We start from the raw sequence: 140,479 nt of genomic DNA, 5'->3' as shown, positions 1-140,479 counted from the left end.
TTTCTATTTTGTGTAAAAGGTTCAAATAATTGCCTTATTTTCTTAGAATTCAGTTGACAAGCAAACTGAATACTCTCTCTTCAGCTATGGCCAAGTCACACCTTTTCCAATGAGTGAATTAGGGTTGCTAAATCCCCCAAAATGTGCAAAGGAAGTAGAAAAGGTTGTGGGGCTTGTGGTCTTTTGTTGGTTGGTTGGATCTTTCTGAAGCAGTGGCTCATTTTCGGTGGTGTAGACTGTAAGCTCTGCTTCATAGATCTGTGTAAGGTGCTGAAGACCAAGGTCTGAAGACTTTGAATGCAGCTTAGTTTCTTGTTTTTCTCTCCCTTTGTAGAATCATGGCAAGTCCAAGAACAAGGAAAGTTCTCAAGGAGGTCAGAGCACAAGATGAGAACAATGTGAGCAACATCTAATTTTCTTTAGATAGTTTTGTGGGATTGAGTTTCCTTTTTCCTTGCTCTGGATGTATGTTATGCTCTGCTACAATATTGTCTTTATAACACTAGTGTGGCCAGCTAGTGGTACCATACACATTTAGATAGCTCATATTTGTGTCGTTTTCAGTAAGTTTTATTGATACATGCATTGTATACACGGCTGCACGCTTGGCATGAGTCTGTCATAAGTCTAGTCATGCTGTAACCCCTGGAGTTTGCTGAACAAGTGATGATCTATTTCAATTAGCTTCATTATACACTACCTTAAGTATAAGCCCATGGACGAGTTCAGTTTAATTTGTATCACTGCATTAAACTTTGACTGGTGAATCCAACCATAAGAACTAATGTTGCACCGTATGAACAACAAAACTATTTAAAAGAAAACTTTCTATTTTCATCTGCCAGAAACTGAATAAACATTCCAGGCTTTAAATGTTGCATTTTGAATTTTGCCAAGGAAACCTCAAGAATTCAGTTTGGTTCCTTTCTCTTCCTTCAAGACAATATAGAAATGAAATCAAGTTGAATTCTTTGCTGATTAATTTCAACTTGCTTATTTGTGTTTCCTCACTGGGTCTGGGGAGCCGGTGCAGTAATTTTTTATAATCCAAGTTAATGAGCATTTCTTCCTATGCAGCATACATAAATATTTGAAGGATGCTTCTGCTGTCAGGGAGGTGTTTCCAGACACTGAGAACTTTCCCTTCTGGAATAAATTTCTGCATGTAATGTTTTAATGATTTAACTTTTTGAGCTGTGAAAATTTCTCAGGGCCAAGAGATGTCTGAGTGTCAGAGTTACTTTTTTTTTCTCCTGCAGGTCTGCTTTGAATGTGGTGCATTTAACCCCCAGTGGGTGAGTGTGACCTATGGAATTTGGATCTGTCTTGAGTGCTCAGGAAAACACCGAGGCTTGGGAGTTCACCTCAGGTCAGCCTTTCACACTGGTGGACTGAGTTGGGTTACCTCAGGGTGCATTATAGCTGTGAACAGAATGTAATATTTTGGAAGGGAATAGAATATCTCAATTCCCACATTTCACTAGCAGTTTTGCTTCATGCTCCTCTCCAAAGTGACCTTTACACTCTCTGCCTTTTCTGTAAGTAGGTGAGGTGTGTGCTATACCAGTGCACTTCTGTGTTCATGCTCCTCAGGGTTCACTGCTGGGGCCAGCTCTGATTAATATATTAATCAGTGATCAAGGGCACCCTCTGCAAGTTGCAGATGACACTCAGCTGGGAGTGTTGATCTCTTTGAGGGTAGAAAGGCTCTACAGGGGAATTTTGGATTGATGGGTTGAGGCCACTAGAATGAGGTTCAACAAGGCCAAGTGCCAGGTCTTGCACTTGGGTCACAATGACCCCATGAAAGCTCAGGCATGGGGGCAAGGTGTCTGGAAACTGTCTAGTGGAAAAGTGCGTGGAGGTGCTGGCTGAATATAATCCAGTGCGTGTCGAGGTGGCCAAGAAGGTGACCAGCATCCTGGCTTGAGCAGTAGTGTGGCCAGCAGGTGTAGGGAGGTGATTGTCCCCCTGTATGCAGCACTGGTGAGATCAAACCTTGAGTACTAGGTTCAGTTTAGGGGTCCTCACCACAGGAAAGATACTGAGGTGCTGGAGTGTGTCCAGAGAAGGACAACAAAGCAGGTGAAGGGTCTAGAGCCACAGGTCTTGTAGGGTACAGCTGAGGGAGTTATTCAGCCTGGTGAGAAGGAGGCTCAGGGTCTTCTGGGTCTCTACAACCCCCTGAAAGGAGGTTTGAGCCAGGTGGGGGTTAGTCTTTTCTCCCAAGGAACGAGTTGGGTGGATGGGGCCTTGACCAACCTGGTCTGTTAGGTGGTGGTCTGCCCATGGTAGGAGGGTTGGAAGTAATGATCTTTAAGGTTTATTCCAACCCAAACCATCCTGTGATTCTGTGGTTCTACACTCGCCATCTCTGAGCTAGGCTGCAGTGAGGTTTGGTTTGGTGAGGTTTTCTTTGCCCCTGCTGATGTAGCAGAAGTTGTAACAAGCTGGGATTTTAATTCCCTTTTAAAACTGCTTTTCAGTTTCGTACGTTCTGTAACCATGGACAAATGGAAGGATCTTGAGCTGGAGAAAATGAAGGCTGGAGGTAATAGCAAATTTAGAGAGTTCTTGGAGTCTCAAGATGACTATGATCCCTGCTGGTCAATGCAAGAGAAGTACAACAGCAAGGCTGCAGCTCTGTTTAGAGATCAGGTAATATCAGCTCTGTGTGTCTTCATCCTCTACAATCTGAAAACACCAAATAATTTTGTTAGCACTTGTTTTTAAAGTTGAGGGGAGGAAAAGTAGCAACCTGCAGTGGTTCTTGAAAGGGTTAAGTCTTAGAGTGCTTCTTGTAAAGAGAGAATTTTCCTGAGAAACTTTGTTTTCAGCATTTAGCTCAGTTGGTTCAGAATTTCACTGCTGCAGTTTGTTGCAGTTTCTTAGTGGAGATATCCCAGTCCAGAGTAGAGAGTTCACTACTTCAGCAGCGCACTTTTATCCCAAGTGAATGCTGATAAACATTTTGTCTCTCGTAACAAAATGGTAAATTGATTTGCCAAAAACTTGCAGGTCTATAAACAAGTCAGTAATTGTTACGGTAAAGGTCTGGAATTTCCAGAAATGAAGTGATAAACAAGTCAAGGCTTAGAATATTTGCAAGGATACTCTTGTTTTTATGCTGACCCTGCCATGGAAGTGCTAAGAAAACATTCACTGGGAAATCCATGCAGCTTTGGAGTGTGGAGTGTGTGTTGTCTCTTTGCATGGGAGACAGTTGGTTCAAGTGGAGTATCTTGATGAAGGCAAAGGATTCCTAAGTTCTGTGCAGTAGGCCTTTTAGTATGCCAAATGAGGAGCTTCTGTGGCAAGGCCTTTGGAATTCTGTATTGACTTGCTGAAGTTAAGACCTGGATTGGAGGAGCAGTGTGGAGTGAAGAGATGAAGTTGAGGTCCATTGTTAGAAGAAGACAGAGCACTTCAAATTCTGTGTATGTGTTTTAGCCACCCTGTGTGAGAGTGTAAGTCCACCTCTTTCTGTTCTTCATTATTCTGTGATTAGTGCTTACATCTCTTTTAGTAGTCTAGTCTTTCCTCTGCAGATTTGCCTTTTTGAAGAAGTTGCCTAAAATGAGACACTGAAAATCAGTTCAGTTCAACATTGCTAGCCTGAGATTCAGAAAAAAATTACTCTTGTGAAAACAAATTAATCTTGCTGCTTCTGGCAGCAAACTGGAAATAGGACTTGTCTTCACTTTCCAGGACCAGTGTTTAACTTGGATGAAAACTCTGATGTCACATTCTGATCATTTTCCTACCCCTTCTAGGTAGCTACAGTAGCTGAAGGAAAAGAGTGGTCCATTGAAACATCTCCTGCCAGGAACTGGACCCCACCTCAGCCCAAAACATATTTCCCCTCAGCTCATCGGTATGTGTTCTTGTTGTCTAACATTGATAAAGCTACAGCAGGATCAAAACATGGTGTGTAAGTGTCTGCTGGTGTTACTCTGTTGGTGTTGTCTGAACAAGCATTTCTTTCACTGAAGTTAAGGAGCATGAGGCAGCAGGGCTTGAATGTCTCTAATAATTCCCACCACCTGCAGCTGAACGTTTAAACCGTGGCAGAGACAAGTGAGCAAGAGCAGAGGACAGGCCATGATGGTTTTATCTTGACTTGTCATGCGTCTGAGATTGCTCATCATGTCAGTCACACACAGTATGTCCCAGCCTTGCTCTGCAGTGCTGGCCCAGGCACAATTCAGTGGCAGGGAAGAAGGAACAGACTTTCCTTATGGCGCCAGTTGCTAGTGGAAGCCTCAGAACTGAAGCACAGCAGTTCTGGTTTTCTGCTCTTGTGTGTAGCGTTTGTTACTCTTTGCAGTGAAGACTTGAGTTGAATCGAAGAGCAATCGTAAATTGAACAAACAAGCACTTCATGCCTGGTCACCATCCAAAAAATTCAGGTTCTGAGCACCATTGTCTGTTTCTGGGCCTACTTTTCCTTTATTCACTCAATGCTCCAGGGGCTTGTGGAGGTTGCATTAGAGTTCCCTACTTGATAGGTGAACTAAATACTCAATTCTGCTGCTGTATCACGATGATGTATGTCAGGCTGCCCTACTGAGCTGGTGGGTTGGCTTGATGTGGTTTGATTTCTGAATCTTTTGGTAGTTCTACTGGACAACCTCAGACTGCAACTGCCTCTTCTGACAAGGCTTTTGAAGACTGGTTAAATGATGATGTCAGCTCTTACCAAGGGTAAGGCAATATTGATTACCTTTGCAAGAGTGCCTGGCACTCCAGCACAACAAAGACTGAGGCATTTATGCTACAGCTGGACTGTGATGCGGAGTCACTGCTTAATGGTCACATCCCATTGACTAGTAAAATCTTGATAATGTTGATAAAGAATAAAATGAAGGAAAGTGCCTTAATGCGTTTGTATAATGAAAATGTTTGAATAGCATTGAGGATAGAGCTTGTAGCTCAAAATGTTACTGTGGTGTGTTTCAAAGCAGGGCGTTTTTAGTGTATTTAGTATCTTGCAGTGATTTGATTTAATCAGGGATATTTATAAAGTTGACACTCCTCTTTCTTTTCCCACTTTCACCTAGCAATTTATTAGGACTTACTCAGACTTCTGCTATCAGTGACCTGTTAAACCTGGAGAATCATTAACAGACCCCATTACCTTGCAGAGGGGACACTAGTTTGCTGGGATTCCCCAGTGGATCCTTGTGGGTGTTGTGTCTTTATGAAGTGAGTGCTTTTATGGTTTAGGTGCTTTAGGACTTCTTTTTTTCCCCTAGGTGTATTTTAGTCAGTTACACAACTCTTATTTTTTCATTCTTTTTTGAGTTCTTGGTTAATGGGTTTAATGAATGCATGCTAATACAGATACTATCTATTCATTGTCTTATGGTAGTGGCCAAGAGAATCGTTATGTGGGGTTTGGAAACACAGTAAACCCTCCAAAAAAAGAGGATGACTTCCTGAATAATGCCATGTCTTCATTGTACTCGGTAAGGAAATGCTTGAAGCTTTCTCTGAATTACTGTTTTTTTCTCTTTCATCCTCTGTTATAATCAAAGAGAAACTGAAGACTGCAAAGATACAAAGAGATGCAGAGTGTTGGTTGTCTTTTCAAAGGGTGAAGAAGGGGAGGTTGAGGGGAGGCGTCCCTGCTTTTTACAACTCCCTGAAAGGAGGCTGGAGTGACGTGGGGGCTGGTATCTTCTCTGTACTATCAAGTGATAGAATGAGAGGAAGTGGCCTGAAATTGTGCCACAGGACATTTAAGTTGAATATTAGGAAAAATTTCTGTCCTGTGAGAGTGGCCAGGCACTGGAACAGGCTGCCCATGGAGGTGGTGGGGCCACCATCCCTGGAGGTGTTCAAGAAACCTGTGGACATGGTTTAATGGCCATGATGGTATTGGGCTGATGATTGGACTTGATCATCTTGGAGGTCTTAACCAACCAAAACAGTTCTATGTTTCTGAGATCTGGTGGATTTTAAAAGGCAAAACCAAGGGAGGAACTTGAGCAAGCCCTAGGAATTATGTCTGGTATCAGCTCACAGAAATAAGGAAAAAGAGGAATCTAATGTTCAACGGATCTTGGAGGAAAATACAACAGCAAGAAAGTAATGGCATTCCTGGTGGGAATGGCACGTAGGCTGGTTTTGCTTGAAGCAGATGGACCATCTTAGGTTCTTCAGTGGAAGACAACTGAAATGTGTATGCGCTTGGGTGCCAGGAGCCCTGAGCAGTGGTGAAAACATTTGAACTTCTTGTGGTGGGGTGTGAAGAGATACCGGCATATGGCTGAACAGTTGTCGGGATCAGAGCAGAGGTAGTGGAAGATGCCTTGTTGAAGGAAAATGAGTTTGAAGTCAGAGGCAGTCGGGGAGATACTGGTGCTTTGACAGACTACAGGGTGACAGCGCCGAATAAGATTTGGGTTTTGGAGGCACTTTGAAAAATAGCAAGGTTTTCTACCAGGGCTAGTGGCCAGTAGTCTTCTGTAGAGCCTAATCAGTCTAAATATCCACACTAGGTTTCATCACCCAGTGATTTCATTAAAACATAATAGAAAAGGTGATGCTTCATCCTTTGGACAGGCCTCCAGATGATCCCACAGGACACTTAGTATTGGTCTGCTGTTTTCTAGGTATGTTGTAGATTGTAGGCCAGATGAGAAACCACATCTGGAATGTACTGCAAATGAGAGATGACCCTGTGCTGGCCAAGTTGATATCAACCATTATCTGAATACATGATCTTATTTAAAGATAAGAATGGCAGGTTAAGTTTAGGGACCCTCAGCACACTGAGGTGCTGGAGTAGACCCAGAGAAGGGCAACAGAGCTGATGAAGGGTCTGAAGCACAAGTTTTATGAGGAGCAGCTGAGGGAACTATAGTTGTTCAGCCTGGAGAAAAGAAAGCTGAGGGGAGACCTCTACAACTCCCTGAAAGGAGGCTGGAGCCAGGTGGGAGTCGATCTCTTCTCCCAAGGAAGGAGCAACGGGATGAAAGGAAACGGCCTCAGGTTGCACCAAGGGAGGTTTAGGTTGGACATCAGGAAAAATTTCTTCTACCAAAGTGTTGTCAAGGAGTCCCCATGGGGTTTCAAAGCCATGAAGATGTGATGCTGAGGGACATGGTTCATCCGCAGACTTGGTAGTGTCGGGTTAGCGGTAGGACTTGCTCTGGAAGTGATCTTCGGACCTCAACGATTCTGTGATTAAAACGCCCTCTTGTGACCGCACGTGCAAACTACAGCTGGATTTGAAGCAAGTTATTCCAGTGAGACTGAATGGTTGCCTGTATATTCATCCTGGTCAGGAAACCCACTTCCCTTCCACTGCTTATTATTATTTTTCTCTACATTTCTGTATATACAACATTATTTTCTGTTGTGAGATACCAGAAGGAGCATTTTCTGTTGAATTCAAGCCAACTACACTCTCCAAATTGTCCTCTGAAAAGCAGATGTAATTGCAGTTCACCGTCTTGAGTGCCTTGAGGCTCTGCTTAACAGAAAAACCTTGAGACATCACTTTGCCCTTTTTGCATTTGGTGACAAAATTATCTTTCAGTGTTTCATCACAGGTGAGAAGGGCAGTTAATGAAGAGGCTTCAAAAGGAAAGGCAAAAAATATAAATATGTGGTGTAGTCACATTAAGTGGAAGGGGCAATGAGAAAAGGATTCTAGTATTTACAAGAGGAAATGGCCTAAAGTTGTGCCAGGGGAGGAACAATTTCTTCCTCAAAAGGGTTGTCAAGGCCTGGAACCGGCTGCCCAAGATGGGGATCCCTGGAAGGATTTTAAGGCTTTGGAGATGTGGTGCTGAGGGAGATGGTTTAGCAGTGGACTTGGTAGTGCTGGGTTAACAGATGGACTCAATGATTTTAAAGATCTTTTCCAGCCTAAACAGTTCCATGAGTCTATACTACAATTGAAGACTAATTTTTGCTCTTACTAGCACCTAGTTCTTGGGACTGCAAGAGCAGCTGTATTGGAGAGCATTCTGATGTAATACCTACGACTGAGCACTTGTTTATTCACCGTTGTTACTCACACATTGCTTACAACTTTCTTTAAAGGGATGGAGCAGTTTTACAACTGGAGCAAGCAAAATTGCCTCAGCTGCTAAAGAGGGTGTAAGTAGACAATGTGTATTTCAGTGTAAGTCTTGTGAATGCAGGGATTCTCTTTGTGTTCTAACAATGAGGTATCTTTGAAAGTATTACCGAGGTCAACTAAATTCTGCTTGTGTGTCTTTGTCTATAGCATATAACATAGATGCATACTGAGTACCTTAGAAATTTCCATCTATGCCAGGCAAGGCCAAAGTGCATTCTTCAGCAGGAATTTAATGCCAAGTTACAAACTGCTGATGGGTTTATATTTGGTCCTTCTTTTGGCATCTAACCACAGCATCTTTGTCAGTGTAAATACTTGTTGAGCAGAGGGTGTGCCTAGAAGGATGCTTTGGAAGAAAACTGAAGCACAGTCTTCCTGCTTTGTGTGTTCACTGAGGTGACAGTCCTTCAACTCCCCCCTGTAGACTAAAATCAGAGCAAATAAAAATCCACCCCCTTCTGTGTAAAATGGGATAAAAAGAGATTAATATTTTTGTGAGAATAATGTATTACAATGTTGTTCAGTTCTGCCTAGTATCCTTCCAAACTTGTATGAGCCTAAAAGTTATCTGTTAAGTTTAAACAGTTTATGAGTCTAGGTTACCTTTTATTGAGTGACATTGTGAGAAGAAAACATTGATCCTCACTGGCCTGCCGTGGTCTGGTCTGCACTTAGGACCCTTTCTTCCCTCTGCTATAAGTGGAGAAAGACCAGTGCTTCCCCAGAGCAGTTTGGAATGCCAGAGGTGGTGATGTGTATGTTTTCTGTTCACTGTGGGCCTCTGTCAAAGGTCCATTCATCTTGGAGAGCATCCTGCAACATTTCTAGATGTCTGTATTTACATTTCTAGATGTCTGTATTTAAACATCAAAGCTTTTATTCCCAGTAAACTTGAATGTATTTGCCTCTTTTCACAGGCTAGCAGATTTGGATCTCAGGCAAGTCAAAAGGTGAGTCTGACTTACTGAGTGTAACTGACTTTATATGCCATGTATTTGTCTGCACCAATTGATTTAAGCTCAATCCTCAACAGACCTCTGTTTCTCCTCTGTAGTGCACAGTCATTTTTATTGTCTAGCTTTTACTTCACTGCAGTGATCAAATGGAGCAAGAAATAAACAGTGATGCTCCACTGTGGTGTGAGCTGTATCAGAGAGGCAGTAGAGTGAAATGCTTTCATTCAGCTTGCAACTTATAATACCTCTGTTTTATTTTTATGGACCTTAAATACAGTCTGTATTGAAGTAGATTTCTTGGAGATACAATGCAAGCCACCTCCATTGCTCGAGTCTAATATGGGATCACAAATGTTAACTGCTCAGTACTGTTCTTAAATTAGTTTGTGTGTATTTAACAAAGGAGCAATTACAAAAGCATTTCCTCTTTCAAACAGAGACAGATCTGAATGACCCAGACCTTTGACACAGCAAGATCTGTTTGCATGGAAAAGTTTTAAATTCAAATAAAAAGTGTCAAAGAATATGATTCTTAATATGCCAAAGTTCTGAGTGACCAAGGGCTTACCTAGAGGAATATAGGTGTAGGGAGTTCTACTTGGAGCTGTAAGTCCTTTTGTCTGTACAGCACTATCCTGAGGTGCTTTCTAATGCACATGGGATGCTGTTGCTCCACACAAATGTGTAACTGCAGGTGTTGGTGTTCAGACAGATGTGTGCAGCAGGATGTGTTCACATTCCAGACACTAAGGCAAACTTGTACATGTTTTGCCACAACAATATCTTGTTAAAGCACACAAACATGATACTTAGAAGCTTTAAAGCATTTGCTGCTTGGCTTATGTAAGAAAAAATGAAGTGTTCTGCAGATCTTCCTTTTTCACTCCTTCTGGCAGTTTCCCTTTTAGAAAACTGTTCTGTCTTTACTGTTGCTAGCAAGAGTAAATATACTATGAAGTGTAAAAGCTCATCACATCTACTGACAAGGACCACAGCAGCTCAGTGCTCTGGAATCTAATCTGTGTTACTAAAGCTTGAGTTTCATTCCTGTAACACCTGCTCTTCTGCTCTGTAGAACAGATTTAACATCTTTTTGATGTAATAGGTTGTTTTAAAGTGTATTTGGTGTCCAGTGACCAAACATATTCATTCTTCTTTCTTGTCAGTAGATGTTATAATTGGAAGAGGTTTGTGCTACTTAACTTGCCTGAAAAATTGCTGCCATTTTTTTTTGTTAAAAGCTGCTTCTACCTTACTTGCTCTTTCTTTTTTGCTATCTGGGTAAAGTTTTGGGGCTACAAGCACCAGCCAGAGCCGGTAACACCCTTAGATATACTCTTGTGCATGGACTCCTCCTTGTCACTGTTTGTGCTGAGTTCTGTACATTTGCTCCTGAGCTGTCTTTTTTTTTTTTTTGTTTTGCCTTAAGTGAAATCTGTTTGGAATAACATTGTCTGCTTTGTATGGTAATGTTCCTTCAAACCTATTTAAAATGGTTTCTGTTGGATATAGAGATAGCTAAGCTCTGAGCTCTCAGAAAACATGCTGCACCTTTGTCCATGCTCTTCAGAAACACAGATGGCTTCAGGATTTCAGTTTGCATGTCTGATCCAGGAATACATCCTACCAAGTACTGCCCTGGGGTAGACTCTTTAATAAATGCCTCTGTAGGAAGTGTTTGTAGTGGTAGTTAGGATGCTATTCAAAATTCAGTGACAGGAAAGATGAAGAACTGATCCATGTGGAAGCACGGTTGGACCTAAACCTTTCTGTTCCATATTTGGAAATAATGGTGGTTAGGTAGAGGGGAGAACCTAGCAGTGCTGTGGCAAAGGGAAAGACCCTTCAGACACCTGGGAATCTGTGGAGGAGTGATGCTGAAGGTGCTTCATCCTCAGGAAGACCATGAATGAAGGCTCATGCCCTCACCAGTGTTAGCAGTGATAAAAAGCCTTAGGAAATAAAACTTCGTTAAACAGGTAATGTTTAGGAATAATGTTTATCTCACAAGCAAATTGGTCCTTTTGGATTAATTGGCCTGATTCAGGAGGTAATCAGTACAACACAGCAATTCTGCAGAAAAGTTTAAGCCAAACGAAGGCTTACTAGGTTAGTAGGGGAAGGGCTGATTTCAAAGGAAACTTTTCCAATCCCTGCTGTCCCTGGCAGTATCAGTTTGTGAAAGTAATTCCGTGACTTACACTATGGGCTTCCAATTTTGTAAGAGGTCTCAGAAGCACAGCATCTTTATGCATCTTGTTCTGGTTTGCAGTAGATTTCTGAAGGTCATTGTTTCATCTCCTTGCAACCTTTGAGCTTTAGGAAAGATGACAAAAATCTTCTCTGACACTTCTGTTTCTACATTGCCTAGAAACAATTAGGCTGTTTAATAGATGACAATTGCTGCCCTACAGGACAGAAAAAATGGTGAAAAATTGGGCAATTCTACAAGTAATTCCATTAGGAAGGAAAAGCAATGATGGATGAGGTCAGGCCTTCCAAATATTCAGCTGCAGGCACTAGCAAGGAGCCCATCTTCTAGGCTGTTGCTGGTTGAACCATTGCTTCTGCTTCCAGTGCAAGGTCAGACTTTGTTTGGACTCTGGGTGTCTGTAGCAGCCTACTGCCATGTGCATCTGGTTTGATTTTCTTGTAATGTTCTCTGCAGCACTGTGCTCTGTGTGCTTTTCAGCTCATTCTGCTTGTACAAGTCAAAGCTTAAAGCTTCACGTGGTTTTGGAGATACTGCTGAAAAGTTTACCTGCAGAAGATGTTGGCTGTGCTTTTTGTTTTCAAAAGTTAAAAAACCAACAAACTGACTTTGTTCTTTGTTTTGCTTTTAAATAGGCATCACAGTTAGGTCAGACATTAAATGAAAATGTTCTCAAACCTGCACAGGAAAAGGTAACCTTGGAACTAGTAAACCACTTGCAGAAGATGGGTATGCTGATTTAGGTAGTGATTGTTTCCTTCTGCCACAACTGTGCAGTTTGCCAGTGTGTGCTCCTGGTTTTTCATGTGCTAGCCCAGTAGCAAAGAGGAAACATTAAATAATTCTAGTCTGTTATCCAAGAAAGGTTAATGAGGGTAATTCCCTCCACCAGCCTTTCCCATGTCCACAAGAGTCTGTTACATTCTTCCCTGTTAGGTGCTGTTTTATAAGGGTTATGCTTTCAAAAATGGAAAATTGGACCCTAAATGGATAGAAAAATGGATTATTAAACAAAATAATCATTAGTGGTATCTTTGAGTGTTACATTGGTGGCATTTTACCTATCTGCCTGCCAGCATTGTTTTAATTCAGCTAACATCTTATAGCCACTCTTTCCCAAAAAGGGTTTTCAGGGAGGTTGGAGTCAGGGATTGGTCTCTCCTCCCAAGGAACAAGCAATCAGGCAAGAAGAAATGGCTTCAAGTAGTAGCAGGAGAGGTTTGGTTTGGACATGAGGAATGGTTTTTTCCTGAAAAGGATTGTCAAGCCCTGGAATAGGTTGCTCAGGGCAGTGATGGAGCCCTCACCCCTGAAGTGGTTTTCAGTCATGCTGATGTGGTGTTGAGGGACATGGTTTAGTGGTAACCTGGCAGTGCTGGGTTAAAGGTTGGACTTGTTGATCTTAAAAGTTTTTTCCAACCTAAATGATTTTATGATCTGCTGCCTCATTAAGGACAGTAGAATTTGGGGCCAAGTATGTTGAGATGAATGGGGACTATTTACCAATAGAAGTCTGGAAACTTCCATTTGATATTTGTGCAGAATATTCTGGCAGTCAGTTAAAAACATGTTTAATGCATGTGCAGCATGGTTTAATTACTTCACAAAATAATTATGTTACCTTTATTAATTCAACATTCTTCATGTAGTATTGGTTCCCTAGTCCCAGCTTATGTTGGAAGAGACCTTGGAGATCATCTACTCCAACCTCCCCACCATGCACAGAGATGCCTCTCAGCTAGACTTAGCTTCAATTTGGCTTGTTTGGTGTTTTTAACCTTGTTGTTTCTAGCTGTTAAGCACAAGGAAGCTTGTCATAAGTTTTCACTAATCCTTTATTTTATGACTAATTACCAATACTTTGATCCATGTAGGTGAAAGAGGGGAAAATATTTGAGGAGGTCACCGTGGGGGTATCCCAGTTGGCCAGCAAGGTATGACGTGGCCAAACAGTAAGCCAGTCTCCATATTCTTGAAAGGGTTTTTGTAGTGAAACAGAACCACAACACAGCTTCAGCCTGTGCTTGTGCTTTTGGGGTGTTAAAAACTATGCAAGTATGATGTAGTCCTTGTGATGGCATGATGCAGGGTTATGAGGCTACCAGTGTACCAAAGGCAAAAGAATATGGAGACAGCTTGCATTGCATTTGAGCAGTTAAACTTATTAATACTCTCTACCTTTTTGTCTTCCTGTGCTGCCATTGCTTGGCAATGTGGTAAGTGCTGCCTTTACCTGATAAGTACAGAAGTCCTGCATGATCTAATGCTGATTTTGGAGGGTCTGTCTTTCTAACATTGTGAAAGTCGGCACCGGAGGATTGATCATGCACCTGCTTAATGCCTTAAAAGTTGAAGGTATTTGAATAAAAGTTTCTGTTGAATAGTAACTTCCTGGGTATGACTTGAGAATTGGTATTTCTCCTCCAACCCCAGTCTGTTATAACCACCCCAAGAGGATTCTCTTGGCAGTCTTGTTTCTTCTAGAACTTGACTGCTGGCCTGTTTTACACAGGAGGTGAAATAATGCTACTGAAATGGGGTGAAACTGATTTTGTAAAAATATTAGTCCCATGAATTGTGACATCCAACCAGCGGTGCTGTCACCAAGTTTAATTGTATGCAAGGAGCAGTTCCAGCATTTTTGTGAAGGAAATGTAGAAGAGAATTCAAAAGCTGTTAGTGATGGGTGAAAAAGCTCTCACCTGACTTCTCATACCTTCCAGCAGCAGCATGCTGCCACACCTGCCTTCCTGACATCAACCATGTCACTGCCCTTCAGAGCAGCTTTCTGGTGAAATGTCTTCTCTTTATCCGAGCAAGTGGAGCGATGTCTCGTGGCTTTAGCTATTGAACTGGGAGGAATTGTTGATTCAGTGTGTAAATGAAAGATCTTTTTTCTTCTCTAGGTTCAGGGAGTTGGAAGTAAGGGATGGCGAGATGTCACCACTTTTTTTTCTTGCAAACCAGATGATAATTCTGAAAGGTATTTTTTAATTTTATTGTTCTCTTCTGTGTCTCTTTAAACATAATTGTAACTCCTGTGTTTTCTGTGGTATACCAGTAGGAGGTAAATTTTAAATATGAGGAAATTATTCTGTCTTTGCTAGTAGTACTCCTGTATGTAAAATGGGAAGAGTTTAATTTACCTAATTATGACAGTTCTTTAACTGAGCACAAAATAGTGTACGTCACCTTGGGCTTAAAATATTCCTGAAGTATTTTTCCTCACTCTGGGAAACTTCCCCTCAAATTTTGTTAACTTGAGGCTGTTAACAAAAAACACTGAATCTTGTGCCACTCAGAGCAATGTATTCAGCTTTTCTTCATTCATCCTTAGATTTGTTTAAACAAAGGGCAGTAGTGTAACAGGTTTCTTTTTATTTGTGGTCATTTATTGTTACATTTGCCATAACTAACTTATTTCTACCTTCCTATACCAGAAGACCAGCTGAGGGAGACAGCTACCAGAACAGTGGAGGGGAGGGCTACCAGAACAATACTGTAGATCAAAGCTTCTGGGAGACCTTTGGCAACTCTGATGCACCAAAAGCTCATAAATCTCCAAGCAGTGAGAGCTGGACCTATGTGGACAATTCCACAGAGAAGAAGAGTTCCGACAGCTGGGACGTGTGGGGCTCAGGGACAGTCTCCAACAACAAGAACAGTAACAGTGACCGCTGGGAGGATTGGTAGATCAACTGGGAAAACACAGGAGGGGAGAGCAAGACTGAAAAACCTCCTAAGGCAAGAAAAAAGGTGTCTTCAGCTGATGATGGGTGGGATAACCAGAACTGGTAGAACTCTGCTAACACTGTTTTGCACAGCTAGTAAAGAGAAGCTATGCTGGATGATGGAAGAAAGTTTTACGTGCAACTGGAGTATCGTGGTTGACCTTATTGACCTGTTACCTTTGTGCTTCCCATTCATTCTCCTTTCTTCTGTCCTGGTTTAGGAAAAAAGTAGCATCTGAATCTTTCCTTACATAAAGGTGGCTCTCCCTTTTTTAAAAGCTAGAGATAAGTACATTCTCCTTGCACTATTGAAACTGGGTGCAGTGACTTTTCTTAACACAGGCTTTCAAAGGAAAAATACCAGTGCAAACACACTTTGATGGCACAACCTTGCATGTGTAGGCTCCTAGGTATTCATGCAGCCCTCACAGAATTTGAGATGACCTGAGGTGTTTAATGCAAAGGACACGGGTGTCCTTTGTGCAGCCATACAATAAGCAAACTGCAGCTGAATAGATTTAGTTCCAATGCCTTATGGATTGCTCTGGCCATATTAAGTTTGGCAATTCAGGATGGTCTTTAAGATACTTTTTTATTGGAGCTTTGGTTTTAAACTTTTAATATTTTGGTTTTAGTCTCTTAAGAGTTATTTTCTCTCCTTAGAATTAATAATCATCTAGATCTAGATTCCTTATTTGTGTAGACTCCTAGTTTGGACCTGAGAGATCCATCGTGGCTCTGCCTTGCCCCTCTTGCACACTGGGTTAAGCTTAGAGTGCAGTTCTACACAAGCTGTAGTGCTCTCCTTCCTTCCTTATGCCCTTCCCCCAGTTTTTGAGTGTTTGATACAGTCTGGGTTTTTTCTGCCTTTTTTGTCTTCTGCCCATCTATTCTATCCTGATAAAAATGAAATCTTTCTGCCACTTCTGGTTTTTTGGACATTCTTTTTGCAACTTGGCAGTGAAACAAAATTTATGGAAGAGATTGCAGTAAGAGAACCTGCATGGAAAACATGAGAACACTGAGGAGAGAGGCTGGCAGCAAGCTCCTTTCAAGATGAATAAATGTCTGGGTTTAATAGTCATGTTTAAATTAAGCAAATGTTTACCAAGTTAATCTTTAAATATGTCAGACTGTATCTGTTTCAATCATGGTTTTCTGCATTTTTGTTCTGGATCTTGTTAGAGAAACACTGTTTCAGAAGTTTGGGATTGTCATCGTTGAGGAATGGAGTGGAAGATTCGCTTCCATCTCAATGGTGACCCAGCAGACTGCTTTGCATAGCACAGACCATATGTTCTGCAGAAGAACTGTGACTTCAACCACGAAGGTGTCCTATAGATCCTGTTTTATTTTAGGGGGTGTGTTGTAAATGTACAATCAGCTCACCTGCAAACTTCAAGATGTTGTTATATCGTCTGCTTTACTACCAGCATGGAATTCTGTACTGTGGACTCTGTGAATCTTAATACGTACCTGAAAGGCCTTTTCTAACTTGTTCAAGCAATCAACCTAAGTTGTCAAAGTTACCTTAAATAATACTTCATTTTCTCTTCATAGAGGTAGAGTATTATCAAGAGGTTAAAAAGGAAGGAAAATCATGAATCCCTTCAAAAGTAGCAGAGTTTACAGGCTTAAGTAGGAGCAGCTCTGTTCGTAGCCTGACTCTGCATTTCCATCAAGAGGATCTTTATGATGGTGAACAAAATCCCTTTTTCTAGTCTTTTCTAGCTGTGTCCTGAAGAGTTGAGATTTCTTTTATCCCCTTGCTTCTCCTGGCAGCATGGACCTGGTGCTGTCAGGACCCAAGCACTACTTCAGACTGAGCCATGCCAAGGCTTTCCTGCTGGCACACTGCCCCTTGGCACCAGAGATTTAATTTTACTGTGCTGCTTGTAGTACCACTGGCAGATGTTTACAGCCTAGCTGTGAAAGAAGGGGGTTCTGCTTTTTGTCCAGTTGCAGACAGACCTTGGTCATAGCTCAACTGCATGTCAAGCCTCCCTTTGCATTTTTCTGCCTACACCTCTGTTGCCTACATGTAATTTGTCTGCTGCCCAGTAGGAAGCTGTAGTGCATGTACAGTGCTGTGCCAGGTGTCAGTGGCACTGCCCAGCCCTTGACTGACAGTCCTTGTGTCACTTTGTGGTGACGGCAAAATGCATCTGACAGGTTGCACTGCTTGCTGGTGTCTGTCTGGAGCAACGTGAAGCTGATTCAGCTTCCTCTGTACACATTTATTACAGTTTCTCTTCACAAGCCTCCTGGAGTAGCTGCAAAGCTTCATTTCAATCCATTCAATCAACACTACTGTGGTGTGTACCTGAATATTCTCCTCAGCTCTGTGTTTTGCCTAGGAGAAAATTGATTTAGTTCTGTATCACTTGCAGCTACAATTGGTATGAGCCATTTGTTTGTTCTTCTGGCTTTATTTTTGTTACCTCTGGAAACTGTTATGATTTAAATTAAAGAGAGAGAGAGCCCTACTAAGGCAGAAGCTTTAGCTAATGATTTTTTTCTTCCACTTGAGGCAGAAAAGTTTCCAGTCTCTCTTTTTGCAGTGCTGTAGAGAGGCAACAAAATCTTGCATCTCCCAGAAAGTTGTTAAAGGAAGATACTAAAACCCAGCAGAATGGCAGAAAGGTAACGGCAGCTCCCAAACCACTACCAACCACTCTGTTTGCCAGACAAATTGGTATTTTTATCAGTTGTCTGAATCTGAACTTTTACTATCTCTTCACAAGGGGAGCATGAAATGAGGGTATTTTCTTTTACTAAGCCTCTGCTAGACTAGATTTTGCTTTTTGTATCTTTTTAAAGTGTAGCTGACTGGAAAGCATCTGCAGTTTGGAATGCATGCAGTCAAGGTGCATGTGTGGAGTGAGGGTTTATGGCTTAGACTTTTCGTCCCCCATCCTCTCTCCAAATCCTCTAATTTTTGGGCCTGATTATGAGCACTGTAAACAGATGTGGAGTGCAGCCTACTGGAACTGAGGCCCCTTGTCTAAATGACAGCATAGCCACGAATCTGAGTGAGCATGTGGATTGACAAGTCTTTAGTGTCCCTGTGTGCTTCCCCTGTGTGGTAGACAAGGGAGCCACTTCCCTTGCGGTCCCACTCCCTGCATTGACAGTTTTAACTCTCACAAGTGTGTTGCCAAGGAGAGGTGCAGGTGAATGGATTGCTGCAACCATTGGACACTGCAGTGTCTGGTTTAAATTTCCCAGGGTTTCAGACTGGTTTCTTTCTTTGTGTGGCTTCAACACTGGAAAATACAGAGCAGCTGGACTCATGCAGCTAGTCTGAGATAAGAAAAACTTCAGGAAAGTGACACTTGGAAAAGAGTAAAAGTATGAGAGAATCTTCTTGACCCAGGAACCTAACCCTAGGAGTCAGGGATTGTTTAAAAATGTTTCATTTGTGTCTTGAAACCTGTCAATACATTTCAAGAAGTGCATGGCCAGCTCTCCTTCCTGGCTGAGGCCTCAAGGATAATGTTGCTGCTTTTCTTTTCCAGGCCAGCCTGTGTAACCTTCCATGGGTTCGTGATGTATTTATCGGTGTAATGATCTGTGCAATAATTTGATGAGTGTAGGTAAAAACCTTTGTTTAATCCAGGATACATTTAAAGATACAGTGGTCCTCTGGAGAACAGCAGCCCACCAGGGAATTTTAGTTGCACCTTCCTTTGGCAAAATTGAATTTCAGGTACCCTGTTTGAGCAGGTTTGAGCAATCGGTGATTAAAGAAGAGATCAAGAAACATTTTGATGTCCATCATTAGAGTTTGATTGGAATGGCTTCATGGCCTGGAGCTATAGAGCCCTCTTCCACTGTCCTGCCAGCACAGGTTTGGTCAGCATGGAGGACTGTATCTTTTAATTTTCCTGATGTGTTCTTTTGTGATGTTCACAGGAATGAGCATTTCAGTGGACACTATTCATTGTTCTGTAGAGTGGTACCAGACTCCAACTGCAGTGTCATCTTCTAAAGAGCATTACAATAAAGCAAAGAGATACAGAGCAGAGTGGTGTTTAGCCCTTCTTCAGGAGACTTTGTTAACTACAAAGGATGTTGCATCAGCGTAGCTTCTGTGGCCTGGTCTTGGTATGGTTAATATCATGGAGTAAACTGAGAGTGGATGCTTCACCATAGAATGTGAGGGGTTGGAAGGCAGCTTTGAAAGATTATTCCATCCAAGTGCCCTGCCAGAGCAGGGTTACCCAGGGCAGGTCATACAGGAACACATCCAGGAGGGTTTTGAATGTCTCAAGAGGAGACTCCACAGCCTCTCTGGGCAGCCTGCTCCAGGGATCGTCACCCTTACAGTGAAAAAGTTTTTCCTTATGTTCCCATGGAACTGCCCCTTGTCCTGTCATGGAACATCCCTGAGCAGAGCCTGGCTCCATCCTCCTGGCACTGCCCTTCCCATCTTTATACACATGAATGAGGTCACCCCTCAGGCTTCTCTAAGCTAAAGAGCCCCAGCTCCCTTGGCCTGTCCTCACAGGGAAATGTTCCACTGCCTTCATCATCTTTGTGGCTCTGCATTGGACTCCTTCAAGCAGTTCCCTGAGCTCCTTAAACTATCCACCAGGTGATGTTCTCACCAAAGGCCATCAGGTTGGTTAAGTGCGACTTCCCCTTGGTAAAACCATGCTGACTGCTCCCAGTGACCTTATCCTTAATGTGCCTAGGGACAGCACCTAGCATAAGTTGCTCCATCACCTTTCCAGGGATGGAGGTGAGGCTGATGGGTCTATGGTTACCCAGGTCCTCCTTCTTGCCCTTTTGAAGATTGGAGTGACATTTGCTTTCCTCAGGCACCTTCCCTGTTGCCACGACCTACCAAAGATGATGGAGTCCAAAATGGTGGTATTGGAGGAAGGTAACTGTCATTAGCAGCATGAATGCACATCCTGACATGCTGGTGTGGTGTTTGTTCTTCACTGCCAGTTAGTGAGGAGGGGAGGAAGCTGCCAGTGTTCAAACAGAGCCAAACAGAGCCAAACCCAAATGTGTCATCTTTGTATCTTACTGGTGTTTTGAATGGCTTTGAGCTGGAAGAGGGCAAATTGAGACTGGGGATTAGGAAGAAATTATTTCTGGTGAAGGTGGGGAGACACTGGCACAGGTTGCCCAGGGAGTTTGTGGCTGCCCCCTCCCTGGAGATGTTCAAGGCCAGCTTGGATGAGGCCTTGAGCAACCTGGGCTGGTGGGAGGTGTCCCTGCCCAGGACAGGGGGTTGGAACTGGATGATCTTTAAGGTCCCTTCTACCCTAAACCATTCAATAATAATAATAAACAACCAGGTTGGAAGAGACCTTCAAGATCATCGTGTCCAACCCATCAACCAATCCAACCCACCTAAACAACTAACCCATGGCACCAAGCACCCTATCAAGTCTCCTCCTGAACACCTCCAATGATGGTGACTCCACCACCTCCCCGGGCAGCCCATTCCAGTGGGCAATCACTCTCTCTGTGTAGAACTTCTTCCTAACCTCCAGCCTAAACCTTCCCTGGCGCAGCCTGAGACTGTGTCCTCTTCTTCTGGTACTGGCTGCCCGGGAGAAGAGAGCAACATCCGCCTGTCTACAACTTCCCTTCAGGTATGAATCTATGCATAAATGCTAATTTAAGATCTGTTTGAATTAGGGTCAGTGTTAACATTGGTTGCCTCCTTTGTTTAAGAACTCTAAACCAGAAATTAGAGTGAATGAGATAAGATTTATATACTTAAAGATTTTATTAGCTTGTCTACAAAGGCACTTTCAAGGATAACTTTTAATGCACTTTCCTTTCCAAGCGGTGAGATTTCTCTGGCAAATCCCCCAGCTGCTGGAGAAGCTTCACATTCAGATTCAAGTTTTCCCTCGTTAGGCGAACAGCCTTCGGATGATTGATGCCTTGAGTTTAAAATGCCTTTTATTATGTCCTTGGTTACCAGGACTGAGTCCTTCTTGCCTTGTAGAAGTAATTGTATTGAATTTTACACCAAAAGATGGACATTTGGGTTGGGTGACAACACTGGTGTTACTCCAATGATGTGCTGTGTCCATCCTTGCCATGATGTCTTGCCTTAAGGATGCTCTGTAGGTTGGATGCAGAGTTTTCAGCTGGTGTTACTTGAAGCAAAAAGGATATGCTGATTCTGGAGGGAGGGTTTTGGCCTCTGTTCTGACACCAGTGACCTGGAAACATACAAGATACCATGGAAGGCAGGAAAGTGCATTCTAAACTTCAAGCTGTGTGGTCACTAAAAGCTGGTAGAAAATACCTTAGTCGCTGACTTGAGGGAAAGCAGATCCCTGCTACAGTTGTGGTGTGCCACTGGCTTCCGCTGGGTAAATGTTCTGAGGATTCAAGTTGCACCAAGGGAGGTTTAGGTTGGACATGAGGAACAATTTCTTCCTCAAAAGGGTTGTCAAAACTTGCAACAGGCTGCCAGAGCAGTGGTGGAATCCTGAACCCTGATGGGATTTCAAAGCTGTGCAGATGAGGTGCTGAGGGATGTGTTTTTGAGTAATGACCTGGCAGTGATGGGTTAATGGTTGGACTCCAGCACTGGACTCTCTTCCAACCAAAACAATTCCACGGTTCTATGGAGCTGTAAACCCCAGAGCTCTGCCCAGTGTGCAGCACAATCATTCATCATCTGCTAAGTCACTGCTTTGCAAGGAGGCCAAGACACTGTGTGCCTGTCTTGGCTCCAGCTCTTTGAGCTTGTCTCAGCAGGAAGCTGCATCTCCTTAGTAACACAGAAGAAGGAAAGTTGGCTGCCTTGTCTGAGCAGCTCATTGATGTCTGCTTTGGGTGAGGTGATGCTTCACCATGGTGTGTCTTCAAACAGCACTGCCAAGCACTGACTTCCACCAGCACTGCCACAACAACCATGTTTAAACAGGCTAAAAATGGAAGAGATGAAACAAATTCTGAAAAGATGTCCTAGGAGAAGCCTCCTTGTACTTGCAGTCCCTGTGGGAAAGTGGGAGAGCCCAAGTCCTCCAGCAGGGCTGCTTACGAGGACTGCCAAGAATACAGTTGTGTTGTACCTCACCAGCATCATGACTGCTGCTCTGGCAGGGACATCCAGTGCTACCAGCTCTCCACAGCTTGTAAACTGCTAATTGTCATTGCCTTTAAGCTCTATCAGAAGGTGCTCCCTCTGAGAGGCTGCTCAGCATGGCTGAGGCTGTTGAATTTTACAGTGGATCCATCAGCTTCTGCCAGGAAGCACAAAAAGCACAGTAGTCTTTATCAGTTCTTTTGGCCACTTCTGAACGAAGTGCTGCTGTTTAATGTCAGCAGCTCTTCACTGCATTGCTCAAGCTGCCTTAAATAGAACACTGACTACCTAGGGCCAAACCCACCACAGGTTGATGGTTGGACTTGATGATGTTAGAAGTCACACACACAGAATCACCAAGGTTGGAAGAGACCTCAAAGATCATCAAGTCCAACCTGTCACCATAGACCTCATGACTAAACCATGGCACCAAGTACCACTGAAGCTAAATCCACTTGTGAGTCTCTTAATCTTCTTGCCCACACCAAGTGTGTCTCTTAAACTGTTCATAGAACTTGTTGCAGGGCACAAAGCATGTTCAAGAAGTTGAATAGAGCTTCTGGTGTAGCCTAACTTAAACCTCTGCAGAACAGACTTACTCATCTCCAAATCTGCTCGTGCCTGTCTGATGGTGGTTATGAAAGGTTTTGCCATCTGTAAAAGGCCACTCACACCAGTGGGAAGCTAACCTGTCTTTCTCTGTCCATGACCCATCTCCTTCTAAAATCCACGAGGCATCAGATGAAACAACTTAGCCATGTTTGGTAGTCCCTGGTGCTGGAACAGGAGATGTGGTGGGAAAGCTGAAGCTGCTGCAACCAGATGAATTATGTCTGCGCATCAGTGCCAGTGGGAAACGCTCATGCGGTGAGTGGTTGCTGCATTGCACCAGCTTGGGACCAGTACATTATCTTTGGGATGTTGTCTTCTATCTGCTTGTGTAGCCTTAACCCGAGCTGGGCTCTGCAGGTGCATGTCTTGGGCTCAAACTCCTCCGGATCAGCTCCATCAGTGAGCAAACTCACTCATGTACTGGCCATGATGAAGGACTGGGGCACTGTTGCAGCACACACAGAGAAGGTGCTGCTCGTGGAGCTTGTGGTCAGAGGGAAGGTACTGGGAAAGAGCTTCATTTCTCCCTCGTTCCTCTAGAGGGGATTGTGTTACTGTGCATGGCTGTTGAAGGAATCAGCCTCAATGAGGTCTGATTGGCTGGCTGCAGGGTTAGAAATGTGTTCCTCCTCCCGTAGCTGCTTGCTCACAGCCCCATCCTGTCCTCTGCCTTTGATTTTCATGCTGCATCAAGCCTGCATGATATGAATTCCTCTCCCCCATCCTCACACCCCCTCCTTTGATTTTACTTTGCTGCCTGTGGATTTTGGCTCTCCCTCCTCTCCAGCAGAGTGCACCAGGCTGGATGAAGTCTAAGGTGCAGGCTACAAAACCCAACAGCTCTTAGGCTGTTATGCAAACCTTTCTTAGCCCTTCCCTTGCTGCTAACTGGTCTAACAGCCCTTGCTGTACCATAAGAAGTATCAATCCCATGGTACAGAGCCAGGTCAGGGCTGTCCTCTCCATCACTCTCAGTACAGCTGTGGCGCAGCAGGAGCCAACAGTTCTCTTTCATGGATCACGAAAGGGTTGCACTTGCCCTGCCAGCAGCCCCTCCTTTGGCAGCTTCAGTGAAGACTGATTGTGACATAATCAGCTCATTTCTGTTCCCAAGGCCAGGTTGGACAAGGCTTTGAACAATGTGGAAAGCGCCTTTGTCTATGGTAAGGAGTTTGGAACTAGATGATCTCCAAGGTCCCTTCCAACCCAAATCATTCTGTGATTGCAACATAAGGCTGGAGACTTACTCAGCTCTTCTCTGGGATAAACAGGAGTCTAGAATCTGCCACTGCCTGTACTGTGCAGCATCTGAGATGGCCCTGACTCACCTTAAGGATCCCAGACCATGCTGTGAGTGCAGTTCTCCAGGCTGCTCCTCTTTGGGAGGCTTTGGTGGAGCTGAAACAGCAGAAGTGCATCTCTCAGACCTCCAGAACAAGGACCAGGAAGTCTCCATGTCCCCATCAGTGTTCTGGCTCAAATCTTAACAAACAGGTTGAAAAGCCTCATTCTTAGGGTGAGCAGAGGGAATTAAATACATCCAGCTGGCTCAGGTTCTCACACCCCAGCACTGTCCTGGGAGCTGAAATTTAAGGACTACTGAAAGTTGTTAATGTTCCTTCTCTTGAGTTATGAGGCAATGAAGATAAGGCAGGTTCCTTGTCTTGTTTCATAAACAGGTTTCTTTTGTTCTTTGTGGGTTTCTTTCAATGAAAGCCTTCATTAGTTGATGATGAAGGTGAGGATTTGGCGGTGTGCTCATTGAGCTGCAGGTCCTGAAGCAATGAAGTTGTGGGAAATCTTTTTCAGAGTGTTTGTGGTTTGGTTGTGTTTGTTGTGGGTTGTTTTTGTTTGGTTGGTTTTTTGTTTGTTTGTCCAAGCTAAGGTTCTGTTCTTTGTCATTTTGGAGAACTGCAGCTGAGCTGTAATTGTTTAACACCTTGAAGGAAACCAAGATCCCTGTATTTGCTCTTTTAAAGCCAGCCAGATTCTTCTGACTTACATTTCATTGCTTTGGGGTCAGCTTACATTTCATTGCTTTGGGGCTAATGAGAAGGTGCTGAATAGCTGCTTGTTTTCTGTCACTAGAAGGTAAAAAAGTCTTCCCAAACTTCACAGGCTCTAAGAATGATGCTGGTCAGTCTCATTATCAGCTTCCAACACAGCAACCAAGTTTCTTCTCCCAAGGAACAAGCAATAGGATAGGAATAAATGCCTTCAAGTTGCACCAGAGGAGGTTTAGGTTGGACGTGAAAAAACATTTCTTTACTGAGAGGATTGTCAAGGCCTGGGACAGGCTGCCCAGGGCAGTGGAGGGGTTTCAAAACCATGGAGATGAAGTACTGAGGGATGTGCTTCAGCGGTGACCTGGCAGTGATGGGTTAATGGTTGGACTTGATGATCTTAATGGTCTTTTCCAACCAAAATGATTCTAAGATGTCTCCAGTATTGCTGATCTGCTATTTTAACTGTTCATCTCTGGAACAGCTTGCTGTTAGATGGCCGCCAGCATTTGTTGTGGCACTGGCATCAATGAGTTAAGCAACAAATAGCCCTAGGGGTGGATTCTGAGCTTTCCAGCCAAATATAAATGTCTCTGAAAGCCTGGCACCCAGACTATACTCAGGTCTCTGCTGCCCAGCCCAGCTGGCAGAGCCCCAGCCCAGGTGAATTCACCTTGCTGGGGACAAGGAGGTTCCCCCCTGGGAAAAATGGTCTCTGGCAGGAGCAACTTGCTGCCAGTGGGTGTGGGGAGGTTTCATAGTTTCATAGTTTCATAGTTTCATTCAGGGTTGGAAGGGACCACATGGATCATCTAGTTCCAACCCCCCTGCCATGGGCAGGGACACCCCACACTAGATGAGGCTGGACAGAGCCTCATACAGCCTGCTCTTAAACACCTCCAGGGACGGGGCCTCGACCACCTCCCTTGACAACACATTCCAGGGTTTCACCACTCTCATGGTGAAGAACCTCCTCCTCACATCTAGCCTGAATCTCCCCACCTCCAGCTTCATTCCATTCCCCCTAGTCCTGTCACTACTGGAGCTGAGAGGTCTCAGCTCTCTCTCACTCACAGGAAGTGCAAGCCCTGCAAAATCAGGGATTTTATTGTGTTGCTGCTGGCTGTCAACTCTATTATTTTTTTCCTAAGCTGAATCAAAGTCACTGAGTGAGGCAAGGACTCATGGGTCATTGGACCCAGTCTCAAACTGGGACAGGGGAAGTTTAGGCTTGAAGTGAGGAGAAAGTTCTTCATAGAGAGAGTTGTTAGCCATTGGAATGTGCTGTCCCGGGAGGTGGTAGAGTCACCGTCCCCGGAGGTGGTCAAAAAGGGATTGGATGTGGCACTTGAATCCTTGGTTTAGTAGTCATAAGGTTTTGGGTGACAGATTAGACTTGACGATCTTTGAGATCTTTTCCAACCTTATTGATTCTATGATTGCTAGCTGCATTCTGCTGGCATCACAAGTGACAGCCTGTGATGCCAGAAAAACTGGAATCTCACTCTGCTGCCAGGTTCTCCTGCCCTGCATGGGCTATCTGGAGCTGAGCAATTAATCCCCTGAACGTTTGCACAGGAGTACTGATGTCTCTCGTGGTGGCAAGTGTCTGTCCCATCCAGGTGCGACCCTCTGAGGGAAGGCTGTGCTTGCATCATGATCAGGAAGCATATGGACATGGTGGAACAACTTGTGCCAATTAGTGAAAGCCTGATGAAGGGCTCTGCTGTGGGGCAGAAAACCAAAAGGGTATCAGATGAAGTCAACCAAGTTCTCGTCTGTCTAAGCAGGCAGAAGGTGGCTACCAGATCAGAGATCAACAGCACTGGCAGCCCTCAGCAGAGTGACTCTGCAGGCAGCATCCTAAGCTGCATGGGATGTATTCAGGCTTTGTAAAGATGGGTCTGGGCACCTACAGTACAGCAGACACAGGAGCTGGGTCTCATCTGGAATGGTCTGAAGATCCACTCATGCCCTGGCAATGATTAGCAGTATTTGTGAGTGACTGTACCCACAGCTGGCTGTTACTGGGCTCTGCACCCCAGTCTGGACTCTGAGGAGCTTGCAAGGCAGCTGTTTCCCTCTCTGAAATATTTCTTCATCCACCTCTTAGCAACTGAGAAGCCCAGGTATCACCATCTGAAATCCCACTTCTCAGGGCTTGGTGACAGAAGTCTTTCAAATATTTGCTTTTAGGAGAGAGGTCACAAAAGGTAAGGAAGACACTGGAAGTACAGACAGATGGGGAACAGGATGGGAGGCAGGCTGGAAAAGCAGCTCCTCTATCAACCACCCATCCCACAGCCACGGGCAGTGAGCAGTGTTTTAGGACACTGAGCTCGTTTGGGAGTGCCAAGGCTGTGTGGTGTCAGCTGCCAGCTGCTTGCTCCTCAGGGACAGGAGACACACAGCTCTGCCTTTGATTTCAGCTCTTGGCCCTGGCTGCTGTGTGCTGTGCTTCTGGAACCTCTAACTTGAGCTTGTTTAATTTGGAGATGCTGTGTGCAGGGGGAATGTAACCCTGGAGGGACTGCTTGTGCTGCTGGGGATGTTGGCTAACCTCTGGCTGAGAAACTGCTGCTAAAGATCATAGAATCATAGAATTGTTTCAGTTGGAAAGGACCTCCAAGATCATTATCTCCAATTGTCAACCTAAGACCACCACGGCCATTAAACTATGTCCCAAAGTGCTATGCTACACATGCCTTAAACACCTCCAGGGATAGTGACTCCATGATCTAATTAAAGACAGCATTTAGTTTGCTGTTGCTTTATTAGGCTTTAAACTGAAGCAGAATCTCCTGAGTTGATAGAATTTCTTCTGCTTCCCTTACACCCATCTTTTCCACATTCTGTTTTCATAAAACCCTGCTGGAGTCAAGGTGTGAGGGGTTTAAACTAAAAGAGGGAGATTTAGACTAGATATTAAGAAGACATTTTGTACTGTGGTGGTGGTGAGACCCTGGCCCAGGTTGCCCCAGGGAAGTGGGAGATTCCCCGTCTCTGGAATCAGTGCATATCAGGCTGCTGGGGGCTCTGGGCAACTTGCTCTGGTTGCAGATGTTCCTGATGACTGCCAGGGGTTGGACTGAGTGACCTTTGAAGGTCGCTTCCAACCCAAACCCTTCTGTGATTTGACGATCTGTACACAGCAAGCAGACAGAGCCCTGTCCCCAGCCTGCTGGAAAGCAGACCCAACACCTTCCTGGCTCTCACCTGCGGGTGAGCACCAGCGAAACCAGGATAAGATTGCAGCAGGCTCCTCCTCCAGTGACTCCAGAGAGGGAAGGAGAGGCGGGGATCTGGAGCCGGCAACTTCGGGCTGCTACCTGCACCTTGCCAGCCGGGCTGGGGATCGTACAGGAGGTGAGCATCTTCTCTAGCTGCATCCCATGGGGTGTACGGGGTCCTGCACCGCTCTCTGCTGCCCTGGGCACATCCTCCCACCGCTATCCACCTACAGCCCAGCATGGAGAGCCTGAGCAACAGCCTGAAGAAGAAAGCCACGGAGCAGCACTACAGGGCAGAGGTGATGATTGCAGGAGAGCAACTGAGGTAGGAGGTGACTGTGTCCTTCTCCAGGCTGAGGCAGGGCTACACGCTGGGGCTCTGAACTGTACCCTGTCGGCAGGAGGCTGAAAGCTTTATCCTTCGGCAAGCAATTTCCCCAGGTGCTAGCATGTCCTTCTCCCCACTGTCTGCTGATCTGTCCTTCACCCACCAGGCCAGTGGTGAAACAGAACATTTCCCACATTGCCGCCTTCTGCAGCTGGGCTGCTCTTTCCCCTGCAGCTCATCTGGCTGAGGGGAGAATGGTGTGATGCAGAGCAGACTGAGTGCTCCAGAAGTCTCTTGTGTTTTGGAGATCTCGCAGCCTAGCAGAGGATGTGAATCTTCCTGGGGCCTGGATGTCCAGTGGGTACCAATAAGGAAACTGAGGCAGAGAGACTGGGTGATGTCTCAGGCAACAGCAGATGGGGCAGGGCTAAATGTCCACATTGTGCTCCTCTGCTTTTATGCAGGTGAGGATTAAAGAAACATATAAAGGAACTTTGTGGTCTGTCCTGTCTCTGCATACCTCCATCAGTAAATATCACTGTTGTATCCACACAAAATCTCAAACATTTGCTTTCCCCTGTTCTCCACTTCCTGCCCTGCCTCCCTGCTATTGTATTTCACCAAACAAACCTTTGCTCCATCTTTACAGTTCTTTGGCTTCCAAGCAAGTTTTGCAAATCCCTCCCAGGTTTGGTTTGGCCAGAGGGATGAGTCTGTTCAGTGTCAGGATGCATTTCCCAGGCAGAAATAGCTGCACAGACAAGGGGTAAGGGAATGCTTCCTGAGGATGGCTGGGAACAAAATGGGTCCTAAAGGAATGGAGGAAAGAGTGGACATTGTGCTCTGGGATGTCTGTCTGCCATGATCATAGGATCATGGAATGGTTTGGGCTGGAAGGGACCTCCAAAGGCCATCTAGTTCCAGCCCCCAGTGTGGGAATGCTGCTTTCTAGTCCATGGAGAGGGAAGAGGAGTTTTGGGTCATGAGTCTCTCCCCATCATAAAGACAAAGCTATTTTTCACATATATTTTGGTCTTGGGTATGAAAAGACTGATGCCTGAGGCTTGTTCCTCATGTGTCTTTTTGTTTCTTCCTGGTCTTTCTGTTTTGCTCATGGACCTGCTGGAGCAGGGCCAGAGGAGGCCACAGCAAAGGAGGGAGGGCTGAAAGCCCTCTGCTGTGAGGGTGGTCTGAGAGAGTTGGGATTGTTCAGCCTGGAGAAGAGAAGGCTCCAGGGAGACATGGGTACTTAAAGGGGCCCAAAAGAAAGCTGGGGACAGACTTTTGAACAGGGCCTGATGTGACAGGACAAGGGGGGATGGTTTGAACTATAAGAGGGAAAGTTAGACTGGAGAGAAGGAAGAAATTTTTGAGGGTGATGACTGCCCAGGATTTTTGGGACTCTGAGCAACCTGCTCCAGTTACAGATGTCACTCTGACTGCAGGGGGTTGGACTGGATGACCCTTAAAGGTCCCTTCCTACCCAAACCAATCCATGATCCTGTATAAGCCTACATGGAAATTACACTGATTTTACTGAGTGTTGTGTGTTCCTGGGTGGCATGCTGGGAGAGAGGCCCAATTAGTCATTTCTACTTGCAATAAATGGTTTATCTGCAGAGAGATTCTGGAACAACTACTGCACTTTGGGTTCACACCCTGCTGTAATCTGGAGTTTCTCAAGTACAGACAAGCCCTTGTGCACTCTCTTCTGGGTATTCTTCATGGTCAAGTGAAACAGCTTTTCTCCAATATCTCTTAAGCTGCATTCATCACTCTGAAACATAAAATATACTTGGTACATTTATGCCTTGGACTGAAAAAGTGAGTGCAGATGGAGGATTTTCTCCTAGGAGGAACAAAGTTGTTATCTCAGCCACTGTTCAAAGTTCTCAGTGGTGCTGAGTGTTTTATTTGGGTACTCAAACTGAGAAGCTGCTAAATTGGATGTTCTGGAAACTGGGGGTCACTGAAAGGGTTAGCTGGATATTTGTATTCCTGACCAGAAACCTTAAGGTGCGCAAGAGTTCTGTGGTTCTCTGCTGAACTCAGATCCCTTGAGGAGGAATCCTGGGACACTGCAGGTGGACATTCTTGAAGATGAGACTACGTGATGAGGGGAGAAGCTTGAAAAGCTGATTATTGCATTTTCAGCACCAGTGAAACTGAGGAGGAGACTTGTGCTGGCTGGGATTCCTTTTTGGGACTCAAGTCTTGTAAGATCTTTAGATGCACTGAGATGTTTTATTGTCCTACTTGCCACTTTGTGCTGCCACAGGCATGCAATGCTCTTCTCTTTCCCCCAGAAGGTACTGTTGCTTTTTGCAGACTGGGAATGCAGCAGACAGGCTTTTACTGGGCTCGTTTGCAGTGGCTGTTTTACCTGAATGTGCCTCTCCAGTATCTATCTTACAGCTATGGCTGTTGATGCCTTCTACTGAAAAATTGCTTGTTTGTTTGTGAGGCTGGTTCTGTGTTGTTTTTTTTTTGTTGTTCTTATGTGGTGGTTTTGGGTTGTTTTCCTTTAAAGATAGGAACAGAAAACATTTCTTTGGCTGTTGCAGCTTTCCAGGGTCACTCATTTGTACCCAACTGCTGTGGGTATGTGAACTGGAGATAATATCCTTGAAAGATCCACCTTGGCATTTGAGATTGTCATGCGGGCACTTGTGAGTTCCTGGTGCAGAATTTCCACTGCTTTAGGGGTTGCTCTGGCTGTAAAGATGTGGCACAGGAAAAGCAGCACTTTTCCAACACAACATTTGGTAAAAAGGCCCCTGATTCTGTTCTGAGTGGACATATCTGAACTGGACGATCTCTGGAGGTCCCTTCCCACCCCTACCATTCTGTGATTCTGTGACACGCAGAAGTAATCACCAGAGGAACATCTTGGGTTGCTCTCCAGCAGTGGACATCTTCAACATTGATGGGAAAATGCTGCTCTGCCAAGAGCAGGGAAGCTGTGTTTGTATCAGCTGAAGTGACTTAGCCCCTGGGTCTCTTCTCCCACACAACCAACACCAGAACAAGAGGACACAGTCTGAGGCTGTGCCAGGGGAGCTTTAGGCTGGAGGTTAGAAGGAAGTTCTACACAGAGAGAGTGATTGCCCATTGGAATGGGCTGCCTGGGGAGGTGGTGGAGTCACCATCACTGGAGGTGTTCAGGAGGAGACTTGATTGTGTGCTTGGTTGCATGGTTTAGTTGATTAGGTGGTGTTGGATGATAGGTTGGACACGATGATCTTGAAGGTCTCTTCCAACCTGGTCTGGTCTGGTCTGGTCTGGTCTGGTCTGGTCTGGTCTGGTCTATTCTATTCTATTCTATTCTATTCTATTCTATTCTATTCTATTCTATTCTATTCTATTCTATTCCCCAGAGGTTTGTGTTTCGGGGTTATTTTTTTCTTTTTCCTCTTCTATTTACACTGCTGCAGATCTGCCTTTCCACAAGGTTACACAGGATGAATAATGATGTCTTTGTAGTGACCTTGACAAAAAACCAATCTGGTTACCCAAGACAGCCTCCCCAAAGCAAACCCATGTGAGAGCAGCACTGCCAAGCCAGGGCTGTTTCATAAGAGCCGACTGTCATGTTCCAGCAGGAATATTTTCCTTCCTTACTCTGCTTTTTGTTTTCCCTTTTGAAGTTGAAATATGTACATGGGGTAGGATTTGGCATCTAGAAAACTCAAAATATTGCATTACACATCCTTCCTTAATTTTTTTTCTTTTTTAATCTGGAAGTATGACCCAATCAGTGTCTATTTGGGCCTGTGTGACATGTTATTGTGGGTTTTGTTTCCACACTGAGGGTGGAAAGAGCCTGGCCCAGGTTGCCCAGAGAGGTGGGAGCTGCCCCATCCCTGGGAACCATTCCAGGTCAGGCTGTTTGGTCCTCTGAGCAACCTGCTCTAGCTGCTGATGTCCCTGCTGACTCTGGGGTTTGGACTGGATGAGCTTTGAAGATCCCTTCCAACCCCGTCTATTTCTAATTCTATTCTATTTCATTCTATTTTATTCCATTCCTGCTCCTAATTATATTCCACTTCATTCTTACTCCTATTCCATTCTTGTTCTTATGCCATTCCTATCCCATTTGTGTTTTATAATACTTAGGAACTCCTGCAGAGTCTTGACAGCAATAGAGACTTCTTGGTTAAGCATTTCTTATCTCTGCCAAACATGCCTCTGAAGTGGCATCCCACTTGCTGATTACAAAGGGAAGCAAGCATACAAAAAGAGACTGTTTGTCCTCTTAAGCAGCAGAGGGATGCCAGGGTGGCAGCCTCTCTGCAGTTGCTGCTGACTCTGATTGCAGTGTGACAGTGGACCGTGAAATGAAGGAAGGAAAAGGCTAAAACCTCTAGAACTAGCAGGCAGCTGTTTGGTGTAGGGTGGAGTGTTCTGTTCACGTAAAATCTCTGCATGGAATGACTGCTGGTCAACTTGTGAATGAATCTCCCAGGTAAAGAGAGTGAAATATTAAACATACACTTCAGTGTAGGATGGAGGTCAGTCAAAGGCAAGACCAGGAGCTACTTCTGCATGAATCTTTGGTTGGTTAGTTAGTTAGGTTAGTTTTTTAGTTACATAGAAAGTAACTGAGTATTAATTACATCTGCCACAGAATGTTAGGCATTGGAAGGGACCTTGAAAGACACCCCCCACCCCCCCAACCCCCCCAAAATCAGTTACTACATCTTCATTCCACAAAAGTCTTTATCGTAAGAGTTTTGAGACCCTAGTGTTTGTGAAACACTAGTGTTTGTACAAGAGAATCCATTATTATCTGATAGATGTTTAGGGTATTTAAAACTTCTCATATGGTGCCTGAAACTGTTGTCCCCATCCCTGAAGAGATTTAAAAGCTGTGGAGATAGAATCATAGAGCTGTTGAGATTGGAAGAGTCCAACTGCTTGCCTAGAGCTCACAATCCCACCCCTACTGCTAAGTTACTACCACTAAACCAAGTCCCTGTGCATCATGTGCTGAGTGAGATGGTTTAGTGCTGGGTTAATGCTTGGACTCAGTGATGTTGGAGGTCTTTTCCAGCCAAAATGACTCCATGACTGTATGGTTTTATGATGTAGTGTACACATAACTTCTTCAAAAAAGCAGAAGAACGTGAGGCACTAAACACAGAAGGACTGCGGTGAGTAATTCCCACACTGGCCCAGGGCAAAACTGAGTTGAAATGAATAGTTTGAAAACAGAAACATCCTGGAGTTACAGAGGAGATATTAATTAAACATCTCCCTTCTGAGGCACTGGGCATTTTCCAGGGCTAGTGTTGAAGGAACAGTCACAACTACAGGGCAAAAGTTTGGCTCCTGGACAGATCTCCTGCCAAGTTAGGTTGGCTTTGGTTTGAACACAAGATCTCTGTGCCTTGTGGCTTGCTCAGTTGTTAAGGTCCTTTCAAAAGTCAAAGCTGGACTCACCTGAGTAACCTTCACACATCCTTCCATTGGAATCACAGACTAATTATAACTTCAGGAGTTTCAGAAAAGGCTGCATGAATTCTGGTAAACTCTGTCCCAGTCTATCCCAGTTTGAACCAGAAAATACCAGAGCTGTTGTCCACTATCATTGCTTTTACTGGGCATATGGATCAGGGGGTAGAGCAATGGGATCCATCTGGACACATGCAGAAGAAATGATGCTCCTATTGCTGCTCCCACCCTGACCTACGACTAAAATTTTGTCCTGGGGCAGCTCCGTTCCTGCTTTCATGGTCATGGAGAAGGAGAACTAGGCACAGAGTCACACCAAGATGACAACATATGTACACATAGCACACACAAATGCGTAGACTCATAGAATTGTTTGGATTGGAAAAGGCTTCAGAGATCCTTGAGTCCAACTGTTGAACTAACCATGCTCACTAAACCATGTCCTGAAGTGCCATGTCTGCAGGGTTTTTTGAAACCCTCCAGGGACAGTGACTCCACCCCCTCTCTGGGCAGCCTGTTCCAGCACCTGACCACTCTTTCAGGAAAGAAATTGTTCCTAATATGTAATCTAAACACACCTTCCCCCCTACCACCCTGCTCAATTTCAGGCCACAATTGGCCTGAGTACCTGTACTATTATTTTTTATGTGTATTTTGACTCTTCTTCACAAGCTCCAGTTAGCTCCTGTGTAGTTTTTAGAGGCTTATTTGGAACAGAAGGACAGGTACAGTTCAGACTAAGTCTGGTCTAGGCATTTATGTAACCTGTGCAATGACAGGAGGAGAGAAGGGGATGATGGAGAGGCTTCTTAGGGTTGTCTGCTGCAGGTTCACAAAGACAAGTTTGGCTGAATGATCAAGTCATTGGGTGCTTGCCAGAAGTCTCAGCTCCCAGTGGTTTCTCCAGGCTGGGCAGACACTGGGCTGTTAGACCCAAATTCCCCTGTGCTGCCAGCTGCACTCTGTGGCTCTCTTTCTCCTCAGGCTCCGCCTGTACGATGGGAAGCTGGTTAAGGATCGGCGCCACCACCTCCGGACATACCCAAACTGCTTCGTGGCGAAGGAGCTGACGGCCTGGCTGATTGACCACAAGGAAGCACCCGACAGGGAGACAGGCATCCGCCTCATGCAGAAGCTGATGGACCATTACATCATCCACCACGGTGTGTGGGTTCTCTGCCACTGGCACAGGTGTCTGTGTACTGGGTCACCATCTGTGTGCCTCAGCCCAACACATGGAAGCATGGCCAGGGTGCTGCTCATGACACTTCTGTGGGACCTGGCAGGTGGTAGGCATCTAGGTTGAGGGCTCCGGGAGGAGCCGGGAGATGTCAAACTTGATGGGGTCCTGAGCAACCTGCTCTAGTTGTGGAGTTCCAGGCTCAGATGCTCCCTGCAACCAGACACTTGGACAGCTCCATGTTTGTGGAGATACTCTGTCTGGGTCCTCACGTTCCTTCTGGCAATGGCTTTTGCCTGTGTGGTCACCATACTGGGTCTTCTTCTGGGAAGGGACCAGTTACAATCTACTGAGCTCACCTCTGTGCTCTCTGAGGCTGTGCTCTGGGGGTGCTGGCTCTGCCACCCCACCTGGGCAGCCCATCCACAGCTACCAGCCCCTAGAACAGGCCTGTCCCTTTCCTGCCTTTAAAATGCCCCCCAAAGAGCTCCTTCCTCATAGATTCATAGAATGGTTTGGACTGGAAGGAACCTTCAAGATCATCCAATTCCAACCCCTTGCCATGGGCAAGGACAACTTCCACTAGAGCAAGTAGCTGAAGGCCCCATCCAACCTTGGTTCTTTTCAATGCAAATCCCTGTCCCAGGGGAAGATTCCCTTCCTGAAAGGATTCCCTTCCTGCTCACTGCAGGAGGGTTTGACAAGATGACCACTGATGATCTTTCTAACTCAATGCATTCTGTGATCCTGTGGTTCTCTGATGGGCAGGCATGGGTTTGTGTAGGGTTGGCTCTGAAGCTGCAGCACTTTGAGGAATGTGCCGGTTCCCTGTGCCACGGAAAAGGGTCAGTGGTAAAACAGCACCTGAAGTGGCTCTTTCTTCAGAGCAAGCTCAGTAACACCTGTCCTGTGTTGTGCTGCAACAATCCTGCCAGCAGCCAGTATTTGTACAGAAGCTGGTCTAGCTCGTGTCTGTGGCATGCACAATTAGAAGCTGAATGCTGTCATGTAGAATCAGAGTCACAGAATAATTTTGGTTGGAAGAGACCTTTAAGATCATCACTCCAAACATTAATACAGCACTGAGAGGTCATCACTGAACCATGGCCCTCAACCACATATCCAGGGCTTTGAAAGCCCTCCAGGGATGGGGACTTCACTACTGCCCTGGGCAGCCTGGGCCAGGCCTTGAGAATGTTTTTGGGAAGAAATGGTTCCTTATGTCCAACATAAATCTCTCTTGGTGCAATTCAAGGCTCCAGCACCTCAGTGTCTTTCCTGTAGTGAGTGGCCCAAAGCTGAACACAGTATTCAAGGTGCAGCATGACCTGAAGCCAAGGAGATCAAAGCATATGACAGCCCCGCTCTTCTCTTGGGTCCAGAAATAGCTGCCTTGGACCACTGCAATGCCATCTACTACTTGCTGAGGTTGATGCCCTTTACATTAAGCTGCCTTGAATACAAGTCAGCTGTTGTGCCTTATCTCAAAAGCAGGAAGCTGAAGCAGTGAGTTCCCAGTTAACCATTAACACTCACACCTGATTATTGTTCCATCTCTCCAGCCAACAGTTTTAGTCTATTAGTTCCCAAAACCCAGGCAGCACTGCATATCAGTGGTGTTTTCTGTGATCTGAGATCTTTTGCTTGCTTATCACAGACACATCTGTGATAATTCCTAGCAGGACACAGGAGCTGACTTTCCAGCTTGCCTCATGACCATTAAGTTTTGTTGGTCCTATGGAAACTGGGCTGGCTGCTAACCGCAGCACTCTGCTAAGCGCTTTACTACTGCCAGTCTAAACTCTTTGCCCTCTTCTATGCTGGGATCCAGAAGAGGATAATTACCTTATGAAGATCATTGTCTGTGCAGCCTCTTAGTGGTCTGATGTGGTTTGAGCTGTTTTTCAATTACCTGTTGGAAACATTGATATTGGTCTTCGAATAGCAAAAATCTGCTTTGGTTTTCTGTGGGTGCAGTCTTAGAAGGTTTTATGGAATAGTAGAATTGTTTTGGCTGGAAAAGACCTCCAAGATCATTGAGTCCAACCATCAACCCAACACTACCAGGGCCATTAAATCATGTCCCAAAGTGCCATGTCCAGATGTGTCTTGAACACTTTCAGAGATGGTGACTCCACCACCTCCCCGGACAGCCTGTTCCAGTGCCTGATCAGTTAGGGTCAGTTTCTCCTTACAATGATGTCTGGATTGTTGCTCCTTGGAGTTAAGAAGATGCAGACTTTCACCTCTGAAAACAACCTTCCCCACCTGCTTTCTTGCTTGAGCCATGGACTTTAGTGTCCTGATTTCACACACAGACAGTTGTTCAGGAGAAGCCATGAGCTCCAGGTGATCTAGCAACTTTTAGCATTGAGCTGCTCACTGCAAAGGGGATGAAGTTCTCCTGGTCTGCTCAGAGGAGCCAGCAAGTGCTAAAATTGTCCCAAGAAATCTCTTACACTGACTTTCACTCTAATGGATTGTGTTACTGCAGTGAGGAAATCTTGGTGGGGGTTTTCCACATTGACTCATTTTCTTCGTTTGGTTGGTTTTTTACTCTCATGATTTTTTTCTTTACCACTGAAGTTACTCCTTCATGCTTCAGATGGGTAGACATGAAGAAAGGCACTCTGACTGATTTAAGAGCAGGTCTATGATTTTTGGGGGTGGATTTTAGTGATTTTTATTTATTTGTTTGTATTTTTTCCCCTTGTAGTCTAGGAATGTCTTGCAGGCAAATTTCTCTCAAAGTTCTATCCCAAGTATTTAGGTGCTAAATGTTGCATGCACTTAACAGCTAGGTGTTGGCAGGTTGTGTGCTCGTGCCCAAGGTGGAAAAGAGGCTTTTCATAGAGATTTGATTATTCCAGTTGTGTGCATCTAGCTTTGAAGATAAAATTCTCTCTGGAGGTCAGTGTGACCTGAAAATGAATTGAACAGGGTTGGCAAGAAATGATGTGGACGTGTTGGTGTCATTGCGTATTTTATCTTACATTTTTATCTGACAGGGACAGAGGTGATTTTTATGGAATTTTGGATCCAGTGGTGATTTTCCCTCCTGTTTTCTATGCATTGAATCACAGAATCTGTGCTCTAAGTCATAGAATCATAGAGTCATTTTAGTTGGAACAGACCTCTAAGGTCATCAAGTCCAACCATGATCTGACTCAACCAAGTCTGGTGCTAAGCCATGTCCCTGAGCACTTGCCTCTTGTAAACCTTTCTAGAGATGGGGCTTCAACCACCTCCTTGGCCAGCCTGTTCCAGTCTTTGAGAACTCTTTCAGTGGAAAAGTTTCTTCTAATATACAAACCTTAACCTCTCCTGGGCTCTGTTCAGTAGTGGCCAGTAACAGGTCAAATGACAAAAGGCACAAAGTAGAACACAGGAAGTTTCATTTGAACTAAGAAGAAACTAACTTACTTTGAGGGTACTGAGGCCCAGGCCCAGGCTGACCAGAAAAGTTGTTTCCTTCTCTTCTTTCCTTTCAACACCTGCTTGAATAAGTTCCTGTGCAACCTGCTCTGGGTGTCCCTGCTTTAGCAGAGAGATTGAATAGAATAGAATAGAATAAACCAGGTGGGAAGAGACCCTCAAGATAATTGTGTCCAACCTATCATCCAACACCACCTAATCAACTAAACCATGCAACCAAGCACCCCATCAAGTCTCCTCCTAAACACCTCCAATGATGGAAACACCACCACTTCCATGGGCAGTATATTCCAATGGGCAATCACTCTCTCTACGAAGAATTTCTTCCTAGCATCCAGCCTAAGCCTCCCCTGGTGCAGCTTGAGACTGTGTCCTCTTGTTCTGGTGCTGGGTGCCTGGGAGAAGAGACCACCACCCCCCATCTACAACCTCCCTTCAGGTAGTTGTAGAGAGCAATAAGGTCTCCCCTGAGGGTCCTCTTCTCCAGGCTAAGCAACCCCAGCTCCCTCAGCCTCTCCTCATAGGGCTTGGAGTAGGTGATCTCCAGATTCTGACTAACAGGAACCTGACAGCCCTGCTCTGGACTCTTTTCAGTTTGTGATGAGCACTCAGACTACAAGGACAGCAAGCTGCTGTACCGCTTCCGCAAGGATGATGGAACCTTCCCACTCAGCAAGGACGTGAAGGTGTTCATGAGAGGCCAGAGCCTTTATGAGAAGTGAGTGAGGCCTTCCCTAGCAAACCAGCACTCAGGGGTGTTGGAAGAGTGCTCTGCTTGCTGCATAATGCTGGGAGCCACGGCTACACCTCTTCTCCTCCCTCTCTGTGCCCTGTGCGGTGCTGTTGGGAAATGCTGAGCCCTGTCAGAGCTGTGGCACAAGCAGCTTCTTTGGGACTGTGACAGGAGCTGTACTTCAATCACATGAATGCTTTCAAGGGCTCCAACCCAAGTCCAGGGTCTGGGCCAGTTTGCAGTTTGAATTCTCCCGGGACAGGCCATTTAAAGAACTCCTCCAGCCTCCCTGGGTGAGCTGTTTCCACCAGCACTATTAGGATTTAAGTCCCATCAAAATCAACACGATAATAGAATCTTCAGTGTCCTCAGGGGCCTGGATCTCTGCACCTTACCGAACATATTTGCAAAATTGGTAATAGAAAAACTGCTTCTCAGTTAGTAAACAAAACTCCTTCCACCTCCAAGTGTTTAGTTTTCTTTGTGCTGATTGTTTCTGGCCCTAAATCCAGATTGAGTTCCACCACAGACCACCCTCCTTTAACAGAATCTTCTCATCTTCTCCATCCTCCAGTCATGGCATTCAGATCCACAAAGTAGCACGGAGAGAGAAATCCCTCAGGCAGGCGGGGACTGGTTTCGGCTTTCTCCGTGACCCTCTGGCAGACGTGCAACCCTTGCGCTTTGCGATGGCCGGGGAGCAGTGACCGTGGGACCTGGGAACGCAGGCAGCGCACCTCATGCCTGAGCCCACTGCACCCTCTTGTGGACACTCTGGGTTTAGCACCGTCATGCTGCGAGCCGAGCGTGTGTTTACCAGAGGCACCTTCTCCACCAGTGTGCACCATATGCCCGTCGTGGCGTGCAGTCAGCTGCTTGCTTGGCTTTCCTCTGAAATCTTTAGCTGAGGTCGCAGCTGAGCTGGTTTTGCTTAATGTGTTTTCTCGGAGGTGATGAAGTTGTCCAAAGCCATCTGCCTGCAGCTCTGCAATTTTTCCTCTTTTCCCACTGCTCCCAGGCAGCCATGTTCTGGCTATAATGCTTTCCCTGCTTCTCTTGGCCTTGCTTCATCTGGCTACAGCTCCACGTAGGACGTCAAAGCTGCAGAGCATAACAGGATCCTTGTTCCACCTCGGTGTCAGGCTGGTGAGTGTGGAAGAGTCAATTCTGAAGGTGAGAGAGGAGAACTCAGTGAAGTACCAAAGGACTTTCCTGGGCTGTGAGATGATCGACTGGCTCATTCAGGAGGGAGAAGTGGAGAACCGCCAGGAAGCAGTGGAGCTGGGACGGATGCTGCTGGAGCATGGCATCATTCAGCATGGTGAGTGAGGGTCTGGCTGGAGACAGAATGGAAAGCAAGAGGTGAGCATAGCTGTGAAGACCATGCCAGGAACAAACCCACTATTCATGTCATGCAACAACTGCTGGTCAAGTGCCCACTTGGAAAAGACAACAGAGCCTTTTAGTTCTATGTTTGGAGCTGGTGACCTTTGAAACCGGAGCAATCTTCCACCACCCACGAAGACTTTGAGTTTAAATCCTCAGTTCTTCAAAGCCTCTGGCCCCAGGACTGGGATCCACCCCTGGCTTTGAAGGGCTGGGTTGTGAAGATGTAATGCTCATCTTTGCTTGGCTGGGGGTCAGAACCATCTGCAGGAATTAAACTTTCAATTGAGAAGGCAAAGAATCCTCTGAGTATCTTGGGACAGAGGCAGGGAGGGCTGGGTGGTGTACCCCTGGGAATGGCATCTCCTGGGAAGGTGTCCCTGGTGTTCCTCCTTCCCTGCAGGCAGCATCCTCAAAGAGACAGGCAAAACTCCAGCAGAACAGAGGCATTAAAGACATTTCACCTGGGGCCCTCACAACACTTGCTATATGTTTTCTTTACATCCCCTCAGCCTCTCCCTCCCCCCCTGTTCTCTTCTAGTCTCCAACAGGCATCACTTCTTTGACAGCGACCTTGTCTACCATTTCTGGATCAACTTCCGACGGCGGCGCCACCTCACAGAGTTACTCAACGAGAGCTCTTCTCGCGCCCTCTCCGAGAGCCCAGACAGTCCCTTCTGCCTGTGCAAGCTCAACCCAGACCTGGGCAGCACCACCTTCCTCTCTGGTAACTGTGAAAGTGCTTGTGGGAGGGGGGAAAGCAAGGACTGTGTTATCAGAGTGCCCCAGAGCTGAGGGTGGTGCTGCAGAAGAATGCAGGCTGTTCCTCCATGAATGACAGAATCATAGAATACAGAAAGGTTCAGAAAGGGCCTCTAGAGCTCATTCAGCCCAGCCCCCCTGCAGTAAGCAGGGACATTCCCAGCTAGGTCAGGCTGCTCAGTGATCAGCTATGTCACTGGTTTGTGGTGGATGCCATGACAGCAGTATTGATCACAGCTCTCCATCACAAGAAAATAACTCAACTTAGCATCAGCTCAGCTCTGGATCTTTCTTTGAAGCTAGTTTTATTCTTTCCAAGCTCATATGCCATCTTCAGTGCACTCTGACCTGTGTCAGGCTGGTGAGAGAACTTTGTTTTAAATTAGGCTGTTTCTTTCTTTGGCTAATTGTTATTTCTGCCTCTTTCAGTCCAGACCAACAAGGAGATCAAAATTGTCTCAGCAGTGCGACGGAGCAGCATCACTTCCCTCGCTGGAATCTCCAACCCCTACTTCAGCACTAGTCCTACACTGGTGTTCCCTCCCGTGGCTGAGTGCAACCCCAAATCAGGTCTGGGCTTCTGCAGTGCGTTGTGGTTGCACAGGGTATGTCTGTTCCTTCAGGGCAGGGGCCAGTGCAAGCCTCAAGCCCAAACTCATCCACTGTCAGCTGAGTGATATGCAAGAGGAAAGGATCAGCCTCACCTCTGAGGTTTGATTTGAGAGGCGCTAGTGCTTGGAAAAGCACTGAGATGAAGGCAAAGGTTTCCATGTGCAGTAGCTGGGGCTGGTTCCAGCATCTCCTCTCCAGCCATGGTAATCCCCAAGGCTGCCTCGTTATGCGCTTTCCTGTATGAAACCCTTGTTTCTGATAGGATCTGTCACTTCCTGCTCTAGTGTTAAAGAGACCTGTCACCAACGAAGAGCTCCTGTCCCCTGGGGCCCCTTACATCAAGAAAACGCTGACTGTAAGTGACCATAGTGCTGGATCTGCCAACCCAACATCATGAGCTCTTAGACTGCTCTTTGGTAGCTTTCTGTCTGTCTGACCTCTGCATGCTGACACTTTGATTGCATATCACATCCTGATGGCCCTGTCTTGGTGAATCTCAGTGGGTCAGTACCTGCAGATGTTCTGGTGGGTGAAGTTGTGCACAACCTCTGCTTGAGTTTGATGTGTATTAAATGGTAGATCAGGAAAGAAAATATCTTGTGAAGAGAAAAACTCCCATTTATGTTTCATGCAGCTGCATGCAAATCAGTCTTGACTTGAATCAATCAGGTCTTGTGACAGCTGAGCCTTTGAGACTCACCTTCTGTCACACAGGTGTCACCTTTACGTGCAGCTTTATGCATCTCCCAGGGTCCTGCTGCAGGTCCAGGATGTTGATATGCTCCATCTGATGGAGCAGCACTAAATGATAATCATCCAAGGTCCATTCTTGCTTTTCCTAGGATGGGCTTTTTTCACAGACAACCTGAGTTCTGGGTTTTGTTTTTCTAATTATTTCTAAAGCTGTGGGGCTGGGCAAGGCAGGGCTGGTGAGTGCTGGGTGTGAATGTTGCAAGACAATTCCTGCCCTGCAGACCCTATCATGGCTGTTTATTGTTGTGTACAACTTTTCAGTGCTTTCCTGCCCACCTTGGAAAGAGAGAATCTCACAGCGCCCAGTTTAGGAAGTGTAAGGGCTGTCTTGCCTTACTGGTTTTGACACAAATAGGGCTAGAGAGGAGCTGTGGATCAGGTTCCCAAGTGAAGTGTGCAGTAGAAATAGTGGGAAGGAGCAAGAAAACTAAAGCTGGTGATTAGTGTGCCTGAGGACATGCTGTTCATTCTCCTCCTGAATGCTCTTGCCCTTCAACCCTGCCAGCCTGGGCCTTTCATGGCTCATTTCCTTCTGCTGAGCTCTGCAGTTGCTGTTACTTATTTATATGGGTAATGTGCAAAGTCCTTTGGGAATTCCTCTTCTCTTTTAGTCACATCAGATGGCCACAGTATTACAGCAAACTGCCCTGACAGACTGAGATCAGAGTGGGATCAGTTAAAAGTGGCTACTTCCACCCTGTAAGTGTTCTCCTGTGCCAAGGAAGAGCCAACATATGCATGCTCTGGAAATGTTCTCAACGTGCTCTGGGTGCATGCCGTGCACTTCAGCTTCATGCTGCCCATGCTCCACTCCTCTGCACTTGCTGGCAGAGAATGTTAATCAGAAGGCAGCTTTGCAGAGAGCAAATAATCTGTGGTTCTGTACCTCACTTGTTGCATGGCCCCTTCTCTCCCACCCATGACAGATCAGGGTCATGAGCAGAGCTCTCTCTCTCAATAGGAACTGTTGAATCTCCTCTACGCAGCCCATTCCTCAGTTTATAAAATCCTCTTGTTCTCCTTGTAGATTGTGGGGGATGCATTGGGCTGGGGGTTTGTGGTCCGAGGAGGAAGACCTTGCCATATCCAGGCAGTAGATCCAGGAGGACCTGCTGCTGCTGCAGGGATGAAGGTACTTACTTTAGGGGCAACAAAGCTGGTGAATGGTCTAGAAAACAAGTCTCATGAGGAATGGCTGAGGAAACTGGGATTGCTTAGTCTGGACAAGAAGAGGCTGAGGGCAGACCTCCTTGCTCTTCACAACTCCCTGAGAGAAGGTTGGAGTGAGATGGAAGTTGGTCTCTGTTCCCTAGTATCAGGTGATAGAATGGGAAGAAATGGCCTGAAATTGTGCTGGGGGAGGGTTAGGTTGGAGATTTAGAAAAAAAAAAAATTGCTGCAAGAGTGGTAAGGGATTGGAGCAGGCTGCCCAGAGAGGTGCTGGAGTCTCCTTCTCTGGTGACATTCAAAACATGTCTGGATGTTTCCTCTGTGACCTTTAGATGAAGCTGCTTTGGCAGTGGATTTGAACTACATGATCTCCAGAGGACCCTTCCAATCCCTACCATACTGTGACACTGATGTTAGTCCCAGACATGTCTGGATTCTGTGAGTAGGGTTCTAGGTGTGACTGCAAGAAATGCCAGGTTTCGCAGTTGCCTCCAAAAGCCCCAGGAGTGAGGGAGTGGTTTCTGCAAGCTGATGTAAGTCTGAAGCCACGTGGAGAGCTGAAATAATGGGGTGCTTCAGAGGCAGAGTGTGATTCCCTGTTTGCTTCATGCAGGACTGAAAGGGCATGGGTGAATTAATTTCATTTACTGAAGAGCCCAATTAATTTCTCCTTACCTAACTTCATTTTCTACCAGATTGCTAGATGTTGATGTTGTGCCTCATCTCCATCTGTGAAACGAACCTCTGCTCATAGATGAATCTTTTTTTTTCCTCTAATCGCTCACAGACTAAATGTCTTTGGCCCCTTTCTATATTACATAGTAGTTGTAACACTCTACCTGTTAGTAGTTATCAGTGTAGCTTGAGAGTTTGCAGGGTAGCATGTTATTTGTATTGCATCTAGTCAGCCATGGACAGGAGCTGCCATGAAGGTGTCAGATGAAGGTAACCTGCCCTTGCTCTTCTTGCAGGTGTGCCAGTTTGTCTTCTCAGTGAATGGTCTGTATGTTTTGCACCTGGACTATCAGACCATCAGCAGCCTCATCATGACAGGACCACGAACTCTTGTGATGGAAATCATGGAAGCCATTGAATGAGAGAAAAGCCTTAGTGTGTGCGGGAAGGCAGGCGACCCCACTCAGCAAGGATGGACTGTGGGGAGGGGCCAAGCTTGACCATTCACTGTGCAGTGCTAGCCCGGCATTTTAATGTGTTTTCAAATAAACACATCCTGATGAAAGGTCTCAGATTTTGATGTCATTGAAATATTTGATTCTCCCTGATCTTGAGAGGGTCTCAGCTCTTGCAGCTCTTGCAGTTTGACTGCTGGTGAGAGGGTTTAGTATCTCATGAAACCAAGCCTCAGAACAAGCCACTCATCCAGCCAAGCTGCAAGGCAGGTGGTACAAGCTGGTAAGCAGCAAGACATTTAATACCAAGTGAGGAAATATGTCTGAGCCCCTCTGAGCTGTCTGTGCACTGCATCAAGATCACAATGTGTCCCCCAGATGGCCCAATAAGCCAGTGTGGTAGTTTTAGGCTGTCCCTAGAAAACTGGGGGTAATTTCAACCCACCACAGCCAGGAAAAGAAGGACATGAGTGCAGCGCTGTATGCTTCCTGGTAGAGAAAGTCTGAGGCTCCTGCTACTCTCTTGACTTAGCCATGCTCACAACCAGGACTGGTTGCTCTTCCCAGCTGTTTCTTGAAAAGGTGAGACTTCCATGATGGAGCTTTTTGTGTATCTACCCTCTCCCCAGTCATGCTTAAATTTATTGATCAGCTTTCCATCTCCATGGAGCCAGGCAGAGGTCCCAAACACCATGGGCTGCTACCAACCTAGTGATGGGAAGCAGCAGGGGAAAGAAGAGACCCTGAACAGTGTCTGCCTGAAAGAAAACATGTCAAAGGCTAGGATTGACTCTGGGAAGGAACAGAAATTACTGAAAGCCATCAAAATGCATCCCTGCTGCTCCCAGGATGACTGCAGGCTACCCTGAAAGTCAACTCCACATTGATTAACAGGCAACAACATGTAAGGACAAGAAACTGGGGAGGTTTCTTCCTTTCCAGCTGACAGAGCATCCTGTTTGTGATCAGCCTGCAGTGCTGTGCATATGGCAGGATGATTTCCAGAACTCCTGCTTCAAGCACGACCCTCATTGAAGCTCTCTTGGCCACCAACCAAGTCTTTAAAAATCCACCCCGCCCAAAACCAAACAAAAATTAGTAATTTTGATTTGGGTTCAAGTTAAAGTGGGAGCTGACTTTCTTGGACAGTTTAGTGTCAGCTGGATATTAAGTCTTGCATTACTGCTGGCTGCCTTTTTCTCCCTTGGTATAAAGGGAGATGTTCTCCCCAGTGCTGCTGCAGAGATAACAACTTGGAGCACAACATTCCTGGAACATAGTCCAGGCAAGATGCTTGCACTGATAATTCACTGGGGTCTTTCCAGCCCCTAAGTGAAACCAGACAAGCATTTAAGCTATTTGTCAATAAACTCACAGTTGTTCTTTTCCAGCCTTGCAGTGCACAAGCAGAGCATCTGCCTTTTTGTTTTGTCAGTTCTAGTTTGTGTTGCTGTTCAGAGACATCTTGGGTGAGTGTCTATGGTAGCTCCAAGGTTGAATCCAGAGTGTTGGGCTTTAACTAAAGTCAAAGCCAAAAGAATCCAACAGTATGTGGGTGCCTCGGGAAGGGTAGACTGGGAAGCAACCACCTGAAGATAAGCACTGGAAGCAGCTCCAGATTATTCTGATGTAAACAGAGGGTGAGTTTCAGCCCTGGATCTGAATTTCCTGAGAGTGGAGTGCAGGAGAGCTGTTCTTGTTCCCTTCTCACCTCCTCCTAGTTTAAAGTAAACTGTAGCAAACCTGAGCAAATACTGAAATCCAACAGGGATTAGAGAGAAGGTAATTTGTGGTGTTTACATGTAGAGTGATGTCAGCTCTTCCTCCACAGGCCACCAAATGCTCCATGTTCTGTCTTAACATGATTTAAGTGATTCCTTTTGGTGGTGTCCTTTAGTCTGTGTATTGTGATGCTTTTAAATACTTAGGTGATAATCGGAATAACAAGGAGCTACCAAATGTTTCTTTAGCGTGCACAAGTGTTTAAAAATGGGTTTTATTTTGGGAATTGACACTTTCAGAGGTTTCTGTGTTTCTTATAGAATGGCAATTGTGAGTTTCTTGCAGTGCTCTCTGTTTCAATGGGAGAGTGATGCTGACAGTCCTCAGAGATGCAGATGGAAATCCATCCTCCATTTGTGATGAGAAGTGCTGCAGTTAGTTGATAAACTGGAGCAGGGTAGGCTTAGGTTGGATATCAGGAGGAAGTTCTTCACAATGAGAGTGGTGAAACACTGGAACAGGTTGCCTGGGAATGTGGTGGAGGCCTCATCCCTGGAGACATTCAGGGTCAAACTTGATGGGGCCCTAAGCAACCTGCTCTAGTTGGAGGTGTCCCTGCTCACTGCAGGGCAGTTGGACAAGATGACCTTCAAGAGTCCCATCCAACCCAAACCATTCTATGATTCAAAGAATTTGCTCCTGAAATTATTATTCACAGAATCACAGAATGGTAGGGGTTGGGAGGGCCTCTGAAGACCGTAGAATCATTCAGGCTGGAAAAGACCCTTGGGACCATCAAGTCCAACCATTAACCGTACTCTACAAAGTTCATCTAGACCAGCCCCCATTGCTGTGAATAAGGACAAAATCATTCCAAAACCAGTTTTGGTGTGTGGCTGGGCAGCTCTCCAAGACTGTCCTGGGGCTGGAGACCACATGGTGAGGAGGTCAGGGCTGCATCCCACCACTGGGAAGTCTGCAGCAGCATCAAGCTCCAGTTGATGATTCAGCTTCTGGCCATGTAAAACTGACAGATGTGCTTCATTTCCTTACACAAAGGGAAAGCCTTTTGCCTTCATCCCTAACACTGGGCTCTCAAAAATACGTGATGGGACAGGAGTGGGGCTGGGCTGACTTCATCCCTGGGAGCCTGACAGTGGGTGGGAGCCAGGACTTGTTGCTGCACTCTAGGAAACGAGTGTGCAGCTTCCTAGATATGTGTTTTGTATTTAGTTAGCATCCAGCTAGCAGTTATTTAAAGCTGGTTCTTGGTTTTCACAGCAGCAGTTTCCTGCTTTCTGTGCATGCTTTACTGATCTGCTGTAGGGGCCACGCTGTGCTCTCGGCTGTGTGGGGAGAGGGAGGTGGGGGCGTCATCATCCCTCTCCCCCTGCTCTCCCTCCCCTTCCTTATCCCTCCTGACGTCTGGGAATTGAAATCTCTGACCACACCGAGGAGCAGACGAGGTGCTGGGGCTGCTGCTCCCATAGATTAAGAATGTAGCTGGATTTGTCTCATCTCCTGTCTGGCTCCAGGGACAGTCACTTCATGACAGAGGTCTGTGGATCATCACCCTTTGGGGTTCAGTTCTTGGGGATGCTGGGGAGGGGCTGTGTTGGTTTGGGGCTGTGTTTGGTTGGGTTGGGTGGGATTAGAGGAGCAGGGGGCTTGTGCAGGGGTTTGCTCTCTGGGAAACCTGGAGCTGAAGTAGCTTCAAGACTCACCTTCAGTGAAGGGAAAGTCTAAATGTCACAGGGACTGCTTCTTTGGGAGTGATGGCTTTAGAAATGTACATTATTTGTTGGTGGTTTTTTTTCCCTTCTCTTTTGTGATTGATAATTAAAAAAAAAAAAAAACCTGCAGGAAACTGCTAGAGGACAGTGCTTGGGAGGGTTTGCTAGCCATGGCAGTTGTCCAGGTGGGTCTTTGCCACCTGGAGGTGTGGTGTAGGTCTGTGTCAAACTTATGTTACTAAGCCCAGGCTGTGGGGACCTGCAAAGGCTCAGCCTAGAAGTGAAACTTATGCCTTACTTTTTTGAGCTGGAGACATTTTGTTCAATAGTGGGGCTGAAATCCAGGAGATTTCCAGGAGAAAGGGCTTGATGAATGTGAGATTTTAGTCTATTTAAGATCTTTTAACTAGCAAAGCACTTGAGGGGGTGAGGGGTGTGTGAATTTAGTCCCTGCCACTGGCAGGGATCTGCTGTCCGGAGCACTGCTCTTCTATCCAGCAGTGAGGTGACATTGCCTCTGCCAGCATGTCTGTGCAGAGATGGTGATACCCTCTGGGATGAGGAAATGTCCCCACACCGGGGCGGTGAAGGGTGTAAATGATTCACAGTGCCACTGAAACCCCACTTTTAGCTGTGCTGATTTAAACGTGTGGCAGGGATCTTTCTCTTTTTTTTTTTTTTTTTCATAGAATTGTTTGTGTGTTTTTTTTTGTTCTGGAGTTAAAGAGAGTGCCTTTAAATTCCCAGTACAAATAAGGGGATTTCCAACCACCTCAACCTCCAAATCCCCTCTGAGCACACAGCTGGGTCAAGTGGGAAGTGGTGTGCATGCCCCCCACCCCATTTTCCAGGCTCTGGAAATACTCATCACATGCTCCATGTGTTGCTATCTCCAATTTCCTTCCCTGAGTGACTAATGGGAGCAAGACATCAATATGCCAGAGGCTCCCTGACTGCCAGCATGCTGCTGTCACTGTGGGTCCCTCCATCCTGAGGTCTGTATCTCAGCCTGTCTGGATGGTGATACCAGGGAGGGCAGACCCAGAGTGGTGATTGGGGTCTAGAAGGTAACCTGGGGAGAGGGAGCTCTGCAGGGTGGGGTGGAGATAGCTCCTCCACCACTTCAGACAGGTGCATTTGTTACTCCTGCTTTATGGGTAGGAAAAGGACCGTTGTAGAAGAGGCACAATAATGATGAGTTTGCCTGAGCTAGGAAGAAGAGATAAGTCCCTGCCTCTTGCTTTAGTTGCAGTATAGATCCACAACCTGGCTTAACATCGAACACAGTTGAAGCAAAACTGCGGCGAACCTGGTGCAGTGCAGAGTGGAGCAGCTGGTGTCTTCATTTGTCTGGACTTCAGGTCCTGCATGACCCTGGGTAACATGAAAAGGTCACACAGAGTCCTGTGCTTTTGCCAGTTTGGCATCCTGTTCATCAGCAGAGCCACAGGAAAGTGGAATGAAATCAAGAGCAGTTGGGTGGCATTGCAAAATGGCCCAAATTAACTTGAGCTTCAGGGGATTTATCAACAAGGTAGACTTCAGCGCTTAGAAGGGCTGCTCAGAAAGCTGTGGACAGGCTTTTTAGCAGGGCCTGTTGTGACAGGTTATAACTAAAAAGAGGGAGATTCCAAGTGGAGAGAAGGAAGAAAGTTACACTGAGGGTGGTGAGAGCCTGGCCCAGGCTGCCCAGAGAGGTGGGAGCTGCTCCATCCCTGAAACTATTCCAAGTCAAGTTGGTTGTGGCTCTGAGCAACCCACTCCAGTGGGGAATGTCCCTGCTGACTGCAGGGGGCTTGGAGGGCCTTTAAAGGTCACTTCCCACTCCAAACCAGTCTGTGATTCTATTATTCTTGCTGTGGTTTGGCTCCTGTACCTCTGCAAGCAGGACAGGCTTTGCTTTGCTGGAGAAGACAGTCAAATTCCTGAGCCCCACTTGTGAAATGTTTGGTTTGTAATAAGCAATGACTTCATTTTATGAGCTGGATAAAGCCCCGAGTGTTGGCCACGGCTAAGGGCTTCAGTTACACTGCAGTTGTTCTGTATAACCTGATCTTCAATCAAAGCAAGAAACATCCCAGACTGAGCAGGGTGGTTCACATCTCCCTGTTAGAACTTGCACATTTTTCCATTCACTCTTGCAGCAACTGAGAGCTGCTTGAAACCTCAGGAGCCATGGCTGGGTTACTCATGTGGATATTTACTTTTCCTTGAAATCTCTAAAAAACCCTGATGTATGTGAAGGAAAGTAGGCATTTGCCAGGAGCCTCGAAATACCTGTCCATCAAAAGGAATAGAAATGAAATGTTGCTGCAGAAGGCAGAGGAGGAAGCTTGTGCTTGGTCTGGTTCTGCCAAAAGCAATAAGGCTGAAATGTGGAGCAGAAAAATGACAGATGCCAAAGATGTGTTGCAAAAGGCCAACAGCCTGTGCTTGAAACCTGCTCTGTTGAGGCTGAGATGGGGGGGAGGGAGGCACAGTTTCCTATCAGGGTAGGTTTATGTCCACCTAGCATTTCTGACCCAAACTGAGAAGAATTTTCTCCTGGAGAAAAGAAGGCTCCAGGGAGACCTTATTGTGGTTTTTCAGTACTTAAAGGGGTTGAGAAAAAAGCTGGGGACAAAGTTTATAGCAGGGCCTGTTGTGACAAGACAAGGGGGGTTGGGTTTAAATGAAAAGAGGAAGATTCAGGCTAGAAAGAAGAAAGATATTTATTATGCTGATGGTGGTGAGACACTGACCCTGGCTGCCCATAGAGGTGGGAGATGTTCCATCTCTGGATCTGTTGCAAGTGAAGCTGTGTGGGGCTCTGAGACACCTGCTCTAGCTGAGGATGTCTCTTCTAACTGCAGGGGAGTTGGACTTAGATGACCTTCAAAGGTCCCTTCCCAACCCAACCCATTCTGTGATTCTATGAATAAACTGAAATCTAGACCAGCAAAGGTAACTGAAGGTACTGGAGGTCTGTGGTCTGAAGTCTGCAGGGGTTGGTTACTTGCAAGTCAAACTGGTCCTCTGCTACGATTGAGTCTGTAACTGCATCTGTCTGCAGTCTCTTCAGGTGAGCAGGCTGTGAGCAGTGCTAGCTCTGAGCCTGCTCCCCAGCAGGTGTGTAAACACTACTTAGTGCTGGTCCAAGGCACTGAGCAGGAGAGGCCAGGAATCTAAAATAACATGTAGGAACTGTAGCTGAATTCATCTGTGCTTCTCCATCCACCCTTTCAGTGCTACACAGAGCTGCAGATCTCAGCTTGTGGTCCCTTAGCTGAGGACTGCAAAGTGATGGGGCTCAATGTGGTGCAGTGTAACTTCTTCCTATGTTTGTCCCCTTGCAGGTCCTGCTCACCATGCTGATTCACACTTGTTTCTTTTTTGCCTGCCTGCCTGTGGCAAGCCATGTCTGGGGAAGAGTGGGTCAAGGTAAGGACAATTCCCAGGGGTCTAGCTGTCACCTGGGTTAACCCAGCCCTTGCCTGAGCTATTTCCATTGGTGCTGGCACTGCACATGAGGGACATTCCCACCATCATGCAGGATTTCAGGGGTCTCCATGCTCTGCAGTTAAGTCTGAGCTTAACTGCCCATCAACTGGAGAGCAAGGTTACAGCATCAAACAGCTCACATCCAGCATGAGTGCAGGGGAACAGTGCAGCTTTCATGGCACCAGGGTTCATTTGCATCCAGCACATAATGGTGCTTTAGAGGATGCTGTCCTTTCTGATTTGTCTGAGGACATTCTTTTCTTTTTAGCTTCTGGACTCATTGAGTGATGGCTGAGGAGTTGGACCACACTCGGCCAAAAGAAGACAGCTTCATGTATAATCCTACTATGAATTCCCCTCATTGTTCCATGATCTCTTACCATTTATCTTAGGCATGATTCTGGGATTTGATTTTGCCCCTCACCCCTCTTCCCCATGTTTTCTTTCTTCTTCTTCAGATTTGCCTGGGGTGAGATGTGAATCTCAGCTTTGTTTCCCCAGAATAGTTATCTGCTTGTTGGGCAGCCTGCAGGAAGTCTCTACAGAGAAAGGTTAAGGCACAGATGTTGGGCTGAGACAAGCAAGTCCTCACTGCCAGCTCTGGTTGCTTTCCTGGGCTCTGACTTCATGGCAGAGATGTTAGGAGATAGATAGACATCATGTCAGCCCAGATTAAAGACTTGAGGGGGCCACAGAATCCTAGCATGGTGGGTGTTGGAAGGAAGCTCTGGAGGTCATCTAGTCCAAACCCCTGCTCAAGCAGGGCTCCCACAGCAGCTTGCCCAGGATTGTGTCCAGATGGGTTTGAATCTCTCCGGAGAGGGAGACTCCACAACATCTCTGGGCAGCCTGCTCCAGAGTTCCAGCACCCTCACAGAAAAAAAGTTTCTCCTCCTGTTCAGATGGAACTTCCTGAGTTCCAGTTTTTGCCCATTGCCTCTTGTCCTGTCCCTGGGCACCACTGACAAGCTCCTGACCCCTGCCTCTTGCCCCCCACAGCTCCTTCAGGTCTTGCTGAGCATTGCTCAGATCCCCTCTGGGGCTGCTCTTCTCCAGGCTCTCAGCCCCAGGGCTTTCAGCCTTTGCTCTTCACAGAGATGCTCCAGGCCCCTCAGCATCTCTGTTGCCTCTGCTGGACTCTGCCCAGTAGTTCCCTGTGTCTTGAACTGGGGAGTCCTGTGCAACACAGTTTACCAGCACTGAGCTGGACACTCCAGGTCACCCTTTGGTTTTTGAATGAGTAATGGTAAAGAGTCTGGTAAGAGTGGAAAGGAGGGAAGCATCTGAGTGCAGACAGTGCAGGCAGAAGAAGTGCTCACTCATTGCAAATCAGTGTAGCCAGCTGGAAAGGCAGCTGGAGGTGCAGTGGTGTCAGGAAGGAGCGGAGATCAATCTGCTGAGTTGCCATCCTGTATCCTGTCAAGTGCAAAACTTTCATCTGGTGACATTTGTATACCAGCATGTGATTTCCCAAACAGCCATGGGCTCCAGGAGTGACACACGAGTTTTGACATCTAGCTGGGGTTTAAAAGCTATCTGTGAAATCTGGAGATGACAAGGCACTGTGCTCTTGCTTCTTTTTACCTCCTTGTCTGATACTAAATATTTTTTCTTCTTCAAGATTGTCATTTAGTTTGATCCTCCCTGCAGCAAGCTGACATGAGCTGGTGCCCATGAGTTATGGGCCTGCCAGGAACTGTTATTGGGGTTTTTTTCCCCCTAATCCCTTGTTCTAAACCCATCTGGTTCTTAGAGCTGCCTCTGAACTGATCTTTCAGCAGAAGTATGGGATCCTCACCTGGCCCAAGCCTGCTGGAGAACACCCTGAGATCTTTCATCTATTTCCTGCCCTCCCATTTCACGTTTGCACTAAACACACTTTGCTGAATCAAAACCATCTGCGTGAAAGCTCCTGGGATAGTCCTGCAAGTTATGAGGGATTCAGACAAAATCCTCATGTCTGTGGCTGTTTTCCCTGTTTGCTGCAGTAGATGTTGAGAAACTTCTCTTTGCTTAGGGTAGAGACTGCAGATCTGCAGTGACCCATGGTAGGTTTCCTGGCAGAGGTGCAGGGAGGCTGCAGGAGCTGCTGTGCAGGTTCAAGGGATGCTGAGGACTTCCATGGGATGGTGAAGGCCTCCTCTGCAGTGGAGGTGTTCCTGTATCCCTAAAGGAGATGAGATGTGGTGTTTTGTGGGTGCATATGCAAAGGGAAGAATCCCATCCATAACAGGATGGACTTGTCTCCTCTGCCCAGGGTCAGGCCGGCTGAAGCTCACTGTCCTCTCAGAAGACAGGCTCCAGATGAAATGGAAAGAGTCTGAGGGGAGCATCAATGGCTACAAGGTTCGGGTAAAGCCCATGGCAGGTATGTGCTAATATGCTGGGCATCAGACCCAGCAGGAATCTGTGTATGAGTGAAGGTCTGAGCTCCACCTTTGACTGATGGACAACAGGACTTCAGCAAATGCACTATTAGAGATGAGGCAGTGGGAATTGGCCACTGGTTGGTTGTTCTGTTTTCAAGTGTTGATCACCCAGATCAAAACTTTCCCCTGGTGTGTACATGCAGTATGGACAAGAAGCCTTTCTGACGATCATAGTGCAGTCATGGTCCCTGCATCACTGATTCATGAGAAGGAGACAGAATTCATCCCTCTTCATCCTAGGGGAAAACCTTAGCCAGAAAACGTTGCTTTTTGAGACTATGTGAGGAAAATGATGAGGAAGGGTTCATTGTCAGTTCTTCTGTGGGAGCTCCCAGCTCATCCTGTACCTGCAGAGACAGGGCAAGGGTGTAGAGAACAAGATTTGTGAGGAGGGGTTGAGGGAAATGGGATTCTTTAGTCTGGAAAAGACTCATTGCTCTCTACAGATCCCTGAAAAAAGTCTGGAGTGAAGTGGGGGTTGGTCTCTTCTCCCTAGTACCAGGTGATAGAACAAGAAGAAATGGCCTGAAATTGTGCCAGGAGAGGGTTAGGTTGGAGATTAGGAAAAATTTCTTCTCTGAAAGCTCTGGAACAGGCTGCCTGGGGAGGTGGTGGAATCAGCATCCCTAGAGGTGTTCAGGAAACTGTGGACATAGCACTTTGGGATATGGTTTAGTGGCCATGGTGGTGTGGGTTGATGATTGGACTCTATGACCCTAAAGGTCTTTTCCAAGCAAAACAATTGTATGATTCTATGATACAGGATGGAAAGTCCCTGATCCCACGTTCCTGTGGGGCTGAGCTCCATGATTCTCTGCCCCAGCCAAGCTCCAGCTCTCCCTGACTTCAGACACTGAGTCTGGTGATATTGGAAGGATGCAACATTCCTTGGCAGGGAGCAGTGGTTGCAGACAACCTTAATCTTGGCTGGCATTTTGTTGTCAGTCACTGTTGCTCACCCAGCAAGCCAGAGAAGGGAGCTGCCAGGCAGGAGTGTGAGCAGCAGAGCTCTTGTGATCATCTCCCCACTTTTAGCTCAGCCCCCACCTGTTTCCCAGGCTGCAGCAGGAGGTTTCTCATTCCTGCCCTGCCCTGCTCTTCTCTGGGCCTCAGCTCTGTAGAGATCGATGAGCATCCCGGGAATGCAGGGAATCCCCAGCACATGCCCTGAGGCTGGGGAGCTCCATCAGCATGAGCACAGGGATGGCTGGATCAGAAACTCGTCCTTCTCCACCATTAAAAGCTTGAAGACCTTTCTTAATCAGAGGATTTTGGGAAGCTGGTTTGCCTCTCTCCCTTTGTTTTGTGTAGCACACTGATGGTGGTGCTCCATGTGCTCAGTGCCATGCCATGCATAAATGCCCTAGTTCCTGGCTCATCAAGGCAGCACAGCCTCAGGACATGTTCCACAACCTCAGGACATGGCTGGAGGGATCTGGAGGCAGTACTGACCCCAGAAATGAGCAGCTGCCCTGGGGAGAGATGAGGCTTGTCAGAGACAGCTCAGGGAGAGCAGCTGGGATCAGGGAGAGCAGCTGGGATAAGGAAGAGCAGTCCTAAGTGCCAGTGGTGACCTCCAAAACCACCAAACCACTTCCTTACCTTGTCTTCTATGCCCTCAAGCACAGCAATTTGATTAGATACTTTCATAAGCAGCACTTACTAGTAACTGCCCAATCTCTGAAGACCTCCTTGAGAAGCTGGTGAGGGCTCCAGTAAGCCTGGATGGGAAGTGGTTTTCCATTTTGGGCACGTATCAAGGATATAAAAAAATCCCGACCCAAATGTTCTCAACTCTGGATTGAGAAAAAAGAGTAAAAATCAGAGGTCAACAAAATTAAAAGAGAAACAGGAGTGGGCTGAGCTTCCTAGGCAGATATTCCCTGTGTTTCAGCAGTGCTTTTGCTACTGTCAGCTTAAATTTAAGCTCTAACAGTCTCTGAACTGTGGTTTCATCCCACCTCAGGGGATTCAGAGCAAGAAGTCATGCTGAAAACCAAGACTCCCAAAGCCACAGTGGGGGGGCTGAGCCCTACCAAGGAATACACACTGCAGGTCTACGTGCTCAATGGCTCCCAGGAAGCCCTGTTTGCCAAGAGGAAATTTGTCAGTAAGTAGTGCGGGCTGCATTTTGCCATCCAGAGAGCTCCTGAGGCCATTGGAAATGTGGCTCCTAAGAGCTCATCCTCCAGTGCAGACCATGCTGCAATGACAGAGCCTGTCACTGGTTTGGTTGGAAGGTTAGTGAAGGCTCAGGAGATGAAGGACAGACTGTGACTCACAGACCTGTCCAGATGGACACTCTCTCCCTGTTTTTGGTCTTTCTACAGTAGAGGAACTAAAAAATGCATCCCAGACTAGAAATAACCGAAGAAACTCAGGAGCTGCATTGGGAAAGAATCTCACCTCTGCAGGGAGCTCAGCAGCTGAGCACAGTGTGGTGGCAGAGGCCACCCCACCGCCCTTGAACACCATCTTGACCCAGCCAGGTGAGTGCATAGATCATCAGAGACATGCATTTGGTGGGACATGCTACGCCAGTTTCCTCTCATCTGTGCACTTCTGAACATAGGAAGCCACCTAAAAATATTTGCCCCTCATGCCAGGCAAACTGTCCAGCCTGACAAAGCACATCTGAGTGTTCCTGGGGCTGGCACCTATTCTAGCTAAGCAGATACACTCAAATCCTTCAACCAAGAGCAGATCCTTTGAGAGCAAGCTGCTCCCAAAGCATGAGAGCTAATGATGCTGAGTTCTGGGCATGCTGATGGTCACAAGAAGTTGTGATATCCCCCTGTGACTGAGGACTGCAGACAACCAACTGCATAGATTCTTGTGCACTTAAAACAAGGTTCAGAGAAGCATTTCTATGTGTAGATGGATGAAAGATCCATCAAGGCCCTTAGACAAAGAGACTGACACCAAAAGAGGGTGTTTTGAGTCTCAGATTGCTGAGGTCTGGAGAGTCTACTGAGTTATCAGGTGCCATGGTACTGTTTTATAAACATTCATTTTAGAATAGGAGATTTAGGTTGGATGTTAGGAGGAAGTTCTTTACCATGAGGGTAGTAGACCACTGGAACAGGTTGCCCAGGGTGGAAGTTGGGGCCACATCCTTGGAGATATTCAAGGTCAGGCATGACAGGGCTCTGGGCAACCTGATGTACTGAAGGATGTCCCTACTGACTGCAGAGGGATTGGACTGGATGAGCTTAGGAGGTTCCTTCCAGCCCAAACAATTCTATGATTGGGGTTTTTTTGCCACCAAGGATAATGGGCAGGATGAACTTTTGATGTGATCCATTGTTATTAACTTGTGAGCCCTCTTGCAGCCCTCTCAGGCATGAACAAAGGTGGCCTCCTCCATCCAGCTACCTATTTGCAAAAGGTTGTAGGAATTTATCCTCTGTCAAATGTGGCTGAAGTGAGCTGATGGCCACAGCAGGTTCCACGAGGGTAGCACAGCTAAGGACAATGGGGTTTGTTTTCTCTTTGGAGCACAGTGAAAGACAGAACTGAAAAGAGGAGACAGAAGGGGGCTCAGACAAAGGGCTCAGGAGAAGCCACGAGGAACCAGCCCAGTGCAGAGGCCAGCATGGCAGGAGCAGCACCGACACCCACGAGACAATCCCAGCGCTCTCCTGCAAACACAGAGCAAGAGGCTCCTGGGAAGGAAAAGCCTACAAGGGATTCATTGAGGCAAGGTGAGAGGGGGTTCAAACATGCCTTGGTCCTCCTTCCCTACAGCTCAATGAATACAAGCCTTCCACCCACTCTTTGTCACCAAGGCTGCCAAGAGTACAAATGCTGCTGGGCCATTTCATTGCTAGGCCATGCTTGGGGCAACTGTCAGGAATCACAGGAGTTTGGAATTCTGCAGAACATTGCAGATTTTAAGGAAAATTCGAGCTAGGCCATAAATTCCTTCCAGAAGGTTTAATTTATTGATTTGCCACTGTTCTCTCACTTCATGTCGGCCAATTCCCCCTGCTTCTGATGGATCCATGTAAGAATTTGAGTTCTTCAACAGAGTCCCCAGCCACGGACCTTCCCAGGCCTGCAGAAGAGCACATCAGTGATGTTCCTGTTTGATCTCCTTGGACTTGTTTCTGTTTCACAGATAACAAATGTGTTGGATGAGCAACATGTCCTGTCTTATCCTCTGCGAGCCTGGGCTGAGGAGAAAGGCAGGGCTTGAGGATCTGTGGTGCCAGCAGTTTTTTTACAGCAAGATTGGATTTAATATAGAGCCACAAAATAATTATAGCCCCCAGGGGATCTCCTGATGGAATGGAATGGAGCAATCAGCTGCAATTCTTGGAGACTTGGTCTCAGCAGAAGGGAAGCACTGGGCTGGGGCTGAGATGTAGTGGAGCTGACAGCTTGCAGAGAGCAGTGCTTGGGTTAGACACATGCTTCCTGACAGCTTTAACCCCTTCTTGGAAGAAAAGCATCTGTACACCACCCAATTTTGTGGTACTGAGATGGGTTACCCTAAGCCATGTGGTCTTCAAAGATTCATAGAATGGTTTGGGTTGGAAGGGACTTTCAAGATCACTCAGTTCAAATCCCCCTGCCATGGGCAGGGACACCTCCCACTAGACCAGGCTGCTAAAAGTCTCACTGTCTCATTCCACCTGGCGCTGAACATCTCCAGGGAGAGGGCAGCCACAACCTCCCTGAGCAACCTGTTCCAGTGTCTCACCACCCTCACTGGAAAGAATTTTTTCCTCATATCCAGTTAAATCTGCCCTCTTCTGGCTTCAATCCATTCCCTCTCGTCCTATCGCTATAACCCCTTGAAAAAGTCCCTCCCCACCTTTCTTGTAGCCTCTACAAGCACTGGAAGGCTGCTCTAGGGTCTCCCCAGAGCCTTCTCTTCTCCAGACTGAACAGCCCCAACTCTCCCAGCCTGTCCCCATAGAGAGGTTCTCCACCTCTCTGATCATCTTAGTGACCCTGTTCTGGACTCACTGCAGCAGCTCCTCTTGTACTGGGGGCAACAGAACTGGATGCAGGACTCCCAGGTGAGGTCTCACCAGAGCAAAGTAGAGAGGCTTTATCCCTCATCCTGCTGTCCACACTGCTTTTGATGCAGCCAGTTGGTCTCCTAGGCGGCAGAACATGACGGGATGCTGCAATGCATCAGGCTGTCAGATGGTTCAGTGCACCACCTGGGCAAGGCCTTGCACTGCAGACTGCAATGTTGCCTTAAAATTGAAGCAGTTTTTCCTCCTTACAATTTCTTCTCTCAACCTCAAACCTTATACCCTGCAGGTTCCCAGTTCCAGTGTGACACATCTGCAATGACTGATGTTGTCCTGCTTGTGGATGGATCCTGGAGCATTGGACGCAACAATTTCAAGCTCATTAAGGAGTTTCTGAGCAATTTGATTTCCCCATTCAGTATTGGCCAAGACAAGATAAGAGTAGGTAGGACACTGTATCCTCACCTTGGGAAGTCCATGCTTAAAGAAGCTTTGGTCTCTGTTCCTGTGCTTATGTTCTCCTCTGAGGAGTGTTTATTCCTTTAGGGTGGGGTCCTTCTTGCTCTTTTTTCATCTTTCCCAATATGGCAGCAAGCTCTGGCCTCTGGTGGCTGTGCCAACAGCTGCACAGTGAGCAGAAGTGATGACTTCTGGGCAGTACTAAGTCGAGTATTGGTGCTGAGATACATCTAGGATTTGCTGCCTATCTTGAGGAAGTGCTCAGCCTCCACAACACGGCATAGACAGATGTGGTGGCACATCATCTCTGGAGCTCCTCTGAGCTCAGCTAAGTATGGGGCTGCTTCCAGTTCCAAGTGATGTCCAGGCCCTAGATGAAGTAAGACAGTGTGAATCCTTCCTGCTCCTTGCAGCCAACCAGTTTGACCGCAGTTAACACTGAGGCTTACCAAATACTTCAGAGCATCACCACATGGGGAGGTATCACTGTACCCAGTGGGAACTGAGTCAGAATGACTATGCAGAGAAGTGGAGCCAGAAACCAGGTCTGCTCACCCCCACTCTCTCTCATCATTTTTTGTCACCTTCCCATGGCAAACCTGACAGCACCACTCCAAAGCAGGTCTCCACTTGCAGCTTACCTTGGTTTGCATGATGCTGGTAGCTCTTCCCTCCCCAGGGCTGTCCCAGTACAGCAGCGATCCCCACACGGAGTGGGATCTGAGCACTTACTCAACGAGGAACCAAGTGCTGGAGGCCATGAGGAACCTGCGGTACAAGGGTGGCAACACCTTCACAGGTAACTCCATCCCACAAGCCTGCCTCATCTGTGTGGCTGCAGGGCAAGAAACTGTGCCCATGGGATCACCTCCATGGAGACCAAGGCCACTGGGGGCAGAGAGAAGAGTAAAGGTTGCCCATGAGGCTGTAGCTCTCCATGCATCTCTGCTCCTCCCCAGGTCTGGCACTGACCCACGTCCTGGAGCAGAACCTGAAACCAGATGCAGGTGCCCGGCTGGAGGCTAAGAAGTTGGTAATCCTCTTGACTGATGGTAAATCCCAGGATGATGCAAACCCGGCTGCTCAGACCTTGAAAAACCTGGGCATAGAGATATTTGCTGTTGGTAAGATCACAGCTATTGATAAGCCAACCTATTCTGGATCTCCAAATGAAAGCTTATGTTCCCTCAGCTTTGACAGAAGCATCCTGGCATGTTTGGGTGGTGGGTAAGACCTCATTATATTGTGGCTGAGATGAAAATGAACTAATTTATTCAACAATGTCTCCTCAAAGGGAATTTTGTTTAGAAAAAGCTCTCCTTCACTGGAGATCCTTCACACCTCCCATCTCACACCTCATAAAGACCTTTGTGAGCCTAAGAGACCTGTGCCAGAAGAACAACATTCTCAGCTGTGGAATTAGGCAGGAGAAAATTGTCTTGGGGAGGGCAGGAGCCCTCCTCTGTAATTACTGCCTCTTGCAGCTTTCCATTTCTCTGGATAATAACATTATCTGCTCTTTGCTATCCAACAGCAATAATGAGACACAAAATGGCCTTGAGCAGCTCTGGCCTTGATGACTAAACAAGTTTGCTAGGGACTAATGAACGGACAATAAAGTTACATAGAAAACTCACATAAAAATGCAGTTTCCAAACCTTGAAGTGCTAACTGATGTCATGAAGGCACCAGCAAAGGTTTATTGCTTAGGGGTTATAGCTAAGTGGTTGATGCTGTTTCTTCTTCCATGGACTCCATGGAGCTGCTGAACTTCAGCTGAACATTGTGCAACACCACAGACTAACATCTGAGCATCTGACACCACTTGGAGATTGGCTCCTGCATGGGGTCTTTGTCTTTCCTCCCCAGTTAGAGGAAGATATGTGGTTTGGTCCTTAGACATCAGGATCTGAGTATTAATCTTAAAAGCTCCTTGGTTCTCACTGCTAGAGCAAGGGGGAAGGAAGCTAGCAGAGCTGATAAAGTAGTGGTCCTGGACTTGAGAAACCAGGTGGGATGCCTGCCTGGGGATGGAACCACTTGGGCAATGTAGGGGAACCTTGAACCTATCACTGGGAAGCAAAATCAGTTGTATACTGTGGGGCTTGGGCTGCAGGGGGTTAATGAGGGTGCAGAGCAAAAGGGTAGGGATGAAGAATGCTGTGATGGTAAAGTTCTGCTAAATAAATTATCTGCTCTTTGCTCATCCTTGACACTCCTGAAAGGCAATGTGGTGTTCTGATGAGCAACAGGCTCTGTGGGGAGTGCTGGCTCGTCATAAATATAAAATTGCTGTTTATTCATTCATTCATTCATTTCCCTTCTTTATGCCACTGCTTCTTAGGGTGAAAAAATAACTGCCTGCCTGGTAGTAAAGGCTGCAAGTGATGAAGAGGCAGGAAAATGCAAGGAGGATTCATTAGCCTGTCTCCAGGCCACAAAAGACCTTCTGAGCCCACAGAGTTGAAAGTCTGTTCCAGGTTGGACTGAGGCTGTTGCCCAGTCAGGAAAGCCCAAGGCCATTCTCAGATGCCACCACCTCAGTGGAACGACTATGGGGCTCTGCCTGGAAAGCAGGGTGATGGTGGACACACCCTGCCCCTGAAAAAAGGCAGAAGCAGGAGGCAGAAGCTGCTCCTCTGGGAAAGTTTTCTGAGTCTCATTTTCTGCTCTGGTTGCAGGGGTGAAGAATGCAGATGAAGCAGAGCTGAAGCAGGTGGCCTCGGAGCCACTGGAGCTCACCGTGTACAACGTGCTGGATTTCCCTCTGCTGAGCTCTCTGGTTGGCAAGCTCACCCGGGTCCTGTGTGCCAGAATCAAAGAGAAGAGCAACAAGGAAGCTGCAGGTGAGGCGTTACCCCCTTAGTGCAGGCTGAGCTTCCTTCTGCTCACCACTCACCTTCCTTGCCTCTAGGGTTGACCCCTTCTCATGTTTTTCCTCCGTGAGCTCCACCACTCTGTCAGCACCACCTAACTCTCCTCCTCTGCTGATCTTGCTCAGTTCTCTGGCTTCCTGACAATGGTCCTTGCCACATCAAAGTCTTGGCCAGTTTCTCCTGTGATCATTGTCTTCTGCAATGCCCTCTGAGTGCAGCTCTTCCACTGCAGCCACCCTGCTGTCTCTAACAAGTGACAGAAGGACCTGACTTGTAGATGTTTCCATTCTGATGCTCTTGGTTTAGCCATCTGCCTTTGGCTTGCAGCCAATACAGACAACAGCCATTGCTACCAGGAGTTTGGATAACTCTTGATGGATATAATCACCTAATGACAATAGCTACCACTGTAGGGATGAGGGGACACCTTTTCCATTATCATAGGGTGTGAAAAAATGTGTTGTGACCATCTCTCTTTCTGAGGCTCTTCCAAGGGGAGGCACAGAAAGCAGAAGAGCTAATTAGAGAATATATTAAGGGGGAATATACGGAGGAAATATGGAGGTAGGAAGAGGACATCTCAACATTCTTTTTCTCCATGCTTCACTTATATGATGGAGCTCTGGGACATTTTCCAGTGAAAACCAAATAGCCTCTTTCTTTCCTTTGCTAGCCTGCAGCTTGTATGATGAACAAGATAATGAAGAGCCACTCCAGGTATTGGCTTAGATCCTCAGGAGGAATAATGTGCACATATTTCTGTCTCTCTCTGCTCTAAGATTGCCTAAGGAGAATGAGAAAGTCTAACTTTGAAGCACATTTTTATTTCAGTGCTCAGGAGGTGCATAGAAATCAGTTGATTCCTCCGTATTAATTTGTACTTGTTTGATACAGTTAGACATTGTTCAAAGGTGCAGATCAGGCTGCTCAAAGAAGAAACCAAACTAACTTCTGCTTGTTCAGTTTGAGAAATTCTCTTTTGGGTACAGGAGAAAATGCAGATTTGGGTTGAAGAAAAACAATTCCCAGCACCTGGCATGATGCAGAGCTTGTTCTCCATGGAGTGTTTATGTTCTCTGTATGCTTGGATTTAAAAGTATTTATTTCAGAGCAGTTCAGAACAGTTTCTGTACTCTATAGGGAAGGAAATTGTAATTTGATTGGAGAAATTTCACTCACATTTACGAGCTGGAAAACAGCCTTGGCACAGGAAGTCTGAAATCAAGTGAATAGCTGTGTTTTGCACTCCTAGGCAGCACTGTGAAAGATATCCCTGTGAACACTGGTACCCAGCTGAGTCCAACTGACCTGAAAATATCAGCTGTGACCTCCAAGAGCATGCACTTGACCTGGAGTCCTCCTCTGAGACCACCAAAGAAATATCAGATTGTGTATTACCCATCTAAGGGTGGAGTCCCCAAAGAGGTGAGAGACCTTTCTCCAGTCACCTGAGACTGCAGTGTCTTCCAGGTGATGGCTGGGAATTTTAGTAGACTTGAGTAGATAAAGAGAAGAGGGTAGAGATGTGGTTCTTGTGGGACATCTACAGATCTGCACAAGGAAGCTGTGCTCGCCAGGAGATGCCACTTCAACCATCCCTTTGCTAAAGAGCAGCTGGCAGCTCCCCATCTTGACAGCCCTCCTTTGTGCTTCCAGGTGGTTTTGGATGGAGCAGTGTCCTCTTTGCAGCTTTCTAATCTGACCTCACACACGGAGTATCTGGTGTCAGTGTTTCCTGTTTATGACACAGCTGTTGGGGATGGACTGAGAGGTGTCACCTCCACATGTAGGTCGTGAGTAGAGAGATTTATGCCTGTGAACATGCCTGTGAACCAAGCTCTTTCATTGTCACCAGCTCAAACTGGAGCTTGACATCGGGTTTTTCCCCCTCCCTCAAGTTCAGTCTGTCTACAGCCGTCTCCATGCATGGAGATGCTCAGAACTTGACCAGACAAGTTCCTGAGGAACCTGCTCTTTGAGCAGTACATTGGACCAGAGACCTTCAGAGACCCCTTTTCAGCTCTTATTCTGCAAAGGAGACCACTGACATGGCACCAACACACCATGCTAGAAATATCTTCCCACCTCTTGCCACTTCATTATCCTTGGGCTCCAAGGGAATTAAACATCCTCTTTGCATAAGTGGTTGTCCCACTGTGGTAGATGTGTGGTAGACATGCACCAGCTTGCAGCAGTTGTTGCAAAACCAGATCTCTTCTAGGGTTCAACCTTTCACAGACCTCATGCACTGAAGATATCTTTCTGCCTTTTTTTCCCCCTTCAGTGCCTTTGTCTTCTCCTCGCTCCCTGCGAGTCTCTGAGCTGAGCCACAACAGCATCAGGTTGAGCTGGAGGGCTGCCCAGGGAGCCACACAGTACCTGGTGCTCTGCTCTGCAGCTCCTGATGGAGCAGAGGACTACACGATGGAGGTAGAGTTCATGAGAACTTCTTCTGAAGGAAAGGCACCAAGGAGTCCTTATAGTGACTTTCCAATGCCTGAAGGGGGGCCTGCAGGAGAGCTGGAGAGGGACTTTTTGTAACGGTCTGTGGTGACAGAACAAGGTTAATGGTTTTAAGGACAAAGGGCAATGGTTTGAAACTAGAGCAGAATAGATTTAGATTGGACATTGGGAAGAAGTTCTTTGCTATGAGGGTGGTGAGGCACTGGAACAGGCTGCCCAGAGAAGTTGCAGACACCTCATCCCTGAAAGTTTTTAAGACCAGGCCGGATGAGGCTTTGAGCAGGCTGGGCTAATGGCAGGTTGGAACTAGATCTTTAAGGGCCCCTCCAACTCAAACCATTCTATGATTCTATGAATTAAAAGCAAAAAGGGCAGGGGGAGCAGGTATGGCCCCTGACTCAGATTGTCCCCATGAGTGCATAGCAGTAGGAACAATTCCAGGTTTTCATATCCTCTGCAGTGCAGAACTGTGGATTTTTGTTACGATTCACAACACTCCAACAGAGGCCAACATTCAAAGTTGCATTTTATCATCTTAGAACAGCAGATAGTTGACCTACTCACTGTAAGGGTTCAATGCCCAAAGACTATAGGATGGCTGCAAAACCAGCATTAAAATGTCTCCAGCCTTTTATAAAGCTGGGCTGAGTTGTGTGCAGGCTCCTAGAAGCCCCCAGGCAGAGTTCTGCAGCCAGTAGTGAGCCGAGCTGTGGCTGTGCTGCGTTAGCAGCAGGTGGCAGCAACCAGGCTGCTGTGGGGCTGCTTGCAGCAGGCAACGCTTCTGCAAGAGCTTCCCCTGGGTCTGAGCATGTCCCCTGATCCAGCCCAGAACAACGACAGCAACAGCATTTTCCTGTAAGAGACTTAGATCTCTATGGAACAGTGTGAGAGAATCATAGACTTGTGTTAGTTACAAGAGATCTTTAAGATAATTAAGTCCAACCCTTAACTCAGCACTGACAGGTCACCACTAAACCATGGCCCTCAGCACCACCACATCTACACAGCTTTTCAATCCCTTCAGGGGTGGAGAATCCACCACTGCTCTGGGCAGCGTGTTGCAGGGCTTGACAACCCTTGCGGGGAAGAAATTTTCCCCAGTATCCAACTAAACCTCCACTGGTGCAACTTGAGGCTATTTCCTCTTGTCCAACCCCTTGTTACTAGGGAGAAGAGACCAACCCCCACCTTACTCCAGCCTCCACTGCAAGAGTGGTCAGGGATTGGAACAAGCTGCCCAGGCAGGTGGTGGAGTCACCATCCCTGGAGGCGTCCAGGAAATGTTTAGTGGCCATGGCAGTGTAGGGTTGCCTCTTGGGCTTGACCTTAGAGGTCTTTCCCAACTGAAACAATTCTGTGATTCTAAGAATTTCTTCACAGAAAGGGTTCTGAGGCATTGGAAAGCCTTCTCCAGGGAGCTGGTGGAGTCCCCATTCCTGGAGGTGTTTAGGAGTTCTGCAGAATTAGTGCTTAGGCTCAGAATTAGTGCTTAGTGGTTTAGTCAAGGACCTGTCAGTGTTGGGCTAATGATTGAAGTCTGAAAAGTCTTTTCTGATCTAGACAGTTCTGGGGTTCTGTGATGTCTCTGTTGACAGGTGAAGGTGGCCCAGCCTGAGGTCCTGCTGGAAGGGCTGTCCCCCAGTACAGAGTACTCCGTGGCAGTGTACGCCATGCATGGAGAAGATGTGAGCGACCCAGCCAGCATCCAGGAAACCACCTGTGAGTGCTGCTCCCCTGCTTGCTGCGTGGTTATGAAACACAAGGGTTACATGAGCTGCTTCCCATGTTGTGCATGAGGCCTTTAAATATGCTGCCAGATCTTAAGTGAGCAGTAGTCCCCAAGGGGATCTCTAATTTCATGGTGAGATGTTTAAAAAAGAGTGATTTTTTTCCTCCAGGGAAAAAATTACTCCTGAAAGAGCTCTTCCCTGATGTCTTTGTGGTCTAGGGGGAAAGGGGATTTTCTACTGCTTCTTCACCTAAAGCCCAGGTAGCCTTCCAAGACATTCCAAAGTCATAAAATTGTACAATGGTAGGGGTTGGAAAGGTCCTCCAGAGACCATTAAGTCAAATCCCCCTGCCAGAGCAGGTCACACAGGAACACATCCAGATAGGTCTTGAGATTCTTCAGAGAAGGAGACTCCACAGCCTCTCTGGGAAGCCTGCTCCAGGGCTCCAGCACCCTCACAGCAAATAATTTTTTCCTCATATTGAGGTGGAACTTCCTTCATGCTAGTTTGTATCCATTGCCCCTTGTCCTATCACAGGACACCACTGAAAAGAGCCTGGGCCCTGCTTCTTGCCCCTCACCCTTCAGGTATTTGCAAACATTAGTAACATCTCTCAGTCTTCTCTTCTCCAGGCTGAACTGCCCCAGGGCTCTCAGCCTGTCCTCATCAGACAGGTGTTCCAGTCCCTACATCATCCTCACAGCCTCCATTGGACACGCTCTACTATATCCCTGTCCCTCTTGAACTGGGGAGCTCATAATTGGACACAGTACTCCAGATGTGGTCTCACCAGGGCAGAGTAGATGTATGATATTGACCTAAGGAGAATATTTTCCCTCATGGTGAATGAGTCTCTTAGTTCAAGCAACAGGAGGCAACCAATGGCATTGCTGTCATGCAGCCTGTGAAACCTTGGAGTGCTGTCACTAACTGTTGTTGCAGTGGCCTTGAGTCCTCCCAGATACCTGAGCTTCTCTGAGCTCAGCCACGCGTCTGTCCGAGTCAGCTGGGAGGCTGCATCTCCGGCTGTGAAAGCTCACCGTGTCACCTATGTTTCTAGCAGAGGGAGCAATGCTGGGGAGGTGAGTCCTCAAGGGGCTGGTGGAAGGGAAAAGTACTTGGGAGGTCGGATACTGTCTTGTTCTCCTCCAGCTGTGTGGTTCAGGGAGGGGTTATCTGCTGGGAGTATTTTGACTCTGGAAAGGAGACTTTTGATGGAGTAGCCATCCCCAGGGCAGCCTCCTCTGCAGCTGTTCCCATGCTCCTCTCCAAATCACAGAATTGGTTTGGGTTGAAGGGACACTTAAAGGTCATCCATTTCAGCCCCTCTGCAGCCAGCAGAGATCTGCAGCTACAGCAGGTTGTCCAGAACCCCTGACAACCTGACATGAGTTGGTGCCAGGGACGGGGCAGCTCCCATCTCTCTAGGCAACCTGGGCCAGTGCCTCACCACCATCAGTGTAAAACATTTCCTCCTTCAGTCTGAATCTCCCTCTTCGAGTTCAGACCATCACCCTTTGTCCTGGCACAACAGGCCCTGCTCAAAACCCTCTCCCCAGATTTGTTATTGGCCACTTTAAGTTCTGAAAGGCCACCAGAAGGTCTTCCTGGAGCCTTCTCTTCTCTAGGCTGAACAACCCCAACTCTCTCAGCCTTTCTCACACAATACTCTCACATCTCCACTGCAGATGGAAGTTCCTGGTGCTGCAACATCTGCTGTCCTCAGACCATTGTCCTCCCTCACCCAATACTTCATCAGTGTCAGATCTACATATGATGAAGGCGACTCCTTTCCAATTACTGGCAATGTTACCACCTGTAAGTAGGGAATGGAAATGCTTTTTGGTCCCAGTAAGAGGTGACAAAATTGGTTTGTGTGTGTCTGAACTGGAATGATTAGAATCTTGGTCCCAGCAGCTGATGGCCACAACCCTTGCACAAACTCCAGATGACTGTTGTTGTCTGTGGGTGGAACATGTCCAACTGCGTTATGTTTAAAATGAGGTGGAAGGAACAAAGAAAGGAAGCAGATAAAGAAGCAGCATGATGCATCACTGACTTCTGTGTCCTCCTAGTCTTCTCCCCTTTGCAGTACCAGTGTGATATGTGTCCTCTCCACAAATGAGATAATCCTTCTTAATTAAGGCTTATAAAAATAATGTACCCCTCTCTGTCCTGATGGCTCTTGTCATATGGGTCTGAAGATGTGAGAGACAGGCTGGTCTCAGACATCTGCCTGGTTGATGTTTTGCTCCCCAGCCATCTGCTCCCCACCTTGGCTCTCATGAGCACTGTCAGCATCCTCACTTCAACTCATTTTCCTTCTTCATCCCCCAGTAAAGGTCCCCTCACCTCGTGCACTGAAGGTCACTGAGCTCTCTGGGAACAGCCTCCGACTGCAGTGGGAAGCTGTGGCTGCCTCCGATGTTGTTGTCTACCAGATCAAATGGAGAACAGTCAGTGGAGAGAAGCCTCAGGAGGTATGGACACCCCTGCAGCTCTGGGGGGGCTGGGTTGGCTTTGTGCCTACTTGGTGGCGCTGAACCCACCTGCAAGAGTGGCACACAGTAATGTAAAACTATCCAGGTTAATGAGCAAGCAATTAAACAGTTCAGCACCCAGTTGAGCCTGGATTTGGCTCTGTTCATGGAGCAGTCACCTTGAGTGCTGGAAGCAGGAGGGGCAGAGGGAGTCCTGCAGGCTCTGAGAAGATTGCAGAAGTGTTCTGGGAAATCTCAAGGAGGAAATTCAATAGGGACAAGTAGAAAGTATTAAGCTTAGGCAGGAATAATTAACTGCAGGTCTACAGGATGTAGAACAAATAGCTAAGAAGCAATTCAGTAGAAAAAGATCTGGGGTTGCAGAGACTCTTCAGCCCCCAGTGTCAAGTTCCTGTGGAGAAGACAGAGATAATGCTCCAGTATTTATAGCTGGAGGCGTTGCCTCTAAGATGAGTAAAGCAACTTTTCTTCAGTACTGGTAAGCACTGGGATACTGCTCTTCAAGAAGGGTGAGGTCCAGCTGAGGAGCACACAAAGGAGAATGACTAGAGACAGAGCTGGTGCAGGACAGAGAGGGATGGACCAGGTGACCTCATCTCAAGCTCACCAGCAGTTTAAAGGGTGGTTTAAACACAAGAGTGTCTCATGCAGTGCTTCACATTTGGGCTGGACAATGTGTGTAGTGGGGCTTCTGTTTCCAGCACACCTAAAAGCTAGCAACTGAGCCAAAAGATTTCATGGTAGGGGTACGTGAACTGCCTTGTGTCAGAGCTCTGCACTGTGGTACTGAAGTAGCTGCTGAACAGAACTTGTCAGCAATGCATGGGCATCTGCTCTGCATTAATCAGGGCTGGGATTTTGCCTTTGGTGAGATGTGTGCAACCCTGAACAGCAGCAGACTTTGTCCCTGGAGACAAGAGCTAACTCATTTGTGCCTATGGGCAACCTGTGAGCCAGATGCTTGCATGGCATGAGTGAGCCTGGGGCTGCCTGGGATCTCGACTGACTCGTTTGCTCCCTTCCTACAGCTCTCCATTGCTGGAAATGTGGCCACTGCTGTCCTGCCAGACTTAGAGAAGAACACAGACTATAAAATATCCATCTGGGCCTATTACAAAGATGGTGCTCGAAGTGACACCGTTTCTGTTGAGCACAGGACCAGTAAGTGATTGATGCATCGTGTCCACAGGAATAACAAACAGAGCACAGAATGCCTCAGATCCTAGCATGGATCCTGCCTTCTCCATCTCTGAAAACCCAAACCTGAATGTCTAAAAGAGGTTGGAGGTACTTGGCATCTGCCTTACAGTGTTTGAATCTGTGTGAGAAGAAGAGGCTGAGCAAACGTGAGCAGGATGGTGAATCTGATACCCTTGCAATGAGCACAGGAATGGCTGAGAGAACTGAGGTTGTTCAGTCTGCAGAAGAGGAGGCTGAGGGGAAACCTCATTGCCCTCTACAACTCCCTCAAGGGAAGTGGGAGCCAGCTGGGGGTCAGTCTCTTCTCACATGCAACAAGTGACAGGACAAGAGGAAATGGGCTCAAGGCGTGCCAGGGGAGGTCCAGGCTGGATATTAGGAAAAATTTCTTCCCTGCAAGCGTGGTGAGGCACTGACACAGGCTGCCCAGGGAGGTGGTGCAGTCACCACCCTGGAGGTCTCTCAATGCCACCTGGATGTAGTGCCGAGGGATGTAGGTCAGTGTAGTGGCTTAGCAGCAGTGGTGAGGCTGTGAGCTCTAGGGGAGTGGTAGGACTTGATGACTTCAAAGGTCTCTTCCAACCTCAACAGCTCTATTACTCTATGGTGTTTCATGCAGAAGACTTTGCTTCCACCACCCCCTCCCCTCCCATCTTCTGTGTGGTGTACTGCTGCAAATGAATTGGCTTTCTGTGAGGTGTTCAGCTGAAGGTGTCACTCTGCTGCCTAATGAGTGTTTCCTGTTGGTAAAATACTGTCTGTCAAGGTGGGTGAGGATTTCTTCAGCTATGTCATTGCTGAGCTGTGCTTCATCCAAGGGTGCTCACAAAAATAAGAGAGAATCCTGCAGGCAGCCTCTGCCTTGGAGGCATTATCTAAATCTCACTTTGCGCAGGCAGGAGATGAGGTTAAAAAGTGGCACTCCCAGAGGTCCTCTTAATTAATATTGCCTGTTTAATGACTTTGTTGGCAGTGAGTGGAATGCAGTCCTTTCCTCCTCCACCTCTCAGCTCTCAGAATTGTGGGGTTTGGAAGATCACCCAGTCCAATCCTCTTGCCAAAGCAGGGCACCCACAGCAGCCTGCCCAGGATCACAATGGCCAGGGGGGTTTGGAAGCTCTGAAGAGAAGGAGGCTCCACAACCTCTCTGGGCAGCCTGCTCCAGGGCTCTGCACCCTCACAACAAACAACTTTCTCCTTAAATTCAAGTAAAACCTCTTGTGTTCCAGTTTGTGCCCGTTGCCCCTTGTCCTGTCCCTGGGCACCACTGACAAGCTCCTGGCCCCAGCCTCTTGCCCCCACACAGCTCCTTCAGTTCTTGCTGAACATTGCTCAGATCCCCTCTGGGGCTGCTCTTCTCCAGGCTCTTCACAGAGATGCTCCAGCCCCCTCAGCATCTCTGTTGCCTCTGCTGGACTCTGGCCAGTAGTTCCTCTTGAACTGAGGAGCCCAGAACTGGACCCAGTGCTCCAGATGTGGCTTCTCTAGGGCAGAGTAGAGGGGGAGGAGAACTTTTATTTAGAATTTAGAATAAACCAAACCAGGTTGGAAGAGACCTTCAAGATCATCATGTCCAACCCATCAACCAATCCAACCCACCCAAACAGCTAACCCATGGCACCAAGCACCCCATCAAGTCTCCTCCTGAACACCTCCAGTGATGGTGACTCCACCACCTCCTTGGGCAGCCCATTCCAATGGGCAATCACTCTTTCTGTATAGAACTTCTTCCTAACATCCAACCTGAACCTCCCCTGATGCAGCCTGAGACTGTGTCCTCTTGTTCTGGTACTGGCTTCCTGGGAGAAGAGACCATCATCTGCCTGTCTACAACCTCCCTTCAGGTAGTTGTAGAGAGTGATAAGGTCACCCCTGAGTCTCCTCTTTTCCAGGCTGAGCAATCCCAGCTCCTCAGTCTTTCCTCAAAGGGCTTGTGCTCCAAACCCCTCACCAACTTCATTGACCTTCTCTGGACTCGTTCCAGCAAGTCAACCTCCTTCCTAAACTGAGGGGCCCAGAACTGGACACAGTACTCGAGGTGTGGCCTAACCAGTGCAGTGTACAGGGGCAGAATGACCTCCCTGCTCCTGCTGGCCACACTGTTCCTGATGCAGGCCAGGACCTCCCTCAGCCTGGCCACACTCTTCTTAATGCACCCCAGAATACCATTGGCTTCTCAACATCTTTTGCAGAATAAACTCCTTTAGGCTGGTGTTGGACTGTTGAAGCTCATTGTAAATGGGGAGCTTGGAATAAGAAGCTGAGGTTTTATTAGTAATGAATAATAATAACATTTGTTTATGGAAAGCTGCCTCAGGAAGGTACCTAGGTGCTTCATGCTGAAAAAAGAAGAGATTAAGCATCCTAGAGGTGTGTGATGACAAAGGGGCTGTTGGAGCTGTTCAGAGGCTTCAGAAAATGAATGTGTGTATTGTAAGGTATGAATCAGAAAAAGTCAGAGGAGCTCCCTCAGCACTGCCAGTGACATGTGATGGTGCCCTCCCAGGCACACTTGAGCAGACCAGTCCTGGCTGGTGTTGGCACCCTGCTGCGACACGGAAGCCAATTTGATTTCTGCTTGTCAGCTGCTGTCCTTGTACAGGAGCAGGAATGCCCCAGGGAGGTCTGACTTTGTCTTGGTGTGTGAAGAAAGTAAAGTGCTCAAGGAAATGGGTGTGCAGCTGGGCAGACAAACTGGAGCCTCAGTGCCTGAGTGATGCTTGCACAGCACTCAAGCCAGTGCCATGCTTCTCAGGACCAATATTTGCAGCTGTAATCAATGTTTTAACGGTGACCCTTGGGTTTATAGTGGCTGTCCAGGGAGGTGGTGGAGTCACCATTCCTGGAGGTGTTCAAGAGGGGATTGGACGTGGCACTTGGTGCCATGGTTTAGTCACGAGGTCTATGGTGACAGGTTGGACTTGGTGATCTTTGAGGTCTCTTCCAACCTTGGTGATTCTGTGTGATTCTGTGAAGTACTTTTCATGACGGTGTCTAGAGACAGGACAAGGGGAAATGGTTTGAAGCTGAGGCAGAGCAGGGTTAGCCTTGAGATGAGGAAGAAGTTCTTCCATACAAGGCTAGTGGGATTCTGGAACAGGCTGCTCAGGGAGGCTGTGGCTGCCTCCTCCCTGGGGCTGTGGGAGTCAGGTTGGATGAGACCTTGAGCAGCTGATTCTGGCAGAGAGGGGCTCCTGCCGCTGGTGGGGAGGTTGGATTTCTGAGGTCTCTTCCAACCTGAGCCATTCTGTGATTCTATGATGTAGTCATTGCAGATGAATAAGACTCCAGAGTTTCACTTTTAGTTGAAAATATGCATGTGGTGCTGGTTAGAGCCAAGAGCAAGCAGGCTGAATTCCTCCTGTGGAGGAGCAGAGGTGCAAGAGGTAATGGAAGATGCAGATGGTGTCCTTCATGTCAGAGGTGCTTCTACCCTCCTGGGCAGCTTCAGAAGGTGACCTTACCCCTGACTGTCAGATCCATGCCATCGAAGTCTTCCACGTCCGGGGCCTTTCCAGAATAAACTCAACTCAGACGACTTTCCTTAACTTTCCCTTTCAAGTTGACTTTAGCAGAGGCTCCACTTACCTCAGCTGAAGGAGACAACCAATGCCAGCAGCAAAGCTGCAGATGCACAGCACAGCACTCAGAACAGTACTACTGAAGTGACTTCACCTCCCACAGTTGTTTTCTTCTTCACTTTACCTTGAGGTGATGCACAGCAACAGCCTCCAGCCTGATTCAGCTGCCAGCAGTCTTGGTTCAGCTGCAGTGGAAGCTGATTTTATACAGAAAAGGGAAGGAGGATCAATGAGGATACAAATGATCTTCCTCCAGCATGTGCTCTAAGGTCACCCTAGACTTTGCTGGGTGGGCAGAAGAGCCTTAAAGGTAAAACTGCAGAAGAGGAATCTCATAGCTTGCGTGTGTGCCCTTGACTCTTTTTAAGGCTCACCCATTGTTTTTAGTCTCTTCTGAATAAAATGCTTCCTTTTCTCTCTCCAAGACTGCTTTGCCTTCACAGTAGCATGGATTGAAGGCCAGATACATTTATGCAAAGCAAGACACTGCTTGGAAACAAACAAGTCTCCTTCTTTAGAGCTTTTCAAGACCTGTCTGGATGTGTACCTGTGTGCCCTGCTCTAGGTGATACCAAATGATCTCCAGAGTTCCCTTCCAGCCCCTACTATTCTATGAAACTCCAGGAGCAGGGGACCCCATGCTGCTGAACCCTTTGCTTGAACAGCAGATGGATGTACCTCCCTCTGCCTTTCCCTTACCAACTCAGGCTGTGCTCAGCCTTTGCCACCAGCTCCACACAGCAGGACCCCAGGGAAAGAAATGCATTTACATACTTAAAAATCACTCAGCTTTGCTCTCTGGTAAACCCTTTCCTCCAGCCATCACCTGTGTGGGGCCCTTCCACACATCATGGTGCAGGGCCAGAAGAGGGAGAGTAGCTAAGGCACTGATGTGATCCCTTCCCAGGGCTGTGGGTGTTGGCGTGAGGAGAGTCTGACAACACTGTTGTGTGCTGGCTGCTCTGGGGGAGGTTTCAGAATATTAAAAAACAGAAGGAAAAGGATGGAAAATCTTAGAAACGCTGATGGATTAATTTTGAAGAATGACCCAGGTTTAACCAGCAATCAAGATGTTTGTCCAGTATGCCTCCAGATCTTTGATGAAACCCAATTGCTGTTTGGGTCTCCAAGAAGGATATCCTTTGGTGTTTGTTCCTGATGTATACAAAGGATTTCTTTTCCTTGTGCTTCCAGGATTCTTCCCTCCTTCCAAGATTTTTTCCCCATGTCCTAGAAACTGAATTGTGGAATGCTTGAGTTGTGCTGTGCTATACTTTGTCAATTCATCCCTGCAGGATATGGTTTTTTTCTCTTTCCTGGCCCCCAGGGTGACTACTTCTGCTCTGAGCATTGGTTAACTAAACAGCAGAGCACTGAAGTGCTCAGAAGTGGGCTTGGAGGCAAGTGCTGCTGCTCCTCTTTGTGGGCACCTCATGGAATCATAGAAAGCACTGGCTTGGAATGGACCTCTAGAGGTCATCCAGTCCAACCCCATGCAGTCAGTAGGGACATCCCAACTAGAGCTGGTTGCTCAGAGCCACATCAAACCTGACCTTGAATGTTTCCAGGGATAGGACCCCCACCGCCTCCCAGGGCAACCTGTTCCAGTGTTTCAACACCCTCATGGTAAAGAACTTCCTTCTGATGTAAATCTCTACCTGCCTTTGATGCTTTAATCCCCACTGCAGATTCCCAGAGCCCACCCACCAGCCTCTTCATTGACTCTGAGACACCCACCAGCCTCCAGATCCACTGGACCCCTCCTGATGGCCGTGTACAGCACTACAGAATCACCTACCACCCCGTTTCTGATATTGGTACTCAGCAAACAGTAAGTCTCCAGCTCCTTTGTGGGTGACAGGTACTGGAGCAGAGAGGCATGGGGACAGTTTCCTGCCCAGGGGACCTCTGCCCATTCCAGGGGGGTTTTCCATAAAAGGAGCTGGTTTGCAAGACTACAAAACCAAATCTGTTTGCTTGACTTGCTGGTGTTTTGCTTTGTGAAGAGGACCTCAAGGCTTCTTTGTGATTAAAATATTTGTGTCCACCAAAGCTGCTAATAATGCAACTTTCTCCCCTCCCTGAACTGCTGTGGGGAATTCTCAGAGGCAGAGAGTTTGAGGATTAACCTACTGCCCCTCTAATTTAGGGCAGTTAAATATTAGCCTTTTAAACCCCAGCTTTTCTACTCAAACCCAGACTGGTTACCATATTCTAAGGCATTTCTGCTGCATTTGCATGGGGAATATTAGGGTCTTTCCAAAAGGTCTTAACAGGTTGTCCAGGGAGGCTGTGGATGCCCCCTCCCTGGAGGTGTTCAAGGCCAGGCTGGATGAAGCCTTGAACAACCTGAGCTGGTGGAGTCATTGCAGCTCATGGCAGGACTAGATGATCTTTAAGGTCTCTTCCAACCCCAGCTGTTCTATGTTTCTTCCCTTGGGCATGGCTGATCTGATGCCATTGCCCAGCCAGGCTTCCTTGTCTTGCTGAACTAAGCAGGGGTGCTGCTCTGAGCCTCAGAGTCCCAGGACTCACCACTAAAACTCCTCCATGTAATTCTGGGGTATGACTAAGGGCTATAACAGGAAGCCTGATGAAACCCTAACCCTTTTTCCACCCTGCTGTAGATCATGGCTTCTGGTAAAAGCAGCAGTGTGACCCTGCAGTCACTGCTGCCTGATCGAGCCTACAAGGTGCTGGTTTCTGCCATCCACTACACAGGAGAGAGCGAGAGCACAGCCACAACGGGGCGGACAGGTCAGTGCCTCAGCCAGGACCTGCATGTTGGGCCAGGACAGGGTGAGGTCAGAGACTAGGAAAAGTTTGTGTGCTGCAAGAGTGGTCAGGCACCGGAACAGGCTGCACAGGCAGGTGGTGGAGTCCCCATTCCTGGAGGTGTTCAAGAAACCTGTGGCCATGGCACTTGAGGACATGGTTTGGTGGCCATGGTGGTGTTGGGTAGGCAGTTGAGCTGGATGACCTTAGAGTTCTTTTCCAACCTTAATGATTCTATGATTCATCAGTCTTGAGGAAATCTCTATTGGGGCAGCAATGTCTTTGCTTGCATTAGGCTGTGGCCAAGGCCAGGGTTTGGCTCATCAGGGCAGGCTACTATCCTCGAAAAGGGAAAGTTCTGTCCCACTTCTCCTCTCCTCCTATGCATTATTTGCAATTTCAGGATGACCTGGGAGGGTTGCTGACCATCCAAGCATCACTATCCTGAATAACAGAGCTCATGTGTACTTTGCTTTCTCTTTCAGCTCCTGTGTTGTCTAAATTCCCTTCAATCCGAGGATTCATTCCATCCAAAGCAGAGGGTAAACCACCTCTTACAAAGTCTTGCTTTGCTGTTTTTTTCCACTATAAAATCATGCAGGGTGGGTTCTTCAGGGCAGGCAGGAGTGGGGATGTAATTTCTTCACAGATGTCTGTGGGGACTGTCCAAGGACAGCTGGAAACCACAGAACTTCTTCAAATCAGCTTCACTTACTAAAGAGACTAACAGCATTATTAGAGGCTTTCTGCACAACTGAACCAAAATGGAGCAAAGGGAAGGATGAGATGATGGAAATTAAAGTTCTCTGTAAAGTCCCTCATTAAATTTAATGAGCATATGCTCTCATACACCAAAACAAAGCAAACTGAGGGAAGGATTAGTCAGAAATGTTGAATTAACAGGGTTATAAAAAGTTGTTAAGAAGCAAATATTGGAATACAGATATTGGGGCTCTAATGCATTTCCCTGCCTGCTTGAAATCATTCCAAACAAAACTTCAGCTTTAAAATGTATCAAGGGAAGCCACAAAGGAAGAATGAAGCAGATTAGAGGAGAACATTTTAGCTTGTACCCAACAAAGAACACAGCAGAGAAAGTTTTCTAGTGGCTTAATGAGGAAATGTGTTGGTGTTCAGAGCAGAGTGAAAAGTCCTGTGAACTCTGAAGGAGAAAACAATCCTCCCCTAAGGCTGATGACTCACCTTGTAGAATTTAATAAAGCTGTTTGGCTAGGAGAGCTGAAAAGACAATAGGAGAAGTATTACATTCTCTGTGTTTTAGAAAGCAACTTCTTTAGGAAGGAGACGTGATGTGTGCTAATGCTGGGAAGAGTGTTGGATGTGCAATAAAACACTCAAATACTCAGATGTAACCAAATTATGGAGAGAAAGGATCTGATGTTGCAGAAGCGAGTGTTTATTGTACAGTGAAGAACTGCATTTGGCTGGGGACAAAAGCAAAACACCCCCCCCCCCCCCCAAACAAACAACAGAGAGAACAACAAGGCAGCAGGAATTCCAGGCTGGAAAGGCTACAAAAGATCTTCAAAGCAGAAGTGCAAACTGTCAATGTTAGGGATCCTCACCCTGGCTCTGATATGCTTTGTCTAAGTTGAGCATTGCCAGATCAAAGAGCTGTGGGCAATCCAAGTGCCTCCAGCCCGGGAGAGGAGGTGAAGATTGCCAGGGATGTCAGCAAGAAGTGGTCTGGGCAGGGGTCAGAAGGTGCTCCCAGACTCTCCAGCAGGGAAGTTAGATACCTGGTGAAGAGGCAAGTTCACAGCCTACTTATCTGACTTGAGGTGGATTTCTTTATTTCTCTTTGTTGTACTTCAGCTCTGAGCAATTGTTCACCTTTGGAGAGCTGGTTGCTTTCTGGAAGGGAGAGAGCAGCTTGTAGATGTTGGATCATAGAGAGCTCCAAAGGTCAGGTAGTCCAACCCCCTGCAGTGAGCAGGGTCATCCTCCTCTAGATCATGTTCAACATCTTTGTGGGTGCCATGGACAGGGGCATTGAGTGCACCTTCAGCAAGTTTGCTGATGACACCAAGCTGTGTGGTGCAGCAGACACGCTGGAGGGAAGGGAGGCCATCCAGAGGGACCTTGACAGGCTGGAGAGGTGGGCACAAGCCAACCTCATGAGGTTCAACAAGACCAAGTGCAGGGTCCTGCATCTGGGTGGAGGCAATCCCAGGCACAAATCCAGGCTGGGCAGTGACTGGCTGGAAAGCAGCCCTGAGGAGAGAGACTTGGGGGTGCTGGTGGATGAGAAGCTCAACAGGAGCTCACAATGTGCACTTGCAGCCCGCAAAGCCAATCAGATCCTGGGCTGCAGCAAGAGAATTGTGGCCAGCAGGTCAAGGGAGGTGATTCTCCCCCTCTACTCAGCTCTGCTGAGACCCCACTTGGAGTACTGTGTCCAGTTCTGGAGCTCCTATTACAAGAGGGATGTGGAGGTGCTGGAAGGTGTCCAGAGAAGGGCCACAAGGATGAGCAGAGGGCTGGAGCACCTCTCCTGTGAGGACAGACTGAAGGAGTTGGGGCTGTTCAGTCTGGAGAAGGCTTCAAGGTGTGGCCTTCCAGTATCTGAAGGAGGCCTACAAGAAGGCTGGGGAGGGACTGCTCAGGATCTCAGGTAGTGATAGGACCAGGGGGGATGGAATGAAGTTGGAAGTGGGGAGATTCAAGCTAGATGTGAGGAGGAAATTCTTCCCCATGAGAGTGGTGAAGCCCTGGAATGGGTTGTCCAGGGAGATGGTTGAGGCCCCGTCCCTGGAGGTGTTTAAGAGCAGGCTGGATGAGACTCTGGCCAGCCTGATCTAGTGTGGGGTGTCCCTGCCCGTGGCAGCAGGGTTGGAACTAGATGATCCTTGTGGTCCCTTCCAACCCTGACTGATATTATGATTCTATGTTGCTCAGAGCCCTGCTGAGCCTAAGATCATCCTGGATGCAGTACACTGCTCCTCAACCAACCGCTGGTCAAGCTCAGAGAGATGATTTGGAGGCTGAAGATTCAGTAACTGATTTCTTCACTAGTTTCCAGAAATCCCTTCAGTAGTTTTATACCCAACTCAAGAGGAATCTGCGGTGTATGTACAAAACTATGCCTCAGGGCGAATGATGGAGGTCATGGTAACTTGTAAGGCTTTATGGTTTAACTTTTTACATCAGCAGCCCCATGGCTATCAAAGCCATAGTTTTGGGAGCCCTTTCTTTGATGTATTTCAATCATAAAGAATGGCCTGAAACTCCTATAGGAATCTCAGGTTCCTCGGGGAGGGAGAGTGACACAAACACACACCTCCCCCTTTTCCCTTTTTCACATGTTTTACAAAAGTTAGGTATGGAAAACTGGAAGCCGGGTATGAAACGTCATTGATGCAACAACAGCAGTAGCAGGGCTGTAATGAAGCCTCAGGTATAATGATCTGCTGGATTCTATTATCCTGGTGACCTAGAAAAGCATTTATGAAATAGCTCATCTTGTCGAGTGGCCTTGATTGCTCAGGGACGTTCCTCCTTCTGCGTCAACCATTCCCTTCGTCCCAGCTCCATCTGGCATCCATGGCCTGGGATTTACATGGCAGCAGATAATTGACAGTTGTGTCCCTGTGCTGTTTGCTAAACCCCCCTCACCTGAGCCTCTTAACCAGGGTGACCCTGCCTGCCTCCAGTCCTGGTGCCCTCAGCACAAGAACAGGTTCAAAATCTGGAACTGCAGACATCTTTCCTGATTTCGTAACTCCACTGAAGCAGAGGCTACAGTGAAAGCACTGGTTTTGAAAAATAAATGAGAGTGTTTTGAAGTCTCTTTTTAAAGAGAACTTGCAGGACAGGCTGCTCTCTTGTATCTTGTATTGAAAGGTGCCAGGTGAGTTAGAAGAAAGTGATTGTGAAGAGGTTTGATGATGAAAGACTATTTTTACTTTTGTGATGAGCTAGCCAAGAAATAACCTTCATGTCTGCATACATATAAATTCTTTCCCCACCCAAAAAGGTCAAAGCCCAGGCTCTGATGTAGGCTACAGAATAGTCTAAGTTTTGGTGTCTTTTTCCATTGCTCTGCTTGGAGGAACTGTCTTCATTTTGCTTCCATAATCCCCTAGCATCTTGGTTTCCCCTAATAATTTTTCCCTTTGATTTTTTTGTCTCACAGCCTGCCCCATCATCAGCTCCACCAGAGGCTCCGTGCGAGGTACAGTGGCATAGCAACCCTCAGTGCTGCTGGGCTGGGATGTGGAAACACTCCCTGGGTCTGGCTTTTGAGGAATCTGAGCTGGTAGGGAAACGGTTTTCCTGTCCTGAGGGAGAAGGGGAAAATCTGAGAACTGAAATAGCAAACTATCCTTTATGAGTTTGAAGAATATCCTGCACTAACTGCACTGGTATGTTCCAACCGTTCCATCAGCTCTTGCTCTTGGATGTTACTGCCCAATGCCAGGATTCTCACTGGGCTTAAGGAAGCCAGGCTTCAAATGGCTGTTGAATTTCAAGAGTATTTCAGTTTCTAACTCATATAGAGTCCTTAAGGAAAACTCTCAGTCTGTCTCAAGATCACATTTGTATCCTCCAGAAGATGTACAGATACCCAAAGAGCTCTCTTGTAGTCAGGCTGTGGATGCTGTGGGGCCTGGAGCATCTCTGGATGAGGAAAGGCTGAGAGAGCTGAGGCTCTTGAACCTGGAAAAGAGCAGCCTGAGAGGGGATCTGCTCAATGCTCAGAAAGAGCTAAAGGGTAGGGGGCAAGAGGCTGGGGTCAGATTCCTGTCAGTGGTGCTCAGCAACAGGGATGGCCATTGTGATCCTGGGCAAGCTGCTGTGGGTGCCTTGCTTTGGCAGGGGGTTGGACTGGGGGATCTCCACAAGTCATTTCCAACCCTCACCACCCCGTGGTTCTGTGACTTTTCTAGGGTAGAAAGTTCCTATCTCCCCTGTCTGTGCTGTAACCCCTGCTTGTTCTCTCGGGGCTGTTGTGTGTATTTGTTCCTTAGAAAGCAATTGCCTATGAGCTGGTATCACCTCCTCCTTCCCAGAGAAGATTGTGATATGGGTGAGATTGGCTTCAGTTCTCAGCTCTGCTGTTACTCTGTGACTGAGTCACTTCATCTTTGCTCTGCTCCCAGCTCACAGGGATGTGCCTCCCCACCTGGGAGGCTCTCAATGGCTGCTGCTCTGTCCGTGGATGCAGAAGCCAAAGCAATCAAATCATAAAGCCATGACAAATGTTGTCCTCTCCTTCTCCTTGGCAAAGATGGCAGAGCAGCCCATTTCCTCAGCAGCTCACTGAAGCCATCCCCTGGCAGATTCACAACCTGATAACAAGATGATTCTATTACAATATGTTTGTCATTTATTTTCAGTCTTTACACAACAATATTTCCTTCATGATTTAAAGGAGCTTCCAGTGCCAGAGGCTCCATACCAGAGAGAAATGGCTCTCAAGTAGGTCTTTTCTCTTGGCAACCTCCCTAGTAGTATTGGAAAATGCAAAAGACCTCCAATCACCCTGGACCAACCCTCGGGCAAAATAAAAACTCAAGCCAAGAAATTGCAGCATATTCTAACCGATGAAGGGGTGAGGGAACACAAACTGAGAGCACCACATTGTAATGAAGTTGTAGCTTTCCCATTTGCTGCAGAATGAGCTATCTCCTTCATCCCAGCCTGCTGCAAACCCAGATAAGCTGAGAAAAAAGAATCCCAATTGCAAGATCTTGTCTTACTGAAGAGGAAACTGAAATGAGTAAATGACTTGGAGCTTTGATGATGAGCTGGGAGAATCAGATGAGGCTGCACGTGCAGGGAGGCGATGTCAGGGATGTCAGGGGAGAATCTCTGCAGACCACATAAGGCAGGTCACTCTTGGGTGTCACATGAAAACAGAGAGTCATGGGGAAGCTCATACTTTAAAGCTCTCCTTTAATTTCTCTGCCTCTTACATATAAAGCATTTCAGACAGAAATAATTCTCTCTCCCTGCTAGCAATTACTGGGCTGATTCCATGGCTTTTGAAGATAACATGTTTGCATCTAGCTGCAAAGGAGAAATGGTTGGAGTAACTGCTCTGCCATTTGTTTCTCATTCTGAAGACTTGCAAGCACAGTTGTGAAAGTCTCCATCCTTAGTCTGCTCTTCTCCAGGAGGAGGAAGTTACAGCAAATGTGTACAGACACAAACTCTTTTCCTTGGCTACCACTTGTGGAGTACCCTCCAGGCTTGCACTGGGTTTGCAGTGGGTGTTGTGTTGCCATAGTTGCCTTCTTTGTGCAAGCTAGAGGTTAACTCTACCCACTGCTCAATCATACTACTTCTGCACTCTTTTCTAATCACTTATTTTTCTGTTTTGCTTTATTCCAGGGTTTGATATGATGGAAATTTTTGGCTTAGTGGAGAAGGAATATGCCTCCATTAAGGGGGTAGCTATGGACCCATTCATATTCACTGGTTCCCGAACCTTCACCCTCTTCAGAGACATCCAGCTCACCCAGAGGACCAGGTGGGAATGGGGTTGTGACTGGTGGCATCTTCATCACCAGCCTCTTACATATACACTAGCCACGCTCACAGCAAAGGCGGATCATTGATTTGTGGATGAATGATGCGGCCCTATTGCCAACTTCAAGATGCTATCATAAATATTATGAGAGCCAGGAGTGTGCCCAGGTGGCAAAGGCAGCCAGCAGCTTCCTGGCCTGTATCAGGAGTGGTCTGGCCAGCAGGACCAGGGAGATGATTGCCCCCTGTACTCAGCACTGGTGAGGCCACACCTTGAGTCCTGGCTTCAGCACTGGAGCAGGCTGCAGGTTGTGGAGTCTCCTTCTCTGCAGAGATTCCAAACTCTCCTGGACCAAATCCTGAGCAACCTGCTGTGGGTGACTCTGCCTTACAAGGGTCTAGATGATCTCCAGAGGTCTCTTCCGACCCCCACCACTCTGTGATGCTATGGTCTCATAGCTGCACTCTGCAGCTTGATCCTTGTTAATGAGGGGGAATAACCCATCAACTCTGGGTTGTGACTTGGCCCTGTTGTGTTGCATGAGAAGCTTCTCCACATAGTCCCAAGCAGGCCAGGCAGCTCCCATGACCTCACTCGTTTTTCACAGCTGTGCTCAGGATTGACTCCTGACATTCAGTGCTACACTGCTGAAAGCTAGTTGCTGAGACCCTGGCTCAGCTCGATCTGGGTTAAAGCAGCAAAGCTTCTTGCAGTAAACAAAGCAGGGGAGACTCAGAGAACCCTTTGGTTTAAATACTTGGAAAACAATGGACAAAACCTTTTGGTCAGCTGCTATAATGCCTTTCCAAGGACATGACTCCTCCAGAAGCAGACAGGGGACTAAGAATCTGTGAATCAGTGCTGAAAAGATGCCTGATGGGTTGTGTATGTGTCCATGCAAAGGTGTCCTGCTTCAGATTACAGAGGTATTTCAGGCACAACCAATGTGACCTTCCTCTTTGACTCATCTCTCACCGCTGCTCCTATCCAGTGTGTCCTGATGGCTTTAGCAGCAGCTGCAGGGGGAGCTGGGTTGTGCCAGCAGCTGCTGATGGGCATCACTGCATGGCCAGTGCTGAGCCTAGATTCTGCAGAAGGCCTGGAGGGGACTTCTGTGTGCACTTGTGTATCCCTGAAAAGCATTTGGACTGATTTCAGCAAAGGCTCACCCCATGATACATGATGTCTGGTCGTCCTTCTTTAAAAGGAGACCTGGGAGTGGTTTGAAGCCTATCAGGGATGTTTTGTAAGCTGTCACTGGGCTCTGTTTGAAAAGCATTAAGGCTGTACTCACTGTGTGCCTTGGCATTCCCCAAGGCATCTCTGGCAGTGATGGACTGACACTGGCTGCTCCACCTGGGTCTCCACCCTGGCATGAGGGAAAGGTCCTTGAGGGCTCATCACTGAGCTCTAACTTCAACAGTCTGAAAAGGATGCACAAAATGGAGGCCAGGCTCTCTCCTGGTGTATCATGCTCAGCTCCCAAGGGTGAAACTGTTCCAGGCCACCTTCACAAAGACACATGGGTGGGCCCTATCTGTAGGATGAGAAACCACTTTGGGAGTGCTGGAGCAGGCTGTCCAGAGAGGCTGTGAAGTCTCCTTCTCTGGAGACTCTCAAAACCCACCTGGACGCACTCCTGTGCAACCTGCCCTAGGTGACCCTCCTTTAGCAGGGGGTTGGACACAATGATCTCCAGACATCCCTTCCAGCCCCTGTGGTTCAGTGATTCTGTGTTGCCTGCTGGCTCTCACTGCTTTAAGCCACTGATGCTCTCCTTGTTTGTCTCTCCCCAGTGATGTGCACCTCTTTGCAATCCCACCTGAGCACACCATCATCATTCTCCTGCGCCTCCTGCCTGACACCCCCAAGGAGCCCTTTGCCGTGTGGCAGGTTACAGACGAGGACTTCCAGCCCCTTCTTGGTCTTAACCTTGACCGTAAGCTTTCCTGCTGAACACCTTACACTCAGATATGTGCAGTCACTTCTGTCGGCAGCAGAGCTCATTGTGGCCTTCACTTGGGAAGTTTTAATGGGTTTGTTACAGAGCAGAGGTTTTGGCTGAGCTTCCTCAGTGCAGCCAGCATTGCATTTTAAATGCTGCACGGTGCAGTTAAAAGACTTATTGCCATTTTTAGTCCACTTGTGATACATTATTTATTTTTACATCATATTATTTTCCATTGTTTAGAAGTGTTTCATTAAAATATGCGAAGGCTTTCACCTAATTTCACCCTATTTACTTATTATTATTCGATATATTTGTCTGTTAATTCTGAGCTGTTATCTCTCCTGTTTTCCCTGTAGCCAGTAAGAAAACCTTGACCTATTTCAATCACGACTACAAGGCTGACTTACAGGAAGTCTCCTTTGACCAGCAGGAAGTGAAGAAGCTGTTCTATGGGAGCTTTCATAAGGTCCTTATCAAGAGAGGAGAAACATGACTTGGCATCTCACCCCAGGCTGGGAGTGTTATGCCATCAGGGGTGATGATTCAAGTGAGGAGTGATGGAACAGATGCTTTGCATCCAGGTTGTTAGGGACTGCCAAACCCATGTGATGGCTGAAGTTTGTCATTGTAAAGGATTAAGGTTCATCCTGTGTTCAAAATGTGGTTTCCAGCTATGGGTTCCTCTCCTTTTCCCCCAGAAACTCCAGGACTGTGGGGTTTTTAATAACCAGGAAGATATGGAAAATCAGCCTTTTTGTTTTAGAATTTGGGATTTTTGATAACCATTTAGTTCTGGGAGGATGAAAAAAACCCCAAGCCCTATGAGAAAGCCACCTTGTCCCTCACAATGGGTGTTTGTGGCTGTGTCCTCATGTCAAAGGTATTCCACCCAAATGAGCACTTTCTACCTGTATCTGTAGGCAGTCTCATCATTTAACTAGTTCTGAAACCTGAATTATTCAATACCACAACTCCAGCAAGGCTTCTGCCAAGGACATGTGAGAGCACTATCAGGGAAAAGTGCAGTGTTGCCCAGCAGACACAGCACATATCAAAACTTATTCCTGAGCCCCCTGGATCCATGTGCTCATTAAAACCACACTACCGGTAAGAGCAGCAGTCTGGGAGTTGGGCAGAGGTGTTGCTGTCTTTAAAAGACTCCACAGCTCATCATGGAGCTCCAACCCCTCTCTTCCCACCCACCGCCCAGGTGCACTTGGCTGTAAGCCACTTCAAGGTCAAACTCTACCTGGACTGCAAGAAAATAGCAGAGAAGCACATCCAGAGCCTTGGCAGCATCTCCACCGCTGGCTTCATCATGCTGGGGAAAGTGACAAGGACCAGAGGGCCCAGGAGTGGGTCTGCATCGGTGAGTCCCCCCCGGCACAGGCTGTGGGAAAGTGAAGGGAGGCTTCAATTTGGAGCTGGCAGGGGCTGGCAGATGGAGAGGAGAGGCAGTTCACATCCCTGTGGCTCAGAGTGCCTCTGAGTGCTGCTGTGACGCACGTCCTGATCCCACTGATCTCGGTGCTTTAATGAGCTTTCCCCCTCCACCTCCCACCTCTCTTGGAGGTCTGTGATCAGAGGCAACAGCAGGAGCACGTCCCAGAGGTGCTTTCAGCTGGCTGCATCATGTGGGGATTGGGGAAGGACAGATCCTGAACTGAGGTACTGAAGCAGACAGGAGCATTTGGGAATTGCCTCTGCAAGGGGATGCTGAGCACATCAGCCCCCTCCAAGTGACACTGGGAAAAGCCAGTGACAGGCTTGGATGTGTCTGTCTCCAGCCTGTTTGGGACTAGCTGAGCTAGCAGCATTTATCCATCTCCTAAGTAAATTTGATCCCCAGCCTGTGACTGAGAGGGCAGGAATCTGCTGTCCTTATCCCTCCCAAATTCTCCCTGCTAGCAGCTCAGCTGGACAGAAGTAGCATAGTAATGAACGGCTTCGTGCCATCCCTGCTGCCACCACCTTTCAAGCCCAACAAAGTTCCACATCTTCCATGGCTCAGCTGTCCTGGAGAAGACAGAGTGTCTCATTACTGCTTATTGTGGAACCTCATTTAATTTAAGAGAGCTTTAACTGCTGCTTGATCCATGGGGCTCATCTATCTCTGTATGCTGCATGGCACACTCTCTGGGCCCCACAGTTTCTCATTGTTAAATGCATGGAGTGGAATGGAAAATAGATGGGAAAATGGTGTCAAGGAAAGAAAAAAGTTCTCTGCCTCATTATTTTGGTTTGGCTCTGTGCAGTGTCTGCTCCTTCTTAATCAGGGCAGGAAGATGAGGCAGTTGTGAGGGATGTGATGAGAAAGACAGATCGGGCTTTCCTGGGAGGGGATCTCATTTGTCCTGGGGAATGCTGCTGACACCTTTACTCTTATCTCTGTGCCCCTAAGGGGAGCAAAGCAAGGCTTGCTTTCACATTGTGTTGATGCTGAAGCCCAATCGCTTGAGAACCTGCCTGCTGCTGTAGGATTCTGAGTCAGTTGGAGATTTTGCTTTTGCTGGTGTGAAGCTGCTGGCTGACTTGCTCAAAGACAAGCTTGGAGACCTGAGGGCTTGCAAACTACCTGAAGACTTGGGGATACTTTTTGGGGGCATAATTATAGCTGAGACTACATGGGTCTTGTCAAATCAACACTGGGGATTATTGAACCTACCTGAAGGGGGAAGAAACCTGGGGAGGGACTTTTTACAAGGCCTCGTGATAGGGTGAGGAACAATGGTTTTAAGCTGGAAGAGGGGAGATTTAGAAAGAAAATTCTTACAGTGAGAGGGGGAGACACTGGCACAGGCTGCCCAGGGAGGCTGTGGCTGCCTCCTCCCTGGAGGTGCTCAAGGCCAGGCTGGATGAGGCCCTGAGCAACCTGGGTTGGTGGGAGGTGTCCCTGCCCATGGCAGGGTGTTGGAACTGGATGGTCCTCAAGGTCACTTCCAACCCAACCCATTCTGTGAGTCTATGATTGTTAGCACTTGACCATCATGAGGTGTGGTGAAGTACCCTGTGTGCCAATGCTACTCTCATGTCAATCTCTCTTTTCCCCACAGTTCCAGCTGCAGTCATTGCAGATCATCTGTAGCAGTGTAGGGGCAGAAGAAGACAGATGCTGTGATCTCCCTGCACTGGTAAAGCATAGGGAGGACTCTGCTAATTGATAGGAAGCTGGGGATGATGGAATTGAAGTGACACTGCAAATGATTTTGATAGACTCAAGAGGGAAGCCATGTTTCCCCCTCTGGGGAATAACAATTACATATTTCTTGGTGAAGTGAACAAAACTGTTTGTTTCAAACCCTGATGCAGTGTCTGTTCCTCCTTTCATGACCTCGTCTGTGGCAGCAGCCCTGGCAGCCCTATGGCTTTGTTGAGACCCCAGCCCTGAGTCACATCATCCTCCTGCTCTTCTGCTCAGGTTTTCTTCTTGACACAGAGAGTTGCTATGTGGGGATCATAAATACTTAGCAAGCAGAAAATTATCTCCCAGTCTGTGTTATGCAAATTTCAGTCAGGGCTGGTTTGTATTTTTTGCCTCACTTTGTTATTTGACAGAAAAATCACTCAGTTGCACACAGAAATCTCTCAGTGGAGGAAAGAAACTTTCTGCTTCTCTCCAGCTGAAAGACTGGACTTTAAAACACTGAAAGTGTTACCTGTGACCCATCCTGCCCTTGCCACTTTGGCTTGCTTTCATTTCAGAGGGATGAGGAGACCTGCCCTACCTTAGCTCCTGCCTGCTCCTGTGCTTCTGGCCACCCAGGTTTGCCAGGACCTCCAGGTCCCCCTGTAAGTTTACCTTTCCACATAGTATTTTGCAGACACTGCCGTTGCTTCATGTTGTTTGGGCATGTCAGGCATGAGGATAATGCTCATGGGGGGCTCTGAGGCTTTAGAAGCATAGAATCATTTGGAAGAGTCCCTTGAGACCATCAAGTCCAATCATCAAGCCAGCACTGCCAAGCCCACCACTAAATCCTGCCCCTCAGCACCACATCCAATCCCTGCAGGGATGGGGACTCCACCGCTGCCTTGGCCAGCCTGGCCCAGGGCTTGACAACTCCTGTGAGGAATAAATTATTCCTAATGTCCAACCTAAACCTGCCCTGGTACAACTTGAGGCTCTTTCTTCTTGTCCTGTCTCAGGAAGTTGTGATGTCCTCCTCATGCCAGGGCAAGGCTGAGAGGTGCCCTTCAGATTTCAGATGTTGATGAAATAGGGAGGTGGCAAGATGGCAACACAACAGCTGCAGCTGGGAACAGGCTGAGCAGTTCCTGGTACCGCATTAATCCTCTTAGGAGAGGAAAACATGCCACCCTCAGTGTCTGCAGATTTCATGGGTTGGAAGCTCTGAAATTCTTTGTAAATACAAAACCAACCAAACAAAAAAGTGCCCCCCAAGCACTACAAACCTTCCTCCCTGGTTTCTGGGTTAAGAAGGAGCCATACAAGTGTCTATGTAGGTGGGCAGTGGCCAGCTTCTGTCCCCTAGGCTCCTGGTTACACTATTATAAAGATGATGATGTTGATTACAGCAGCTTTGTGTCCTGCTGGCAGGGCAGCCCTGGGAGGAGAGGACCTCAAGGGGAGCAGGGGCAGCCAGGACCCAAGGTGAGTCCTGATACCCAGCACTACCTCTGGCTTCATTTGCTTCAGACCGTGTCGAATGCTGCAGGAGTGCAGACTCCTCTGTGAGTGCAGCTGGATGGGTCTACTCCTGGTCTCCTTAGGCTGAGGATTGTCTACTGCACCAAGCAGAGACCAAACAGAGCCTTCAGAACCAACACAGTGAGAAGAATGGGGTCACTTATTACTAATTAAATGCTGAGATGGGCTTTGCAAAATTGAGAGGATGAGCTCGATTGTGCTGAACTGATGTGATGTGTGTGGTCAGCAATGGTCTCTGAAAGCAGCCTTGATGGGAAATGGTCAGTCCTTGTGCTGGGCTTGTTCTGGCTGCCCAGCCTCCAAACCAGACAGACTGGGACTGCTCTGGGGCAGAGCAGTGTGAGGAGCAAAGCTGAGCAAGAATCACACAAAGCCTTCAGGAGCAGCTCTGAGGTGAGCATAGGGAACGGATGGGTCTGAATGTCCAGACCTTGGGGACTAGAGTGCAAGTCCTCACTGCTCCAGTGATCAACGCAGGGCAGAGACAGCCCAGCCCACTGGGCCTCTTCTTTGGGGGGACATCTGGGAAAGCAGCATCCTTACAAGGGAGTGGTTTTGGGGAAGGAATGAGAATGGATGCAGATCTCAGCCATGGCTTGAGGAACACTTCTCTTTGCTCTATGGCCACTGTGAATAGAAGCAATGACACCTTCCCTGGGAAGGTGAACCATACTTTGCAAAGCGCCATCTGCAGCATGCTGTCTTCTCCCATGAGAGATACACCAAATCCTTGGATTTAAGGTAGCTGAGGTTACTAGAGATGCCCTCACTGCCCTGACTTCATCTTGAATCCTGCAGGTGATTCACTCTGACCTGGGTTGTGCAGTGCAGCCCATGTGGAGAGCAGCCAGTAATTGCTTTCTCTCCTGATGGATTCCATGTCTTTGGATATAGGGTGAACCAGGCCCACCTGGACAAGTAGGGCCAGAAGGTCCCAGTGGCCAGCAAGGCTCTCCAGGTTCCCAAGGAATCACGGTTCAGGGTCCTGTGGTATGTGATCTCTTCTACTGCCTGCTTTGGTCACTTGGTCTGTGCAGCTGGAACATGCCTCAGAGTCTGCAGGCAGCCCCCCCATGATCTGTGCATTTCCATCCTCCTTACTGACAGCTGAGCAGCTGCACTGGAGAGAGGTGATGACAATGCTCTTCATGCTGCCTAGACTTTACTCTTAGTCATTCTGACACAAAGCTGCTTTTGTCCAGACTCTCCCTAATGTGTCTTAAATGAAAACAGCCCAGTGGAGTATTCAGGCATTTTCCTTTGCAATCACCACTGTTCCTTGACAAGGAGGAGAGGTGGAGGCTACCCCATGGGATGGTGGAACCCCTACACACATGCTGGGCTTGTAAAATATCCTCTAGCCCCACATTTAGCAGGAACCACGTGGGATGTGGAGCAGCAGGGAGCTCTTTCTCTTGAGGGGTGCTGCAGTGTGTCTAACTGTGGCCTTCTGTTTGAATCCAAGGGACCACCAGGAATTAAAGGAGAGAAAGGAGACACTGGGAGCCCTGGCATGCAGGTAAGGGTAGGCACTAGGCCTTCTCACTGTCTCAGAGTTCTGCCATCTTTCCCACTGAAAGCCATACAACTGTTGCTGCTGTCTGCTTGGGAACTATCATTTTGGAGAATCACTGTCTCCAGTGATGGCATCAGTGAGTCAGTTGGTGAAACAAACACAGACCTGCCTGGAAGCTAGATGATACCATGGAATTAAAGGTGGGCTTGCTCTGTTTAGTGAAGGACTGTTTCTTCTTCCACCTTTTGCTTATGTCCCCTGTAACAAGATGAATTAGGGCAATGATAATCAGATGCCAGCTTAACCCAGCAATTCTGACTTGCAGGGCATTCCTGGCGTGCAGGGAGCTCCAGGCAAGGATGGTCTTCAAGGTGCAAAGGTAAAGTATCTCCTCTCTGAGTTTTCCTGTGTGGGTGCTTAAAATTCTGCTGTGAGCAGAGACCTGAAACCTCCTAACGCACTCAGTGCCATGCAAATGGTCAAAGCCAGGGCAGCTGGGGAAAACCCTCATGGGGTCATCTCAGGTTTGGCCAAGCTGGACCAGGTGCTGGCACGGACCAGGTGCCACCATCCTTGCTTGCTTGGCAGATGCATTTTTTACCCATTCCTAGCAAGTCTGGGTTAAAAAAGGCTCAGGGAAAAAACGCCTGGCTGCTTCCTAGGTCTCTTTGAATCTCCTCTTTGATAACTGCCTGGATTTGGCTTTGCAGGGGGTGCGAGGGCTAGAAGGAACAGCTGGGCCTCCAGGACCTCCTGGACCAAGGGTGAGTACTTGCTTTGAGTGAGCCATATTGAGACCTCTTCCCCAGCAGGGGCTTGTGGTTTCTGCTGACCAGCTGTCACCCAGAGGTGTCAGACCAGAAGCTCTTCTTGGGGTGCCACGGGGAATGCCTGGCACACTGAATAGTTGTCCAATTTCCCTGCCATTGGCAGTGTAAGAAGGAAAACCTTGGTTTCCTCTAGCAAGTTCTGAGGAAGCTTTGACTTTGCAAAGAGATTCTGGTTTTGCTCTGGGACCCTCAGCACAAGAAGATGAACCTGTTGGTCCAGAAAAAAACATCTAGATAGGTCTGTTTGCACTCTGCTGTACCCAGGATAGCAGAACCTGTTGATTTACATCCATCTCTGCTGATCTGAAGGCACCACAGCCCTTCCGAGCTCTGTAAAACAGTTACACTTCATTTTACAGGGGAAACTGACCCAAATTTGGGTTTAGATGATGAGTGGTGGAGCTGGTAGTTACTGATTTTCTCTGCTGAATTCTGAGGAACTAAGATGGAGACACAATAGTTGTGCTGAAGTTAGACATTAATGGGAGCTAAGATTCAAGTCCGCTCATAACTTGGGCTTGCTTATCCTGGGAAGATGTGGAATCAAAAGGCTTGAGCCTCAGCTTTCTAACTAAGGGGAAAGCTCTGAAGCCTTTAGGGCAGGCTCTGAAAGCTGCTCTGGTGCTGCCTTGAAGCCTTATTTAATTTTCACTGATCAGAAGAGCTGCTCATTGCTATTGAGCTGGGAAATTACAAAAGAAAGTATTTCTGCTGGTTGTTTTTGGCTTCTTTTTATCTTCCCTTTGTGGGTCCAAAGGGCACAGAAAATTCACAACGAGGAGGTGGCCAGAGAAGACACTTTCCACTTTCTGTGCTGCTGTGACTGTTGTAAAGTCTTAGAGATAAACACAGGTCTTGGAGGGAAAACAAAACATCAGCATGGGATTAGGAGGCTGAAGGAAAGGATTCTGCTCTGGGCTATGCTGAAATCTGAATCTGTAATGAAGGATCTAAATCCTGTAGGGTAAAAAAAAACACACTGCAACTTGCTGGCAAAGCTCAGCTTTGCTGGCTTGATCATAATTCAGACAGCAATAGGAAATTATGTGGACATGACTCATGCATGCTATACTCTTAATGCTGGACAAGGTACTGACATAAACCTGAAGGCTACAGTAACCTTGCTTGAGTCCTCGAAACTCAGACTGCTGGTGCCCCTGGAGCTGTAGGGAGATGTCAGCCTTGAAGAGACAAAGAAGAAAGTTATGAAGTAACTGGACTTTATCTGTGTCTTCTAATTAATGTCTGTAGGGTTTCCAAGGAGTGGCAGGCTCTCGAGGCAGCAGTGGAGAGAAGGGGCCTCCAGGTGATGTTGGGCCAACAGTAAGTTTCTGCTTTTGAGTCTCAAAGAAGGCCAAGACATGAAAGAACTGAGTGGAAACAAACTGTTCCTTCCCTCAGAGAGCTTTAATTCAAGCTCGTCCTTCTTAGGGAGCTGTCTGGATATGCAAAGCCTGTGCTACTGAACTGTGGAGAAACCATTTAACCAACCCCAGCTCCCTTGCTCTCTGTGGAGTCACTAGCTCCACAAAATCCAACATCCAAAAAAATGTCCGGGGTAAGATACTAAATAAAGCCAAGAGAGTCAGTCCTGAGCTGGAGTAACCAGCGCTGGGCTTGTAGGGGCAGCCTGGGGGGTAGGTGTTGAAGTTATTTCTTCTCAGATGTTAAAACCTACCTGCTAAGTTGGGAAATCTGTTCTAAGATTGCCTCTGAGGAATTTCTGCATCCCTGTTGATAGTGCTCTGTGTCACTGCTCCAACCACTGCTTTATGGTTACTTTTATTCTTTCTTTCCCATCCTCACAGGGGCTCCCTGGTCCAAAAGGAGAACGAGGAGAAAAAGTGAGTTTTTGTGGTGCTAGGCAGTGCTGTCTCTGTGTCCTACACCCAAAAGAGGGGATGCGGTGCCCTGCTTTGCGTGATATTCTCACAAGCATCACTCAAACCTTCCTAGCGTTACAGAAGTTCATGTACCTACAGTTTGTAGCCTTTCCATGCACCTGCACTGGTGGGGTATAAATGCTCCTGCAGCAGCCGAGAGGAGTCCTTCACATCCATTGTAGTAACGAGGAAGAAATTCCAAATGAAAATCTATTCTTTGCTGGGATGGAAAAACCAAACCCACACAACTTCACTGAGTTGCTCTGGTTTGATGTCTTGCAAGGAGGGGACTCGCTTGTGACAATCCTCTGGCATGCACCGGCACAGAGGCTTTGAGGTCAGGAGATCCATGCTGCCTTTGAAGGTGACTTTCCTGCAAGAAGAAGTTCTTCTCATCCTGAATTTTGACCAAAAAGAAATTCTATGTTTTTCCAGCAGTCTGAGTCTCCTCACCAAATTGATTTATGTGAATTAGGATTCAGGCAGGGCTGAGATTCTGTTGTCTCCAGTTAATGCTTAAGAATTACCATTGTTAACAACATTCTCCTTCCATTCCCATCACCTTCTCCTACTCTAGGCCTTTTATTTTATTCTCCCAATGGGTTAGAAGGGATCTGGCTGATGATCCACCCAGGGATGCCTATGGAACCATCATTTTTGGAAGTGCACAGCATGTTAGTCAGGGATTTCCACAGGGCCAGTGTTGATTTTTAAGCAGCTTTGTTGCCTTTTCTTCTCACTTGACTGCAACTTTCCTAAGGCCTCCTCACATGTGAGTTATTCAGAATACAGCAATAATCAATATTCATTAAAGATTTGGGCAAAGATAGGATATTGTGATATCTGATCACATGAAATGTTTTCCATATCACAGAGCATTGAGCTACAGCCTTAACATCTTTTCTGATAAAACTGGAGAGGGAATCTTGCTCTCCCCTCGTTAGCAGCCTCGGTAATTACTGAGATTGGGTCTGAGCTTTTTGATGTGCAGGAGAAAAGCAATTATTGATGTTTCCCAATTTCGATTTTATGGCTTCAGAGCTTGGTGATAAATAAAGCTGCACTTCACAGTAATTAATATCTCTGAAGCCCAAGCTGACAAAAAGAATGGGCAGAAAGTTTGTGAGTGTTGTGGTATTGATCCTTTTGAAAAGATATTAATACTGCCTTGCTTTTTAATTAAAAATAATCTCTCATTTCAGGGGGAGCCACAGTCCTTGGCCACCATTTACCAGGTCGTTAGCCAGGCTTGTGAGAGGATGATTCAAAGTGAGTATAAGCAGCCCGGCTCCCGGTGCTCGCACCTCTCCATCACTGGTGACAGCTTGAAGCTGTAGTGACCCAAGGAGCTCCTCCGAGAGCAAATGTCCCATTGCAGGTTCCAGCGCTGCATTCATTTTACTGAGTGGCATTAGCACAGTAAAACATGTGTCTGGAAAACCCTTTGGCACTGTGCAGAGGCTCCTTTATTTCTGAAATGGGAAAGCTTGAAAGCAGTTGGAAAGAAATTATTCTTTTGGTGATTGGTGCTGACTCCTCTTGAGACAAAGCTTGTCTGGAAAAGCTCCTGTGTGCTGTGATGCACAACGAGAAGCATCAGTTTGCCTGAGGTCAGGCAGCAAAATCATGATTCAGCTGCCCATCTTCTGGCTTTCTCACTTTGGACTGACAGCTGCTTAGCACTACCTGATCATTTTAAGTACCTTTTTAGAGAACATCCTTTGGTTGTGTCCTTTTTCCTGACTCTCTCAGCCAAGCAAACATTCATTTGCTGTCTTGCCTTCTCAGCTCATGTGTTGAAATTTGACTCATTCCTTCATGAACACACAAGGAAGCCAGTTCCTCTTTGGGAAGAAAGATTAAAACCAGGACAACCAGGACCACCAGGCCCTCCAGGTCCCCCTGGGAGCAACGGAGAAAGAGGAGAAAGTGGCATCCCTGGACAGCCAGGCAAAGATGGGTATCCTGGAGAAAGAGGTATGGGCAAAAGAGTTTGTGAAGTTTTGTTGTTTGGGATTTTTTTGGTTGTTGGCTGTTATTTGGGTTTGGTTGTTTTGTTTTGGTTTGGTTTGAGCTATATCTTTGCTATTTTAATTAAATGCTTTTGTGCCTTAGGCAGTACTGCAAAGAGAATCCATGACATTATCTCATCTCATCGCTTTCCCACTTCTAGGAAGAGAAACCTAAGTTAGCTCAAACAGTAGGGAAAAGACAGACACAGCTCACTGCTTGTGCAGGCTCTGTTTTAAGAGCAAGGCCAATTTTCCACCATGTGTAGATTTTGGGGGGTGAATAATTTAATTTTAGGGGGCAGGAGGCTTTTCCTGTAGAAAATGAAAAGAAACAGCACTTGGATGAAGATAGTGGTAGAACAGATCACCTCTGAGAAGAAATGATGAGTCTTGGGAAACACTGAAGGAAGGCTTGAGGCAGCTGAAGTAGTTCTGAAAAAGGAAGGAAGTTTCTGGAGCAGTAGTTCCCCCAACAATAGTAAACAAAATGAATGAATCTCATCTCAGAAAGTGACATCAGTTACTGTTCATGAGCTGAGTGAGTGCAGGATGGGAATAGGAATTGCCTGGCTTTGCAGACAGTGTTTGTCAGTGGCTCAAGTAATTATATGTCAAAATAAAGTGACAAACATTGGTTTCATCGGAGTCCCAGCACCTCCCAGTAACTAGAGACCTCCTGTTTAACTCCTCACTCTGACACTCTTCAGCCTTAGATGGCATCTGCAGAGCTTTCAGAGTGTCACTGAAAAGGATGTACCAACCTGCAGATGATTCCAGCCTGCTGAGCAAGGAGATGGGAGAAGACAGCTCTCACAGAGAAACAACCTGAAGGGCACAGCTGATCGAAATATCAATATCTTTGAGATGTGAACAATGGCATTTTGTCAAAATGCTTCTCTTTCCCTGAGCTGTGCTGCTGTCACAGCAGTTTCATGTGCAGACAGCCATCCCAGCTGGCCAGTGCTTGGCTGAGGAGACACTTCAGCTGTGTGATGGGTCTGATCCATGTGAAGAGCAGGGCACTGGACCTCACACTCAGGCCAGGGCACAAACATTCAGACCAGTTCTCTGAATTTCTATCTGGAAAAATCTCTATTTTCATCCATTCAGGCTGCAAATCAGTGCCAGCCTGAGCTCTGCTGGTCATGGACAAATGGCTGCTCTGGAAAAAAGGGGTGGGTGACCAGATAGAAGTCAATAAGAAGGGGTTTTCTCTATGATAGCAAGGGTTGTCGCGCTCCTCCAGCAACTAAGAGCCTGGTGGGGAGGCTGAAGGAGCATGAATTCAGGGTGAAATGTAAAATGCAGTGAAGTGAGACTTAGCTCTTCTCTTGGATCAGGTGCTCCAGGGCCCAAAGGAGAAAAAGGGATGGCTGGAGCCAATGAGGAAGGTATCCGAGGACCCAGAGGCAGAACAGGTAGAGTGACTACAACCCTTTTGTAATGAGCCAGTGGGGCCATCTGGAGCTCCACATTCAAAGAATCACAGAAACGTTAAGGTGGAAAAGACCTCCTGGTGGATGGTTTGACTCGATGATCTTAGAGGGGTTTTCCAACCTTAATGATTATTCCTCTCTGATTTCTTCTTCAGGCCCACCAGGAGAAGTTGTGCTGGGGAAACCAGGTCCAAAGGGTACCCCTGGGAATGCTGGTCCTCAAGGCTTTCCTGGTGTCAGAGGGCAGCCTGGGCAGTCTGGATATCCAGGGGGTTGTGATATCTCCGGGTGCTATGGGGCAGGTAGAAGAGGTAAGTTCTGACTACCTCAATACTAAAGTTACTATTTTATAGCTCTTCTCTGTGGTTACTCCCCTTATGCTAGGCAGAGACTTTTGCTCATGCTTCAGGCACTGCCAGCCCTGCAGAAGCCTCCTTTGCCAAGCACTCAGGATGATTCACATGGACAAAAGCCAGATCGATTGGCTGCTCCTCAGCCATCCTTCATGGATGCACACACAGAATTGCAGCAGTAGTTGAGCAGGAGTGATCATGGAAATACCTTCAGTTCTTAATGTCCTCAGCAATGTCTCCATGGTGGATAGAGAGGAGCAGTTCCTACACACACATCTCATAGAGGCTCAATTGTGCAAAATCTGGGCAAGGAAGATCAGTGGCACTGAACAGAGGATTAACAAGGGGAAAGATCTGAGACTGTGCTGTTCTGTACAGTGCTTTACAGAGATTTCTTTACAGAAATTCTTTAGAGCAAGAGTGGGGAGACACTGGCACAGGGTGCCCAGGGAGGTTGTGAATGCCTCTTCCCTGAAGGTGTGCAAAGGACGGCTGGATGAGGCCTTGAACAGCCTGGGCTGGTGGGAGTTGTCCCTGCCCTTGGCAGGGGAGTTGGAACTAGGTGATCTCTAAGGTCCCTTCCTACCCAAACTATTCTATGATTCCTTCTCAGTACATATCACTGATTTATTCCTTTGCTCAGTGGCCTCATCTCCTCTCCATACACAGATTTCATCCCCTGATGGCTGGTGTGCAGCAGCTGAAGATGTTTCTTTGCCCTGAAAAACTCTGGGAGAAAGCTCCACTGACTCCAGGAGGAGCAGCAACCTAAACACTAACTGTCTGTTTTAATGACCCATCCTTTCTGTATGGACAAGTCAACCAAACACCTAATACCACCAAAGCAGCCTGTATTCAGATGAGTCATTCATCTGCCCTGCAGCATCAGAGAACCACAGTGTTCAAAGTCACATTGTGTGTCCCATCCCCATGAGAGAGCCAGAGGTGCAGGCTGACAGCCTTGGAAGGAGAAGGAGTCATGTATTGAGCTCTCAGAAATTACAGATCACGTTTGCCCATTTGGCTGCTTGTTGTTCTTGGTCCCCAGCACAGAGACAAACAGCAACCTCATGCTCAAAGATGCAAATCCTCTGGAGCAAAGCTTCATCCTCTGTTGACAAGGTGATGAAGTCTAGCACCATTCTGACCACCCCTGTTGTTGACAGAATGCTGATGGCTTCCCCGCAGGGTTGTGATGTACATAAGCACCTCAGTGAGTGTGACAACCCTCCCACGATGGGACACACCTCACCATTTAGCCTCCTGCTTTGGGGCTTGGCAGCTGTCAAGCAAAGCCTTACATCAGAGAGAGCACAGCCATGGACTGAGAGGAGCTGGGGATTAACCTAATCATCTTCCATCTCTCCCTCCTGCAGCCTGAGTAGGTGCTTTGCATTTTATCAGGGAGAATATTGAATAGCTCTGGGTCTGACTTTTGTCTGTGTGACACGGAGGTAATTGTCATGTCACACCTCTTCCCTTGCTTGAGCCTGTGTCTAATATGTATCACAACAAACCCTACAGATACAGATCAAAATCCTCCTCTGCAATCCTTGCTTTGGGCTCTGCTTGGATACACCACTCCTGAACTGCTTCAGAAACAATTGTGACTGGGCTGTGATTTCAACCTGGAACAACAAAACATCTCTTTTTTAATTCTTCTTTTCCCATTTTTTCCTCTTTTATTTCCCCTCTCCCTCTCCTTCTCCCTCTCCTCTCTCCCTTCTTCTTCCACCTTTCCTCTCCTTTTCTAAAAAGCAAAATGAAGCAAATAATCATCAGCAGAGATTTTTTCAAAGAGGTTATGAGGCAAAAAGAAAAGAAAGAGCATCAGACCTTTTCCTGTGTGCTTAGGCAGGATGAGCACTCCCTGCAGCTCCTGGCAGACTGGTGGCTGGTGCTCAGAGGGTGATAGCCAACCTTTGAAAACTCAGCAGCAAAGAGATCCACATTTAATAAGTAGACTGTCAGCTAAACAGCAGAGTTTGACCTTAAGAAAATCAGGTTGCTTGCAGAAGGAATCCAAACATTATTTCTCCTTGTCATCATGGGAAAGTCCTACAGAATTAGGAAACTGCCAGAATCCCAGAAGGGACCTCTGGAGCACCTCTAGTCCAAGTCCTCTGCTAGGGCATGTTTGATTTGTCAGACTTGTCTGGGAGCCACCCTACAACACGGGTCACATCAACATACAGTTGCTGTATCCTGTAAGTATTTAATGTAGTCCTTGGCTTAATGGATGATCATTGTCTAGGAACACCCAAGAAATAATGGTTTCAGTCTGACACAATTTCCCTGTGGATTAGGTAGGAAAATGCATAGAAATATGCTGGTAGCAGGAACATTTCTGTTCACTTTGGAGCTTTCCAGAGCTGCTTTGACATATAAAATTGGTATTTTTCTAGCTTAGATGAAGTGTTGCCACAAAGCTCCAGCCAGAAGGAAAAGGAGAGGTAGAGGAGCTGAAGGACACAGAGCACTGGGAGGGTGGTGTTTGGAAAAGATGCATTGGTGGGACAGACACATAGGTGTTGTGGGGTTGTAGGTGTCTCTGTGCATACAACTGAAAGAGCTTTGGGTCTCTGTTTTCCCTATTCTCTGAAAAATGAAGATGTTCTGAAGACAAACCTACCAAACTTGGTGAAGTTGTGTTCAGAATGATTCTGCATTTAGCACTGGATATCAACCCCAGCCTGGTAGGGACAGAGCAGTGGGCAGGAAAAGCAAGGAGGTAAGAGTGGTCCCCTGCCCACAGAAAACAGTGTGTCCTGAAACCAGCCAACACAGCCTGAGAAGGTGAGAAGCTCAGTGGGGACCATCTGCATTTCACAGTAATTCTGCTTCCTCTGATTCACACCAGTGCAGCCAGTTCTGAACTTGCTGTTCTGCCTGTTCCAATCTAGATTCTGCAGCTGGCTTCAGACAGAGCTGATTGAGTTTCCTGTATCAAATCTTTTTTGGAAGTTACTGACATCTCCTCACTGCCTGCCTTTGGGATTTGGTTTGTTTGGTAGCATTTCAAGTGATGTTTGCTTTGTCTGATGGTTTCAGATACAAGTGAAGGGTCAGGCTTTAACAAAACTGGGTCCCTGAAGGGCAATTGATTAGGAGACAGACAACCTACACAAACAACTTCTACATTTATATCACTAAGCTTCATGCCATGAGTGCTTTTATTTACTTGAAATCACGAGTATTTAGTCCACCTGCTGTCACAGAGCATATGTGCAAGGGCTTTGTGACCCAGCTCCTGGAAGCCAAGGATCATTTCTGCTGAGAGATTTTAGCCACTGAGAGTGTCCCAATGCAGCAACGAATGTTGCTTGCTATTAAACAGCAAAAAGAGAAGATTTCAACAGTTGGATGTGGAGGGAGCTTGGGAGACCCTGCCCAGCACAAATTGTTAGTGAGGATCCAAGAGCTGGAGCATATCTGCTCTGAGGACAGGCTGAGGGAGCTGAGGGTGTTCAGCCTGGAGAAGACTCTGGGAGGAACCTTAGAGCTGCCTTCCAGTACATGAAGGGATCCTCCAGGAAGGCTGCAGAGGGACTTTTTGCAAAGGTGTCTAGAGACAGGACAGGGGGGAATGGTTTGAAGCTGAGGCAGAGCAGGGTTAGCATGGATCTGAGGAAGAAGTTCCTCAGTAGGAGGGTGCTGAGACCCTGGAATAGGCTGTCCAGGAAGGCTGTGGCTGCCTCCTGCCTGGGGCTATTCAAGGCCAGACAGATAAAATATCTTGTGTGCCCTATGGCTGGAAAGAAGACCAGAACAAAGGGAGCACTGGGAACCAGGAGAAAAAGGATGTAGGGAAAACCAGGAAAACAGTGGTAGATGAGGTTATTACTCTCAGGGTTTTATGCCTTTGGATGAGGGGGTAGAGTCAGTCATCAGCAAGTTTGCAGATGACACCAAGTTAGGAGCAGATGTTAGTCAGTTAGAGGGCAGAAAGGCTCTGCAGAGGGACCTCGACAGACTGGACAGATGGGCAGAATCCAATGGGATGGCATTCAACAAGTCCAAGTGCCGAGTGCTGCGCTTTGGCCACGGCAATCCCATGCAGAGCTACAGGCTGGGGTCAGAGTGGCTGAGAGCTCCCAAAGAGAGAGAGACCTGGGGGTACTGATTGACAGCTGCCTGAATATGAGCCAGCAGTGTGCCCAGGTGGCCAAGAAGGCCAATGGCATCCTGGCCTGCATTAAGGCCCCCAGCCTCCCCCCTGCCCCTCTCTGGCTGCCCCCAGAGATGGTCTAGTCATGGGGTCTGTGTTGATAGATTGGACTTGATGATCCTCGAGGTCTCTTCCAACCTTAGTTATATTTTGATACTGTGGTGGTCTTCTATTGCTGGAGTTGTACTGGTGGGGAAACACGAAATATCATGGTGAGGACACAATCTCTCCTTGACAAGTAAACCGGATCAGCATCTGTGTCTGCTTTTTGTGATGTCTTTGGGGTGTCCCAGCTTACTTGTGCACTCCCAGATGCAGCTGATTTGCTGTGAGCCTCTCCCAAAGCAGTTTTAGAGTGCCTGCTGTATCCCAGTCTTGCTTCCTCACCCCTATTCTGTTGTCAGCTTGCTTAGCCAAGTCCTAGGAATGAGTTCTGAGCTGAGAACACTGCAAATGTTAGCAGCCTGGCTGCATGCACTCTCCTGGAGTCTTTCATATGCTAAAACCTTCTCTCTTTGTGTTTCATGGGTTTGGAATTGCAGAATTATTCATTATTCTACAGTTATATTCTAGTTCTTGTCCCAGTTTTATTCCAGTTTCTGTTCATTGAATCCTCCTTAACAACCTCCAGGGTGGAATAACCTGGCTAAGACAGAGAAGCAGGCCTTGACTACTCCTTTCTCCCTTAGATTTTACAAGGAGGCACATCGGAAGCAGAGAGTAAGACTTTAGTCAGACTTCAAACTGGAGAACTCCCAATGCCATGGGAGAAGAAAGGGAGTTGCTGCTGTGTGGAAGATGTTCTGATGCTAGCACAACAAGGCTGCCCCTGACCTGCATCCCCCAAGTTTCTCCCCACACACCAGTAACACCTATGCAACTGGTTTCAGCTGTCACTCCTCATCTTGTCCTGGCACACCCTCTGATCCTGCAGTCCTGGTGACCCCTCGAGGACACAACCAGGTGCTTAGCACTCCTAATCATGCCTATGTTTTGGATGTGCTAATGGAGCAGGTGCACAGCGCTCTTTCCTTCTCCTCCTGCACGGCAGGGTGGCTCTGCCAGGGGCTGTACCATGTCCTTGCAAGGTGGTCTTGCTCGGTTCTTGTCATGATGCCACATTCTCCTTGAGATGCTGCAGGTCACACTGTGCACTGGCAACATCTTTTTGCAGAAAAGGTGAAGGTTTGAGATGGTCCCTTTGGTGTGAACATAGCACAGCCTGTGCATGCCCCTAATGAATTTCCCAATATGCCATCATCAGTATTTGGCTCTTAAATGTGTCCTTAGACCTTGATCAGTTCTGCTGCCCCCAAACAATTCCAGTTTCTAGAGAACTCTCACTGTACAGTTGGGGAAAAAAAACACCTGGGAAATGCAGGTGGGTTTAGTGCCCAAAGTGTGCATGCACAATCTGCTCCAGTGCTCCTGGGGCTGGGAGAGGGAGGAGGAAGCTGCAGTGGGAGCTCTGAACAGCAAGCATGGGCATTGCTGTGATCTGGCAATATGATGCTCCTGACCCAGCAATGCCCAGGGTCAAAAATATTTCCACCTTCATGATTATTTTATCAGTGGACTGGGAATGTGAAAAGGCACTGGAGAGGGTTCAGGCCACCTCTGTGACCCCAGCCTGTCCTCAGCACAGACCATAACCCAGCCCTGCCAATCCCCTCTGCGACGAGCAGCCTGGGCTGCAGACTGCAGCTGTGTTGTACATCTATGCACTAGACCTTGAAGATGTTTGGCATTGTTTTCCTTTCCTTGCCATAAGCAAACTCACTGCATGTGAAAAGGGATAAATTAGCATCTCTGAAGACAGAGTATCTCTATTCTGAAAACAAGCAAAGAGGAGCAGCAGCTTGGGTTCCCTCATCCTCCCTCCCTGTGTTGTGCCAGCACTGCTCTTTATGGAACCGGAGAGTAACCACCCCCTGCACCAGTACAGGTGACCTGGTGGAAAGCAGCTCTAGGGAGGACCCAGGACTGCTGGTAGGGAACAAGTCCACTGTGAGCCAGGAACATGCTCTTGTGGCCAAAAAGGTCGATGGGGGTGCATGAAGAATTGTGTGACCAGCAGATTGAGGGAAGCTCTCCTCCTCTGATCTGCCTTTCTGCAGCTGGAGCATTGCATCAACTTCTGGGATTCTCAGTTCAAGAGGGACAGGAAAATACTGAAGAGGGCTCAGTGGAGGGGCACAAAGTTGCTGAGGGGCCTGGAGAAGCTCTGTGAGGAGCAAAGGCTGAGAGCCCTGGGGCTGAGAGCCTGGAGAAGAGCAGCCCCAGAGGGGATCTGAGCGATGCTCAGCAAGAGCTAAGGAGTAGGGGGACAGGAGGCTGGGGCCAGGAGCTTGTCAGTGGTGCCCAGGGACAGGACAAGGGGCAAGGCACACAAACTGGAACCCAGGAGGTTTTACTTGAACTTAAGGAGAAAGTTGTTTATTGTGAGGTTGCACAGCCCTGGAGCAGGCTGCCCAGAGAGGTTGTGGAGTCTCCTTCTCTGCAGAGCTTCCAACCCCCCCTGCCTATTATGCTCCTGGGCAAGCTGCTGTGGGTGCCCTGCTGGAGCAGGGGACTGGGTGAGCTCCAGGGGTTTCACTTCCAGTATTGCTGTTACAATCCTATGCAGTTCTCTGCTGCTCACTGAGTCAGCTGGCATGAGCAAGCCTCATGTACGAGGCTACCATGTGGGGATGCCGTAGGTCTCACCCACCCCGGGTTATGGCTTCTACCAGGCCTTCTGTGCTGGCCTCCTACCAGCTCCTGCCTCTCACAGTGTGAGCTCTTCAATGCTCTGAAGGACCCAGACCTGCCTAGCAGTAAATTTCACAGAGGGCAGACAGCCCTGTACATGTCGATTGCATCTGTGAGGAGTGAAGGAGATGTTGTGTGAAGCTCAGAACCTCTCAGCTGCCAGGCTCAGCTTTGAGTCATGCAGTTATGGCAGGTCCTGGGGGAAACCTGTATTTTTAGGCTGTGTCTGCCTTTCCTCACACATGTTTGGAAGCTCTTCTGCAAGGACAAGATGTGCAAAAAAGGTTGGTTTAGTTTGGGTAGAATTGGTAAGAGCCCAGCTGCTGGAAGATCTGGTGGAATTCAAGGACACACTAGCTGTGATTTTGGCAAAGCAGCACTGTGAGCTCCCCAGTGTGGCTTTGTCTCCCATTTGGGTTTCCCCACATAATGACACCTCTCCTTATTTTCCTGCCCTGAATTTCTGCTGTGGCTTCCCCACATCTAAGCCTCTTCTTCACATACAGCAATGATTTTAGAGCTCAGGTTGACTCGCAGCAGCCATAACTTGGAACTAGGGAAATTTCCTTTAAAGAGCTAAACACTGAAGTGCTCCCAGCACAGTCCAAATCTTAACCCCAAATCGTCCCTTCATTAGCATGTCCCACCCTCAGATGTGGCCTCCATGGCTTCTGAAGCGGCCAAAGCAAAAGCTCTCAATAGAAAGCCCATGACTGCCATGCCAGTGATCACTGCTGGTTCCTTTGGGGCTGAGCTACCCCAAGCACTTCTTTCAGCCCTCCCAGTCTGTCCATCTTTACCAGCTGACCACAGACCACACCCTGCATAGGTATCCCAAACCTGCACCTTTATTTAGAACATGACTCACACAAGGACACATGGTCCTGAACCACTTCAGCATTTGGCTGGGCAGGGTACACTGAGGCCTCTGAAGACAACTGGAGCTAACTGCTTTGTAGATGTGAAGCCTCTTCTTGTGCTGCTTTAGGGAACAAGAGCGCTGCTGAGGAGATGCCAATGAATGCCACCATGCTATGTACAGACTTTAATAACTTTTTTTTCCCCTAAATTAGATGGAGGAGATGAAAATGGCTTGGCAAAATGATATGACCTTGATAAGTACACCTGGAAAGTATTCCCAGGAAGCTCTGGAGCGACTCAAGTGCAGACACACAGTGAATTATTCAAAGGGCTGCCTCCATTCCTCTGCTCCTGTCCTCTCCTTCCAGGTGAACTAAAATCCATAGAGTGGGATATACTTTTTCCCTTCAGGGCTTATATTCAGATCATTCCTGCCAACCATGGTGGGAGGAAGAGGCCAACAGTTCCCAGCAAGCACACAATGATGAACATCCAGAGGAAGATCCTGTCAATGACCATCGCAACGTACTTCCAGTCTTCCTTCACCTGGGAACACAGAGATCAAAGGCTGGTTATTGATATTGAATTGAGAGTCGTGCTTATGAGGACTATTGGTGCTGCATCCCAAACCAGGATATTTTCCTTTCAGTCCAGAGGTAGGAGAGGAAGGTCTCACTTACTTTTAGCAGTCCTAGATGAAGACAAAGGTGTATTCGACAAATCTCTGATGTGGGAGGCAGATTCCCAGACTGTGTGGATGTGTGTACAGGTGGAGTTCACACCTCCCCAGGGATATACCCCCTGAATAATTAAGCTCCTCTGCACACTCACTATCCCATTTTCCATGAGCTGTAACTGGATGTGCACATGAGGCTGCAATTTGAGCAGGGGGAGGGTGGGGAGAAAGAAATTACTCTTCTCCCTGTGCTTGTAAAGAGATTTGCTTACAGATTAATGAAGCCAAGCTCTTTTCTGTGAAGAGATTTACAGCTTTGGGTCCGTCAGGAGAGAAAATGAACCAGCAAATAAAAGAAATGGTCTTGCTCAGCCTGTTTTTTCTCTAGTCTTGTCCTTCTGTGAGAGGATTTTCCAGCAATTCCTCTCTGGGTCCAGTATTAATTGCTTCCATCAGGCATGAGTTGTAAATGGTTATTTCATTAAGTAAGAAGCCATATACTTAGGAAAACCTCTCTTATTTCACTGCTGCTATTAATTCCTTTCCCAGGAAGGGGACTGATCAGATGGCAAAGTTTTATTTGATATGGCTGCACCCTTTATAATTTCCTACAATACACCACTTGGTGATTAATAGCCCTGGGGGGCTGAAATTTGGCACACTGCCTCATTCTGCAGGGAAAACAGCTCAGCAGCAGCCAGCTCAAACCTCTCTGGTGGCCATGATTGCAGCAAGCCAGGAGTGGAGGGGTAAGGAGAAAGGGACTGTGCCATGCTGGGGCTGCTTGAGTGTACTCACCAGCCTGTGGCCCTGAGCAGCCAGGTAGGTTGGGCTGGGTCACCAGTGAAAAGCACAGTACCACAATAATCTATCACTAACCACAGAATCCCAGCATGGAGGGGGTAGGCACTGAGTTGCTGGAGCATGTCCAGAGAAGAGGAATGAAGCTGGTGAAGGATCTAGAGAACAACTTTTATGAGGAGCAGCTGAAGGAACTGGGGTTGTTTAGTCTAGAGAAAAGGAGGCTTGAGGAGACTTTACAGCTCTTTACAGCTCCCTGAGAGAAGGTTGGAGTGACATGGGGGTTGGTTGCTTCTTCCCCAATATCAGGTATTAGGAAGAGAGTAAATGGCCTGAAATTGTGCCAGGGGAGGGTTTAGGTTGGAGATTAGGAACAATTTCTTTCCTGCAGGAGTGATCAGGCACTGGAACAGGCTGCCTGGGGAGGTGGTGGAGTCCCCATCCCTGGAGGTGTTCAAGGAACCTGTGGCCATGGTACCTGGGGACATGATTTGGTGGCCATGGTGATCTCAGGCTGACAATTGGATTAGATGATTTTAGAGGTCTTTTCCAACCCAAACAATTCTATGTTTCTATGATTATCTAGTGGCACGATAAGCTTTGTCTGAATACTTCTGCTAGCAAGTACTTATGTGAAATGAAACCAGATGAGTTTCTCTTTGAGAAAAGAAGGAAGGAATGGGAGAAAACGAACAACTTGAAAAGTTCTTCAGGAATTTGCTTTCAAACCCGATGCCTGATGCATAAATATTCAACCCATCTCCAAAAGGATGGATGGGAGTGCATCAGATGTTTGCAAAATCAATATCCAGCTTTAGCCTGAGAGCACAAAGGATGAAACTGGGAATTATGGAGAGACAATGAAAAGAAGAGAGGAGGAGGAAAAGACAGTTATCTGGATGTTCCCCCTTTTGTTCCATTTTCTGACTGTAGCATTTCCCTAGGGCACCTCACGTGGAGCAGGATCCACAGAGGTCTCTCTGGCAACCTCTCTGCAGCTGTCAGCATCTGGCACCCTGTGTCCTGAGCTGTGTTTTGATTAGTTTTTAAGAAGCTCAATCAAACCTATTTTGGAGAAAGAATCAGGGCCTGGAGCCACCTCCCTTCCCCACCCACAAATTCCTGGGAAATGAAGGAACACGCAGCTTCTCCCTGTCCCAGCTGCTTGTGGGTCTGGGCAGTGGGAGCAGAACATCCTACCCCAGTGTACGAATGGAGGTTTGAGGCACCTCTGCGATGTCTGATCCCCAGGACCCAGAGCCTGCAACACAGATTAGAGCATTCTCAGGAGGTTTTATTGTCCTTTGTTAAAAATAAACTGCTGGATTATCCTGTGGTTCCCCTCCCCTCCCCAGCTACACTCCCTCCCATTTCATTTTTAAACTGTCTTCAAAGTCTTCTTATTAGAGTAGCCTGAAGGTGCACATAGGCATGAGGTCAGTAAGGCTCTCCAGATGGAGCTGCTGGTGCCTGGTTGTTTTGGCTGGTGTGTGATGTACAACTTGTGTTGCTTTTCTGTCGGTAATTAATTGCTAATAGCATTTCTACCATGCACTGGGACAGTCTCCTCATGCATTTCCCCCCCACTGTCCCACTCTGCTTCTATTGTTGCAGATATCTTTTTGTAGCAAACCACTGCCTCTTGCATTTCCCATTTTCTCTTTGCTGGAGCACTTAATTAAAGGAGCTATTTACTTTTAATTCAGAAGCGCTGCCCCCCAGCAATGCTGCTTTAGGGGGAAAAAAAGACAATGACAAAACTTCAGAAAAGCTCTGTGCTGGCTCTGGGAAGGTCTCTGAAAGTATTACTCAAGAGAGTGAGCTGTGTTTCAGGGGCTGCAGCTGCATCTGGGGTGCCTGCTGACAGGCTGGTTGAAGGCATCCATGAAGAGATGCTACCATTTGAGTTTCTGAAACATTGATCCTTTGCCCCAAATAAATTCTCATTTTACCAGATCAGTTCTGCTGCTTGGAGTGAATTTCAATTCCAGATGATCAAATGTCCTTTTTCTTTGTCATTTCCACCTGGAGAAACAAGAGGCTTTCCCTCTTGAGGGACTGGACTAGATGATACCTTCCAACCCAACCCATTCTCTGATTCTTGGCATTATTTGGATTCAGAAAAAGAAAATATTATCTCTAGTTTGGCATCTGAGTTTTTTTCATTCCCCTAAATCTGAAAACCTCATTTCTGCCATGCCAACCACAACTGCTGTGCTGGAGCAGAAAACGGCCTGCAGAGCCTGACGTGTTGGTGGCCATGGGGTGACCCTTCTCTGCCCATTGATGGGTGGTTTCCTGGTTCCTTTACTTGCAGTCTGGGCTGGCAGAAGCTCTGCCCAGAACCCTCAAAGCTATTTCTTTTCTTCTGCTTTTGATCTTTAGTGCTGGAAATAGCTTTTTCCTCAGGATAATGACTGTGTTTCAAGAGGGGAGAGGAGTGGAAGATACAAGAAGAAAATTTGTGGCTTCTGAAGATTATTTTTATTTTAAAGAAAGTTGCAATCATCTATTAAAAGGAAAGAACCCAAGATATCCATTGGCTCAGTTCTTGGTGATATCAACAAGCTCAGCAGAAAGAGAACCCGCTGGAATGCGAAGTGTTGTTGGTGTCATATTCTTTCATTTGCACCATGGGCAGCCAGCTTCCATGGAATGACTCATGGCTGTTGCTGGAGCAGAGTTTAATTCCCCCCGTTTCATGTGCTTGTGAAGTGCTTCAACCCGGCAAAGAATGCTGGACTGTCAGCTAATGAAGATGGGGTTCACAGCCCAGCTCTGCCACAGATTCACTCTGTGACCTTGAACAAGTTGCCTCCCATTTTGGCTGTCACTCCTCAACACAAGGAGTAAACAGCTGCTTCCTCAGAAGGGCTGTTGGGAAGTCAAATACATTACAGAGGCCTCTTCAACTACAGTACCCAAGGAGTCTATAAATGGGCAGCAGCACTCAATCTTGTGTTGCTGCTGCTAAGTACTCAGTGCTGTGAAAAATGCAAATATAAAGACACTCTTCATGCCCAGGAACACTTGCATAAGATCACTGTGACTTGCCCTGACTAAATCAAACTGTAAGCACAGCTGAAAAAATGCCTTTTGCTGAGGGATCCCTCCAGGAAAAGCCAACTAAGATTTTTCTTCACTGAGAACATTCACTTCAGGTCACCTCATGGCTTCCTTCATTATGACCCTAATTATCCAGCACAGCCCACACCTAGTATTGCAGGGGAAGAGCTACAAGAGGTGCGAAAGGGATGCAGCATTTGTATCTGCATAATCACCTCCACTAGAAGAAACTCTACCATCCTCCCTTTTCCTCCTCTTTTTGTAGTTGTGTTTACCCCTTCAGAAGTGTGACCTGTGTCTGCACACCCACTTCTGCACAGAGCCAACTGCTGCAGTGCAAGGCCACTAATGAGCAGCCAGGCACACAGAGCTAAAGATACCTCGAAGCGTCCCCAGGCATCCCACAGCCACAACCTATTTTGGGACCTTCCTAGGCTCACTAGGCAGAGTCAATGCTTACCAAAACCACACAATGTGAATCACCCAACTGCCAGAGGCTTCCCTGCAAAGAGTGGCTGCTACATTCCGACCAGATGACTGCTTTTTGAGGTCTCTTTCACAGTCTTAGTTGCTTCCTTCCTACTTAACAACTTCTATTTTCTGATGGAGAATCCTATTCTTCTGGAGCAGCCCTGAGCACGGTGCTTGTACCTCTGCAGGGAAGTGATCATCCTTCTGTACCTGGAATTGGTGAGGCTGCACCTCAAATACTGGCTTCAGTTATGGGCTATTTACTCCAAGAAGGACAGTGAGGTGCTGGAGCAGGGCCAAAGAAGGGCAGCCAAGCTGGGGAAGTGTCTGGAGAACAGAGCTTGTGAGGAGTTATCATAGTATCAGTCAGGGTTGGAAGGGACCACAAGGATCATGTAGTTCCAACCCCACTGCCATGGGCAGGGACACCCCACACTAGATCAGCCTGACCAGAGCCTCATCCAGCCTGGGCTTAAACACCTCCAGGGACAGGGCCCCAACCACCTCCCTACACAACCCATTCCAGGGCTTCACCACTCTCATGGTGAAGAACCTCCTCCTCACATCCAGCCTGAGACTCCCCACCTCCAGCTTCATTCCATTCCCCCTAGTCCTATCACTACCTGACACCCTGAGAAGTCCCTCCCCAGCCTTCTTGTAGGCCTCCTTCAGATACTGGAAGGCCACAATTAGGTCACCTCGGAGCCTTTTCTTCTCCAGACTGAACAGCCCCAACTCCTTCAGTCTGTCCTCACAGGAGAGGTGCTCCAGCCCTCTGCTCATCCTCCTGACCCTTCTCTGGACACCTTCCAGCACCTCCAGATCCCTCTTGTAATAGGGGCTCCAGAACTGGAGGCAGTACTCCAGGTGGGGTCTCACCAGAGCGGAGTAGAGGGGGAGAATCACCTCCCTTGCCCTGCTGGCCACACTTCTCTTGCTGCAGCCCAGGATCTGATTGGCTTTGCAGGCTGCAAGTGCACATTGAGAGCTCCTGTTGAGCTTCTCATCCACCAGCACCCCCAAGTCTCTCTCCTCAGGGCTGCTTTCCAGCCAGTCACTGCCAGCCTGTATTTGTGCCTATTGCCGAGGGACCTGGGGGTGTTTAGTCTGGATTAAAAAGGAGGCTGAGGGGAGACCTTCTGGCTCTCTACAGCTCCCTGAAAGGAGGCTGGAGCCAGGTGGGGGCTGGTTTCTTCTCCCAAGGAACAGATGACAGGACAAGAGGAAATGGCCACAAGTTGCTCCAGGGGAGGTTCAGGTTGCACATGAGGAACAATTTCTTTCCCCAAAGAGTTGTCAAGCCTGGTTGTGACATACCCTGGGCCCAAATGTTTTCCACGACTGCAGACACAAACTCCCCAGCCTTTAGCGGCCAACGTGTTCAAAAGCCACACGACCACATGTGGCTGAGCCTACAGCACCAAGCTCAGGACAGCCCTCATGTTTGGTGGGGCTTCCTTGGTAGGTGATGTTTGACTTACCAAAGGAGAGCAGGGACAGGCAGCTTACTCACCGAGAAATCCGCGTCCTCCGCCCGCAGGTGGTCAGCGATGTAGTGCACCCCCTCCACTGCCAGCTTCAGGGCTGGGGACATCAGCACCAGGTGCTGCTCTTTGCTGCTGTGAGCCTTGCTCCCTGGAGCTGCTGGGCCAGCTGCCTCACTCTTTTTGCACTTGCACTTGCACTGAGGGGGCTTGTGCTGGGGCTGCTCCTCATTGAGGTGGCACCTCTGGGATGCTGGGGAGCCGGAGGATTGGCCATTGGTCTGGGAGGAGTCCTCCTGCAGGTAGCAGTACTGGATGCTCCGGGACCTGCAGCGGATGCTCCCCTCCTCCGCCTTGTTGGGGCTGTACATCTGCTGAACACTTAGCGATCTACCTTTCAAGGTGGAAGCGGTCTGGGAGTCCCTCAGGGGAGGGCATGAGGGTTGTGGAGAGGAGCAGGTCACTTGCACAGGCTCTGGGTGCAGCACAGTATACTGCCCAGAAGGGGACTTGCAGATAGGCTGAGGTTTGGTGGGCTCCTCAAGGTGGGCACAGAAGGAAGAGGTGGGTGATGGTTCATTACTCTGGGGGCTGGGGGAAGATGAGGTAGTGAAGTTGGGGTCCGCATCGATCTTGGACCAAAGCCTTGGTGTGTTGGATATTTTGTGCATGGATTCAATGAGCTTCTTGCAGTTGTCTTTCACTGTGGAGGGACGTTTCATGAAGAGCAGGCGTGGGACTATGTCAAGGAAGATCCTCCTCACCCAGTTAGGCATCGTGTGGGTGCGTGGGGAGCGATGGTGCACGTTGAGCACAAAGACAGTGATGATGATAGACAAGGTAACAAAGATCATGGTGAAGAGAAGATACTCTCCAATCAGAGGGATGACCAAGGAGGTAGATGGGATGATCTCTGTGATGAGCAGCAGGAACACAGTGAGGGACAGCAGCACAGAGATGCACAAGGTGATCTTCTCTCCACACTCAGAGGGCAGGTAGAAGACCAGGACAGTCAGGCAGGAGATCAGCAGGCAAGGGATGATCAGGTTGATTGTGTAGAACAGTGGCAGCCTCCGGATAATGAAGGAGTAAGTTATGTCAGGGTAGATCTCTGTGCAGCATTCGTATTTCTTGCTGTTGTAATTGCCCACAGCGTTGATGATGACCCATTCCCCACTCTCCCAGTAGTCCAGCTGGTCCACATGACTGTGCATGCTCACCAGGTCTATCTTGGCTTTGTCATAAGTCCAGGAGCCAAACTTCATTGTGCAGTTTTGCTGGTCAAAGGGGAAGAAGGTAACATCGATGCTACAGGAGCTTTTATAGATAGCAGGTGGCATCCACTTAATTCTCCCATCATAGAAGAGGTGAGCCTTGGTCAGGTGAGTGACTGCAAAGTCACCATCAGCACTGGGGAGAGACAGAAGATTGAAAAACAAGATTAAGGCTTCTCTGAGACAACTCAACTGTGTTAAAGAAATAGGATATTTAGTGTCTGGCTCCCAAAACTGTGCTTGGAGTACCAAGAGATGCAAGATGCATGACATGTGCCAGCACTGGGGCCATCCACTCTGCTCAGTGGGTTTTGAATGTTGTTGGCAAGCACTGGATTTGCATGCAAAGGTCAGCCCTCACCTTGCATAAGTCAAGTCCTTGAGCTTTCCTCAAAAGCAACCCATAAATGCCCTGGGAAAGGGCTGAGTTTGCTTTGGAGTAGTGGGAGGAAGCACTACCAGGTGTGGGCTTTGTACACTGTGATAGCAGTGTTGAGCACTCCTTTAACTTCTTCCATCTAAACCAGCAAGAGCATGCAGTGAGGAGGACATGGGGTCTGACACAAACTCCAAGTTTGGTGCCAACTCCACAGCTACCTTCTCTGCAACATGAAAGTTTGAAACCCCAAAGTTGAAGAAGCAGATGGAGTCTGTTTGTGGAGCAATGACCTCAAAATTAGCTACAGGGAGAGAGGAAAGAGCATCCAAAGAGAAGGGGGAGAGCAGGGGACCATCTCACACCCCCAGCTTGAGCTGCTGCAGAGCCGAGGGATGCAGAGAGAGAAGCCTGTGTGTGATGCTGAGTCGCAAGGCTGCTAACAAAAGGGGAGTTGAGCAGGGGAGGGAGAGCTTCTGCTAAAAACTTGAGATGAATTATTCAGGCTGATATAGACAGAAAGCTCTCTGCTCCTGCCCAGCCCTCCCAGCTGGAGCTGATCCAGCCTGCAGCCACTTTCCCAGCAATGGGCAAACTCCCCTGGTCCTGCTCTGCTGCTTCAGTGCCCAGATGTGTCCTGACAGCAGCTGTACAGTGACAGTGTGCATGGGGTCACACCTCTCCTCCTCCTCACTAGCAGCAAGATAAACAGCTCAAGGATGATCCAGTGGAGCCCCTTGAGCTGCTTAAAGAAGAGGAACTCTAGGAGATTATCCGCTAATTTGTATGCAAAGGGGGGGGGGGAGAAATAGACATTGTAATATTTTTGTCTTGCCCTCAGTCCATGAGTCAGTCCATGACCTCACTGGCTTCCAGTTCATCCTCATCATTCCCTGACCTCACTGGCTTCCAGTTCTTCCTCATCAGTCTGCAACCATGCAGGCTTCCAACAGGGCTGGTGTAATATTGCTCATTTGGGGGAAACAGGGGCAGGATCTGTCCCTCAGTGAGCTGTCTTGGCTTACAAAGTATCCAGACAGCAGTGGCCCGTGGCCCATTGCCCCAGGACCACAGCCAAGATCTTTGTGTTTTAAGACAATTTTCCAGGTTGATTGTGAGCTGGGGGAAAAACAAACTCAGAATTGTGGTGGCAAACCAGGATTTTACTAAACTCTGCTTTATTGCTCTAATGGAAAACCTTTGCTCTTTCTGGCAGGTTTAGGAAAAACAAACACAAAAGCACCCAGTGCTTTTTGACCTCTGAACTGGACTTTGCTAAAGCTTTAAAGCTGTCTTATTTTCTTTCTTATTTTCAAACAAGAAAGCTAAAAATACCTACAAACCCAGACTGCTGTCTTGAAGGGGTGAGGACAGAATCACCGCCGGTGCAAATCAAACCAGGCAATGTCCTGCAGCCATCCACCCAACTCCCATTTCTTCATGCTTAAATCTAATTTAACACTCCAAGATCACTTGCTTGGTTGAAAACCATCTCCTGGGGTTCACCTGCAACGCACAGCCAGAGTGGTGCAATAAACACAGCCAGCAAGTGCCAGCCCAGCCTTTGCTGCTCTTGGTTGGTTTTCTTTTGAGGGACTATTTGTAAGGACCTGTGGTGATAGGACAAGGGGCAATGGTTTGAAACTAGAGCAGGAGAGAATCAGATTGGACATTAGGAAGAAACTCTTTACTGTGAGGTTGGTGAGGCACTGAAGGGGGTTGCCCAGAGAAGCTGTGGACATCTCATGGCTGGAAGTGTTACACATGAGGCTCTGAGCAGCGTTGAGTCCCTACACACGGCAAGGGGCTTTGGAACTTGATGACCTTTAAGGTCCTTTCCAACTCAAGACATTCTGTGATTCTTTCTAACTTTTGATGGGAATTTGAAATCCAGCTCTGGATTTAATGAGATCTCTGAGGAACAATTAAACCGTTCATTAATGGAACAGTGTCCTTATGATGGGACTCATACTACAGAGAAGGGGTAATGAGCATCTACCAGTGCCTCGTTCTTAGCTAGAGCAGTGTGGAGGTGGCTGGGGAAATAAGCCAGGGGTATGTTTTACCTTGTGAAAAGTGTTGGAAAAGGGCACAAAACTCTTGCTAAAGATCCACCCAGGAACAATAATAGTTCCTACAACTGTGTTTTATTCCCAGGAATGTCTGGCCTGGCAGTCTCTGCTTGGTTAGCCACACATCTCTCCTCTGCAAGCCTCAGTGTAACTGGTGTGGTGCTACAGGTCTCCTGTGGCAATGGTTTCCACAAATGATCTGCTGCTTTGATGAGGATCATGTTGTTTAGTTACTTGCATAACAAACCTGACTTCATCCTAGGTCACAGAGCTCTCATGTTATTGAAAATAGCCCTGGCAATGCCTTTCCAAGCTGGCTTTTGCCCACAGTGCCATAGCAAGACTGAAACCACAGAATAGGTTCTCGTATTTGAGTGTCAGGTAATGACTCTGAGGAGCTGTAGAATCACAGCCATTTTGTTTCTTGGAAGAGACCTTAAAGATCATGGACCCCAACCCTAAACCCAGCACTGCCAAGTCCGCCACTAAACCACGTCCCTCAGAACCACATCTCCATGGCTTTGAAGCCCCTCCAGGTATAGAGACTCCACTATTTCCCAGGCCTTGATAACCCTTTCAGGCAAGAAATTATTCTTCATGTCCAACCTAAACCTTCCCTGGGACAAACTCAGGTTGTTTCCTTTTGTCCTATCACTTGTTCTTTGGGAGAAGAGACCAACCCCCACCTGACTCCAGCTTCCTTCCAGAGAGCTGTAGAGAGCCATAGAGAGCCAAAAGATCTCCCCTCAGCATCCTTTTCTCCAGGCCCCTCAGCTACTCCTCCCCAGCCCTGTTCTCTATATTCTTTGCCAGTTTTGTTGCCCTTCTCTGGACCCACTCAGGTTCCTCAATGTCCTTCTTGGAGTAAAGAGCCTGAAACTGAACCCAGGATTCAAAGTGTGGCCTCACCAGTGCTGAATACAGAGGGATGATCACTTCCCTGGGGTTCTTCTGCTTCTCTCTCAGCAATCTAACAGGGCTCTGAAGTAATTCCTGACTTTACTGAGTGTGTTTGATGGTCTCATTGCAGCTCAGCATGGAGATGTTTGTAAGCAGAGTAGATTAGCCATGCTGTTGTATGTGGGCTCTGTCATGCAGAGGCAGTGTTCACAGGTGTCTTAACCCTTCTTATGTACTTCCATGACATATATACATATATCTTTGTCTCCTTCCCTGAGCTTTCCACCCACACTGGTGTTTGAAGCATATGCTTAATGGAGTGGAAGCTACGCTTGCTGGCACCCTGCTGATGCAGAGTGAGCCTGGAGAGATGCTATCATCCTGGAAAAGACTTTCACTCTGCTCCTCCTGACCTATGAGGAGGAGCAAACAAGGTCACCTGGCTGTTGACAGCCTCCCAAAGCTTTTCTCCAGCCTCCATGGGCTGAAGGTGAGACAGCTGATGGCATGTGAAGCCTGCAATGAGGAGATAGGGCTGACCCTGTTTTCTTTGCTGGGGGAAAACCCCTTCCTGGCCAAGTTGTGCCAACAGCTCTGCCTGCCTGCCACCAGTATTACCTTAGAGAAGGTGGTGAGAGATCTTCTATAGCTGGACAGAGAGAATCTGCAGCCATTCCTTTAGAGTGAGAGCACACGCTCACCTCCTTCTCTCTAAGCTGCTGCGTTGTGACAGCTGTCATGCAAAACTGGTTGGAAGAAAGAGCAAGTGCAAGGTAAGCACCAGAACACCTGAGAATGAAGAGCCAGGCTCTGACCTGACCCCTCTCAGCAATGAAGTACTGGAGCTCTTGAGGTCTCATGCCAAATACAACAGGGCACAGTAACAGAGAAGACAGACATGGATTTAATTTGTTTGCTCTTGTGTTGTTGGGTTCTGCAGCCTCCAATTCCTCATTTCTGGAAGAAAGGCTGTTCTGAAATCTGCTGAGCTTAGAGGGGTTCAAGACTGCCATTGTTTTCCTGGCAGCCATCAGCCCTATCTCATTAAAAAGCTCCAAACCCTTTCCTGATGGAGAATTTGTATTTTGTTTTGCCAGTTGCTATTTTCCCTGCAGTTGAGAGCTACATCATCTCACCAAATGAAATGTTTTCAGGATGCATGCAAATGAGGCACACGTTTATTTTACTTTCTGATGATACAATTTAAATCCCAATGGCGCTCTAAAAGCCTGGAAATTAGCTGCATACATGTATGGAAATAGCTAGAATGTCCTCATTTCATAGAATTGTTTGGGTTGGAAGAAACCTTGAAGATCATCTAGATGATCCTTCCACTAGAACAGGTTGCTCGAAGCCTCATCCAGCCTGGCCTCTGACACCTCCAGGGAGGGGGCAGTTTCACAGGCTTTGTTCACAGATGGGTTTTTGTAGATACATGAGTTGGTGCAAAGTGGTGCAGAAACACTTGATGGCTAAATGGCAGCACCAGAGCTGGGACTGTTTGAACTCCCCAGTTAAACATGACACCCCCTTCCAAAATGGAATCCCACAGATGATGATTCCCCAAGTGTAGCATGAATGTGGGATGTTATATTCAGCTGCTGAAGCAGTAGAAGGTGGAGAAAATTCAGTCAACACACTGCCACCATATGTGAGAGGCTGTTTGTGTCACTAGGGTGTCAATTAAAATGATTCAGGGCTGCAGTGTTTACCAACAGGCTTCATTCTCCTTCCATTTGCCTGCTCAGTGAGGGCAGCACCAACAAGACTCAAAAAGCCTCACAGTGACTGACAAAAGCCTACTCCCTTGAGAGGATGTTCAGCTCTAGATGTGTTTCTCTAGGGTTCTGAGGATGATACAGGGATTGAAAGATTCCTAGCCCTTCAATTCAATCCCTCCTCCACCAGCAGTGCTGAAGAACTGGGCAAAAGAAGCCTGGTCACAAGGGGAAAGGGTATTGCAAGATGAGATCATAGAAACAGAGTCCCTACCTACACTTCAGTCAAAGACTAACTTCTGCTGAGCAATAGTATGGAAATAGCCAAACCCTTTCCCCAAATCAGGTGGGATTTTAAATATTGCTTATGCCAATAATTTTTCTTCACTCTTGAATTCCATGTAATCATTTTATTTCTTATGCCAACATACAGAAGATCTTATGTTCAAAACAAGGTAGCTTCAAATCCAGAATCCATCAGTTCATCACAGCTACCAGAGTATGCTTGATTCCTATGTACAGTAAAACAGAAAAGAGCCCTTTAAGATGCTGACTTGGCCTAGGAGAAGGTGCCCCTGCCCATGGCAAGTGGGTTGGAACTAGATCATAGGATCACCAGAGCTGGAAGTGGCCTCTAAAGGTCATCCAGTTTAATCCCCCTACCTCTCCCACCACCCCCCTTCATCATGCCAAAGCAGCTCCTGCTCCCTCTAACACCATTTTTGCATCCATCCCAGAGCCATGGGCAAGACTCTCACCCACCAAGACAGCACCCAGAGGAGCTCAGCCCCAGCCAGCACTCGTGGATGGTATCAGAGTAGTCATCAATGTTGGCCCTAACAGCCGGGGGGCCACCAGGCCCCCCGGCCTTTGTTGTCACCACCACCAACACCCAGTGTGCACCATGAGCACTAACCTGAAGTGAGAGGAGGATCCTCCAGCCCCGAAGGGCTCAGCTTAGGGCTGCAGCCTCTCCCGGTGGGGAATAAATAGGGCGGTGGGTGGGGAGGGCCAAGTGGCCACACCTGGGGTGGGAGGAGACTCCAAAAGAGCACAGGTGCCCTGGGTTTGAGGGGGACAATGGGGTGGGTGGGGTGGCAAAGGGGCAGACTCTAAAACCTGATCTTGCTGAGAAAGAGTGGAGATTAAAATAATATTCAAATATGAATTATTGACTTTTAAGTGACTGCTAGGTGCTTAATCTGGCTACTTTCAGGATGTTCCACTGCTCTGGGATATTAAATCATTTATTGACAAACCCAAACATGTTTTTGATAGGGCAATATTAAGTGCAATGAACAAAAATACCACACACCTGCTAAGGTAATTTTATAGCTTATCATCTCAGTAAGCTCTTTATATCAACCCAGAGGTCTCCTAGCATTCTTTCCTGCTTTTCTCTTTGTGGTTATACTTTGCTCCTGGGCACAGAGAAGGTGATCCTTAAACATGGAGAGGGTGATCCTTGAGTTGTCACAAAGAAGGGCAAGAGACTGCTGACCTTACTCCTGTTCCCTGCATGCATCTCTCTTCTCCGGGCTGAATAGCCCCAACTCCCAGTTTAAAGCATTTTTCATTGAGCAGCAGTAACCAAGATAAATTGGAGTTTCAAGACCCCTTAAAAGGATGCACCCTGCCCCCCTAGCATTAAAGGACATTCTGCAATGTTCAGATTAAAATGCTCTCCAATGGCAACTTGGAATATTTTATTTCACACCTCTCTTGTGCTGACAAAATGGCAACTTCAAATTCACAACTTGAGCTGAGATGGACCTCTGGACATGCTCTACTTCAGCCTCTCTGCTCAAAGCCTGAGAAGCCCTTCAGTGGAAAAATTCTTCCTAAAATCTAACCTAAATCTCCCCTGGTGCAACATGAGGCCATTTCCTCTCGTCCTGCCACTTGTTACTTGGTTGAACAGATCAACCCCCACCTCACTCCAACCTCCTTTTGGGGTGTTGTAGAGAGCCAGAAGGCTGAACAACCCCAGCTCCCTCAGCCACTCCTCACAGGAGCTGTGCTCTAGATCCTTCACCAGCCTCACTGCCCTTCCTCAGACCTGCTCTAGCACCTCAGTGTGCTCAGACCAAGCCTATGCACCAATGTGGACTTTTTTAGGTCACATCCCAGCTTTTGCTTGCTTCAGATGTTTAGAAATCCATAGCAACCAATATCTTGATTGTTCCTCAGTACAATAGGAGTCTGTCTCAGAGATGTCTGTGCTACACTGATGAACTAAGCACAAGTTTCTCAGAAGGCTTTAAGAGTGCTGAATTTGTTCATTTTGTTTCAATTCTTCCTTTTGCCAAGCTTCTTCATCAGCACTTTGGAGGCAAAACTCTGGCTCTGTCCTCAGCATAATGGTAGAAGTCCTTGGAAGCTAACACAGCAACAGCCTGTGAGAGAGATCCCTCTTGTAGATTTCTTCCTATCAATTCCTCCGTTACTGGATAGCTTGGCAGCAAGCCTCAAAGACATCTAGAGATAGGATTCCTCTCCAGAAACAGTCATTTAAACTCCCAGAAGACTCAGGAAAGCTTGCCATGAGCTGGCAGTGCACTCATGCAACCCAGAAGGCAAATTGTGCCCTGGACTTGCATCAACAGGAGTGTGGCCAGCAGGGCAAGAGGTGAATCTGTCCCTTTATTCTGCTCTTGTGAGGACCCCACCTCCAATACTGTCTCCAGTTCTGGTGTCCTCATCATAAGCAGGACACAGAGCTGTTGGAGTAAGTCCAGAAGAGGCCACAAAGATAATTCAAGGTCTGGAGCACCTTTGCTGCGAGCACAGGCTGAGGGAGCTGGGGGTGTTCAGCCTAGAGAAACCTCCAGGGGGACCTTAGAGCTACCCTCCAGTACCTGAAGGGATCCTACAGGAAGGCTGCAGAGAGAAGGTGTCTGGAGACAGGCCAAGGGGGAATGGTTTGAAGCTGAGAGAGAGAAGGTTTAGACTGGATCTTAGGAAGAATTTCTTCAGTATGAGGGTGGTGAGACTCTGGCACAGGTTGCCCAGGGAGGTTGTGGATATGGATACCTTCTCCCTGGGGGTGTTAAGGCCAAACTGGATGAGACCTTGAGCAGTAGTCTAGTTGAGAGCTGTCCCTGCCCACAGTGGTGAGGTTGGAGTAGATGATCTCTAAGGTCCCTTCCAACCTGAGCCATTCTATGATGTGTGAAGTAGCAATTATGGATCCATTGTAAGGACAATCTGGTGTAAAGTGTCAAGATCTTTGCAAATCCACAAATAGACACACAAAGGAAAATGTCAGGAGTGTTTCCCACATTGTAAACGTTAGACTGGGGCACCTTTTGGTATTTCTGTTCCAAAGACCTTGGGGATGGGCCAGGAAACTAGTGTGACTTTGTACCTTCATTGGATGGAAACAGCAGAGTGTAGTTGAAAAGAACAAGCCACAATACTGAGTTCAAAAGGACACTTTGCCCCCTCGTGATGTTCAAAATCTGCCTGCCCAGAAACCCCTTGAGTACATCTTACCCCTGGGTGAATTCCTCAGTCTGTTTCCTAATCCTAGTTGCAGAAGTTTGCATCCGAATTCCCTTCACCTATCTCCTTCTTTTTTTGGTGACCACTGAGGCTGAGGCAGGGATTACTTTTTGGAACAGCTAACACCAGAAAATAGAGAAAATAGAGAAAAAAGAGAAATCTGAATGTTCCCAGTAGATTCTTCCTGGATTTTACACACCATAAACCAGCAATATGCCCTTGTGGCCAAGAGGGCCAATGGTCTGCTGGGGTGCATTGAGAAGAGTGTGACCAGCAGGTCAAGGGAGGTTCTCCTTTCCCTCCACTCTGCCTTGGTGAGGTCACAGCTGGAGTACTGTGTCCAGTTCTGGGCTGCCCAGTTTAAGAGATGAGGAACTACTTGAGAGCATCCAGCAGAGGCTACAAAGATGCTGAGGGGTGAGGAGCAAAGGCTGAGAGCCCTGGAGCTGAGGGTCTGGAGAAGAGCAGCCCCAGAGGGGAGATGAGCAATGCTCAGCAAGAGCTAAGGGACCTATGTGGGGCAAGAGGCTGCAGCCAGACTCTTGTCAGGGACAGGACAAGGGGCAATGGCACTAACTAGAACCCAGGAGGTTCCATCTGAAGATGAGGAGAAAATTCTTTGGAGCAGGCTGCCCAGAGGTGGTCGATTGCCCTTCTCTGGAGAAGTTCCAAACTCAGCTAGGTGTGATCCTGGGCAAGCTGCTGTGGGTGCCCTGCTTTGGCAGGGGTTGGTGGTGGTGTCAGACTGGATGATCTCCAGAGGTCCCTCCCAACCCCCACCACGCTGGGATTCTGTGACCATCAGGCTAGGGAAAACAAATGCTGTGCTGCTATGATGGATAGCCTGGTGAAAGCTAAGCAGTGAAGCTCACATCTCAGGTTCTCTGCCCATCCACTGGACTCAAGGATGTGGCCTTGCACTGATGTGGGCAGCTTTTAGCAGCTGCAGCACCTGGCTGCAACCCTGCAGCTCCAGGGCTTTCTCCAGTGGGGTTTCTGTCCTCTGCAGGTCCAAATGGCTCAACACAGTGAAAAAATTAATTGAAAAGTAGCCCAAAGTGTTTTTCACCTGATTAGGCAATAAAATAAAAAGCTATTTTAAGTTCGGGTTTTTTTTCCTTCCCCCCCCCACCTTTCTTCTATTTTGCAAAGGAAATCTGAAATGTGCTGAAAGTCCATTCACAAATGGGAAAAATCAGTCAGGGCAGAGGATTAGGTAATTCATTTACAAATGATTTGGTGGTGTCTGAAGAGCTTTTACAGCCACAGATAAGGAGCAGCTGGCCTTCTTGGCAGCCACCAAGAGGCTTTGTCACTTCACTATTAACTCATATTCCTCTGTTGTACATGGGCCTTGTCACATTCACTGGAAACTATTTACACAGCCTTGAAACTTATCTCATCAAGCCTGAAAATTCAACAGCATATTAATTTCCCTGTGGGATATTAATTTGGTTTCAGATTCCTTATGAATGTTGACAACTACATAGAGTCTCTAGGCCAAACTAGCTCAGTTTACTGATGTAATTTAGGGCTCTAGAGTGGATAAATGGAAGGGGATTTTTATAATAATGAGTTTAGATACCAGAATAACCTCACAGCAAGGGGTTAGGTCTCCTTAAAGCTGTAAATCTCCAATCAGTTTACATTTCAACACTTGTATATATAATCCAAGATGAAAACAGAAGAGGCATTTGTATAATCTCCTGCCCAGAAAGTCTCTTTGCCAGAGGATACCATCCCAGACAGGAATATCATGCTTAGCACTAGGGAATCATTAAGGCTGGAAAAAACATCTAAGGTCATCCAGTCCAACCATCAACCCCACACCACCATGGCCTTTAAACCATGTCCCCACATTGCTTGAACAGCTCCAGGAATGGGGACTCCTTGCTTTGCATGCATTGCATTGGTTCTGCAACCCCTAAAGCCCATGAAACCTGACTATTACAGCAATGCAGCTATGATATTGACTGCAGCTTCAGTGTCTGGCAGGAAATTAGGTAGAAGAGAAAAGTATATTCCAGGGCAGGAAAAAAAGTTTACATCAGACTGTATGGACGAGCATGGCCAAATCAGCTGTGAAGAGGTACAGAATGAATGCAAAGCCATTAGTGACTGGTTAATGGTTGGGGCCCACATCCGTGTTTAATTCATGGCCAAAGTAACCAATTAAAAATGTATGACAGGCTCATAACAACCATCAGAGGAATGCATGATTATTACTGGTAAGTATGGATAAGGAGAGGGAAGCAGCTTGGCTGCAGGTAGCTGGGCACTGATCTCCTTGTGTGGCAGCAGCTCACCAGCATGGTTAGGTTGGCTACCTGCCATGCCCTCCTGCAAGGCAAACTGAGTCAAACAATAAGGTGGGCAAGTGAAAGACTCACAGCTTATAAGAAGATAAGGAGGGCATTCTGGAAGAGCTGCTGTGGCAGCAGATAGCCAGCTGCCCCTTGAAATCCTTCTGCTTGCTTATGTGACAGCAAGCCAGGACATCAGGGCAGAGAATGCAAGGGGCAGAAGCAAAAGGCTCAGCTCAGAGGTCTGGGTGCTTGTTGACCTTGAGGCTGCTTTCAGTATGAAGCCCTAAATGTCTAGAGCATAAATGGCCATTGAGAGCTCTTAAGGCTCTCCTTGCATGGACCATGCTCATTAGGCTGCCCAGAGTGGTTGTGGAGTCTCCTTTTCTGGAAACTTCCAGAACCCTAACCCTAACTTCCAGAACCCACTTGGACAAGATCCTGCACAACCTGCTTTAGGTGAGCATGCTTTAGCAGGAGGGTTGGACTGGATGGTCTCCAGAAGTTGCCTCTAAGCCTCACCATGCTGAGATCCTGGGATGATCACAGGGGAGCAGATGCAGAGATGACAGCTGCAGCAAATGGATGGTTTGACAAAGGACCATGGAGATCTGTGTAGCACTATTTCCTTTGGCACTGTGGTCCACCACAACACAGACCAGAAGCTCCCAACATAAAATCCTTACCATTGCCATCAACAAATGAGAGGACAAGGACATTCTTTATTTCTTTTCTTTTTCTCCTCTCCCTATAGGAGCTGTGAACACCTTTCTTGGCTGCAATGTGATCATGTTCATGCTCAGAGTGTCCCCTAGGACACTGTGGTCCTGTGAATGAGTCATTTCCATTGCTCTGATCTCTGAAAAGTGTCTGTCTGAGGATGCAGTGAGTTCCAGGAAGTATGCATTCACTCCACACCACTGAGGACCAGAGACAAGCTAATGGGCAAGATAAATTCCATGGTCTCCAAAGCTCACAGTCCCCTGGACAGGTTCCTCCCACAGCCATTTGGGTTTTTTTGGAACAAAAGCAAAATCCTATCAAAGCAGAACCAGGCAACTGCTCACTACAAATGAGCCTGGCTTCTGCTGGAGTGGTTTCTCTGAGCATTTGCCACATACAAAGAAACTTTTGTTCGATGCTTGCGGCAAGTGCTCTCCCTGGAGCTATGCTGGGAGGGGGACTGGGACATCCTACTGCCTAGGAGGCTGGAGAGCTCCGGTGTGATAAGCTGAGGAGAAAACATCCTTGGCACTGGGGCAGGCTTCCTAAGAATATCAGCAGGCTCCAAAGGAAGGAAAGAAAACAACCACCAGCTCCCTAAGAGGTGCTCATATCAGAAATGAGTTGTTTAAAGCATTTGGGACAAGAAACAAATATATCTGACTAAGAATTATTCTAGAATGACTTGGGGCTAACCTGAATTTGTAGACACAGAGGTCTGACATGTTTCAGCATAGTTCCCTTGCTGAAGCTCAGTAATTGGCTTTTCTGATTGATGGTGATGAATTAGGGGAAAGCTCCTTGGTGAAACGCAACTGAAGAGGTCTGAGAGCTCAAATACAGCTTCATTGTGCATCTGACATATGAAGATAATACCTGATACCCCCAAACAAAACTGACTGTCCAGAGAAAGGATCCTTAGGAGGACAAAGCCCTTGTGAAGAGCATTAGCCATGGCATTTGAGGCACTTCTGGGGCAGATATTAGGAGCATCTGCATGGAATTCAATGACAGAGAACAAAACAAGGAGGAAAAATTGCAAGGAGCCCTTTAACCTCAAGAGTGGAAAAAAAACTTGCAATGATTGGGCTTGGCCTCTGGCCACAGTGCTGGTACTCACTTGTTGTAGAGGACAATGTCTGGCCTCCAGATGAGCTCTGAGGGGATGCGGATGGAAGTGACGTTCTCGTATTCCTGGGGGTCCCAGCGCAGCTTGTAGTCGTGCCACTCCTGCCAACAGGGAGGTGGTTACAAAGCTGGGAGGGGTCAGAGAGCACAACTGAAAAGAAACGCAGCAAAAAAATGTATTTCTGGTGCACCCACCTGCTTCACCCACACATTTGTGGTCATCATTTGATTCTTCTCATCCTGAAATGTGAGAGCAGGCATTGGTTACAGCAGCAGATGAAGCAGCCCTAAGAACTCATTAAATTTCTCATAATTGTGCTTCATTTCTATAATTATGAGCCACCTCTGCAGTAAGTACAAGTTTCATGCTGTAAATAAAAAGCAGATGTTTCTGTCATTTAACATGGGACAGGGCACAGCTGCCTGATCCCACCGAACAGCTGAGCTGGCACCTCAATCCTGCGAACAGACGGGCTGGCATTTATCAGGGTTTTCCTCAGTGCTGATGGATTCAGCCCAGGACAATGGGGGCAGGCAGAGGAAGGAGCTCCACAGTTCTACGACCTGGGCTCTGCAGGAAGGGAGTGATGGAGGCACATCTCTTTACTCAAAGGGGAATGAAGGAGATACATCTTACTCACATGTGTGTGGATGACTACACTCAGCTTCGTCTGCAAGAAGTATTTCTGCTGTGGCACACTAGCCATGGACACAGGTCTGGAAGTGTGGGGCTCAGCAGTGTTCCTCCTTCTACCAAATACATGAACTCAGAGTATTGTGTGTTGGACCACTCTAGTATCAGGTGATAGAAACAGAGGAAATGGCCTGAAATTGTGCCAGGGGAGGGTTAGGTTGGAGATGAGGAAAAATATCTTTGCTGCAAGAGTGATCAGGGACTGGAACAGGCTGCCCAGGGAGGTGGTGGAGTCACCACCCCTGGAGGTGTTCAAGAAATGTGTGTGGCAATGGCACTTTGGGACATGGTTTAGTGGCCATGGTGGTGTTGGGTTGACAATTGGCCTTAATGATCTTAGAGGTCTTTTCCAGCCTTAATGATTTTGTGATTCTAGGAGATGAGAGCTCTCCTCCAGCCATACACAGCAGCCCCAGCCCTGAGCTGCCTGCTAGTTGCACTTGTAACCACTGACATGATTTTAAGAAGATTAATTCTTCTTAAGTAAACAGGGCAGTCACTGGGAAGCAGGTGTATCGATCCCTCCCCGTCCACGATTCAGCAGCTGCATAATGGAAAGTCTCTCTCATGCTTCCACAGTCACTAATGTCTCATCTTTAGACTTATCAATTATTCAGATGAGAACTGTACAACTTCAACATTAGCAACTGCAAACAGCCCAGGCTCCCTCGGGCTGACCTAAGAGAGAGGAGGGGAACAGAAGGTCATTTCCATGCTGCAAGGCTGGGAGCTGATGGACTGTGCACGAGGAGGAAACTCTTCAGCAACTGGTGTCTTAAACTGCCCATCTCCCTCACCACCTTGGCTTTGTTTCCTCAGCACCTCAAACATCTTACCTCAAGAGATAACAGGGCAGTTTGTTATGAATGCCCCTCACTGGTGATGTATTCCAGTGGTATTACACTTCCATTATATTCCCTTTCACAGTGAGGGTAGTGAAGTACTGGAACACGTTGCCCAGAGAGGTGGTGGAGGCCCCATTCCTGGAGATATTCAAAGTCAAACTTGATGTGGCCCTGAGCAACCTGCTCTATTTAAAGCTGTCCCTGCTGACTGCAGGGGGGCTGGACAAGATGACCTTCAAACATCCCTTACACAGTGCATTCCGTGATTCTGTGATTCTATAATTCTACTCTGACACACAAAGAGGGCCCAAAAGTGAGGCCAATCCTTGCTCTGGAGATGGACATCTACACAAACACACAGACCTGGGAAGTGCTGTGAGCAAACAGGGATGGGAGAGAGAAACATCAGGGAGCAAGGTCTGCACAAGCCAGAAGCCTCTGTGCGTGTTCAGCATCTGCAGCCCTGCAGGGATCTCCTCTGGGTGCCACACTTGACCCCAACAAGCTGTGCCAGGGTAATCCTCTGAACACCATGCCAGCGGGCACCACTCCAGAGTGCAAATCACTCTTTTGTACACACTGCATGCAGGTACCAGATGTGCAACTTCTACTTGAGCAAACATTCAGAAACAATTTTCTTGCTAATATCTGCTGAAGTAGCTAAAAATCCTCAAAAATTCCATTTGCAGAGAGCTCTTCAAGCAAGCTGTCTTCTGGAGAGGAAGAACCCCCTGGTGCTATTAGCTTGTGGAAATCAGTGTTAACAGTTCTGGCTCATATCTCAAATCAGCTGTTTGTTTTTTCCCTCAGCCAGGACTCTGGCATTTGTGCCAGGGGCCCCACTGCTCTCTTGTGATCAGTCCCACAGGAATTTGGAATTTTACCTCTAAGGCATCTTTGATCATCATCATCACCACTTGGTCATCACTCTGATGACCAGCTCCTCACATGAGTCATCCCCCAGCCCAGCACATCTGGCTGCCTGATAACTCTTCTCTGCCAAGAGCAAAGTCATCCCAACCCAACCCTGACCAGCTAATAAACCCCACATGCCCCAGGAGCTTCTCCCAGAGCCATGATCCCATCTGCCCTGGCTGCCTGTTGCACTTACGACGTCGATGAGCTGGGCGATGGACAGGCCAAAGCGAACCAGCACCACGTCGGAGATGTTGGCGACGGGCCGGGACCACTTGTTATAGCCAGAGAAGAGCTTCTTCAGCAGACGCTCCTCCGCGTGGGCTCGCGCTTCCACGTGGCCAAGGGCTGTGGGGACAGCGTGGGGCATGGTGGCATGAGACCAGTGCAGCTCCAAGAACCATCAGAGCCTTTTCTGATGGGGATCTCCAGGCTAAACCCACCCAAAGGTGAGTCAGAGGGGAGGGGGATGCCCACTGGTGACTTGCCTCCCTGCTACCCCAGGCATTGCCAGGTATTTTTCTCTTTCCTCCCGCACCATGACCAAGTCCCAGTGTAGGGTTTCTGTGGCAGAGCAGAAGACTGGTCTGCAAAGCATGGCCTGAAAAAAATTACCTGGAAAAAATGGCCTGAAATTGTGCCAGGGGAGGTGTAGATTGGGTATTGGGGAAAATTTCCTTACTGAGAGTGGTCAGGCTCTGGAACACGCTGTCCAGGGAGGTGGTGGAGTCACCATCCCTGCAGGTGCTCAAGAAACCTATGGCTCCTCAGGACATGGTTTAATGGCCATGGTACTCTTAGGTTGACAGCTGGACTAGATCTCAGAGATCATTTCCAACTGAAACAATTCTGTGATCCTGTGGGGCATCCCTAAAATTATTTGCAAAACACTACCCTGAATTTAGTCTGGTTTTTTTGTTTGGGGTTTTTTGTTTAGGGTTCTGTGTGTTTGTGGGTTTGTTTTTTTTTTTGACCACCTCTCTGTAAGTTTCTAGAACTGAAGTCTGCAAGCAGGATGCTGGAAGGGCAAGGCAAAATGGAAACAGCAGCCTCTGGCTGTGAGACAAGAAGTTTTTGGGTCAGATTTCTACATAAAAACTGAATGCATCATTTAGGGGGGAAAAAAACACCACAAACCAGATTAAAATTCAGGTCTTGAAACTAACCTTCAGAGCTGATCTTTAACAAAAACAGTGAGTGAGGAAGAGGATGGGGTGAGCACAAATTGGATAACAAGAGCACAGCTTCCTTCCATAATTACTTTAAAAGTTGGAGGCTGTGGGGAGCACCCCTGACCCTGCACACACGCTGTGGGAACCACCAGAGCTGCCTGTTGGTTATTAAAAATCAAAAGCCACTCTTTTTCCAAGGGGGTGCCAGGGAGCTGCTCTCCTTTGCTCGCTGCACACAGAGAGATGGTGGGAGAGGGAGCCGGGGGCTCTCCCTCCATCCCTCCTGGAATATGGCTCCTATTTAGTCTTTAGCTGCCCTGGATTGTACAAAGGGAAGCATTAGTTGAGCGCTGGCTGTGCTCTCCGCAGCCCCAGCTGTAGCCCCGAGACACATTAACACACTTTACCCAGGGAAGAAAAGCCCAGGCAAGGAGGAGGATGCTGAGCCCTTGTCTGGGTTCTCCTTCCTGTCCGCTTCCCCACCGCGGCTTTAACCCTTTCCCCATGAAAGCAGGCAAGGAGCAGAAAAGCAAAGCAAAGCTCAGCAGAGGCTGGTGTTAAAGGGGCTGACCATGATGGGGCAGGAGGATGCAGGAGTGGGGCAAATTCCCTGTGGACAGGGACAGGGCATTACAGCCTGCGTTTAAGAGAGAAGGGAGAAAAGATAAAGAGTAGAGCAAGGGCTAGAAAAGCTTTCCCAAACTTACCGGGGAAGATGCTGGCACACAGCAGCAGGAGGAGGCTTCCTTCAGACAAGAGAGATACCATTGTGGAGCAGAGCTTAGCACGCAGAGTCTCCCGGCAGGGCAACTTTTCCTCTCAGAGCTTCTGGATCTTCCAGCTTCATTCCCCTGATCTCCTTTCTCTCTCCCTTCCTCCCACCTGCTTCTGGGAAGGGATAATCGCCGGTGGTTTGTTTGATTTTCTTCTCTCTGCTGTCTGGTCTCCAGCTGCTCCTCCTGAAGGATGCTCTTCCCTGGGACACCGACGGAAGAGATTCCTAAGGGCTGCCGAAAGCTCCTGTCAAGAGAGAGAGAATGCATAGAGCCTTCCTGGGCTCTCCTGCTTGCTCCTCTCCCCTTTCCTACGGTGTGGTTTGGCTGCTCGATGTATTTGTTGCTGCTGCTGCTGCTGCTCGCTGCTTTCACCCTTCCCCCAGCCCTTTGGGCAGCCACCAATGCCCACGCCAGCCCTCAGTGGAGCAGAGAGGGAGGACAGTGTGTTTGTATATTTAATGGAGTTAGACCTGCCCACCTCCTGCTCGGGAGGAGGAGAGAATCCCTGCGCTCCAGCAAACAGGCTGTGGGGAGGAAAACTTTTAGCAGAAGGGAATAAAGGGGGAGATGCGGAGCCCAGCAGCAGCCAGGGGCGCTGGGGATGGGACCGGCTGGGGACGGGACCGGCTGGGGACTTTCTAGCACCTGAAGCCCAAACGGGTTTTGATTGACGAAAGCCGTCTGTTTGATGCTGTCCAAGTGCTTCTCCAAATCACTCCTGTAGACTAACAGGGTAATTAGACAGAGAGAGATTTCCGGCCTGGGCACATATATTTGCTGCCAACAGATATTGGGCTGATGAAGCTGTCCATCAGAAGCAGGCTCTGCGGTGCCTGCTACTGTACAAACACAAATATTAGCCTCTACCCGGAGGCAATATGTAAATCAAAGATGAGACTGAGATGAAAGGTCACTCAAATGTATCTATGGACTTGAACATACCTTAAACACACCCCACATAACACCACTGAAGTCATGAAGGCTTTTTGTGGAGGAAAGGATAACTCCTTGTGTTAACAAGGAATTATCATTCTAGCCCTGATTCCCCACATGGGAGGCACGGAGCAGAGCGCTCTCCCTTTCATTTAGAAACTAGCTTTGATATTAACACAATTACTTCCACAAGGAAAGCAAATGGATTTCATTTTCAGGCAGGGGTAATGTTGCCAGCTGCAAAATTCATCAAAGTCTGCTCTAATAATACTAGCTACATATTTTATGTAGAATAATTTCCCTTCTCCCAAAGCATCTCCAATATCTTCCAATATAATGGATTGCTGGCTGAAGAGCAGGAGGATTAAAGCCACCAGAGGAATTGTCTGTAGTGAGATTATAAATAACAGCATGGTAGTATCAAACTGGTCTTATCTTGTCTTCCCTTGACTCATCTCTTCCTCAACAGTTGTCATCTCTTTGAGTGACAATCCCTGCTGTATTTTCTGCTGGGTGTAAGGACTCCTCCATGGTTTTCCTGCCTTGCTTGCAGTCTCCTGATCCTCACCTGAACACAGCGACACGGTGTAAAAATCTGTAGTGCTCATTCCAAGGCACCATCCGTCATTAATTTAATAAAGAGCAGATGTGAGACCAAATGAACTTGGAGCTGAAGGCAGGGGTTGAATCCTAAGAGCCAGGTGCTGTGCAGCTCTGAGCACCTCTGCTCTCCACAGCCAGCAAGAGGGTAGCAGAAGGGCAATCATTTCTCATCAGCGTAAAAACAGCATCACTCACACACTGCAGCCACTCTCCCAAATACCCATAAAGCAACCAGGACCCCCCCTCCCCCCCCCATGTTTCTTCAAAGCCCTTTGCTCTCTGGAATCTGGAGGGAGGAAGCCATCACGATGGTTTGCATGCTCCCCCACTCCTCACTGGGATGAGTGTATACCAAGCAGTTTTAAGTGAAGGGATCCTGGGTCTTGACCTCTCTAGTTCCAGCAAAACCCACCAGACACAAGAAATCTTACAAATCCCCACAGGCTGCTGGTGGGAAATGGGATTTTTAATGGTGGTTTTTCTGAGGAGGCTGGTAATCTGCACAGGTCACACACTGGGCAACCAAACCCAAGGGATCCAACATCAGCTACTCCCTTTTGAAACCCTTGGCCATAAATAATCCAGGTATCCTTGACTACAGAGCCTCCCGTGCAGAGCTGATTCCAGTCCCATGGACAAATCCCATTCATCTTCACCTTCTTGCTCTCTTTGCTGGTGAGCAAAGGAGCTGGGAGCAAATACTGCCTTTAGATTAACCCTATAAATAATTTTGATTAAAAAAGGATTTCCTTCTTTTGGAAATTAATTGTAAATCATCCTTTCCCAGAAGTGAAAGATTTATACCTCACCTCCCTGGCCCTGGCAATAAGCATATTTTGCAGAGGTTTTTGTGCCTTGAAGTGACCTTGTTAAATCTCACTGGCAGCTTCTTTCTGCATCATTGGGCCATAACTAAATTTCCATCAGCTCCTCTGTGTATTTGGAAGGCAAAGTCTTCCACTGGTACATGTGCAAGGGGCTCAGCCTCGTGAAGACAAAAGATGCCATTTAAAGGTTTTAAGGATTTTTTCTTTTACTGTGGGAGAAGGATGTGACTCCAGTCTGACTCTCAGGCACCAGGCTCTGAGCCTCCTCATCAGTATTATCTTCCTTTGTCTGAAAAAAATAAGAGAGATGTGGATAACTTGGGGAATCCAGGTGTTCCAAACAGCGAACACAAACATCTCAGCTATGGAAGACTGCAGGGTGACCCAGACAGAACCAAGGCAGTATTTCCCCCATGGTGCTCAGTGAAATCTCAGACTTGTCCTTGGAATAAGGGCAAGCCAGTAACGAGCTCAGGTTCAAGTGTTTTAGTAGAATTCCATCATTTTGCAAGGATCTGGTGACTCTTGAGTCCCCTGTCTTGCATTCTGCAGTCCTGGAAATCTCAGCCCTATTTTAGCCCTGTCCCCAAGAGATTTTATCTGATAAAAGGCACTGGCAGAAGGGGTTTGAAGGTCCCTAAATGCTGGGTGCCTGACCCTGTCATGCTCAACAGGGGCAAAATCCAACTGCTGAAGGAGGTAGAGGCAAGCTGCACTGTTGGGAATCCTGGGCCTGCCTGTCTGCTTTGGATTTGCCCTCTCTCTCCATGATCTTGTCTTGGATGTCACTGTCAGCTCCCCAGAGCAAGCCCTTGGCCTCTGTTTATCTTGTAAAATGTCATCTGCATATTTGAGTCTACAGGCATAGGACACAATAATGATAATATCTCCTTACCCGTTCCCTCTTTGGGTTCGATGAAGGGGACAAAGCCAGCTGATGGAATGCTTCAGCAACACCATTCAGAGGTGATCTGACTTTCCCCCACCTTGTCCCCATGATCAAGAAGATCTCTCTCTCCCGTTCCTAACCGCTTTGTCCTCAACAGGGACCTCAGGTGGAGCAAAAGCAGCAGGAAGAAACCCAAGAGTGAAGGGGGAGAGATCTTGCAGTGAAATGTGCACTGAAATGAGCAGAGCAGAGCGGAGGGATGTGCAAAGCTCTTTCTCAGCTCGACCTGCCTCTGGGGAAATCTGCAAGGTACTGCTGGCCTCACCAGAGTGACTCTGATTTATTCATATGGATTTCAGCTTGGCTCTGAAGTGCCAGAAGACTTTGAAAGACAATTTTAACTAAATCAAGCATTTTCACTGCCTAAAAGACTTCTGACCATGCAGGGAAGCTGAGACACCTGTGCGGGAGTGAAAATAACGGCAAAAGCAAGCAGAGACCTGACGATTCCATGGTTATGAAGCCCAGGCTTCTTCCAGGCTCCTTTTCTTCTTGGAAGCTGGATGATTGGTTTCCAGCCATGCCATACTCCTGCAGCACCTTCTTGTCTCCCTGAGTATCCTCACAACAATGATCAAACTCTGGGGACAAAGGCAGTGCCATGGCTTTACAACAGCTGCAGCATCCACAGCAAGAAACCAGCTGTGCTCTGGTGGTGAACAACACATCTGATGCGAGATGCTCCAAAGCTGCATCACCCTGATGGTTCTTTTCCAGACTTATTTCCATCACAAAGCACACAGAGTGAGCAGACAAAACTGGCAGCCCCTTGCCTGTCAGCCTAATCTTGGGTACTCAAGTCCACCACAGACACATGTCCTCCAGCCAGGGCACCACAGCCCTGACTCAGAACAGCCCCCACGGTTCCAGCCACACGGATGCTCAGGTCACACATACACTTCCCAGCAGGGTGGTATGGCTAATGCAGCTTCTCCTCCTGCTCTCTGTGAGCTGATGAAGATTTGAATCCAAGCACAAGAGCTCTGATGCATTAACCTATTGTGTTGCCTTTTGATTCTCATGCATTACTGAGCTGGGAGTTAAAAGAGCTCAGCAGGCCACAGGATTAGCTCCATGGCGAAGATCTCTGGAGCATCCAGTTGTATTTGCCTTTGTCTCCTGGCTGGTTCCATGTCTCCAGCTGTCTGACATGGTTATCATCTTTCATCATCTTCTCTGACCAGCAACAAGCACTAAGCCAGACATTTCTTCTCTAGATTTCTCCTCTTCCTGTCTCTCACTCAGACATATCCCAGGAATTTCTGGATAAGTGTCATAATTAATAAAGCAGCAGGAGGATTTGGGATTTTGGCCATGCTAAAAACCCCCAACAAACCAAGTGAGCCAACCACTGCAAAGAGAAAGGAGGCAAAGCAGCAAGTCATGGATCCATTAAAGTTCCCAGCTCTACAACTATCCTGAAGTCACAAACCACTTGAAACCTCTGCATCTTATTTGTATATGTCAGACTCTCTTGTGAAGAGCCTGTGAGGAACAAGGAGCCGGCTTTTGCTTCCCTCGAGATCCAAGAAGATGGAATTCCAAATCAGAGAACAGAAGCATGTCTCTCCAGAAAAGTTTGTTCTCCAAGGATGGCTTTGGTTTCACTGCTCAGCTTTGTAGATCTAAATTAGGCTCTTGTCCTTTCTCCCCAGCGGGCAAATGCTGCCCAATTTATTGGCTAAAGAAATTTGGAGCTGAGTCATAGGTAAATCCTTTCCCTTTTCTCTCCATGATCAGCACCAGCTACAGATTTTATCTTCCCAACCAGCACTAACCTAAGGGCACTGAATGCATCAAGCAAAGCAGGACTTGATGAGGTCCACAGTGTAATTAGCCAGATGAAGGGGCTCAGTAAGTTAGAACCTCCCCCAAACTCTTGGCCTGATGTATGTCTATGAACTAAGCTTGGTGAACACCCCAGGCTGTGAACTTCAGTGGGTGCATGCAACATCCATCCATCTGGAGAGTAGGAGTGGGAGCCTCTCCAGCTACCCTGATTGAATCAGTGGAGTTTAGGATGTGCCACCCTGAATTGAAGCCCTCAATCCTAGTGCATAGACTTGATCTAGAACAGCATCCATGCCAGGTATAAGCATGCTGAGCAGAGGTCATTTTAGCCAGGCATGGAGACAGAGCAGAGCAATCCAAGTTGTCTGATGTGCACTTCAAGTGCTCGTACCAAGGCTGCTGTGAAGGCAAGGAAAAGATTTCCCAGAGACAGACCATGCCCCAAGCTCCTTCTTCATGACTTCGGTTCCATGCCCACACCAGTGTGAGTTTGGGCTGTGTCCTCTGGGCAAAACCCAGCATTAAAAAATGCAGTCAGTGCAAAGAACTTGGTCATAAATATTGTGCTTGGCAGCAAGATATGGCCATAAATATTTCCTTGCTTAACCAATAGGAAATGATAGCTCTTAAATCTCAATTACAGTTGAGTAGCAACTGGCTCACACTCATTGGCACTAAGGTCCTGCCTTGCTTCTGCAGGAAATCAGGGCAGCTTTCCCACAGCTCCTGCAGCAGCCCTGAAATACTGAGTTCTGGTGCTTACCAGAATTCAACAACATTTTGTCCTTCTGGAATTTGGACGAGCTAGGATGAAAGAAAATATGCTTCCTTAAGCTCTATCCAAAAGCATCCTGCAGTAGATGTTGTAGTGACAGTTCTATTCCAGCTCCTTGGGTTGCCATCAGTCTCCCCGCTGCTGGCTGGATTCGTTTATATGTGGCTGACAGATAGTCTCAGGATGTGAACCTTCAGAAGGACTAGCCAAAAAAGGGCAGGAAAGATTTTTTTTTTCAGGAAATCTATGGAACTGGAAGTTGCTGAGATGCTACCACCCTGTCTGACACACCTGCTATAACTAAGCCAGTTGAGATGACCTTTGGTACCTACTGTCCAGTCTGCATTCAAAGTTAAAAAAATTAAAGAGAAATGTTCAGAGAATTATCTTTTGAAGGCTTCCAGGCCAGCTGTGGCCACACTCACCATGTGAGGAAGGGGATTCTGTTCCTCTGCTCCCACCTGCTGAGATCCCACCTGCAGTGCTGGGGCCAGCTCTGGAGTCCTCAGCATAGGAGGGACCTGTTGGTGAAGGGTCAGAGAAGGCCACAGCAATGATGAGAGGGTTAGAAGCCTCAATCTGCCTCTCTAAGTATGCAGAAGTGCAGCCACATCTACAGCTGAGCTGCTGCTCACCCTGCTGGGGATAATGACTGGGTTGGCACAGCTACAGATCCTCTCCCACCATGATGTCAGTGGAGCTTGGAATTAGCATGAAGCTACTTGGACATTTTATTTCTGATTCAATTCTTCTTCTTTGGCATCGCCTAATGTCCCATATGGCTTATTGTTGGACCCCCCAGCAGCTGAGGGAAAGTGTCTTTGATTGACACTTGAAAATACCAAGTTGTGCTTCTGGGCTGGCTCAGGCTGCAAGAGCTCTTGGCAGAGGGAAACATTCGGTGTCATTTGTGTTTCGCTGTGCAACAGGAAGAAGACATTTTCCACACTGAGCAATATACAGAAAAGTTTATTCTCTAAGGGGATAAAATAATCCTCTTTTGATCTCCTGTAGCATTTTTTTCAACTGGAAATGGCTTTCAGATCAGAGATTCAGCCCTGAATGGAACTTGAAGGAATCGACATCCACTCTCAGCTTGGGCCTGTGGGTTTACAAATTAAATGGCTCCTTCCTTTACAGTACAAAACTCTTGGGCTGGATAATCTTCTGCTCCAGGGGTTTGAAACCCACATCTAAGGCACACAAGATCGACCACCTCCTCTTATCTGTGGTGATAGAAATTCAACCAAGATCTTGAGCTTTGGAGGAAAGGACACTTTTGGTGTACATTTCCAACCCCACGATGTCATATCACAACTTAACTCTCTTTCAAGTCCTCAGCACTATCCAGACCACCACCAGGAATAAACTTCATCCATTCTGCCACATTTTGGCATCATGGACTAGGAGAGAAATGGAAAAGGACTCCCCAGGCTATTCCAGACAAAACCAGGTGTGGATAAATGAGAAGCAGCTAACAACCCCCCTCCTTTTCAGCAGCAAGGCTTCTGTTAACATTACTTTGCTTCTAATTCTGGTGAAAGCATTTTGGTGCAGTCAGAGAGCAGCTGACTAATTTGTGGGCTGCAGCACACAGTAAAAATGGCACAGGGGAAGAAAAGATGGGCATGGGCAAATGATTCCTGCTGCCTGTCCAGAAAGTGCTCATAAGAGAGCATTTGTGATCTCAAATATTCTCATTCATCAGCTTGGTACTGGCGGTGGAACCAAGGGACTGAAATCACAGAGCACACTCAGACTGGGGGATGAACATTTGGGTGAATGCAGAGTTGTTCCCACGTGGGAGCAGTTGGGTTTGCTCCCATGACTTAGGGATGTCTGGCATAGAACATGCACAGAATCTTCTTGAGCAACCCAGTTTGAAAATGAGAATCAGACAGACAGCTGCAGACAGCAGAGTGCAACAATCAATCAGCTACAACAGCAAATGGAAAAGGCTGTGCTGGCAGCACCCGAGAGCCATTTTGCTCTCTGTATTCAAACATCTCCCTCAGAAGAGGTTCCTGTGGTGTGTCCTTTCTGCTGGAGAGAGATTTCTCATCATTGTCCTTAGTGAAGTCTCAAATCACTGAGCTGAGCTTTGCTTTGTGGGAGGAAGAAAGGGCTGACCACTTAACAGAGGAGAGAAGCAAGCATCGGAAGTCCAATCCCCAGCCACATTTCAGAGGGGTTGTTCTGCTCTGGAAAATGCTGCCTCTGGAACTGTGGAAAACCTTCTAGGTTTGACACCCCCCAGAGCAGCACCGTTTAAAATTATTGTTGTTCTGTTGTCGATGGGCTTTGCTCTGATTGTATTTTCCTCTCCCATGAGTGAAGGAGCATTGGGATTCATGCAAGTGTTTCATGGAGGGCTATTTGCTTCAAAGGACTGTCTGTGTCAGCAGAGCCAGCCATTGTTTGCTCTTTTATTCACAGAAAGCAAACACAAAAGTATAAACTATGCAGACAACAAAATCAATGAGGCTTCTGAAGGGGGATTCACTGGAAGTGGTTCTGAGGGCAGAGAGCAGCTCAGCTCTGCTACAGCCAGTGGCTTACATCAGCCCTGCCGATGATTACAAAGCCAGTCAGGTGCCATGCGGCACTGATGTTATTCTAACACCAGAATCATCCTGGCAAGGTGTGAATTGCTGTGCCCTAAGGAGTGACGCTGCCTGAGGCAAGCAATCAGCTTGGTGGACGGGGAGCAGGAAACCACGGGTGGAAGAGATGGCACAAAAGCAGAAGGGGGCTGACAGTCTATTTCCATCAGGATCCCAGCTGTAGCGACCAGAGCTTCAAAGACAATCACTGCTAGGACACAAGAAAAAATCTGTCCAGAGCCACAGCAACAACTTATTACAGGCAATTCCCCAAATGTCTGAGGGCATGGCCCACCCTAGATCAGCACCTCAGCTTCTTGCTTGTTCCAAGATAGAAACATCTTTGCTGGAATAATCTGTCTGGCAGCCATGACCATTGATTAAATGGGAAAGCAGCTGCCTGCAAAAAGCGATCCCTGCAAAGATCTCTCTTCAGCTGGGTCAGCAATGTTGGTCCCAGCTCAGAGCCACACTCATCCCTTGCATCCTTTTCCTTTATTCACCTCCAGCTGTGCAGCTTTGGCAGGGCTCTCCTCGCCCCTCAGACTTCAGCCACATCTAGGGAAACACTGCACCAAAAATTCAAATTGATATCCTATCTCCAGTGGAGCTGTTGGGAGTTTAATGCAGCCAAGGCTAGAGATGGCCCTCGGCTGGCTTGCAGGGTAGATGACGGTAAGCCCTGGCCCACCACATCCTCCTGAATGGAACTGCTGGACCCAGTGAAGATTCCCCAGTGAAGTCAAGGCTGATAGCACCTCCTGGGGAAGCTTGGCTGCTGCTGCTACCATACAAGCAGCATCTGCTGGGGAATCTGTGTGGCAGTTGTCACCAAACCGCAATCCAAACACCAAAGAGGGGACAACATCAACCCTGGGACACTTAATTCCTGGCAAAATAAGACCCCATGCAAAGCATGGCACAAGGATCCACAAGGATCCACAACTTTGGTTCTGTTTTTCACCCAGATGATGCCAGCCACACTCCCCTGCCAGCACTCACTTTTGGTATCCCTTCATTTCCCAGATCTGGCATCTGGCATTCCCCCTCCATCTCTGGCAGGACAGTTCCTCCTACCCCACTCTTCACCCCCTTTGTTTAAGTTGCCACCTCCCTTTCCCTGGCACTGTTCTCCTAGAAGATGATGCTGTGTGTCAGCCATGCCCTGAGCAGAGAGCTGGCCTTTGGAGGAGGGAAAAATAAATGACTACTAGAAAAGTCTGAATTAGTTAAGTATACACAAGGGAGACTTTGCAAGCCTAATTAGAGGTAATTACAAGTCCTCCAAAGCCGTCCACCAAAGTCTTGCTGAATATTTATTGCCTTGGTAGTGGCTACTCACAGGTAGCCTCCAAGAAGCCTGGCAGTTTTGGGGAAGGACAATGA

At 47.5% G+C, this 140,479-nt stretch overlaps 4 protein-coding genes across 6 annotated transcripts in view; 3 read left to right on the top strand and 1 right to left on the bottom strand.

The window, feature by feature from the left end:
* ARFGAP1 (ADP ribosylation factor GTPase activating protein 1) overlaps window positions 1–19,019 on the top strand; it is a 25,607-nt gene extending 6,588 nt beyond the window's left edge. The window contains exons 2-14 of the mRNA XM_068150372.1: window positions 335–398; window positions 1,260–1,369; window positions 2,487–2,658; window positions 3,774–3,874; window positions 4,618–4,704; window positions 5,372–5,468; window positions 8,056–8,112; window positions 9,013–9,045; window positions 10,339–10,368; window positions 11,899–11,955; window positions 13,138–13,197; window positions 14,170–14,246; window positions 14,704–19,019. Of these exons, the coding sequence (XP_068006473.1) occupies window positions 339–398; window positions 1,260–1,369; window positions 2,487–2,658; window positions 3,774–3,874; window positions 4,618–4,704; window positions 5,372–5,468; window positions 8,056–8,112; window positions 9,013–9,045; window positions 10,339–10,368; window positions 11,899–11,955; window positions 13,138–13,197; window positions 14,170–14,246; window positions 14,704–14,956 (1,194 nt within the window). The 5' untranslated portion in view covers window positions 335–338 and the 3' untranslated portion in view covers window positions 14,957–19,019. The remainder of the gene's footprint in view (window positions 1–334; window positions 399–1,259; window positions 1,370–2,486; window positions 2,659–3,773; window positions 3,875–4,617; window positions 4,705–5,371; window positions 5,469–8,055; window positions 8,113–9,012; window positions 9,046–10,338; window positions 10,369–11,898; window positions 11,956–13,137; window positions 13,198–14,169; window positions 14,247–14,703) is intronic.
* Window positions 19,020–28,069: 9,050 nt separating this feature from the next.
* On the top strand, window positions 28,070–44,957 carry LOC137447155 (DEP domain-containing mTOR-interacting protein-like). Of its 3 annotated transcripts, XM_068150423.1 has the most exons (9): window positions 28,070–28,233; window positions 34,675–34,853; window positions 38,900–39,023; window positions 40,181–40,359; window positions 40,966–41,151; window positions 41,616–41,756; window positions 42,083–42,153; window positions 43,579–43,683; window positions 44,693–44,957. In XM_068150423.1, the coding sequence occupies exons 1-9, from the start codon at window positions 28,148–28,150 to the stop codon at window positions 44,816–44,818; spliced, it is 1,197 nt and encodes a 398-aa protein (XP_068006524.1). In that variant the 5' UTR covers window positions 28,070–28,147; the 3' UTR covers window positions 44,819–44,957. The 3 variants fall into 3 exon arrangements, with proteins under 3 accessions (XP_068006524.1, XP_068006525.1, XP_068006527.1); XM_068150424.1 differs by lacking the exon at window positions 43,579–43,683; XM_068150426.1 differs by lacking the exons at window positions 43,579–43,683; window positions 44,693–44,957 and adding an exon at window positions 43,163–43,532.
* Window positions 44,958–48,078: 3,121 nt separating this feature from the next.
* COL20A1 (collagen type XX alpha 1 chain) lies at window positions 48,079–98,989 on the top strand. The gene is made up of 40 exons (XM_068150370.1): window positions 48,079–48,130; window positions 51,642–51,726; window positions 54,044–54,154; window positions 56,182–56,325; window positions 56,546–56,704; window positions 57,719–57,919; window positions 59,493–59,648; window positions 60,342–60,461; window positions 60,622–60,786; window positions 62,344–62,508; window positions 63,791–63,963; window positions 64,195–64,324; window positions 64,823–64,968; window positions 66,597–66,720; window positions 67,674–67,813; window positions 68,420–68,549; window positions 69,069–69,211; window positions 70,261–70,393; window positions 75,702–75,844; window positions 76,641–76,770; window positions 77,274–77,330; window positions 80,945–80,983; window positions 83,146–83,284; window positions 85,081–85,223; window positions 85,592–85,701; window positions 86,446–86,604; window positions 88,289–88,366; window positions 88,938–89,024; window positions 89,794–89,847; window positions 90,799–90,894; window positions 91,370–91,423; window positions 91,746–91,799; window positions 92,131–92,184; window positions 93,502–93,573; window positions 94,059–94,094; window positions 95,336–95,402; window positions 95,922–96,110; window positions 97,486–97,563; window positions 97,737–97,892; window positions 98,604–98,989. Exons 1-40 carry the CDS (start codon window positions 48,122–48,124, stop codon window positions 98,615–98,617), a joined length of 4,443 nt encoding a protein of 1,480 aa, XP_068006471.1. The 5' UTR covers window positions 48,079–48,121; the 3' UTR covers window positions 98,618–98,989.
* A 5,637-nt stretch (window positions 98,990–104,626) lies between these two features.
* On the bottom strand, window positions 104,627–131,027 carry CHRNA4 (cholinergic receptor nicotinic alpha 4 subunit). Its single transcript, XM_068150369.1, has 6 exons — window positions 130,544–131,027; window positions 128,861–129,012; window positions 126,406–126,450; window positions 126,203–126,312; window positions 112,242–113,622; window positions 104,627–106,260 (listed from the first exon to the last, which is right to left on the bottom strand). The coding sequence occupies exons 1-6, from the start codon at window positions 130,602–130,604 to the stop codon at window positions 106,135–106,137; spliced, it is 1,875 nt and encodes a 624-aa protein (XP_068006470.1). The 5' UTR covers window positions 130,605–131,027; the 3' UTR covers window positions 104,627–106,134.
* Window positions 131,028–140,479: the final 9,452 nt, after the last annotated feature.

The sequence above is a fragment of the Melanerpes formicivorus genome, unplaced genomic scaffold, assembly GCF_026170545.1.
Source record: "Melanerpes formicivorus ecotype bairdi unplaced genomic scaffold, bMelFor1.0.p_v2 SCAF_19, whole genome shotgun sequence".
Classification (NCBI taxonomy): Eukaryota; Metazoa; Chordata; class Aves; order Piciformes; family Picidae; genus Melanerpes; species Melanerpes formicivorus.
The sequence above is the reverse complement of the archived record's forward strand: the minus strand, read 5'-3'. Positions and strand labels throughout refer to the sequence as shown.

Bases quoted from the DNA above. Each gene is read 5' to 3' on its own strand.
- COL20A1 (XM_068150370.1), top strand. The intron at 54,155-56,181 runs GTATGTGCTAAT...ATCCCACCTCAG, and splicing joins TCGGGTAAAGCCCATGGCAG to GGGATTCAGAGCAAGAAGTC. The intron at 95,403-95,921 runs GTGAGTATAAGC...TTGCCTTCTCAG, and splicing joins TTGTGAGAGGATGATTCAAA to CTCATGTGTTGAAATTTGAC.
- LOC137447155 (XM_068150423.1), top strand. From the start codon at position 28,148: ATGGAGAGCCTGAGCAACAGCCTGAAGAAGAAAGCCACGGAGCAGCAC. The intron at 28,234-34,674 runs GTAGGAGGTGAC...CTTTCTCCTCAG, and splicing joins ATTGCAGGAGAGCAACTGAG to GCTCCGCCTGTACGATGGGA. The intron at 41,757-42,082 runs GTCTGGGCTTCT...TTCCTGCTCTAG, and splicing joins TGAGTGCAACCCCAAATCAG to TGTTAAAGAGACCTGTCACC.
- CHRNA4 (XM_068150369.1), bottom strand. From the start codon at position 130,604: ATGGTATCTCTCTTGTCTGAAGGAAGCCTCCTCCTGCTGCTGTGTGCC. The intron at 126,451-128,860 runs GTAAGTGCAACA...CTCACATTTCAG, and splicing joins TCGCCCAGCTCATCGACGTC to GATGAGAAGAATCAAATGAT. The intron at 106,261-112,241 runs GTGAGTAAGCTG...CTGTGTTCCCAG, and splicing joins CGGAGGACGCGGATTTCTCG to GTGAAGGAAGACTGGAAGTA.